At 43.7% G+C, this 144179-nt stretch overlaps 1 pseudogene across 1 annotated transcript; it reads right to left on the reverse strand.

Annotated features, from left to right (window-relative positions):
- Positions 1-26154: 26154 nt before the first annotated feature.
- LOC311183359 (protein regulator of cytokinesis 1-like) lies at positions 26155-121092 on the reverse strand (annotated as a pseudogene). Its single transcript has 15 exons — positions 121049-121092; positions 47215-47328; positions 46932-47061; positions 44595-44792; positions 44349-44519; positions 43752-43901; positions 43313-43460; positions 41025-41161; positions 39224-39319; positions 30769-30915; positions 30496-30606; positions 28741-28839; positions 28205-28389; positions 27886-27931; positions 26155-26213 (listed from the first exon to the last, which is right to left on the reverse strand). The product of its transcript is annotated as a protein regulator of cytokinesis 1-like (transcript).
- Positions 121093-144179: the final 23087 nt, after the last annotated feature.

Below are 144179 nucleotides of genomic sequence, written 5' to 3' on the forward strand. Positions count from 1 at the left end.
GGAGTCTCAGCACTGTGAAGCTGTCTGAAGCCTCTGCTACCTGAGGTAGATCCTAGCCAGGGATCTGACCCACAGGCTGTACCCACAGGCTGTCTCCCTGCTGCTCCCCTCAGCAGTGTATTTCAGTATATCTGCCTGGTCTGTTCTCCACTGTCTCTGGTGAATCCTCTCACCCTCCCCTGTACCTCTGGCCTGTACCCCAGTTCTTGTATGCATAAATAAATCTTTACATATATATATATGTATTAGATGATTCTTTCACTTAGAACCCGCCAGGGACTTGTTACAAATGAGCAGACCCATGACCTGCTCCTTTCAATAATCTTCTGACTGCTTGGTAGGGTGGAGGTCCCCTAAGGATGAGGACTTCGTTGCTACTTCAACCTCACCATCTCATACCCAGCGGTTCCTTCATAAACACCTGGGTTTCGTGGCTCAGCTGAACATGCAGCAAGGGCACAGAAAGGTGCCCCCAAACACGGGGAGTGGGCACAAGGTGGGCGGGGCCCCCGCATGAATTAGAGCAAATGCAAATCTATCTTAAGTGTAGCACAGTACACAGCAAACCATCACACTATTTAAAAAATCTGTTTTGAGACACTGAAAATGTTTTAAATTGTGGTAAAATATATGGCGAAACTGACCATCTCAGCCTTTTTTCATTGTGAAAAACAGACCACATAAATCTACCCTCTTCATTTCTAGCTGCACTTTCAGTGTTAAGTATGGTCACGTGCAGCCTCTCATGCTTGTTAGTCCTACAAATCTGAAACTGTACTCATTAAACGTAGTCTGATTTTTGATATGTCACTTTCTATCTCTTTTTATGTTTCCTCCTGTTTATTAATGTGAAGCTTCTGGACCAGCAGGGCTGAGGAAAGCCAGACTCAATCAAGGCCACTCTGCTTCAGTAAGCCTCCTCCTTTAGGCTCCTCTAGCCAGCAGCAGCCCCCCATGCACACCACCCCTGGCCCCAAGGACCACCGGGAACCCAGTGAAGGTGACAGCAGGCACTGATTTCCTGCCATGGACTGGCTCTGGGCACTCCCCACACTCTGGATGAGCAGAAAAGCTGTTCGTGAAAGGAGCTGTCACTCCTGAAAGCTGCCATTCTGTGCACCAGAACCCCAGAGTTTCCTGGAGAGTAGGTCCACAGGTGTGCCTAGCCCAGGGGCCGCTGCAGTTTATTTTAAAGGAAAATACAGATGTGTCTGCAAAGCCCAATCCCCAGCATGTTCACAGCAGGGCAGCGAGAGGCCAGTGGCACCTGGTCATTCAGGCTTTAAAGCTTGTTAAAAAAAAAAAAAGCAAGATCCATTTATTAATGGAAAGGAGGCTAAATATGAATTGTGGTTCTCCCCTCCACGCCTTGGAATAATGGTTGTATTTATTTTTTTAAAGATTTATTTATGCATACAAGAGCTGGGGTACAGGCCAGAGATGCAGGGGGGTGAGAGGATCCACGAGAGACAAAGCGGGGAACAGAACAGGCAGACTGACTGAAGTGCACTACTGAGGGGAGCAGCGGGCAAGACAGGAGAGGTCTTCCTCACCATGTGGGTTGCTCTCTGGCTGCAGAGGCTGCGGATTGCTTAATAGTGCCATGCTTAACCCCTTGCGCCACCAGGGAGGCCTGAGAGTGTCCGATTTGAACCCAGGTTGCTTTGCCTCCCAAGCCCATATGCTTAGCCAGTAAATGCTGAATTTAGTAGCCAGCCAGAGCTGGAGGAGGAGGAAGACTGCAGTTAGTGGGAAGGGGGTGTGTGTCTGGGTCCCTTCCAGGGAGCCGTGGGAGGGCTTGGAGGGGCTTCAGGTGAGCCAGGCGAGGCTGTTTGAAAAGAGATGGTCCTGTCCCTTCCTGAAGGCGTCGCCTGTGGGTGCGGGGACTCTGCACTGTGGGTGACACCAGCCCGGCTCTCTTTCCCAGGACAGATGACTGATGCCTTCAGTTCTCTGGCCAAAAGGAGCAATTTTCGCGCCTGTCAGCCCGAAGCTGAACTTGGGATGTGGGCGCGGGGTCTGCAGGTGCTGGTTCTGCTCTGAGTCCCTTCTGTTTTGTAAAGGCTCCTGGCAGCGTCAGCCGTGGGCCTGCAGTAGCGAGACTGGACACGGAGAGCCCTTCCTTGCACAGACGCTCCGGCCCCGCCCCCGCCCAGAACAGGCCGAGCGCTGCTCAGGCCAGGCTCGGGGGTCGGCGGCCTCTTTCCCCCCGGCCCGTCCTCGCTGGAGAGGAGCCTCGGACACCTGCGCCTTCACCCCGGGGCTGCCGCGTCTGCGCTGTGCGGGCGGGGCCGCCTCTCGCCGGAGTCGCGGCCAGAGCTGCTCGCGGGACGCGCCCTTCCCGCCGAGCCGGCGCCGCAGCGCGAGCCCCTCCCCCACGACCCCCCGCGTGGAGGCGAGGACGCGCCCCCCGTGCGCGGGCCGCGGCCAGTCTCTGGCGGCGCTCACGTGCCCCTCGCGGCCGCCGGTCCAGCAGGCGAGCAGCCGGGCCCGCCCGCGTCTTGGCGCCTCCTTCCCCCTGGCGGCCCGGGCGGGAGCCAGCCTGGCGCCTCAGGCCCGACGCGGCGGGGCGGTCCCGGGCAAGGCGGGGCGCGGCTCCCCTGCAGGGAGCTGGTCTTCGCAGGTGCGCCCGCGGGGCGAGGGGCCGGGCGAGCGGCGGGGCGGGAACCCAGACCGCGGCGGCCTCACGGATTTCCTGAGAAGGAAGACGGGGCTTGGGGAGTCGCCGCGCCTCCTCCTGGTGCTGCTCCTGCGGGCTGCACATTCTCAGAGGCCTCGGCCCTCGCGGCCTTGGCCAGAGACAGGTCCATGCGAACGGGAGGGTGACGGGGGTCCCTGGGGGCTGGGGCGCTCTGCCGGCCACTGGCCGTCCTGGTGCCCCCCAGCCTGGCTCTGTGCTTGTGTCCGGGCGCCGGGGGTGGGGGGGTGGGGGGGGTCTGCATGACTGGGGCCCTTAGTCACCTCCGCTGCTGCTCCTCTTCTCAGGGTGCAGGCGCTTCTTTCTGAGGGCAGCGGGTCCCAGCAGTGCTCGCCTCATGGTGGCAATGAGTGAGGTGAAGGCCGGATGTCCAGCGGGCACTGGAGGCTGCCCTGGAAGCGCTCTCCGGGGACACGGAGCTCGGCTCCCAGCTGCTCACGGGCCGACCCGCTGCGAGTGGGCACCGCAGAACTCTTTCGGGGTTCTGAGACCAGATCTGAGGAGCGTCCTCCTGCCGCCCAGGACGTTTTCTTTTAACTTAAGAAGCATGGCCCATGCTGACTGGGCTCAAGGGGGGGCCACTAAACCCTGTCTGCAGGGCGCTGTCAATAAAGCCGCCCTCTTAGACGTTCAGTATTTCCCTGTGGACACGCATCTGTCTTTGTTGGGGGGCGCGGGGGCGTTCGGTGGGGTTCTGTGCCGTACCCGGACTCTGCTCTGCTGCTTCAGTGAAGGTCGGGCCTCAGCGCCTCACACCTGTTCCCTGACCACCCAACAGGGCGGATCGATGAGCTGATCAGTGAACACCCTTTAATTACAAAATTCGGTGGTTCATCACACTTCAGAAAAAATACGCTACTGTTTTAAGGAGACGCTTTACATCTGCGCCTGTTTCTTACCACAAGGGAAAGTGTTCCCTTGGCCACGGCGCTCCTGTCCTGCCCAGCACCCTCCCTTCGGAGCCCCACTAGCCTTTCTCTTTACAACACCAGGAAGTGTGACCCTTCTGACCCCAGCTTTGAGACCGCCTGGGCCTCCTGAAGCTTCACGTCTGCTGTGACACCCCCCTTTGTTGTCCTCCTTGATGGCGGCTCTGTCTCCTTGACCGTCCACATCCCTTCCCCGTTTGTTGGCACCTCCCCTCTCTGTCCCTGGTGTCATCCACTTCTGGGTCGCACTAGTTCATTTCCAACCTGTCCGTTTGGCGGGCACTTCTCACTCAGCATGTGCAAGACAGTGCCCACGCGACCCTATGTCGCATGTTGGAGCCCTATTCTCTTCCTGTGTCCCCTTAACTGACATTGTCTTGTCTCATAACCATGTTGTTTGTGCAGGAAAGTATATCCTCCACCTCAGATTTGTCCTCTTCATCCCCCAATTCAGCTGGTCCCACTGTGACAGGGCAGCCCTGATACAAAACAGGGGGCCTGACTGTGGGTCCTCACCCGCGCGCTTAAAAGGACTTATGAATACTCTGCTGCAGGCACACACGAAAGGTTAATAAAAGGTTTATTCACAAGGGAAGGGCAAATGAGGAAATGTACAACTCAGGGAGAGAAGAGGGAGATGAAGTCTTACATGCGTCGTACCTGATCCGCCGACCTGGACTCCCCATGGCACTCTGAGAGCTGGCCGCGAGCCACGAGCTGTGAAGCCAGGAGGCGAGCGAGAGAGCCCCCAAGGCCCACGTGTCTGGTTTTATACCAAACCTGGCTGCTTAACTCCACCCTCAGTTCCCAGCAACCAGCCCTTTGGTGGTGATGGGATTTGTCTTTTCCAGTGTCTTGATGGATTTGGTCTGGAGTGGGGGTGGCGTCCACAAAGCCCGTATGGAATTAGCTTAGGACATTCTCTCCCCCTGACACCACTACTTGATATTTCTTTCTTTTTCTGTAGCTTTTTGATTGCAGTAACACTCATCTACTGGATGTGACTTAGCGGTCCAGGCTCACGCCTCTTCAGATGCATGTTACACACCACACCCAGCACCACAGCACCTGTACCACTCCCCTGTCACCCCTGGGCCCCCTCCCACCTCTAGTAACCTCAGTCCCCTAGTCAGATCTAGGCTACATTTTGTTTTAATTTATTGGTTCCTTTGTTTTGCTTTTTAGTCCACCTGTGGAATTCCTCCAGTGCTCGCCTTTCTCTTTCTGACTGACCTCACTTAGCATCCCCCTCCCGTTCTGTTGAAAATGGCAGGATGTCATCTCCTTAAAGCTGAGTAGCGTTTCATTGTGTATGCTGGGGCCTCTGCCTCTATCCTGGGCACTTGTGTTGTTTCTGTGACTTGGTTGCTATAAATAGCGCTGAGACAAATACAGTGTATATATTCTTTCAAATTGCTGGTTTTGCATTATTTGTGTAAACACCGAGGATCACAGGTGCTGGATCATCTCTTTTTAATACATTTTGTAGGATACATCTCTTTTTAATATTTTGAGAACCTCCATCCTCTGCCATAGAGGCCAGACCAGCCTGCATTCCGACCAACCGTTCCTTTTTCTCTATCTCAGCAACACTTGTTTCTGGGTTTCCCTGATTGGGCGGCCATGCTCCAGGGTATGAGGTGGTGTCTTACTGTGGTTTTGATTTGCATTTCCTGGGTAAGTGAACATTTTTTCATGTGCCTGCTGGCTATCTCTGTCTTCTATGGAAAAGTTGTCTTTACCTCTTTTGACTATTTTTTTGACTGAGTTATTTTCTTTCTGAGTTCTGTGAGTTTGTTGAGATCTTAGGTATTAGCCCATTGTTGGAGGTATGGTATACATATATTTTCTCCCATTCAGTAGGGTGTCTTTTCAATGGTACTTTCTTTAGCTATACAGAAGCTTTTTTGCTCAGTGTAGCTCCATTTGTTTAATTTTGCCTATTTCCCTTGCCATTGACTGAGCCCCCGAAGACATCCCTCTGTTATGAAGTGTTTTGACTATGCTTTCTTCTATGTATTTATAGCCTTACATCCAAGTCTTAATACATTTTAATTAGTTTTTTTATGTAGTATGGCATAGTGTGTGGTTTCATTTTTTTTGCATATAACCAGTTTTTCCAAACAACATTTGTAGAAGACTTTCTCCATTGTATATTCGAGGCTCCTTTGTTGTAGATTAACTGTCCATACAAACATGGGTTTATTTCTGGGCTCTCAGCTTTATCCCATTAGCCCATTTGTCTATTCCAATACCATACTGTTTTGGTTAATGCGACCTTGTAGCATGGTTTGAAGTCTGTGTGTATGCTTGCCGATATTCTTTTTTTTTTAAGATTTATTTATTGATTTATACAAGCACTGGGTACAGTCAGAAGCGTGGAGGGTGAGAGAATTCACCAGAGCCAGAGCAGGGAGCAGAACAGGCAGAAGGACCGAGGTACCCTGCTGAGGGGAGCAGCGGGTGGCAGGAGAGGTCTGCGTGCCATGTGGGACCCTCACCTGGCAGCCGGGGATCAAACCGGCATTGCTGAGTAGTATTCCATTGTGTACATGTACCACATCTTCTTGATCCAGTCATCTGTTTTTTTGCATTTGGGTTGTTTCTATAGCTTAGCTATTGTAATATTGCTGCTATAAATATAGGGGTGCAGGTGCCCTTTTGAATTAATGATTCTGTGTCCTTTGGGTAAATACCCAGGAGTAGAATTGCTGGATCATATGGAAGCTCCATCTTTAGCAGGTTGAGGAACCTCCACACAGCTCTCCATAGTGGTACGACCAGTTTGCACTCCCATCAGCAGTGCAGGAGTGTCCCGACCCATGGTATTCGAGAGGCACGGAAGAGGGGCTGGGGATGAAATGAGAGGTTGACACACTGGATGAGAAGCTGCAAAACGGGGGACCTTTATTTCCTCTAGTACATGCCTTATATACCCTGTGCTGCGCCTGCGCTTTGCCTGTGTCTCATGTTCAGGCTGCGTGCTTCTTTTTTGTTGGTACTTTCCCTGCATGCCTGGCTCGTGCACATATTGCACTGTACACATGCATTCATCCCATTGGCTGCTTTGTGCCATTGGATGCTTGCTTAATGATATGCATTTTTACTGCGCCACAGGTCGCCGCGGCCCCGGACACAGGAGAGTTCCTTTTTCTCCACATCCTCATCAACATGTGTGCCAGTCTCACTGATGTAAGATGGTATCTCACTGTAGTTTTGATCTGCATTTTGCATCAGGGTATATTCTAAGGTAACTGCATACCTCAAATGTCTAATTTTGACAATGCTCTGTCAAGTTAGTGTTTAAGATCCAAGACTTGGCTGACTGAGCTGTTAGTTTCTAGAATGAATATGTGGCAGAGAAAAAGATTCTATAGCCAAGTGTATAAACAATGGCTTTGCATTAAACTTAATTCTAGAGCAGTGCTGTCCAAAGGAAGTATAATGTGACCCTGTAGGAGGATCCTAAGTTTCTATATTCACCAGTGTTTCACATCCTGAGTGTATGCTCTGAAGGAACATCTCTCAGATTTGTTAGTTGTGTGGCTTTGTTAGCTGCAGAACTCCAGTGTGTGGCTGTGTAAAAGATGTGCTAACAGGAGGTGGTGTCCAGAGACCTACAGCAGCAGCGGCCCTGGAAACAGGCCTGAGGTCACAATTTTTGAAGCTTTCTTTTCTTGAAAAACTCAAGTTCATCAACAGAGTGCGGGCCTCCCTGGTGGCGCTAAGGGCTAAGAACCGCACGGTGAAGCAATCTGCATCGTCTACAGCAGGAGTTCGATACCCAGGTGGCCAGAGAGCAACCCACATGGTGCAGCAGACCTCTCCTGCCTCGCCTGCGGCTCCCCTCAGCAGTGTGTTTCAGTCAATCTGCCTGTTCTGCTCCCCACTCTGTCTCTGGTGATTCCTCTCACCCCCCTCATCTCTGGCCTGTGCCCCAGCACTTGTATGCATGAATAAATAAATCTTTAAAAAAAATCAAGAGTGCAAGTAAAATCAAAAAGTGGTATGATTATATATACCCTACATTACTATGATGATTCATGATATAATAATAATACATGTAATAGTAAACTGATAGTATTCATGCAGCTATTAGTTGTGTGGGATGTTTGGTGTTCACACCACTGCTGCTGACAGTTGTAAAGGACATTGCGAGCGCCAGTGAAGTTCTGAAAGTGAAGGAAAACAAGGTCCTGAAGGTGAAACAACTATCCTTTATATTTTGGAGGCAAATGAAAATTCACAGAAGTGACAGTTTGCCAGGAAGCACGGGAGAAGTACGCGGCTTCACTTGTGGAGAAGCAACTGCAAGTGGAACTTTTGCCTATGAAACTAGTAAGGAGCTTGTGCAGTTAGTACTAGTGCCACTGAGGGGAGGAAAGGGCACTTCCAGGGGTGCTTCCGGGGGTTGATGTGGGGAAGGGGGATGAATAACTGCAAGAAAATAATTCAAGGAAAACATCACAGGGCAAGTCTAGGGCGAAGGGACTAAAATGACGTTTCCATTCCGGCGGAGCCGCTTACCCTCGCTTGCCTTCTGCTTGGAGAAAGGATGGAAATTGGGCCCAGGGAGGAGAAAGGAAACAGGTGTGGCCAGTCGAGGAGTAAAAGGCGGTCCGCCAGCGGGTGCTCGCTCCCCACACCACTCCTTCTGCGTGTTCACTTTGCGATGCGGCCTGCCCTCCCCGGGTCAGTCGGGGCCGGCTTCCTGGAGCTCCATTTCCCCGAGGGTTCCAGCCAGTCTGTCGCCTCCAGCTCCCCGCGGCAGAGGGCAGCTCTGCAGAGGCAAGGCGATGACAGGTCTGGGGGAAGCTGCAAGCCAGGGAGGTGGCATGCGATCTGGGATCTGGGTGGAGGGGCAGCCGAGTCCCTGGGGCTACTGCGAGAGGGGCTGCCGTGGCTCGGTCAGGAGGCCTTCGGAGGCCGGGCGCGGTGGAGGTCCTGGGCCAGCGCGTGCTGCGTCGGCACTGTGGCCAGGGCGGCCGCGGCCAGATCAGGGACGGTCGCTGCAGGCCCAGCCGGGGATGCCAGGTGACCTGCACCAGCCCAGGGTGGGAGAGCTGCTTTCTTCTGCGGGAAGGCTAATGCCAGGAGTGTGAGAAAGAGGGGTCAGAATGAGAGACTTCAATCCCTACCATTTGAATGTTGTGGAAAGTGAAAAAAAAATTTTTTTTGGTTTAACTTTAAAAATTGTATTCTTGTGAGACCTGTCTCTTAACTAGAGTATTTGGCAATCCCAAACACCCATTTTCCTGCAGGCCAAATAAAGATTTATTAAAGCAGTCCACTGTCAAGGGATGGGTAGCTTTTTCATGATACAAATTGTGTGTGAGCTGCTGTTACTGACCCGCCCATGTGCTGGAGTTTAGCAGCAGTTTTCTGTACAGGTCGTTTGTCTTTTTTTTTTTTTTTTAAGATTTATTTGTATAAGAACCCGGGTGTAGGCCAAATGTGGAGGATGGTGAGGATTCACCAGAGACAGAGCAGGGAATAGAATAGGCAGGCTGAAGAAATACACTGCTGAGGGGAGCAGCAGGCGAGACAGGAGGGGTCTGCCACACCATGTGGGACCCTCGCCAGCTGGCTGGGATTGAACTGGCGCTGCAGAAGCTGTGGACAGGGATGCCCTGTTTGTCTTGGTTGGTTTTAATTGAATTTGATGCCTGTAAATTTTATTGCAATGTCACATTGTTTTGTTTTATAAAAATACATGTAGTAAACGGTTTACTAAGTTTTTCGGTTAAATCACAAGTTTTTTTTTTTTTTAAACTTTATATGCCCAATGTTTGTTTTTTTTAGCTTTTTTTTTATAGAGGCATGTTTTTATTGTTTTATTTATTTGTTTTGTTTATATAAGCACTGGGAACAGTCAGAAGTGCGGGAGGGTGAGAGAATTCACCAGAGCCAGAGCGGGGAGCAGAGCAGGCAGAAGGACCGAAGTACACTGCTGAGGGGAGCAGCGGGCGGCAGGAGAGGTCTGCGCGCCATGTGGGACCCTCCTCCAGTGGCCGGGGAGCAGCCGGGGATCGAACCGGTGCCGCAGAAGCTGCAGGCAGCTTTGCAACCCAGTGCACAACCGCTGCGCCACCGGGGAGGCCCTATATGCCCAATGTTTTTAAATAACAGTTTTAGGGGCCTCTGATGGTGCAGGGATTAAATCTCAGTGCTGTCAAGCTGTTGGTAGCCACTGCAACATGAGTTTGCTCCTTAGCTAGGGAGCCGATCCACTTGGGATGGCAGACCTCTCCTGTCTCCCCGCTGCTCCCCTCAGCATCAGTAGATCCGCCTGTTCTGCTTCCCCCTGTCTCTGGTGAATCTTCTCATCCCCCACACCTCTGGCCTGCACCCCAGTTTTTGTATCATAAATAAATAAATCTTAAAAAAATAAGTTTCATTGAGCTATAATCCCCATATGATACACTCCACCTACCTAAAGTATATGCAGTCAATTTTAGAATATTTTTATCATCCCTTCAAAACTACCCATAGCAGTCACTCCGTCTGCTTCCTTCACTGTATCCCAACTCAGCCATGGACCATTGCTGATCTGCTTCCATCTCTATGCATTTGCCTGTTGTGGGTATTTCATGGAAATGGAGTCGCGACTGTGACGTGGCTTCTTTCACGGTGTAGTCTTCGCAAGGCTCGTTGCCAGGAGATGTCTGTGTGCAGGTGTTCACATTTGCTATTTGTTGCTCGGTGGCCATTTGGGTTGTTACTACTTTGGGCTGTTAGAATGATGCTGCTGTTTGTGGACATGTTTTCATGTCCCTCAGGTAGATTCCTAGGAGTGGAACTGTAGGGTCACAGGGTCGTTCTCTTTAACCTTTTGAGGAACTGCAGCCTGTTTTCCTAAGGGGCTGTGCCATTTTACATTCCCACCAGCCATGGGAGATTTCCAGTTTCTCCATATTCTTGTCAACACCTATAACTCTCTTTTTTATTGTAGCCAAGCTGGCTTCCCTGATTGCTGATGATGTTGAGCTATTCTTGTGAGCTATTTTTTTTTTTAGCATTTCTATTTTTTATTATAAATTTTTAATGTTTATTTTTTTTACATCATTGTTCATTCTTAAACAATATTTTCTCCCCCCCCCTCAGGTGTAGTCCCCATAGAGTTTCCTTCCCCAGTGCACCCGTGCACCATCACCACAGCCCTCTGTGCTCCTCCCTCCCTCCCTCTGACTCCCCTCCCTCTGACTCCCCTGCAGGATGTCTCTGGGTTATAACTGTCTATTTTTGCTTTGTTGTGTTTTGTAGTGTTGTTACTTTTTTACACGGATGTCTTATTTGGTTCCCCTGTATTCCTGCTATAAGTGAAACCATCTGATATTTTTCTTTTTCCTTCTGGCTTATTTCACTGAGCATCATTCCTTCAAGCTCCATCCACGTTGCTGCGAATGGCATGAGTTTATCTTTTTGATTGCTGAGTAATATTCCATTGTGTATATAGGCCACATCTTCTTGATCCAGTCATCTATTTTTGGGCATTTGGATTGTTTCCAGGTTTTGCCTATTGCAAATAGTGCTGCAATAAACATAGGGGTACAGGTGTTCTTTTGAATCAATGTTTTTGTGTCCTTTGGGTAGATCCCTAGGAGTGGAATGGCTGGGTTATATGGTAGCTCCATTTTTAGTAGATTGAGGAAGCTCCATACAGTTCTCCATAGTGGTTGGACCACTCTGCGCTCCCACCAGCAGTGCAGGAGAGTTCCTTTTTCACCACATCCTTGCCAACATTTGTTGCTTTTTTTTTTTTTTAATATGTGCCATTTTCACTGGTGTAAGGTGATATCTCTATATGGTTTTGATTTGTATTTCCCTGGTGATACGGGATGTTTGTCTGTTTTACTCAAAGTCTATTTTACTGACATTTTGGCCTGTTTTTCTTCAATAAAATCATTTATATTTCTGGACTTCCCTTGTGGCTCAAGGGGTTAAGGCACAGCACTATGAGGCTGTCCACATCCACTGCAGCACAAGTTCGATCCCCAGCCAGAGAGCTGACCCACATGGTGCAGCAGACCTCTCTTGTCTCCCCGCTGCTCCCCTCAGCAGTGGATCCGCCTGTTCTGGTCCCCACTCTGTCTCTGGTGAATCCTCCCACCCCCTGCACCTCTGGCCCGTACCCCAGCTCTTGTGTGCATCAATAAAACTTTTTATTATTATTATTTTTTATTTTTTTTATGCAAGCACTTGGTACAGTCAGAAGTGCAGGAGGGTGAGAGAATTCACCAGAGCCAGAACGGGGAGCAGAACAGTGAGACTGACGAAATACACTGCTGAGGGGAGCAGCAGTTGGCAGGAGAGGTCTGCGTGCCATGTGGGACCCTCCTCTGGTAGCCAGGGAACAGCTGGGGATCGAACTGGTGCTGCAGAGGCTGGGGGCAGCTTTGCAACCCAGCGCTCATCCACTGTACCACCAGGGAGGCCCGGTAAATCTTTTAAAAAATCATTTATATATATATTTTTTTAAATAAATTTTATTTTTATATTCCCCATACAATTGCAACCCCCTTATTTTGACCCCAATCCCTCCCCTCCACACCCCCCTCTCCCCATAGAGTGTCTCTGGTTCATAGTTTTTTGTTGATTTTGATTTTCACTTTCTTATAGTTATTCATTTTCCTGGTCCCTTATTTAAGTTCTCTAGATTCCTGCTATGAGTAAGACCATCCGGTATTTTTCATTTTCTTTTTGGCTTATTTCGCTGAGCATGATCCCTTCCAGCACCATCCATGTTGCTGTAAATTGCATGTGTTTGTCTTTTTTGAATGCTGAGTAATATTCCATGGTGTATATGGACCACATCTTCTTGATCCAGTCATCTATTTTTGGGCATTTGGGTCGTTTCCAAAGCTTAGCTATTGTAAACACTGCTGCTATAAACAGAGGGGTGCAGGTGCTCTTTGGAATTCATGTTTCTGTGTCCTTTGGGTAAATACCTAGGAGTGGAATTGCTGGATCATATGGAAGCTCTATGTTTAGTAGGTCCAGAAATCTCCACACAGCTCTCCATAGTGGTTGGACCAGTTTGCACTCCCACCAGCAGTGCAGAAAAGTTCCTTTTCTCCACACCCTCACCAACATTTTTTGTTGCTAGTTTTTTTAATATGTGCCATTCTCACTGGTGTAAGACGGTATCTCATGGTAGTTTTGATTTGCATTTCCCTGATTACAAGTGATGTTGAACATTTTTCCATATGCCTGTTGGCCATTTGCATTTCCTCTTCAGAGAAGTTTCTTTTTAGCTCTTCTGCCCATTTTTTGACAGGATTATTTTCTTTGTTTTTGTTGAGTCTCATCAGCTCTTTGCAGAATTTTTTGATCAGTCCTTTATCACTATTGTTGTGTGCAAAAATTTTCTCCCAGTTGGTGGGATTTCTCTTTGTTGTGGTTATTGTCTCTTTTGCTGTGCAGAAGCTCTTTAATTTGATGTAGTCCCAGCTGTTTATCTTTGCCTTCACTATCACTGCTTTGGGTGATGTGTCTGTAAAGATGTCTTTGATGTGCATATCACGTAGTGTTTTGCCTATTATTTCCTTCTATGTATTTTATGGTTTCAGGTCTTATGTCTAGTTCTTTAATCCATTTTTAGTTGATTTTTGTGCATGGTGTGGCGTAGTGGTCAAGCTTCATTTTTTTTGCATGTAGGAACCCAGTTTTCCTAGCACCATTTATTGAACAAACTTTCTTTGCTCCAATGCATAGTCTTTTCTCCTTTGTCAAAGATTAGTTGACCATAAATCTGTGGGTTTATTTCTGGATTTTCTGTTTGATTCCATTGGTCGATGTGTCTGTTCTTGTTTCAATACTATGCAGTTTTGATGATTATGGCTGTATAGTAGAGTTTGAAATCTGGGAGTGTGATGCCTCCATAACCTTTTTTTTTTTTTTCAGGAGAGCTTTGACTATTCGGGGTTTTTGGCAATTCCATATGAATTTCATCAATAATTGTTCTATTTATTTGAAGAACAACATTTGAAATTTTGATTGGAATAGCATTGAATCTGTATATTGCTTTTGGTAGGATGGCCATTTTAGTAATGTTTATTCTTCCAATCCATGAGCAGGGGATATCTTTCCATTTCTTTGTGTCTTCTTCTATTTCTTTTAATAGTGTTTTATAGTTTTCTTTGTATAGGTCCTTTACCTCTTTTGGTAGATTTATTCCTAATTATTAGATTTTTTTTTTGTTTAGTTAATAAAAGGGATGATTTTTTTTATTTCTTCTTCAGATTTATTATTTGTGTATAGGAAGGCTACTGACTTTTGCATTTGATTTTGTATCCTGCCACTTTACTGATTAAAGAGTTGAATCAGTTTTTCTGTGGAGATTTTGGGGTTCTCTATGTATATAATCATATCATCTGCAAATAGTGATAGTTTGACTTCTTCTTTTCCTATTTGGAGTCCTTGTATGTCATTCTCTTGTCTTATTGCTCTGTCTGGGACTTCCAATTATTATACTGAAAAGCAGTGGTGAGAGTGGACATCCTTGTCTTGTTCCAGATCTTAATGGAAATGCTTTCAGCTTTTTACCATTGAGAATGACACTGGCTGCTGGCTTGTCATAGATGGCCTTTATGATGTTGAGGTATGTTCCTTGTATCCAATGAACTTCAAGGGCTTTTATCATGAATGGGTGTTGTACTTTGTCCAAAGCTTTCTTGGCATCTATTGATATTATCATATGATTTTTATATTTCTTTTTGTTGATGTGTTGGATAATGTTGATTGATTTTTGGATATTGAAACATCCTTGTGTCCCTGGCATGAATCCTACTTGGTCGTGGTGAATTATCTTATGGATACATTGTTGGATTCTCCTAGCTTAAATTTTATTGAGGATTTTTGCATCAGTGTTCATTAGGGAGATTGGCCTGTAGTTTCCCTTTCTTGTGTTGTCCTTGTTCGGTTTTGGTATTAGTGTAATGTTGACTTCATAGAACGTGTTTGGAATTGTCCCTTCCTTCTCAATTTTTTGGAAGATTTTGTGAAGGATAGGCACTAATTCTTCTCTGAATGTTTGGTCGAATTCATTTGGAAATCCATCCGGTCCTGGGCTTTTTGTTTTTGGGGAGGTTTTTGATTACCATTTCAATTTTGCTGCTTGTAATTGGTCTGTTTAGGTGTTCAATTTCTTTATCTAGCTTTGGGTGATTGTAGAGTTGTAGGAATTTGTCCATCTCCTCTGGATTGTTGACCTTGTTTCCATATAACTGTTCATAGTAGTTACTGATTATTCTTTTGATTTCTGCTGTGTCCATTGTGATTTCTCCTCTTTCATTAATATCCTGTTTATTTGTGCTTTCTCCCTTTTTCCCTTTGTGAGCCTGGCTAGGGGTTTGTCTATTTTATTGATTTTTCGAAGAACCTGCTCTTGGTTTCATTGATCTTTTGGATTGTTTTTTAAGTTTCAATTTCATTTATTTCTGCTTTGGTTTTTATTATTTCTTTTCTTCTACTGGTTTTGGGTTTTTTTTGTTGTTCTTTTTCTAGATCTTTGAGCTTCAAGATTAGGTTATTTCTTTGAGTTTTTTCTTATTTCTTGATGTGAGCTTCTATTGCTATATATTTTCCTCTTATTACTGCTTTTGCTTCATCCCATACATTTAGGATATTGGTGTCCTCCTTGTCATTCAATTCAAAGAATTTTTTAATTTCTTCTTTGATCTCCTCATTAGTCCAGTGGTCTTCCAGTAGTGTGTTGTTTTTTTTTTAATAGAGGCATGTTTTTATTTATTTGTTTGTTTGTTTGTTTGTTTTGTTTATACATGCACTGGGTACAGTCAGAAGCACGGGAGGGTGAGAGAATTCACCAGAGCCAGAGCGGGGAGCAGAGCAGGCAGAAGGACCGAAGTACACTGCTGAGGGGAGCAGCGGGTGTCAGGAGAGGACTGCAGGCCATGTGGGACCCTCCTCTGGTGGCCGGGGAGCAGCTGGGGACTGAACCTGTACTGCAGAGGTCGCGGGCAGCTTTGCAACCCAGCGCTCTATCGCTGCGCCACCGTGGAGGCCTCAGTAGTGTGGTTTTTAATCTCCATGAGGTAGGAAAGTTCCTTGCCTTCTTTTTATGGTTTATTTCTAGTTTGATGCCTTCATGGTTAGAAAAGATGGTTGCTATGATTTCAATCTTGGTGTATCTGTTGATGTTTGTCTTGTGCCCCAGTATATGATTGATCCTGGAGAATGATCCGTGCGCACTTGAAAAAAATTTGTACTCCGGATTTTTGGGGTTTAGTGTTCTATAGATGTCTGTTAAGCCCAAATGCTCTAGGTCCTTATTTAGAGCTTTAGTTTCTTTGCTTATTTTTTGTCTTGTTGATCTATCCATTGTTGATAGTGGTGTGTTGAAGTCTCCCACTACGGATGTGTTTTCTCTGATGTCTGTTTTCAGAGATGACAACAGTTGTCTGATATACTTTGGTGCTCCTTCTTTTGGTGAGTATATGTTAATGAGTGTTATTTCTTCTTGAAGTATTGTCCCCTTGATCATAATGTAGTGACCATTGGGGCTCTTTTTATTTTTTTGAGTTTGAAATCTGTTTTATCTGATATAAGTATAGCTGTTCCTGCTTTCTTTTTTGGTCCATTTGCTTGTGGGATTGTTTTCCATCCTTTAACTTTGAGTCTATTTTTATCTTTTGTAGCTAAATGTGTTTCCTTGAGACAGCAAAAGGTTGGGTTTTGTTTCTTAATCAAGCCTGCGACTCTGTGTCTTTTTATTGAAGAGTTTAGTCCATTGACATTTAGAGTTAATATTGATATGTTAGTATCTGTTGTTGCCAATGTGTTTGTCTGTCCTTTGATTTTATTTATTTATTCTTTTAATAACTTTTTTTTTGGCCTTCTTTTGTTGTTATTCGTCCCTCTGAGGTTCTGGCTTTAGGATTCCTTGTAGTATTTTTTTGGATTGGGGGTTTCATCGTAATGAAATTCCAGAGTTTCTGTTTTTCTGGGAAGGTCCTTATTCTTTCTTCATAGAGGAAGGAGAGCTTTGTGGGATAGAGTATTCTTGGTTGGCATCTTTTTTCTTGGAGTCTGTTGACTATGTCCCTCCTCTCTCTCCTTGCCCATAGTGTTTCTTCAGAGAAGTCTGATGTCAGCCTGATTGGTTTTCCTTTGAATGTTATCTGTTTCTTCCCTCTTGTCAGCTTCATTATTTTTTCCTTGTCCTGGATTCTTGGGAGCTTTACTATTATGTGTCTTGCTTTATTTTTCCTTTCATCGTGGAAGTTTGGTGTTCTTCTTGTTTCTTGTATATCAATTTTCAGCTCCTTCTTCACGTTTGGGAAGTTCTCTTCAGTTATCTCTTTGAATATTTTCTCTGTTCCTACATCTCTCTCCTCTCCTTCTGGTATTCCTATAACTCTTATATTTCCTTTCCTTATGGAGTCAGATTGTTCCCGAAGTCTTTCTTTGGCCTTTTTCCTTGTTACTTCTCTTTCCTTTTCTGTTTTGGTTCTTTTTATCTATGTGTCTTCAAGAGTACTTATTCGTTCTTCCATTTCATCTATTCTGCTTTCATTGCTTTTCCCAGAGTTCTTTAGTTCCTCCATTAATTCTTTGATCTCCTGCGTTTCTTTTACTTCCCTCTTTGGGGACTCAATTTCATTCCTCTGACCATTGTTTTCCCTCTTTAGGGACTCAATTTCCTTCTTCTGATCATTGTTTTCCTTGATGAGTTCTGTCATTTTTTTAATCACGGCAATTTTAAATTCTCTTTCTGGAAGGCTCAGAAGTTCTTCCAAGTTACTGTCATTTCAATTTTGGGGGTGGTTTTCTTTTTGTGGTGTGCTTTTTTCCTGAGGAGTTGTTAGGTTGTGTGTGGTTCTTCTACTCCCTACTGTCTGTTTTCTAATTTGTAGTATGCATTGAGACACTGTGTTGCTGGGACTGGCTGGCATCTTGGGTGAGCTTCTCTGCTCCCCTCTAGCTCCTCCAGGAGCCATCTGTCGGATTCAAGCAGTCTTTACTGATGAAAGGTGCCTGATCTAAAATGCCGATGTGGGGACACACTCCCCTGTGCGCTTTGTCTGCCCCGGCGGTGGGTTCCCCCTCCCCCTCTGGGTTTGGACTGCAGGCCAGATAGGGCCTGGCGTGGGCGAGCTTCCCCACTCACCTGTGGCTCCTGAGGGAGCCTTCTGCAGGCAGTCTTTACTGAAGAAATGTCCCTGTTCTAAAATGGCTTTGCGGGACGCACTCCCTGTGCATCCGGTCTCAGGCACACTCTTCTGCACGCCTGGTCTGCCCCGGCAGTGGGTGCCCGCTACCCTTGTGGGCTCAGACTGCTGGTCTGAAGGGGCCTGTGGTGGGCTAACTTCCCAGCTGTCCACGGGTTCCTCCAGGAGCCTTTTGCCCGTTTCAAGCAATCTTTTCTGAATAAAGGTCCCTGTTCTATGGGGTGTTGGTGATTTTTTTTCTGGTTGCTAGGTGTCGCCAGAGATCTCTCCTAATGTCCTTGGGGAGATGTTTTTTTCACCCCGTGGGAGAGGGAACAGAGTGGGAATGGTAGGGAAAACCTCAACGGCTTTGGGGTACTGTGTCTGCCTTGTGCCCCACCGATGTGGAGTACCCACGCCCTGAATTTTGTGCCCCGGATCTCAGTTCCAAAGCCCTCAGGTCCAGTATGCGGGCTGTAGCCCAGTTCAGTGGACACAGGAATGGCGCCTTTTGCTCCCCACTCCCATGTATGGGCGCCTGGTTTCTGATTACTCAGTGAGGGACTTTCACCTCAGTGAGGGCCCCCGCACTACTCCCGGCAAGCCTATGCTTGGGGGACAGTTGTAGCAGGCAGCAGGTCAGGCCGCACCACTCTGACAGCCTCTCCTCGGGTGTGAGGCTTTCTGTGTGGGGGACAGCCCTCCAGGTGGGAGCAAAACTAACAGCATTACCTGAACACCCATAACCAGGAAAGAGGCTAATTGCCAACTAACGAGTGCACGGACCCAGATGACTTGCAGGCACTGTTGCTATTTCTTGCACCACGTGAGCTACAGCAAGCCCTGGGGTGTGATTGAGCGAGTGGGTGGGGAGAGGAGCTCAGGTCCATATGCTCTGATTTGCACTTACTGCTGTGAATTAAACATATTTCAGAATCAAAATAATAGCATGTCTCTGAGGCCTCGTGAAGCCTGATGGCATTTGCTCCATGCTAGGCCCATGGTAGTGGCACTGGTCTGGGGCTTCCAGCACACCCACGTGAAGGAGGGCAGCCCCCGCACACCTAGGCCCAGGAAGCCACAGCAGGCTCATCACAGCTCCTCGGGACTGGATCTTGAAGTAGCATCATATTTGGAAGCCTTTGAAATTTCAAAGGCAACGCAACACAAGTGATGGACCTGTCCCCTCAGGGCACCTCCTTAGGTGTGGGTGTCAGCAGGAGGTCCCCGAGTGATGGCTTTTCTGACACAGGCTCTCAGGGACGGGTGTGGGCACTGTTCTGTGGAGGAAGCTCCGTTCCGTCAGAGGAAGCGTCGTTCTGTTAGAGGAAGCATGTGTTCACAGGCTCTGCCCCTCCCTCAGCCAGTCCACAATCCCTTAGGTTTTTGTACTAGGCCAGTGCCTCCTAGCCATCCAGTCCTCCGAGCTGTCAAGCTAGGTAGGCACAAGCTTTGGTCTTTGAGGCCTTTTTAAACAATGGCCCAGACCACATATCTACCAATCCCTGGGGCCGAGGGCCTTGTAACCTGCTGGTGATTTGATCTCATGCTGGAGCACATGGTAGAGAAGCAGTAAAGAAAAGGCAGGAAGAGCTCTTGAGGAAGGTTAGTAAGGTGCATGTGCTGGCTGTGGCGCTGCCCAGGGGTATCTACCTGCAAACTCAACCAGGGGAGCCTCCCTCGGCCCGGCGATAGATATGTGCCAAGTGGAGGAAACAAGACTTGGCTGGGCAGGCAATGAACAGCTGGTCCCTCTGCCCGCTGTCAGCCAGCCTGGGCGACAAGCATCTGCTGTGTCGGCAGAGCCACACCAGTCACGTCACGTGGGTAAAGTGCCGGGACAGGAAGCTGGCCTCGGCACTCAGGCCAAGCACATAGCCCTGGCCAGCTGTCCCAGTGTCTGTCACTGCAGCAGTGAAAGTTGGCCCCTCAGCTTTAGCTCAGTCTGCCCCAGGCAGCCAAGAGTAAAGGGCAGCCTCAGCTCTCAACAGGAAGGTAAACTGGCCCCTTGTAGCGGGGGTGGGGATGGGGAGACACATGTTGTCAAGTAAGAGGCCCTTCCTGTAAGTGTTAGTAAGCGTGGATTAGGGTACGGGAGGCTCAATAGCATTCTGGAAAGAATACTTTCTTCTATTGCCTCCGAGCTGCTCAAGAGCTATGTGTAGTTAAAACAGGCCAGGACAAGGAAGTGAGCACTGGCAGCTTGAGCAGACAAGGCCTGCGCAAGCGGAGGGCAAGGAAGGCATATGCTCCAGGAAGGAATCAGCATGCAGTCAGGAGCCTCGCTACAGGCAGCACACAGCTGGGGCCCCTCCCGTACCACGGGGGCCTCCATTCTTCCAAGTACCTTGGAAGCCTCTGCTGTCACCACCAGGGAGGGCAAAGTAACGTAGAAAACACTTTGCCTGACTTTCAGTGGGGCTGAGAATCCAATTCGAGTCTGAACAAATTTCTTGTTCATCAGCAGCTTAGTCAAGCCCTTGTCAGATTAGCCAGGTATTACTTTAAAGGTCTGCTGGGGATTCCCGCCACCTGTGACGAAGGTTTTTCGACAGCACCGCTGAGATGAGTTGTCCTGACCCGCGGGATTCGTAGGCATGAAAAGGGAAGGGCTGAGGATTGAAATGAGGGGCTTGAGACAACTTGACGCTAGCGGTTGCTTCTTTATTTTCTCTTTTCCTTCTTTTTCTTCCCTGGCTTATTCTCTCTGCTCCTCCTGCAGTACCCCCTTACTCTCTCGTGCTTCTCTTCTTATATCCTGGTAGCACCTCCCATCGTACCTCCCAGTCTCATTTGATTAACAGGAAAAACCTGTGGTTTCTCAGAAGGCGAAAAGGTAAAGCGAAACTTAATAGATGGCACGTGTTGTGCAACACTGTGCATGCTCCGGACATCTCCCCCTTTTTTCTTTGAAATGAGACACGTGGCCTGTCTTAGGTTGGCATATTCCGTGACCAGCCTTACCTGTCATCGCAATTCGGCGCACTTGGTCCAGACCGCTGTCTTAGGTTGGTCTGGACGGGCTACACTCTTACTGGTCTTTGGCTCTAAGGTTCTCTAGGGCTAAGTTGACCCATCTGGATGCCACTGGGGAGTCCTGGTCAAGTACCATGGTGCCAAATACTTGCCTGACTGCAATAGCACGTTCGTTGTTTTGCTTCCATAGCCAGCGGGGAAACATTTCTTTGGGAAGGCTTAGGAGGATGGCTGCCCTATCTCTTGCCTCTTCTAGACCCAGTTGTTACCCTCCTCTTAATTCTGTCCATCGGGGCCCTGTGTCATTAATCGACTCGTGGCCTTTATTAAACAATGGGTAAACACGGTCCAGTTAATGGTCCTGCTCTCCCAATACTCCCCCTTATGCCAATATGACTTCCCCCTACAACCCCTAAAACAAGACCCCTCCCAATACATAGGAGTGGAGCCCTGACTGTTTCCCCTCATCGCCCACTTTCAGCAGGAAGCAGTTACTGATCAGAACGATGCCCCTTCCCTGACTGCAGTTAGGGGCTCCATTCGCAGAAGGGGAGAAATAAAACATAGAGCAAGTTAGGGTGATTAAGCAAGTTTTAGGAACAGTGCAAAAGAGGACCTCTGAAGAGTTTAGGAAGGCTTCAGAGATAAAAACAACTAAAGGAATCTGTTAATGTTGGCCTTGGTTTCCTTCAAGTAACAACGGAGAATTTTTTAATTAGGGCAGCTAATTCATTTATGCAAGGAGAAAATGAGAAGGGGTTAACATTAAGACTGGTGGACGGCAGCCTGTTTTATTCAATAGCAAATGTTTAGTGACCAGATAAATGGCTCTGTGGCTAGCTAACTAAAGAAAAATCTCTTGTTTGAGCAGAGCAATTCTCATTTGTGGCTGAGGATAATACCTCTTGCTGACTAAGTGGATGGTTTAGCGTCTAATTTTCAGAGGTCGTGTTCTGAGATGACCCAGAAAAAGTCAATGTTTTATATAAGAATGTCAATTTTTCAATTTTTCTGGACCTATAAACCTGTGAATTAACAACAAATGACACATGTGGCTGAACTTAACCATAATTCTGAGACTGACTAACTGATAAAAGTCTTGGTAGCTGTGTTGTTTTCTTAGCTGACTAGCCGTTTTACAAAAAAAAAAAAAAAAATGAGGGGGGATGTGGAACCAAGCTTAGCCAAGGTTTCACCATTTTGTATATCCTCCACCTTGATATGTTAGTCCCTGTACAGCCACATTCCAGAGATAGTTTCAATAGTCACAACCCTCACTCCACTTGGTGACGAAAAAGCAGACCACCCTAGCCTCCAATGAGGGCAGGACTATGCATAAATGGGACAGCATCACTAACCGTCCAATCAGTTTGAAACTATAACCGTGCGCGCCAAAATGCCTTTGTAGTAGCCAATGAGTAATTGCCAACTTCTTTCAAAATTCGTGCCACGTGACCCTATAAGATACCCCCGCTTCCTCTGTTCGGGGCTCTCGACCTCTATCTTTGCATCGGTGTGTGTCGAGTGCCCAGACTTGAGCCCGTAATAAACTCCTTTGTGCCCTTGGATTGGTTGCCTGTGTCCTTGGGGGCTGCACTGGTCGACGTTGGGCGCAACAGTTCCTTTTCACTCGCAGTCCTGCTTGATGTGTAGTTTGTTCTTGTTGGTTGTTTTAGAGTTTTTTTTTTTTGTTTTGTTTTTTTTCCTCCCTTCTGTTGGTTGGAGAGTGCCGACTTTGTGGATGGGGGAGGGTAGCAGGTTTCTGAGCTTTCCTCCATTCTAGTCCTCTTTTATGGCAACTTTCTTCTTCGGGTAGTTTGCTGGAGTTGTCCATTTATCCTCCGTTTCCCAGTCCTCACTGGGACCTGCTGCTTTTCCTCCCTATTAACATTTTTTAATGGGAGATCTTACTCGCAGCGTTTCCTCGCCATCATGTTGTTCCGCCTCTCTGTGCTAACATTTAATCGAGATACATTCCATATATTGTTGCTGATAAAACGGAATATAGCAGCTTCCAAACAGTGAGAACTACAAAGGACGTTCCCTTCCTATCCTCTGTGCAGGGGATGGCATTAGATCATTCTAGGCAGAACTTTGGAGCTAACCCCTGGTCTGTTTCCACAGTGTGCACTCTCTTTATCTGCCTGGCAGTGAGAGACAAGCCCTCTTGAAAGCCACCACTCGGAATTCCATATATTACACTTCTGCACTTTTTGGCTCACATAATAAACATTAGGATGTGTGTACACACCTAATTTTAGAAATTTCTCTAGTATCTTTACTTACTGATCCCTTTAAAATGGGACGAATTTTTGGGGCCTCCCTGGTGGTACAAAGGGTTAAGCCCCACACTATGAAGCAATCCACAGCCTCTGCAGCACGAGTTTGATCCCCGGCCGAACAGGGAGAAACCCCCATGGCGCAGCAGACCTCTCCTGTGTCCCCGCTGCTCCCCTCAGCAGTGGATTTCAGTCAGTCTGCCTGTTCTGTTCCCCACTCTGTCCCTGCTGAGTCTTCTCACCTCCCTGCATCTCTGGCTTGTACCCCAGCTCTTGTATGCATAAATAAATAATGGGAAGATTTTTCTTCCTTGTAATAAAAATGACAGGAGACAGTATAGACACATCTTATGGATAATAAAAGCCAGGTTTGCTCCCGTTGATCTTGGGCACAAAGCTGATGAACTTTCTCAAGTGCTCTCTTGCCTAAGTTTTCTTTCACATTCCTTCCCCCACCATGTCAACAGAGGGCTGGGTCTTTGAAAATGTCCAGAAACAAGAAACATTTGTTGAACTAGTAAAGATAGCCTCATCTTTATATAAATTTGGGTTAGGTCAGCCAGGAACTGCATGGGGCTCTGAGGCAACCAACTTGGGCTCTTGCACCAGCCTGCAGTGCTTCTGGGTTAAGCTGCTTGACACTCACGTGCATTCGGCCCTCGTCTCTCAACACGAGGACTGGGTGAGCTGTTACGGAAGGGCTGGTCATTACACCTGATGACTGGAGCTTCACTGCAGCCAGTGACACACTGCTTCAGAAATCGAGAGATCTCTAATTGCCCAGTAGCACTTGCAAATGCTTATTTGTACAGTAAAGGCAACGTGGGCTGAAAGCTTGAAAAATTTCAGAAGGTGACACACTCCTGAACCAGCATACAGCAGGCCATGTGCGGACCACGTTTCTGTACTAACCATCATAATAGGGAGCGATAGCTTGTCTCTGCTCCTGGCTGTAGAAACACCGGTCCCAGTACTGAGCCAGCTCCACTCGAATTGCCTCAGTCACTTTCTTCATGCTTTGCATGTTCAGTTCTTCCAGCCGATCCACTTCTAATTGCAGCTGAAGGAAAGCAACCAGTTGAAGAGACCTGCACTTCTGTATTCACCTAGGTTTGCAGAAGTTTCTCCCTTTAAAATAAAAGTACAACTGGCTTTATGCCAGAGATAAATCAACCACCTTTGCAACAATATTATATGAGCCACGAATGTACGCAAGAGGTAGAAGCCTGCCACCCTTGCTGTGTCTGTCTTGGAAACAAGTTTGCTCAAGGCAGAAGCTCGTCGGGACATTAGACCTGACACGGGCATGCTCGGAGACTGCTGGCCCAGCAGCACTTTTTAGGTTTCTTACTGCTTCCCTGATCTTGGCCTTTGAACCAGTCATAATGTTTCCCACTGCCTCTCTCTCCTGTGTGGGTATCTGCAGCCTGTCCCAGAGCTCTCGGATCTGAGCATGCAGCCCCTTACACATCGCTTCATTCTATGAAGCATTCTACAGCATTTCCAGCTGTAGCTTCATCTTCACACACGACATTGTGTTCAACGCTCATGTCTGGGGTGTGATCTAATTCTTCCATACACAGTATGCTTCTTGGCACTGACGAACTCCTCATGCCGAGATGCCTGAAAGACAGAAGGGTCACAGCACGCCCAGGGTTCAAGCGGTTCTCAGGAGCATGCCACCAGCCAGCAGTGTACCTTGGTTTCCCTCAGGGCTTTCAAGTGCTGTCTGAACCGGCTCAGCTCTTCTAAGCTGGGCACCAAGGTGCTGTCGATGTCATAGTGGGGCATGGAAAGAATCTCACACAGTTCTTGATCTTGTTCTTGGAGCAGTTTCAGCAGGGACACACTCCCTGCGTGTCCAGTCTGCCCCGGTGGTGGGTTCCCGCACCCCCTCTGGGCTGGGACTGCAAGCCAGAAGGGGTCTGGATGGGCGAACTTCCCACCTCACCTCTGGCTCCTCCAGTAGCCTTCTGCTGGCTTCAGGCAGTATGTACTGAAGAAATGTCCCTGTTCTAAAATGGCGATGCAGGATGCATTCCCTGCGCGCCTGGTCTCGGGCACACGCTTCTGTGCGCCCAGTCTGCACTGGTCGTGGGTGCCCGCACACCCTCTGGGCTTGGTCTGCTGGTCAGAAGGGGTCTGGCGTGGGCGAACTTTCCAGCTCACCACTGGCTCCACTGGGAGCCTTCTGCCGGTTTCAAGCAGTCTTTTCTGAAGAAAAGACTGTTCTATGGGGAGTTGGTGATTTTTTTTCTGGTTGCTCGGTGGCGCCAGGGATCTCTCCTAGTGTCCTTGGGGAGCTGTATTTTCACCCCATAGGACGGAGAACAGAGTGGGAGTGGTGGAGCAAGCCTCAAAAGATTTTGGGGTGCTGTGTCTGCCTTGTGCCCCACCGTCATGGGGAACCCATGCTTCAAATTTCATGCCCCGGTTCTCCGTTCCAAAGCCCTCACGTCCAGGACGCAGGCTGTAACCCAGTTCAGTGTCCGCAGAAATGGTTCCTTTTGCACCCCACTCCTGTGTCCGGGCACCTGGTTTCTGATTACTCAGTGAGGGACATTCACCTCAGTGAGGGCCCCGCACGTCTCCCCTCAAGCCTAGGCTGGGGAGGGCAGTTGTAGCAGGCAGCAGGTCAGGCCGCGCCACTCTGACAGCCTCTACTCGGGAGTGAGGCTTTCTGTGTGGGGGACAGCCCTCCAGGTGGGAGCAAAACTAACAGCATTACCTGAACACCCGTAACCAGGAAAGAGGCTTTTTGCCAAGAAACGAGTGCATGGGGCCAGAAGACTTGCAGGCACTGTTGCTATTTCTTGCACCACGTGAGCTACAGCAAGCCCTGGCGTGTGCTTGAGCGAGTGGGTGGGGAGAGGAGCTCAGGTCCATATGCTCTGATTTGCACTTACTGCTGTGAATTAAACATATTTCTGAATCAAAATAATAGCATGTCTCTGAGGCCTCGTGAAGCCTGGTGGCATTTGCTCCATGCTAGGCCCATGGTAGTGGCACTGGTCTGGGGCTTCCAGCACACCCACGTGAAGGAGGGCAGCCCCCGCACACCTAGGCCCAGGAAGCCACAGCAGGCTCAGCATGGCTCTTCAAGACTAGATCTTGGTTGAATTGAGAATTTGTAAAGTAGCATCAAATTTGGAAGCCTTTGAAACTTCAAAGGCAACGCAACACAAGTGATGGACCTCTCCCCTCAGGGCACCTCCCTAGGTGTGGGTGTCAGCAGGAGGTCCCCGAGTGATGGCTTGTCTGACACAGGCTCTTAGGGACGGGTGTGGGCACTGTTCTGTGGAGGAAGCTCCGTTCCGTCAGAGGAAGCGTCGTTCTGTTAGAGGAAGCATGTGCTCGCAGGCTCTGCCCCTCCCTCAGCCAGTCCACAATCCCTTAGGTTTTTGTACTAGGCCAGTGCCTCCTAGCCATCCAGTCCTCTGAGCTGTCAAGCTAGGTAGGCACAAGCTTTGGTCTTTGAGGCCTTTTTAAACAATGGCCCAGCCCACATTTCTACCAATCCCTGGGCCGAGGGCCTTATAACCTGATGGTTATTTGATCTCATGCTGGAGCAGATGGTAGAGAAGCAAGAAAAGAAAAGGCAGGAACAGCTCTTGAGGACGGTTAGTAAGGTGCATGTGCTGGCTGTGGCGCTGCCCAGTGGTATCTACCTGCATACCCAACCAGGCGAACCTCCCTCGGCCTGGCGAGAGATGTGCCAAGTGGAGGAAAGAAGGGAGGGGACAAACAGACAGCAGCAGACAAACTCTCCGACCCATTATTCTGGACACTAATGGATTGTTCAAAGGTAGAACTACTGTTTGCAGAGTAAGTGCCATTATATAATTTCACCTCACCCTGGCCCACCAGGGCAAAAGGGCACCAGTCCAGACATGAACGATTATTACATACACAAATATCCTAACAAAGTCTCACATAATCATACAAACTAACCCAAGCTTTGCAGGGTCTAATAGCTTCCTAACACCACTTATTAGCATTTTCAAAATGCAAGCTGTTTAACTATCATTAGGGAGGCATCAGTGTTACCTAGAATTCGGCCAGCTGCAGTCATCAATCTTGCTAGGAACTCCGCATATGGTTCTGTCGACCCTTGAATGACCTTTGTTAATTGAATGTCAGCTCCTCCTCTATCTCCTATTGCCTTATTCCAATAGGCACTATCGACTTGATCCTGCTCCAGAAACCACTTACTAGTGACACTAAGGGTCTCTACAAATCTTTTAAGAATTTTTCTTACTAAGAGGAACCCCAAACTTTTTTAGGAGCACTTCCAGGGAAATAACTAACCGCCCCTTGGACATTGAATTGCCCATGAATCCCAGCTACCTACCCTTACTTGCCAGCTCACCACAGCTGGTCCTTCAGCGTTTCCTTCGTTCTTTTTCATGCCCCACGTTGGGCGCCACCTGTCCCGACCCGCGGGATTCGTAGGCACGAAAAGAGAAGGGCTGAGGATTGAAATGAGGGGCTTGAGACAACTTGACACTAGCGGTTGCTTCTTTATTTTCTCTTTTCCTTCTCTTTCTTCCCTGGCTTATTCTCTCTGCTCCTCTCGCAGTACCCCCTTACTCTCTCGTGGTTCTCTTCTTATATCCTGGTAGCTCATCCCATCGTACCTCCCAGTCTTATTTGATTAACAGGAAAAACCTGTGATTTCTCAGAAGGCAAAACGGTAAAGCGAAACTTAATTGATGGCACGTGTTGCACAACTCTGTGCATGCTCCGGACAATGGGTGGTTAGTGCAGCCTATGCAGATGGGAATGAAGCCAGCAGGCGAGGCGTGTTCAGGAAGGGACATGCAGGGTTTCCATACAGACCTGAAGCCCAACAGTGGAGCTGTCAGAGAGGGATGGATCCTTCTAAGAACAATTAAGACAATTACCAAGAACTCTATCAAGAGCACCAGGGCGTGGTCAGAGGGTCACCTCCTGCAGCCAGGAAGGGGTATTCTTAAGCTGAAGGATACAGGCTAAGTTTCTGCTTGCCACTGCCAGCTCCTGCCTTCCTGCGTTGTGTGCCCCTGACGCCTCCCCCACACTGGCCTCGGTCACAGCAGGAAAGGGATTCTCAGCCCCCAAGGAATGTCCTAACTTGCCTCGTTGCCCAGGGAGATATTAGAAAAGGTGAATTATCTCAAACTCAGAATAGGTACTGGCAACAGAATTAATGCTGAAGTTGCGCTGGAGGGAGGCCAAGTTGGGGTACCCACTGCTCAGGATGCTGCCATTGAGCTTGAGGTTCTCCTTATTGGCGCCATGCCTGCCAGCACCACAGGGGGGGGTGGAATCTTTGTCATGGAGCAGGTGGAAGCGCTTGGCTGTGGAGGAAGAGCCGCGTGTCTTCTTACAGAGCTGTGCACACATGTACAGTGGGCAGAGGCTACAGAAGAGCCCGTGGTTTCCGCAGTCTAAGTGCCTCAGAGACCGGACACTCACCACCTGCGTGCCCCTCCTCCGAGAGTGCCCGACCATGTCCAGTGACCCCGTGACCTTGCTCAGCACCCACCGAGGCCCAGGCTTTGCACTGAGCCTGTGTGACCCCAGTGCTTCCCACTACACGAGCAGGCCCAGAGTGCCCCCACTGCAGGCTTGAAACACATCTCTCAGCAGCTCCAGGGTAACCCTAAGCAGGAGTAGAAGCCCCCCAACACAAAGGCCAGGCCACTCACCTTGCTGCCAGAGGGTGAAATCGCGACACCAGGGAATGGTAGATCGTGCCGCTGAATGCTGCTCTTGGCCATGGCGTTGGACATGGTGGTCATTTTCAGCTGGGAGAAGAACAGAGGCGGCTGCTGTACGAGGACACTGCCCAGCCCTCCACTGAGGCGTGAGTCCAGGCAGCAGCCCAGGAGTGCCAGGACGACACGCACGAGCCTGCTGCTCCGCAGCACCAGGGCTGCCCAGCTAGCGCTGCCCTTCTGGTTCTCACCTGCACCGTAGCCGCCCTTCACCCCTAGGCATGAGCCCAAGGGAAGTGGAAGCACAAAGACAGCGCCGCAGTTACCCAGCGCAGCCAGGACACTGACTGGCCCAGCCAGGGACAGGCTGTGCATCTGCGGAGGGGCCTGCTCATAGCGGGATGCTGCTGGGCAATAGAAGTGAGTGACCTCCTGACCCTCTGACCCTGGCAACAGCAGATATATTCAGCACACGCCGTGAAGAACAGGAGAGGGGGGTGCACGCGAGGTTCTGTCACACTCCAGAACATGCACACGCGCCACGATAAGAGCAGAACTGGCTGCAGGAACTGGAAAGGGGGGTGCTGGGGGCCCTTACGGGTGAGGGAGATGTTCACCGTGTGGATTGAGGGGAGGCGTAAATGTGACAGAATTATTCAAGGAGGAGGCAGATGAGGCAGCACAACGCAGGCACCAGGGAGAAGAGCATGCTGTGAAGGAACAGTGGTGTCTTTCCCACGGTGGTGCCAGCTTTCCATCCACCAGCTGATGTCACAAGGAGCAGATGAGTTATCCAAGACACAGACACTGGGCAGTCAGTGTGAAAGGGAGAGCATTTGGAACCCCCAAGAATTCCTCTAATCTGCTGGGAGATAAATGTCCTCACAGGAAGAGTCCCCAGAAAAGGACCTAAGAGGCCAGGGGACAGCAGAAGGCTCAGCCTCACAAGCATCCAGGGAATGCACAATAACGCCAGAAGCTCCTGCTCTGCACCCCTTGAACACAGGTCAAGTCTGAAGAAACCAGAAGCCGGCAAGGGCAGAGCCACTGTGCTGGCCCCACAGCCATCAGGCATCAGACTGGAGGAGCAGCATGGCTGGCACCGAGGCCCCTAGAATGGGCTGGCAAGTGTTCTCGGGGGTCCTCTTGGAGGCCATTACAAGTGCCTTTTAAAACTTTCCCTATAGGGGCCTCCCTGGTGGCACAAGGGATTAAGACAATTTATGAAGCTGTCCGCAGCCTCTGCAGCACGAGTTTGATCCCCACCAGCAACACATATGGTGCAGCAGACCTCTCCTGTCTCCCCACTGCTCCTCTCAGCAGTGTACTTAGGTCAATCTGCCTATTCTGTTCCCCACTCTGTCTCTGGTGAGTCCTCTCACCCCCCTCATCTCTGGCCTGTACCCCAGCTCTTATAAGCATAAATAAATCTTACAAAATAAAACCTCCCCTATGTCATAAAATACAAGCTGAGGTAGAAGAAGGGAATTAACATTCTGCTTCATCTGTCCAAGTGAGAAAATGGGAACCTAATGCCCCCCTTGAAGCACAAAAGTCACCTTTCACAGTCCTTGGGTGGAGTTGCAGCAGCCCTCGAGCCTCCAGGATTAGCTGCAGCCTGCCCCTCACCCTCAAGTGGCCTTCATGCCCGTGGGGAATCGCCTCTGAGGACACAGGGCAAAGGTGGCCAAGAGGCCTGGTCTCAAAAGCCCCTTCTGAACAGTGGCTCACGGAGCTGCACTTTACCTTACGTACTTTGCCGGGTGTGCTGGGCAGCAGTCCGCAGCGCTTGCTGGTTGTTCTGGGTGCACCGCCGTAGAGCATCTTTGTCTCCATCTGCTTCTTGTTCTTCAGTTGCTGTGTGAACATTGGGCGCAATGCTGACCAGTCCCACAGGAGAGCGGGTCTGGGGCAGGGCCGGAACCCTGGGCCCAGAGCTAAGAAGGGCTGCGCTGGCCCCTGAGGCTCAGGGCTACATACCTGGCTGTCCCGCCCTCTGCCCAGGTTGCATTCACTTACTCTCTCCTGCTTGGCTCCTTCTTTCTCTAGCCGATGCAGCTCCCGCTGCTCCATCACGTACTCCATGAACTTCTGCCCATTCACCACAAATGCCTTTGAATGCTCCTGTTCTCACTTTTCAATCTGTGCCTTCAACTCATCTTCCAGCTGAGAGCAAAAGCAAGGCCACACGTGAGGACAAATGAAAAGCAGCTCCCCTGCCCCGGGAGGGTCATTGGCTCAACTCCAGCCTGGACCCGGTGGCGACTCAGGGCGGAAATCAAAACAAGTCTGCTTCACACTGAGGAGGGGAAAGGCGATTGTCGCCAGTCTGACACTAAGGTTTTGGTGCCCAAAGTCACAGCAGCCCCAGGGAGGACAGCAAAGCCAGATGGGCGAGTGCAGCGGCAGCAGCACCCCCGGCCCGAGCTGCGGTTCCAGTTCCCACCATGGCGGCTGCGAAGAGGCAGCCAGTCCTTCCCGGCTCCTCGCTCGCCTTGACTCTGAGGATCTCAGAACAATGTGAAAACCACTAGCGCCTTGAATGGCACAGAATTCAGCACGTGCCACTTTTTCTTAGAAAAGTCCTGAAGCCCTCAGCACTTTAAGAAGTTTTCCTTTGTTACTAGTTCAACTCTGCCCTCCTCCCACGCCCCCAACTGAAGTCAGGGTGAAGGCCTAACCCGCCGGACTGCAGAATGTGCTTATATGGACATCAAGGTAAAAACAGGGTCCGAGGCTGAGCCCTGAGCGGACGTGGCTGGTGTCCTTTGAAGAAGAGAGTGGATGTGGATGTGCACAGAGGCGGCCATGTGGAGACAGGGGTGGTGTCCGCCATCAAGCCGGGGAAAGAGCCTCAGGGAAAGCAGCCCTGGCCCTTCGGCAGTGGTTTTTGAAGCTTAGCTCATTGTTATTCTTTCAGAAGATTTCCTCCGCGGTTTGTAAGTCGACTTGGATCTGAGGCTTTTCTCTGTGAAAAATACATTTCAGTTAGAGCAGACCCTGGGAAAGCCAGACCAGTTACTTCTTCTAAGATTCCTTGCTCTCAGAAAGATAGCATTGTTGGGCCTCCCTGATGGTGCAGCCCTGGCCCGCAACTTCACCTCACAGCTGTTCCTCGGGGTGGGACAAGGCACCCCTGCTGTTTATCAAAGTTAAAAACCCCGCCTGGGGTGAGCTGTAGTGCAGCCCTTACAAACTGATGGGGCCTGGCTCTCCACACTTCCACAGGGAAGGCTCGAGGCCGCCTTCTTGTCCTTGCCTAAGCTTTGTCTTTGAAAAGGCAGTTTTAGGCCACATGTTTCAAAGCAAAGACACACCGACAGTCAGGCTTCTTCTAGCCAAGCACCAAACACCTGACAACAGTATTACCTTAGGGAGTGGTTTTTGAAGCTTAGCTCATTGCTATTCTTCTTTCAGAAGACTTCCTCCACGGTTTGTAAGTCGACTTGGATCTGAGGCTTTCCTCTGTGAAAAATACATTTCAGTTAGAGCAGACCCTGGGAAAGCCAGACCAGTTACTGTGGAACCAAGCTTAGCCAAGATTTCGCCATTTTGTATATCCTCCACCTTGATATGTTAGTCCTTGTCCAGCTGCATTCTGGAGATAGTTTCAGCAGTCACAATCCTCACTCCACTTGGTGACAAAAAAGCAGACCACCCCAGCCGCCAATGAGGGCAGTCCTGTCCATAAATGGGACAGCATCTCTAACCGTCCAATCAGTTTGAAACTGTAACCCCGCATCCCAAAATGCCTTTGTAGTAGCCAGTGAGTAATTGCCAGCTTCTTTCAAAATTCGTGCTGCGTGTGACCCTGTAATAGACCCCTGCTTCCACTGTTCAGGGCTCTCTCTATCTGCCACTGCGTTGGTAGGTGCTGTGAGCCTGGAGTCGAGCCCGTAATAAACTCTCTTTTGCATTTGCATCAGCTGTCTTTGGATTCTTGGAAGCTATGCTCGCCGAGTCTGCTGATCTTGGGCACAACGTTTGGGGGCTCGTCTGGGATCGGCTAGCACAGACCCCAACCACCAAACAGCTGAAGGGAGCCATTAAAGCACGCAGGTGAGTGGTGAGGTTTTAGTCTGCAGACCTGTAGTATTGAGTACCTATATTTGTATCATTTGTGCTCTTTACCTATAGAAGTACTGAGTACCTGTATTTGTATTGTTTGTGCTCAGTTCCTGTGGAATTGTTTGCAAACCTGTAATTTTGGTAGCCAGATGCTTAAGTGGACGTGCTGGTAGGTGTCTTGGCATGGACCAGGGGAGACATCCCCGGACCACCTGATTGGCTATCCCCTGTGGGGCAGCACTGGGGTAGCATTTGTATGGGGCCCATTTGAAAAATTTGTTTTTTGGTTTGTTTAATGTGTTTGTTCTTCTTAAAACTTTGGTGTTTGTCTTTACCCAGGGCCTCTGATTGGTTATCCGTACCCCCTGTGGGGCAGCACTGGGGCAAGTTCCCCTTTTGGGGAAAGTTCAAAAAAAGCTAATTTTGTTTTGTTCCTGGTGTTTGTTGTCTTTGTTGCATTTGTGTGTTCATAACCATGGGTCAGGCAATGCCTACTCCACTGTCTTTGGACACAGTCAAGGCAAAAAGTAAAATGCTGGGGACTAAAAAGACACCACAGCTGGCTGGTAAGAAACGCTGCCTCTGATCTCAATGAGCAGCTGCCTGGACATTTTCTCCAGTGTTGAGATCATTGGTATATCTCTGCTGCCTTCCAGCTGTGGGGGAATTAGACTGTCCCTTTGTCCACCTTAAAAAAAAAAAACAAAACAACAACAACAAAAAAAAAAACAACTGCTGAGTTCCTTTGCACTTGCTAACTAAAAGGTTCAGCATGGCAAAGAAAAGGAGAGCCAGGCTGAATTTCTCAAGGGAGAGGAAAATTTATTGCACCCCTGGCAGACCTCAGGGACCCAAGGTGGGGGTTAGTGAAGCCATGTATAGTGGAGGGGGTGTGGGGGGGCGGGAATTTGTAGGGTGGGGGAAGGTTCATTGTCTGAATCCTGTAGGCAGGCTTCTGAATTCCTGTTCCCAGGTGGAATTCCTGGAAGGCTTTTGCATTCCGGCCTCCTGCATGCACCTTTCACTAAAGAGCTATAAAAGGTGATTTTTGGTTGAGTAAAAACTTCTAAATTGCTTATTGAACCTGTAAAAGTTTAGTTTCTTATTAAGACTAATTAATTTCTGATAAGAGTCTGAAAACAGGTAGTCTGTAAAGGAAGATCTTATTCTTCCTCTTCTCCTGTCCTCCCCATACAAGGTCCTGAAAAAAAAAAATTGTCTTTTGTCTTAAAAATGTGCTTGGTCTCAGTGAGACAGAACTGAAACAATGTAAAGCCAAATTATAATTATTTAAAAATACAAACTCAAAATGTTTTTCTTATTTAAGAAAGTTAGTACAAACTGCTTAACTGTGAAATTGTGGTCTCTGTAGTTTCTCAGTGTTTTTGCAAATATTGGTAAAAATAACTGTTTCTTAAAATTAGTGCACGTGGCCAAAAAATTCAAATAGAAATTAAGAAATCTCTTTGTTCTTGCTTTTTGCCTCTGAAGAATTAATTATAAATGGCGCCTATAAAAAATCCTAAATTTTGAGATTGCGATCTAAAATTGTGGTAAACAAAAACTAATTCAGAATTTAATGGTTTAGAGCATACATGCCTTAAGGTTTAAGTCTTTTTTTTTTTTTTTAAATTGGTGCTTTGCTTTGTTTAAATGTGTTTACTTGTGCTGTACAAGAAAAATAATATTTAACCTGACCTATGCTAACAAACTTACTTCTAGGCTTTTATCTAAACTTCTCTTGATAAGATCTTGTTCCAGAAAGACTGATCTACTTATCTTTTCCCCTTGGGAAAAACAATTTATTCTCCCAGTAAAGGACTAGACTTATTTGCAAAATTCAAAGTAACATCTAAAGCCATATGGACAAGTTACTAAAAAAATGTATATGGTATTAGGTGTCTATTTTTTTTTCTTTTCTTTCTTGCTTTTGTCAATCTATCTGTAACAGGGTGGTCCCCTGGAAAGGGGGAGATTCCAGGTTCACTGCCCCACCCAAGGGAGGGAGGAAGAAAGCAGGATGAAGATCCAGAAGACTTGAAGGAGATGCATGGAGCCTAGAGACAGGTGAAGAAACTGCACTAGCCTTTTGGTCATAGACTGGGTGACACAGATGTGGGTGAGACCCGTGGAGAGGAGACAATGGCAGCTTTTATCTTGATTTTGATTTTGCTCTTTTCCTTCCCGGCTTGTCTGGTTGTTTCTAACCCTTTTTTGTGGGTCCCCACTGGAAGATGTTTTAGACTTGTGGCAGGCTTTGGGGCCTTGCTCTGGGCCAATCCCATTTGGACAGAGTTTTACCCACGAGGGGACGGGTAACTTTGGGTGCTTAATTTAAAAAATAGATTCTTTGCCTTTCCTGTATTGTTTCCTAATTGTGTTAAAGTTCCTTCCCATTAAAGTCTTGTATGTTTTGTGTTGATGCAGCTGCTGGCAGAACCTATTTAGAACAGGCAGGTTTGTGGGTTCTGGGCTGCCCCTCTCTCCCTGCCCTGTAATATATCTAGTGCTTGCCTAAGAAAAAAACTTGGTATATAACATTGTTATTGTGGCAACTCTAAAGTTGACTTAAAATTCCAGTTCTAAGGAAAAACTAAAACTAAACTAAGGTTTTACTAAATTTAGTAATCAAAATTTGTTAACCATTTACTGAACCTTCAGGTTTACATTTTGTTCCTTATTGTAAGAAAACTAAGTTTAATGTCATCTCAACTAAAAATTTAAAAAAAATGTGTCTAAGTTGCGCAGTCTAAAGAAATGATAAACAGCTATTACAGTGTCTTACAATGTAAAAATTAAAAACTAGGATGTAATAATTCTGAATACAAGTAAAGTAAAGGTAGTGTCTTATACTATTGTGTGTGTTTTAAATTATTTTCCCAGGAGTCCTGTATGTCTATATTTTGGCCTTGACTCTATAAACTGTATAATGTTATAATTGTATTTAATAGTCTGGACTCTGGTTAAAAATTAGTATAAAATTTTAGCTTCTTAAGTAAATTTAAAAGTTTCAGTTTTGTATTTTATAAAATCCCTTGCCTTTTTGGTAATGCATTACTGGATTTTGGCAATCGCCTATTCATTACTTGGTTAAAAAAAACAAACAAACTATTTTATCCCATGGGCCCCGGGCAAAGAGGTGTTATATGCAAAAGTGTGTATGTGGAAAATAATAGCATTTTAGACACAGGACAGGTAAACAAAATAAAGTAAAATGATTTATATCAAACACCTGTTTTATAGTTAATGCCAGGAATGGTGAAAAACTAGTTAGCTCCTTCACAAGAGAGGCAGCATAATAACTTTTGTGTTTCCTGTATTTTTCTCTCCAGTATTATATGTAGACACTATATAAAAAATTATATTGTTTAATTATTCAGAATTGGGAGAATATTATTCACTGTTTTGGTGTCACTTAATATCCAAGTGGTCTCTAGTCTCTGTTTTATAGAGACTGTATAAAACCTATAACAATGTGTAATTATAATATGTATCTTTTAGCCAGCCTTGTTCTGACATCAGGTGCAGGCTGCGGAGACTAAATCAAGGGCCTAAAATCCTTTTAACACTTTTATTAGACACAGCCTTCAAGGCCTACAGTAATATGGAGGGGACTAGCTAGACAAAAAAAGAAAGGGAGAGAGGCAAGAAAAGGGCCAGTAGATGGCAGTTGCCATCACAGTATTCTGCCACCTCAGAATCACCCAAGGCCCCATGCGCCCTAGGGCATTCAGGACCTCAGCCTCTCAATGGGCTGCCAGCTTGCATCCACTGCCAGCAACCAGGATGCCTCAGCTGCAAAAAGCTGTCCCCAGGGCCATGCCTTCAGTGCCATCATACAGGGCTCTAAAAAAGGGGACTGTCCCACTCTCCAGAGAGGGAGAGGGCCAGCCCAAACCATGGGCCAGGATGGGAGGACAGGCTTGATGGTCAGCTGCCTCTGATGAAGAATCTGGTGCAGGAGAAGACCTTCTCTGAAGAAGCCCAGAGGTGAGACAAGCTCCCCTGTTTACTGTTTATATGGATAAGCCTCGGGTGACCCTAGAAGTGGCAGACAAATAGATCATCTTTTTGGTAAATAAGGGGCACTTGCTCTGCCTTACTCCAATTCTTTGGATTGACCTACTGGTTGACTGTCCCCCTCACTAGTACAGATGGCTAGACTGAGCCAAGACACTTTACAGCACTGCTACCTTGCTCGCTACGAGGCTACTTGTTTGTATATTCTCAGTGGTTAAATAAAATAAAGAATAGCTTTGTGTTTCTTTGTCATTGACAAAATTGCACCAGAATTGTTTATAAAAGTATATCTTTAAGACCGTTTTATAAAACATAAAAATATAATTGTGAAGAATTTTTGTTTGGATGATCATGGTTGGCCAGGTCTCGTTGTGCATTGATGTTGAGCATCAGTTCAAAGGAACTGTTCATTGCAGATTTTGATTGGTACCGGTGAGTCTGTGATTTTGCAACTGGTCTGTTCACATTTAAGAAAATTATCATGTAAAATTTCCATTTTTCTGTAAAAACAGGTGCAATGATAATCAAAGTTTTGATGTCCTGAGTCTTCATCTTGGAGGGTTACCTTATGTTTAAACTTAACATTTTATGTACTAACATTTAGAGGTTCACATTTTGATAACTGCGGTAAAATTATGTATAAAACCCTAAAGCCCTAGACCTGTTAATGGCTAAAGTTAAAAAAAAAATTGTGACCTCCTTACTCTTGCACCTCATCACTCTTGAACTAAAATCTTTTGTTTTTGTTTTTCTCATGCTTGGGCCTTACATCCTCAATGCCTTCACAGAGGCCATTTGTTGCCTGAAGACCATCGAACTATGAAGCCTCCACTGTCCATTCGAGGTCCCTTAGATCATCGCCTGCAGTGGAGCCCTCACTGTTTTCCCTCATCGCCCATTTTCAGCAGGAAGCAGTTAGTGATCAGAATGACGCCCCTTTCCCTACTGCAGTTAGGGGCTCCATTCACAGAAGGGGAGGAGTGAGACATAGGGCAAGTTAGGGTAATTAGGCAGTTTTAGGGACAGTGCAGGAGGGGACCTCTGAAGAGTTTAGGAAGGCTTCAGAGATAAAAACAACTAAAAAAATGCGTTAACGTTGGCCTTGGTTTCCTTCAAGAGATAACAGAGAGTGTTTTAATTGGAGCAGCAGACTCATTTATGCAAGGAAAAAATAAGAAGGGGTTAGTATTAAGACTGGTGGGCGGCAGCCTGTTTTATTCAATAGCTGATGTTTAGTGACCAGATGAATAACTCTGTGACTAGCTAACTGGAGAGAAATCCCCTGTTTGAGCAGAGTAATTCTCATTTGTAACTGAAAATAATACCTTTTGCTGACTAGATAGATGGTTTAGCGTCTGATTTTTAGAGGTCGTGGTCTGAGATGACCCAGAAAAACTCAATGTTTTGTATAAGGATGGCAATTTTTCAACTTTGCTGGACCAATAAACCTGTGAACACATTATGTGGCTGAACATAACCATAATTCTGAGACTGACTAACAGATAAAAGGCTTGGTAGCTGTTGTTTTCTTAGCTGACTAGCCGTTTTTCAGAAAAAAATCCTGGGGGAATGTGGAACCAAGCTTAGCCGAGGTTTCGCCATTTTGTATATCCTCCACCTTGATATGTTAGTCCTTGTCCAGCTGCATTCTGGAGATAGTTTCAGCAGTCACAACCCTCACTCCACTTGGTGACAAAAAAGCAGACCACCCCAGCCACCAATGAGGGCAGTCCTATCCATAAATGGGACAGCATCTCTAACCGTCCAATCAGTTTGAAACTGTAACCCCGCATCCCAAAATGCCTTTGTAGTAGCCAATGAGTAATTGCCAGCTTCTTTCAAACTTTGCGCCACCTGTGACCCTATAATAGACCCCTGCTTCCGCTGTTCGGGGCTCTCTCTATCTGCCACTGCGTTGGTAGTTGCCATGAGCCTGGACTCGAGCCCGTAATAAACTCTCTTTTGCATTTGCATCAGCTGTCTTTGGATTCTTGGAGGTTATGCTCGCCGAGTCTGCTGATCTTGGACACAACAGTTACTTCTTCTGAGATTCCTTGCTCTCAGAAAGATAGCATTGTTGGGCCTCCCTGATGGTGCAGCCCTGGCCCGCAACTTCACCTCAGAGCTGTGCCTCAGGGTGGGACAAGGCACCCCTGCTGTTTATCAAGGTGAAAAACCCCGCCTGGGGTGAGCTGTAGTGCAGCCCTAGCAAACTGATGGGGCCTGGCTCTCCATGCTTCCACAGGGAAGGCTCGAGGCCGCCTTCTTGTCCTTGCCTAAGCTTTGTCTTTGAAAAGGCAGTTTTAGGCCACATGTTTCAAAGCAAAGACACGCCGACAGTCAGGCCTCTTCTAGCCAAACACCAAACACCTGACAACAGTATTACCTTAGGGAGTGGTTTTTGAAACTTAGCTCGTTGCTATTCTTCTTTCAGAAGATTTCCTCCACGGTTTGTAAGTCGACTTGGATCTGAGGCTTTTCTCTGTGAAAAATATATTTCAGTTAGAGCAGACCCTGGGAAAGCCAGACCAGTTACTTCTTCTGTTTCCTTGCTCTCAGAAAGATACCATTTTGGGGCCTCCCTGATGGTGCAAGGGGTTAAGATGCAACCTATGAAGCTGTCCGCAGCCTCTGCAGCACGAGTTCAGTCCCCAGCCAGGGAGCTGCCCATATGGTGCAGCAGACCTCTCCTGTCTCCCCGCTGCTCCCCTCAGCAGTGTACTTAGGTCAATCTGCCTGTTCTGTTCCCCACTCTGTCTATGGTGAATCCTCTCACCCTCTACATTTCTGGCCTGTACCCCAGTTCTTGTATGCATAAATCTTTGAAAAAACAACAGAAAGATACCATTGTCAAGGTGGCTGCGCATACCCCACAGCTCTCAGGGAGGGGTGGGGGCGTGCACCACCGGGTCACCACATGATCATCCCCTTGGGTGCAGGAAAACTACCGTTTCCTAAAAAGTAGGACAGGCTTTAATATGCACAGCTTCACCAGCTCCTTTTATTGGGCAAAGGTTAGCTGACGGGGAAGCCTGCACTGGGCTCGGCGGCAGCCCTGGGCACACTTCCACCACAGCCAGGGCAGCAGAGCGGCTCCCGTGTCAGGGCTTATGGATCATCTGTCCTTCACTAGATTAACCCTCTCAAAATGGATGAGTATAAAATGTAAAACACTAGGCTTCTTAGTAACTTTTCCGGTTTTACCTATTGCGCCTAGTACCTCAGAACAGCAGCGAGGTAAGGACCCAGGAACTACAGGTCAGGTGAGTACTCTCAGAAGGAGGTGATCGGCGAAGTTCACCATCTCCACAGCCTAGAGGTCTCAAGCATGAGGCAGCCACACCCCAGAAGGACTACGTCAGAGCGGGTAGGATTCAGTTCTCTTCCCTGAAAAACGGGTGTGATCAGAGCTGCCTGTTTGGCTCTTACTGCCAGCAGCGCTGCTCCTCCATGCCGTGCTGTGGTCACGGCAGCTCTGAGACCTCACCCTGTTCTCTCTACTCACTCTGGAGTCTTAGTTTCCTCCATAGACTGGAAGGACCCTTCCAGCTGCGTCAGGATGGCATGAACCTGAGTGAATGTCTTTGGAATTCTAGGCCGAGGTACCCACCCTAGTCTGAGGGAACCCCGTGCCCAGACAATTCTCTGAGAAAATTGGGAAAATCAAAATGGTGGAATATGCCAGATGTTTGCCTGACATCCATTCTCCTCTCCTTCCCTGGCACTGACCTATGGCCAAGCTAGGTCTTACAGTTCTCCCTGCTTTGCTAGCATCGGGGCAGAGCTGCTGTGGAGAGCCTGGAGGGGCCCTCGGAGGATGCAGGCTCTTGTCTTCAAGGGGCTCTCTCCCCCATCTGGCACTAAGCCACCCATATGCTGGGGGGGTGCACTCTGGAGCCTCCCTGGACATGGATGAGGCCCAGCTCTTAGTGGTGGTGAAGAAGTGAGCTCAGCAGCCAGGAACTAGATTAGCCACAGCCATCTGCACCACCCGCCTCTGGGCTTCCCTTATGCAAGAAACTTATTCAAGCTGTTGACTCTGGGGTTTGTGCTCCCATATACAAGGGTCACACACACAGGGGTCAGCAATAACTTGACATGATGAAATAGGACCCCAGAACCCAGTAACATGCAAAGGAAACTGGGTGCTGACTCTAGTTCTCCAGGTAAGATGGACAAGGTGGTATCTCAAACTCTAGGAAGAGCCTCCAGCTTTCTTCCCACTTCTGGACGCCTTCAAAGAGCTCTCTCTGCACCTCATAGCAGTTCCTTAACTGCGTAATCTCAGCATTGTGGAGCTGGGGAAGACTTTCTGTGCAGTCCTCTGCAAGATATAAACAGGTATAAACGGGTGCAGCAGTGCCACAGCACCACGGGAGCTTGAAGGCGATGTGGGGTTTGCAAATCTGGACAACAGATTTGGTGGGTGAACGTGGACTGGCAAAGTCCGTGCTAACCCATTCATAATCTTCATAGGCGTCCGTGCTCATCTCCGGGCCCTGCCACGGAAGGAAGACTGCCCGGCCGTTCCTGGCTATGCACGCGAGTCGGCACCCCCAGGCGGGAGCCACAGTGCACGTTAGCACCTTATGGCAGCACTTAGCGGGCCACACTGTCTGTAAACTTGAGGCCCACTTGAGTGCAGGCTCCCAATGAGCTGATGCCAGACAGTGTTGTTTACCCCTGACTACCCTCTCAGGACATGGGCTACACCTGCAGACGCCGAGTTTATGCGCTTAAATCAGTGCACCATTGCCAAAGCAAACACTCCCTCCGGAGAAGTATGAGTAGCCTTTAAAGCCAGGTAGTGAGAAGGGCCTCCCAAGTGCCCTAGCGGGTTAAGGCTCAGTGCTACGGTGCTACCGCTGCTGCTGCGGCCTGAGTTCGAGACTCGGCCCAGGGAGCCAACCCACGTAAGTTGCAGGGGGCCTCTCCTCTTGCCCACTGCTCCCCTGAGTGCTGTATTTCAGTCATGTTCGCTCTTCCTGTGTGCTCCCCGCTTGCTCCCTTGTCTGTCTAATGCCCCCTTGTGGAAGCTGAACTCACAGCTAAGGTGGAGGCAGAGCAGTGTATGGTTTACATTAAACAAATGCTTTTCAGCTGATTTAAAAATACACACAAACATATGCTTACAAAGCACTAAAAAGATTTTGATCATTTTTCCCTTGTGATACACTGATTCACATTTAAGTGCCCTCTTTAGCTGGAATCTCACGTACTAGCTTCATTTTTTGTGCTAACATTTAATCCAGATGTTTTCCATATATTGGTGCTGATAAAATGGAATATAGCAGCTTCCAAATGGTGGGAACTAGCAAGGACGTTCCCTTCCTATCCTCTGTGCAGGGGATGGTATTAGATCATTCTAGGCAAAACTTTGGAGCTAACCCCTGGTCTGTTTCCACCAGTGTGCACTCTCTTTATCTGCCTGGTAGTGAGAGTCAAGCCCTCTTGAAACCCACCGCTCGGAATTGCATATATTACACTTCTGCACCTTTTGGCTCACATAATAAACATTGGGATGTGTGTACACACCTAATTTTAGAAATTTCTCTAGTATCTTTACTTACTGATCCCTTTAAAATGGGACGAATTTTTGGGGCCTCCCTGGTGGTATAAGGGGTTAGGCCGCACACTATGAAGCAATCCGCAGCCTCTGCAGCATGAGTTTGATCCCCGCCGGACAGGGAGAAACCCCCATGGCGCAGCAGACCTTTCCTGTGTCCCTGCTGCTCCCCTCAGCAGTGGATTTCAGTCAGTCTGCATGTTCTGCTCACCACTATGTCTCTTCTGAGTCCTCTCACCTCCCTGCATCTCTGGCTTGTACCCCAGCTCTTGTATGCATAAATAAATAATGGGAAGATTTTCCTTCCTTGTAATAAAAATGACACAGGAGACAGTATAGACACATCTTGTGGATAATAAAAGCCAGGTTTGCTCCCATTGATCTTGGGCACAAAGCTGATGAACTTTCTCAAGTGCTCTCTTGCCTAAGTTTTCTTTCACATTCCTTCCCCCACCCTGTCAACAAAGGGCTGGGTCTTTGAAAATGTCCAGAAACAAGAAACATTTGTTGAACTAGTAAAGATAGCCTCATCTTTATATAAATTCGGTTAGGTCAGCCAGGAACTTCATGGGGCTCTGAGACCACCAGCTTGGGCTCTTGCACCTGCCTGCGGTGCTTCTGGGTTAAGCTGCTTGACACTCACGTGCATTCGGCCCTCGTCTCTCAACACGAGGACTGGGTGAGCTGTTACGGAAGGGCTGGTCATTACACCTGATGACTGGAGCTTCACTGCAGCCAGTGACACACTGCTTCAGAAATCGAGAGATCTCTAATTGCCCAGTGGCACTTGCAAATGCTTATTTGTACAGTAAAGGCAACGTGGGCTGAAAGTTTGAAAAATTTCAGAAGGTGACACACTCCTGAACCAGCATACAGCAGGCCATGTGCGGACCACGTTTCTGTACTAACCATCATAATAGGGAGCGATAGCTTGTCTCTGCTCCTGGCTGTAGAAACACCGGTCCCAGTACTGAGCCAGCTCCACTCGAATTGCCTCAGTCACTTTCTTCATGCTTTGCATGTTCAGTTCTTCCAGCCAATCCACTTCTAATTGCAGCTGAAAGAAAGCAACCAGCTGAAGAGACCTGCACTTCTATATTCACCTAGGTTTGCAGAAGTTTCTCCCTTTAAAATAAAAGTACAACTGGCTTTGTTCCAGAGATAAATCAACCACCTTTGCAACAATATTATACGAGCCACGAATGTACGCAAGAGGTAGAAGCCTGCCACCCTTGCTGTGTCTGTCTTGGAAACAAGTTTGCTCAAGGCAGAAGCTCGTCGGGACATTAGACCTGACACGGGCATGCTCGGAGACTGCTGGCCCAGCAGCACTTTTTAGGTTTCTTACTGCTTCCCTGATCTTGGCCTTTGAACCAGTCATAATGTTTCCCACTGCCTCTCTCTCCTGTGTGGGTATCTGCAGCCTGTCCCAGAGCTCTCGGATCTGAGCACGCAGCCCCTTACACATCGCTTCCTTCTGTGATTTTCACATTTCCAGCTGTTGCAAAGCGGAAATAGTAAAGACAGCAGCAGAGAAGGTAGCCCCCGACCTCCCGCAAAAAAAAAAAAATATTGACCAGCTGATGTGGAGAACAGATCATTTCAAGTGTGTGAAGAGGTGTGTGGTCACGACTTAACACAAGCTGTAAGCTGTCCTTACGGCAAGATACAAACCCCTCCAAATTACTATTGAATTTTTGAATAAAATTCTTCAGTAAACATTATCTAATTCAAGTGGCTGATATCATTTCATCCAAAACTTCAATTTCACACTTTTAGGGACACATACAGTTTTCTTTTGTTCTGTTTGAAATTATGGCTGTATTTAATGTGTTCATTCTCCCTCCTTCTCTTTGTTCCTCATCTAAGACTGAAGGGGTGACAATGCTTCCTCAGACTGCTGGCTACTTGGGCAGCCCCAGACCATCATTTCAACAGTCATTACCTGCCGTAGCAACTCCTGTAGTGTTGCAATGTTCTCTAAAGATAAACAAAAAGCATCTTCATCTTCACACACGACATCTCATTCAAAGCTCGTGTCTGGGGTGTGATCTAATTCTTCCATACACAGTATGATTTGCTTCTTTACACTGACGAACTCCTCACGCCGAGATGCCTGAAAGACAGAAGGGTCACAGCACGCCCAGGATTCAAGCAGTTCTCAGGAGCGTGCCGCCAGCCAGAAGGGTACCTTGGTTTCCCTCAGGGCTTTCAAGTGCTCTCTGAACCGGCTCAGCTCATAGTGTGGCATGCAAAGAATCTCACACAGTTCTTGATCTTGTTCTTGAAGCAGTTTCAGTTCTTGTTTACTCTCCCTTATGTTTTCACATCAGTTCTACTTGAGTGTGCAAATCCTTCTCCAGTTGCAAGATGGTCGTCTCCCCTTCTTCTTGTACAAGACAATGTTTCCTTGCTGTCAGGCTCAAGTGGATGTCTTCAACAGAAGAGAAGGGCAATGGAACAGGACTTGGAGGACAGATTTTCAGTTAAACTAACAAATAAGTTAATTCATGACCAACAGAGTGTGGTACAAAGTGGGTCCCCTAATTAAGATCTTAAACAAGGAAAGGGACTTTTGCCAGAGGTGAAAACTGATGGGACTAATGCACATGCTCATCTTTAATAATGTGCAGATGTCACATCTCAGACTCCTGAAACATTTACTTATAAGATACCTAGAGTTTTGTGGGGGTTTTGCATAGAAGATCTGGGGTGTAGAACAGGTGGATTGACTGAAATACACTGCTGAGGGGAGCAGCCTGCGAGGCAGGAGAGGTCTGCTGCGCAATGTGGGTCAGCTACCTGGCTAAAGATGGAACTCAGGCCATAGCGGTGACAGTGCTAAAATTTAACCCCTAGGCCACCAGGGTGGCCCCTTATAATTTTATAATACACTATTACTCAAATTAAAAAAAAAACTGGCTGGAAAGCTTGCTTTGACTCCTTGTTCTACTCTTGATAATTTGAAGAAGAAGAGCAGTTACATGTCCTATGAAGTTGTACAAATTCTAGTTCACATCAGTGAACTAGAAACTGTCATGTACTTTAAGAGAGCTGTACCTCTGTATACCTAACATCACAACCAACTTCACATTGAAAGTTACAAAAATAGGGCCCTCCCTGGTGGCTCAGGGGTTAAGTCTCAGCACTATCACCCTATCACCACACCACTGCAGCTGAGTTTGAATCCCCAGCCAGGGGGATGGCATAGCAGACCTCTCCTGTCTCCCTGCTGCTCCCCTCAGCAGTGTATTTCACTCAATCTGCCTGTTCTGCTCCCCACTGTCTCTGATGAGTTCTCTCGCCCCCCACACCTATGGTCTAAACCCCAGTTCTTGTATGCATAAATAAATCTTGAAATAACAAAGGTTACAACAACAATAACCTGTTCAAAGTCAACGATATTTATGTTATTTCTGTTGAATTCCAGAAACTTCACTGATGTTACAATTGGCCCACCTGCTTTTAGCTGTCAGCTGTGAGTTACTCTTATCCCTGCCAAGGCCATCTCCTGCCTCTGCTGACTCCACTAGACACCTAAGCAGTTCTTCCTGTAACAGGAGAAAGACCTGAGAACCTATCCTTATCTCTCTCACCATCATGTGCTGCCTGCAATCACCTCCCCAAACTTTACTCTTGTCTTCATTTATATGACCCAAATGCTGTCTTTATAGCCTTCTAGCCAGGCACGTGTCCCTGCCAGCATCGTCCCTGGGTCCCTGACCCCCAGCACACTGCTTCTCAGTGGGGTCTCAGGCAAGCATGACATGCTGAGACTGACTGCTCTCCTGATGCTTAGCTTTGGGGGATTTCACCACAAGTTGCAGTTCTGGCTGGTTCAGTGGTCTGCAGCTTCTGGGTATGGAAAAATCTACAAATGCAGGATTTGGGGATAATGTTCCCTGGTATGGTCAGAAATTTTTGCTGCCTACATAGCTCTTTTCACGTCCCTTTAAAGAATATCACATTAGCATCTGTGCCTGGCTTTTCTTCAGATTAAAATATTTTTGTGTGCTCTACAAATTGACAGTAAGAGGAAGCTTGTTTTTTTTGTTTGTTTTTTTTTTTAAAGATTTATTTATTTATTTATGCAAGCACTGGGTACAGTCAGAAGCGCGGGAGGGCGAGAGAATTCACCAGAGCCAGAGCGGGGAGCAGAGCAGGCAGAAGGACCGAAGTACACTGCTGAGGGGAGCAGCGGGCGGCAGGAGAGGTCTGCGCGCCATGTGGGACCCTCCTCCGGTGGCCGGGGAGCAGCCGGGGATCGAACCGGCACTGCAGAGGCTGCAGGCAGCTTCGCAACCCAGCGCTCAACCGCTGCGCCACCGGGGAGGCCCGGAAGCTTGTTTTTGATCAAAAATAAGCAACACTTACGAGATGTCTCACCTCTCTGAGAGGCAACTCTTTACATAGATTACAATAACCTTGTGGGACCTATTAACCATGCAGCATGTTTCCCCACTTCTCATGCTCACTGCCTACAGACACCCCCTCCAGCTTAGAGCCCAGGGGGACCCCCAGGGCCCACAGAGCACCTGAAAGGGCTCCACATGTAACTTACAGCACAGGGTGCTCAGTTCTTTTTGACAAACAGAGATGCTCTTGATGAGCCTCTCCTTCAGGCTCTTCTCTTCAGCAATCATGGTATTCAGGAGGTCCTATGAGAGATGGTTCCTGAAGTTGTCGGGGGGCACAGGGGGGAGGGAAGCCTGAGGTTTGGGCAACAGTAACATTCTCCCTGGTATATGCCATCTCAGATGGTGCCAGCACCCTGCCCCAAGCCACTGCCAGGGCAGCTTGGCTGCACTCACCTTGATGTACTTCTTCACATCCTCAGTTCTCTGCAGCTGCTGTTTTTGAGGATCCCAATTAGTTCCCATATTTCCCGCAGGTGTGTCAGGGCTTTCTGGAAGAACAGCACCTCACTGAAACACAAGGAAAGAGACCCTGGAGTTCCACAAGCTCCTGACCAAGAGCAGAATTTACAGAAATGAAATAAACTAGACCTTGGTAGCCTCAAGGCTAAAACAAACTGAAAACAAGCATGCAGCTTAATTCACATTTAACCACTCCTTTGTCTTTTCCCTATAAACCACAACACCAGCAACACCATCACATGACATCACAGAAACTCAATCTTATGAATAATGTTCAGCATCTGGAATTGTATCAAATAGTCTACCCATGAGAGTATAAAAAGAAATATAGGGGCAGACAGTGCATGCAGGGAGTGCGTCCCGCATCACCATTTTAAAACAGGGACATTTCTTCAGTAAAGACTGCCTGAAACCAGCAGAAGGCTCCCTGAGGAGCCAGAGATGAGCTGGAAAGTTCGTCCATGCTAGGCCCCTTGTGGCCTGCAGTCCCAGTCCAGAGGGGGAGCGGAAACACACCACCGGCGCACACCAGGTGCGCAGGGGAGAGTGTCCCCACATCGGCATTTTAGAACAGGGACCTTTCTTCAGTAAAGACTGCCTGAAACCAGCAGAAGGCTCCTGGAGGAGCCAGAGGTAAACTGGGAAGCTCGCCCACCCCAGTATCCTTCTGGCCTACATTCCAAGCCCAGAATGGGAGCGGGAACCTATGGCCGGAGCAGACCGGGCACGCAGGGGAGCATGTCCCCACATCAGCATTTTAGAACAGGGACCTTTCTTCAGTAAAGACTGCTTGAAACCAACAGATGGCCCCCGGAGGAGCCAGAGGGGAGCGGAGAAGTTCACCCAAGATGCCAGCCAGTCCCAGCAACACAGTGAACCAATGCATACGACAAATTAGAAAACAGACAGTAGAAGTAGAAGAACCACACGCAACCTATCAACTCCTCAGGAAAAAAGCACAACATAAAAAGAAAACCACGCCCCAGATTGCAACGACAGTAACTTGGAAGAACTTCTGAGCCTTCCAGAAAGAGAATTTAAAATTGCCATGATTAAAAAACTGACAGAAGTCATAAAGGAAAACAATGATAAGGGGAAAAATAATCAAAGATCAGAAGAATGAAATTGAGTCCTTAAAGAGGGAAGTAAAAGAAATGCAGGAGATCAAATAATTAATAGAGGCAATAAAGAACTCTGGGAAAAGCAATGAAAGCAGAATAGATGAAATGGAAGAATGAATAAGAACTCTTGAAGACACAGAAATAAAAAGAACCAAAACAGAAAAGGAAAGAGAAGTAAGAAAGAAAAGACCAGAGAAAGACTTTGGGAACTATCTCACTCCATGAGGAAAGGAAATATAAGAGTTATAGGAATAACAGAAGGAGAGGAGATAGATGTAGGAACAGAGAAAATATTCAAGGAAATAATTGAAGAGAACTTCCCAAACGTGAAGAAGGAGCTGAAAATTGATATACAAGAAGCAAGAAGAACACCAAACTTCCACGACGAAAGGAAAAATACAGCAAGACACATAATAGTAAAGCTCCCAAGAATCCAGGACAAGAAAATAATAATGAAGCTGACAAGAGGGAAGAAACAGATAACATTCAAAGTGAAACCAATCAGGCTGACATCAGACTTCTCTGAAGAAACACTATGGGCAAGGAGAGAGTGGAGGGACATAGTTAACAGACTCCAAGAAAAAAGATGCCAACCAAGAATACTCTATCCCACAAAGCTCTCCTTCCTCTATGAAGAAAGAATAAGGACTTTCCCAGACAAAAAGAAACTCTGGAATTTCATTATGATTAAACCCCACTCCAAAAAATACTACAAGGAGTCCTAAAGCCAGAACCTCAGAGGGACGAATAACAACAAAAGAAGGCCAAAAATAAAAAAAGTTATTAAAAAGAATAAATAAATAAAATCAAAGGAAAGACAAACACAATGGCAAATACAGATGCTAACATAACAATATTAACTCTGAATGTAAATGGATTAAACTCTTCAATAAAAAGACACAGAGTTGCAGGCTGGAATAAGAAATAAAACCCAAACTTTTGCTGTCACCAGGAAACACATTTAGCTACAAAAGATAAAAATAGACTCAAAGTTAAAGGATGGAAAACAATCCTACAAGCAAATGGACCAAAAAAGAAAGCAGGAACAGCGATACTTATATCAAATAAAACAGATTTCAAACTCAAAAAGATAAAAAGAGACCCCAATGGTCACTACATTATGATCAAGGGGACGATACTTCAAGAAGAAATAACACTCATTAACATATACTCACCAAACGAAGGAGCACCAAAATATATCAGACAACTATTGTCATCTCTGAAAACAGACATCAGAGAAAACACATACGTAGTGGGAGATTTAACACACCACTATCAACAATGGACAGATCAAGGAGACAAAAAATAAGTAAAGCCACTAAAGCTCTAAATAAGGATCTAGAGTGTTTGGGCTTAACAGACATCTATAGAACACTAAACCCTCAAAAAAACGGAGTACACATTTTTCTCAAGCACACACAGATCATTCTCCAGGATCGATCACATACTGGGACACAAGACAAACATCAACAGAAACATCAAGATCGAAATTATACCAACCATCTTTTCTGAACATGAAGGCATCAAACTAGAAATAAACCATAAAAAAGAAGGCAACAAAAAACTATGAACCAGACACTCTCTATGGGGAGAGGGGGGTGGGGAGGGGAGGGATGCGGTCAAAATAAGGGGATTGCAATTGCATGGGGAATATAAAGATAAAACTTATTTAAAAAAAATAAATAAAATAAATAAAAAATATATAAATGATTTTTTAAAAGATTTATTGGGCCTCCCCAGTGGTGCAGCGGTTGAGTGCTGGGTTGTGAAGCTGCCCCCAGCCTCTGCAGAGCCAGTTTGATCCCCAGCTTCTCCCTAGCTACCAGAGGAGGGTCCCACATGGCACGCAGACCTCTCTGGCCGCCTGCTGCTCCCATCAGCATTTTATTTCGTCAATCTCCCTATTCTGTTCCCCGCTCTGGCTCTGGTGAATCCTCTCACCCTCTCGCACTTCTGACTATACCCAGTGCTTGTATAAAAAATAAAATATAATAATAATAAAAAGATTTATTTATTGATGCACACAAGAGCTGGGGTACAGGCCAGAGGTGCAGTGGTGGAAGGATTCACCAGAGACAGAGTGGGGACCAGAACAGGCAGATCCACTGCTGAGGGGAGCAGCAGGGAGACAAGAGAGGTCTGCTGCACCATGTGCGTCAGCTGTCTGGCTGGGGATCGAACTTGTGCTGCAGTGGATGTGGACAGCCTCATAGTGCTGTGCCTTAACCCCTTGTGTCACCAGGGAGGTCCAGAAATATAAATGATTTTATTGAAGAAAAACAGGCCAAAATGTCAGTAAAATAGACTTTGAGTAAAACAGACAAAGACAAGCATCAAATGTTGATGAGGATAAGAGTTTGATAGTTTTAAAGATCCTGGAAGGTGGCCAGCAATGTATTGCCACGTTCTTGTTCCTAAATCACAACTTTTCACTCAACAGGACGGCTTGACCAACACAAGCATCAAATGTTGATGAGGACCCAGAAAAGCACAACTTTCATCTACTACTTGTTTGGAGTGTGAACTGGTACCATTTTAAAAACCGTTGGCAGGGGAAGCACAAGGGGCTATGGTGATGGTTCAGGGGTGATGTAGTGGTGGGAGATTTATGGGGACTACACCTGAGGGCTGAAATCAAATACTGTACAAAAATGAACAACAATGTAAGAAAAGTAAAAAAACCAAACACTTGTTGGCAACAGCAACTAATGCTGGACCCAGGAGTTCCAGCTCCACACACATATCCAGCAGAAACACATCCACGGCCATCAACGAGACAGACAAAATCCCAGGCTAGTCATACAAAACGGACAATAACCCACTCCCTACGGGGGATTACCCAGCATGGAGGAATCTCAGAATCATGGTCAGCTAAGCCCTGTCAGAGTCCGAGGGTTACACACTGGTTCCATTTTATGAAATTCTAGAAGGGGCAGACACATAGTGCTAGGGAGCAGACTCACTGCCTGGGATCTGGACAGCCCCTCCACCCCCACAAAAGGCACAAGGATGGCACTATGGACACGCCATCACACAGCTGCACACGACAGCCCTGACTCAAACTCACGTGTACACTGAGCCCAGTTTCTGGTGTCTAAAGTACACCTCATGTCTAAGGGGGCCGGGGGAAGAGGTAAAAGTAACAAAGAAAGAAGGGGGAAATGGGGAAGACAAGGAAAAAATGATCCGGGGTGGAAGAAAGCAGAGCAGCAAGTGTCTAGTGCACCACGCGATCCCCTTTACAATGTTCACAAGCGGGCAAAACTCAGCTCTGCTTTCAGATGCCACCGCCACTGTCCTGGGCGGCGGTGAGAGGCTGGGCAGGATGGTCCCACAAGGGTGCTGTCCGACAATCCACTGGGTTGGGGTTTCATTTGTCTGTATTTCTATATATATGCCACATCTATACTATTCAGTGGCATTTTATCTAAAGCTTAAAAAAAAAAAAAACAGCAGTTCTCCTCCCTGCCCACCATGCAGCAGCACAAGTCAATACCTGGCCTGGGATCTACCACTTGGCACAGCAGACCTCTCATGTCTCCCAGCTGCTCCCCTCAGCAGTGGATTTCGGTCGTCTGCCTGTTCTATTCCCCACTCTGGCTCTGGTGAATCCTCCACCCCCCACACCTCTGGCCTGTAACCCCGTTCTTGCATGCATAAATAAATAAATCTTTAAAAATATTAAAAATACAAGATCTAATCCCAAGGTCAACATTTAATCAAAGCCCTGGGATAAGGCAGCCATAGCACTCATCCACTGCCCAGAGGCTTTCTCAGTCTTGGAGGCCCGGCCCACCCTAGCTGGTTTCCACCTGACAGCCAGGTTCTCAGGGGAACAAAATCCCAAGGCTCCAGGGCCCGTCCTAAGCAGGAACCACAATCTACCCGCAGGAACCACAATTCCACCACCGAGGAAGGTTCTCTAAACCTCTGTCCATAGTCTCCTAGTTCCTCCTGCCCCTCACTCCCTCAGACTCCAGCCAGCTTAACCTGCCCTCACTCCCTGGACAGGGCCCCTTGCATAACCAGGTCTAGCTCTGGTGCCACCCCTCACAGTTGCCACCCACCTCGTCCCCATCTTCATTTCATCAGACCCTAATGAAACTGTTGTAAGTAAAATAAAATAATGGCCTTGAATACCAGTCAACAGTTTACGACATGTCTAACATCCGGATTCTGGGCCTAATTTGTAATCACCCAGAAGGTAAAGTGATCCCTTTCCTGAACAATAAAAGAAGACTGGCACTCCAGGCAAAGAATTTGAGTAGACATTTTTCCAAAGAAAACAAAAGAATAGCTCACAAGAACACGATCCAACAAAAAACAAAGTAAACAATCCAGTCAAGAAATGGGCAGGAGGGGCCTCCCCTGGTGGCGCAGTGGCTGAGAGCTGGGTTGCAAGGCTGCCCACAGCCTCTGAAGCACCAGTTCGATCCCCGGCCACTGGTGAGGGCCCCCCACACACACACACACAAAAAAAAAGGGCAGGAGGAGCCTCTCTGCTTGTGCAAGGGGTTAATATGCAACCTGTGAAGCTGTCTGCAGCCTCTGCAGCATGAGTTCAATCCCTGCCAGGGAGCAACCCACATGGCATAGATCTCTCCTGACTTGCCTGCTACTCCCCTCAGCAGTGGACTTCAGTCAGTCTGCCTGTTCTGTTCCCCACTCTGTCTCTGGTGAATCCTCTCACTCTGCTCCCACCCCCACACCTCTGGCCTGTATCCCAGTTCTTGTATGCATAAATAAATAAATCATTAAAAAATAAAAAATAACTTAATTTCCACCTTCAAGTTCGGGCAAACTAAATTCTAAATAAGGAAAATTAAGGAATAATATATTAGGATAATAGCAGAAATCAATGATATTGAAAAGAAAAAAAGAAAATCATTGAAACAAAAAGCTGACATTTAAAAAATCAATAAATTAACAAACATCCGGCAAATTACAGAAAGAGAGAGAGAGAGAGAGAGAGAATGCACTAATCACCAATACAAAAAATAATGTAGCAAGGGATATCACTTCAGAATTCATAGACATTAAAAATACAACAATGGAATAAATGAACATCTTTCTGGCAATAAATTTGACAGCTTAGAAGAAATGAACACATCCCTTGTAAATCACAAGTCATTTTGTTTTTTTAATGTTTCAACCTTGGACTTATTTTTCTCCTTTTCTCTATTTTGCACATTTAAAAAGTGCTTGCCTTTTTTGTTGTTGTTGTTGTTGTTGTTGTTTTTTGCAGTCTTTTTTTTTAAATAATAAATTTTATTTTTATATTCCCGATACAATTGCAACCCCCTAGGTATTTACCCAAAGGACACAGAAACATCAATTCCAAAGAACACTTGTTTTTTTTTAATAATAAATTTTATTTTTATATTCCCCATACAATTGCAACCCCCCCATTCTGACCCCAATCCCTCCCCTCCCGCCCCCCAACCCCCAAAAAGTGTCTCTGGTTCATAGTTTTTGTTGATTTTGATTTTCACTTTCTTATATTCATTTTCCTGGTCCCTTATTTAAGTTTTCTAGATTCCTGCTAAGAGTGAGACCATCCGGTATTTTTCTTTTTCTTTCTGGCTTATTTCGCTGAGAATGATCCCTTCCAGCGCCATCCATGTTGCTGCAAATTGCATGTGTTTATCTTTTTTGAATGTTGAGTAATATTCCATGGTGTATATGGACCACATCATCTTGATCCAGTCATCTATTTTTGGGCATTTGGGTTGTTTCCAAAGCTTAGCTATTGTAAATAGTGCTGCTATAAACAAAGGGGTGCAGGTGTTCTTTGGAATTGATGTTTCTGTGTCCTTTGTGTAAATACCTAGGAGTGGAATTGCTGGATCATATGGAAGCTCTATGTTTAGTAGGTCCAGAAATCTCCACACAGCTCTCCATAGTGGTTGGACCAGTTTGCACTCCCACCAACAGTGCAGAAGAGTTCCTTTTTCTCCACAAGTTCGCCAACATTTGTTGTTGCTAGTTTTTTTAATATGTGCCATTCTCACTGGTGTAAGATGGTATCTCATGGTAGTTTTGATTTGCATTTCCCTGATTACAAGTGATGTTGAACATTTTTTTCATATGCCTGTTGGCCATTTGCATTTCCTCTTCAGAGAAGTTTCCTTTGAGCTCTTCTGCCCATTTTTTCACTGTATTATTTTCTTTGTTTTTGTTGAGTCTCATCAGCTCTTTGCAGATTTTTGTGATCAGTCCTTTATCATTAGTGTTGTGTGCAAAAATGTTCTCCCAGCTGGTGGGGTTTCTCTTTGTTTTTGTTATTGTCTTGTTTGCTGTGCAGAAGCTCTTTAATTTGATGTAGTCCCAGCTGTATATCTTTGCCTTCACTATCACTGCTTTGGGTGATGTGTCTGTAAAGATGTCTTTGATGTGCATATCACGTAGTGTTTTGCCTATATTTCCTTCTTTGTATTTTATGGTTTCAGGTCTTATGTCTAGTTCTTTAATCCATTTTGAGTTGATTTTTGTGTATGGTGTGAGGTAGTGGTCAAGCTTCATTCTTTTGCATGTAGTGACCCAGTTTTCCCAGCACCATTTATTGAACAAACTTTCTTTGCTCCAATGCATAGTCTTTGCTCCTTTGTCAAAGATTAGTTGACCATAAATCTGTGGGTTTATTTCTGGATTTTCTATTTGATTCCATTGGTCTGTATGTCTGTTCTTGTTCCAATACCATGCAGTTTTGATGATTATGGCTTTGTAGTATACTTTGAAGTCTGGGAGTGTGATGCCTCCATTCCCTTCCTTTTTTTTCAGGAGAGCTTTGGCTATTCGGGGTTTTTTGTGATTCCATATGAATTTCATCAATAATTGTTCTATTTCTTTGAAGAATGACATTGAAATTTTGATTGGAATAGCATTGAATCTGTATATTGCTTTTGGTAGGATGGCCATTTTAATAATGTTTATTCTTCCAATCCATGAGCAGGGATGTCTTTCCATTTCTTTGTGTCTTCTTCTATTTCTTTTAACAGTGTTTTATATAGTTTTCTTTGTATAGGTCCTTTACCTCTTTTGATAGATTTATTCCCAAATATTTAATTTTTTTTGTTTTGATAATAAAAGGGATTTTTTTTATTTCTTCTTCTTCAGATTAATTGTTTGTGTACAGGAAGGCTACTGACTTTTGCGTGTTGATTTTGTATCCTGCCACTTTACTGAATTGATTGATGAGTTGAATTAGTTTTTCTGTGGAGTTTTTGGGGTTCTCTATGTATATTATCATATCATCTGCAAATAGTGATAGTTTGACTTCTTCTTTTCCTATTTGGATTCCTTGTATATCCTTCTCTTGTCTTATTGCTCTGGCTAGGACTTCCAGTATTATATTGAAAAGCAGTGGTGAGAGTGGACATCCTTGTCTTCTTTCAGATCTTAATGGAATTGCTTTTAGCTTTTCGCCATTGAGAATGATACTGCCTGTTGGCTTGTCATATATGGCCTTTATGATGTTGAGGTACGTTCCTTGTATCCCAAGAATTTCAAGGGCTTTTATCATGAATGGGTGTTGCACTTTGTCGAAAGATTTCTCAGTATCTATTGCTATTATCATGTGGTTTTTATATTTCTTTTTGTTGATTTGTTGGATAACATTGATTGATTTTCGGATGTTAAACCGACCTGTGTCCCTGGAATGAATCCTACTTGGTCGTGGTTTATTATCTTATGGATACATTGTTGGATTCTGATAGCTAAAATTTTATTGAGGATTTTTGCATCAGTGTTCATTAGGGATATTGGCCTGTAGTTTTCCTTTTTTGTGTTGTCCTTGTTCAGTTTTGGTATTAGTGTAATGTTGGCTTCATAGAACATGTTTGGGATTATCCCTTCCTTCTCAATTTTTTGGAAGAGTTTGTGAAGGATAGGCACTAATTCATCTCTGAATGTTTGGTAGAATTCATTTGTAAATCCATCAGGTCTTGGGTTTTTGTTTTTGGGGAGGTTTTTGATTACCATTTCAATTTCTTTGTTGGCATCTGTTTTCTTGGAGTCTGTTGACTATGTCCCTCCACTCTCCTTGCCCGTAGTGTTTCTTCAGAGAAGTCTGATGTCAGCCTGATTGGTTTTCCATTGAATGTTATCTGTTTCTTCCCTCTTGTCAGCTTCATTATTTTTTCCTTGTCCTGGATTCTTGGGAGCTTTTCTATTATGTGTCTTGCTGTATTTCTCCTTTCATCGTGGAAGTTTGGTATTCTTCTTGCTTCTTGTATATCTATTTTCAGCTCCTTCTTCACATTTGGGAGGTTCTCTTCAATTATCTCTTTGAATATTTTCTCTGTTCCTACATCTCTCTCCTCTCCTTCTATAACTCTTATATTTCCTTTCCTCATGGCGTCAGATAGTTCCCGATGTCTTTCTTCCTTCTTTTTCCTTCGTACCTCTCTTTCCTTTTCTGGTTTGGTTCTTTTTATTTCCATGTCTTCAAGAGTACTTATTTGTTCTTCCCTTTCATCTATTCTGCTTTCTTTGCTTTTCCCAGAATTCTTTAGTTCCTCCATTAATTCTTTGATCTCCTGTGTTTCTTTTGCTTCCCTCTTTAGGGACTCAATTTCATTCTTCTGACCATTGTTTTCCCTCTTTAGGGACTCAATTTCCTTCTTCTGATCTTTGTTTTCCTTTATGAGTTCTGTTAGTTTTTTTAATCATGGCAATTTTAAATTCTCTTTCTGGAAGGCTCAGAAGTTCTTCCAAGTTACTGTTGTTGCAATCTGGGGGGTGGCTTTCTTTTTTGTGGTGTGCTTTTTTCCTGAAGAGTTGTTAGGTTGCGTTTGGTTCTTCTACTTCTACTGTCTGTTTTCTAATTTGTCGTATGCATTGGTTCACTGTGTTGCTGGGACTGGCTGGCATCTTGGGTGAGCTTCTCCGCTCCCCTCTGGCTCCTCCAGGAGCCCTCTGTCGGTTTCAAGCAGTCTTTACTGAAGAAAGTTCCCTGGTCTAAAATGCCAGTGTGGGGACCCACTCCCCTGTGCGCTTGGTCTACCCCAGTGGTGGGTTCCCGCTCCCCCCCTGGGTTTGGACTGCAGGCCAAAAGGGGCCTGGCGTGGGCAGGCTTCCCCGCTCACCTCTGGCTCCTGAGGGAGACTTCTGCAGGCAGTCTTTACCGAAGAAATGTCCCTGTTCTAAAATGGCGATGTGGGACGCACTCCCTGCGCGTCTGGTCTCAGGCACACTCTTCTGCGCGCACGGTCTGCCCCGGCCGTGGGTGCTCGCTTCCCCTATGGGCTCAGACTGCTGGTCTGAAGGGAACTGGGGTGGGCTAACTTCCCAAATGGCCACGGGACCCTCCAGGAGCCCTTCTGCTGGTTTCAAGCTAGGTGGCGCCAGAGATCTCTCCTATTGTTCTTGGGGAGCTCATTTTTTTTCACCCCATGGGACAGGGAACAGAGTGGGAATGGTAGGGAAAACCTCAATGTCTTTGGGGTGCTGTGTCTGCCTTGTTCCCCACTGACGTGGTTGACCCACACCCCGAATTTCGTGCCCCGGGTCTCAGTTCCAAAGACCTCAGGTCCAGGACATGGGCTGTAGCCCAGTTCAGTGGCTGCAGGGATGGCGCCTTTTGCACACCGCTCCTGTGTCCGGGCGCCTGGTTTCTGATTACTCAGTGAGGGACTTTCACCTCAGTGAGGGCCCCTGAGTGTCTCCCCGCAAGCCTAGGTCACAGGCACAGGGACCTGGGCAGCCGCGATCCAGATCTGCATTTGCTTTTCAAGCACGCTGCTTTTCCGCGCAAGCTTACTGGCCGGCCCGGGGCTGTGTGCAGGTCTCCAGAGACTCTTTTGTTCTCTAATGGCGCCTGGCGCCGTTCGCTTACCGCAGCTGCTAATCCTGCAGGGTTCTCCACAGCTCCAGTTCACGGGGTGTGGTGGCTGAAATAGTTCCTTTCCACTCACAGTCCAGCTTGATGCGTAGTTTGTTCTTGTTGGTCGTTTTGGTTTGTTTTTTTCCTCCTTTCTGTTGGTCGGAGAGTGCCAACTTTGTGGGTGGGGGAGGGTAGCAGGGTTCTGCGCTTTCCTCCCTTCTAGACCTCTTTTATGGCAACTTTCTTCTTTGGGTAGTTTGCTGGAATCGTCCGTTTATCTTCCGTGTCCCAGTTCTCACTGGGACCTGCCGCTTTTCCTCCCTATTAACTTTTTTTTAATGGGAGATCTTACTCGCAGTGTCTCCTCTCCACCATGTTGCTCTGCCTCTCTCAAATCACAAGTTAATAATGTTCAACCAAGATGAAACAGTCAGAACAGTCCTCAGTCATCAAATAAAAAGAGTTGTAATTTTAAAACTCCTCAAAAATTTTTTCCAGACCTAGGTTTTTCCCCTGGGAAGTCTACCAAATATTTAAGGGAAATCTTACAATTTTATTCAATCTCATCCAAAATGTATTGATAGAAGAGGAGCTATCATGCTCCAAGCAAATTTATGAACTCAGTGTTACCCTGATATTGAAACGAAAGTCAGTACAAAAACAGAAAACTACCCATTAATATCTCATGAAAATAACTGTGAAGCCATTAATAAAATGGTAGGAATCCATATGTAAAAGATTTATATACAATCACCAAAGAGGATTTATTAAGCCGATACTGGCCATATCTGAAAATCAATCAGTATAATATCAATAAGCTAAACAAACAAAAAAAGCAAATGATTATATGACTATGAGAAAAACTCTTAGAAGTTAAAAATAAGAGGTATTATATCACATCTACAAAAACCTAGATCCAAAATTGTACTTTCACTCCTTCATTGAATAATCATCCCTCCCAAGATAATAAACAAGACAAGTTCATCAGTTTTGACCACTTTTATTCAACATGGTATCTAAGGTTCTAACCAAAGTAATAAGGCATAAGGGTTGTCAGAAAAGTCATGACATATGACAACCCAATAACAGTAGTAGTAATAATAATAATGGCAAGTGGAATTACATAAAAAATTATCTCTATTTGAAAAGGGCATGTGTTTCTACATAGAAAGTCCAATAAATCAACAAAAATACTCTATAACTAATCAATGAATTCAACACGATAAAAAAGCAACAAACACACAAGCAACCACATTTCTATATATAAACAGTGATTAATTGTAAACAAATTAAAAACACAGCACATTTTAAGACATCGGGGGAGAAATAATAACAGTACAAAGCAAAAATGGACAATTATAAATCAGAGACATCCTGCAGGGGAGGAGGAGGGAGAGGGATCAGAGGGAGGGAGGGTGGAGCACAGGGGACTGAGGTGATGGTGCACGGGTGCCTTGGGGAAGGAAACTCTTTGGGGGCTACACCTGAGGGGGTGGGGGAAGAAAATATTCTTAAATAATGAACAATGATGTAAAAATATATATAAATAAAAACAAAATTTAAATTTAAAAATGTATCAAAATAAAATGAAACAGATACAAACTTAAAATATATATCATCTATATGTCAAAATTAAAGTGTTTATGAAAGCAGTCTAAAGTCTGAAAAATGCAGCTATTGTTTTTGTGAATGAGAAAACTCAAAATAGTTAATATGCCAGTTATTCCAAAACTGATCTAAACATTTATTTCAACTCATATCAAAATCACAGCAACTTTTATAGATATAATAAGCTTATTCTAAATTTAAAACAAAAAGTATTTAGAATAAACAATCTTGACAAGAGAAAAGTGGTGAGAATTATTCAATCAAATATTAAGGACTATAAAAATAAAGGTAAGTATAACACTTTAAAACTTGAGGAAAGGGGCCTCCCCCGTGGCGCAGCGGTTGAGAGCTGGGTTGCGAAGCTGCCCGCAGCCTCTGCGGCACCGGTTCGATCCCTGGCTGCTCCCCGGCCACCGGAGGAGGGTCCCACATGGTGCGCAGACCTCTCCTGCCGACCGCTGCTCCCCTCAGCAGTGTACTTCGGTCCTTCTGCCTGCTCTGCTCCCCGCTCTGGCTCTGGTGAATTCTCTCACCCTCCCGTGCTTCTGACTGTACCCAGTGCATGTATAAACAAAACAAACAAACAAATAAATAAATAAAACATGCCTCTATAAAAAAATAATAAAACTTGAGGAAAGGACGCCATATTTGGAAGCAAGAGGTAGACAAACATTCCAAATGTATGCTTCATTTAAAAAAAACAAAGATAAATAAAGCCTCATAATAATTAAATGCTTTTGCTCTGGGAAAGTTCATAAAAGAGGATGAAAAAACAGGCCATAAAATTTAGTGAAAATATTGACAAACCTATATTTAATGAAAGGTAACTATCTAGACAGTATAAAGCATTCTTAAAACTCATAGCAGGGCCTCCCTGGTGGCACCGGGGTTAAAGACACAGCACTGTCAAGCTTTTACCAGCCACTGCAGCGAGTTCCATCCCTGATCCAGATCCTCTGAATTCCCTGACCAGCCAGGGAGCAACTCACACGGCGCAGCAGACCTCTCCTGCCTAGCCCGCTGCTCCCCTCAGCAGCATATTTCAGTACATCTGCCTTTCTCTCCACCACCCCAGCTCCTAATCCCACCTCTGGCCTACACCCCAGTTCTTGTATGCGTAAAAAAATATGTCTTTAAAAAAAAACTCACAGCAAAAAAGAAAATATTGGGGCCTTCCTGGTGGCGCAGCGGTTGAGTGCTGGGTTGCGAAGCTGCCTGCAGCCTCTGCAGTGCAGGTTCTATCCCCGGCTGCTCCCCGGCCACCGGAGGAGGGTCCCACATGGTGCGCAGACCTCTCCTGCCACCCGCTGCTCCCCTCAGCAGTGTGCTTTGGTCCTTCTGCCTGCTCTGCTCCCCCTCTGGCTCTGGTGAATTCTCTCACCCTCCCGTGCTTCTGACTGTACCCAGTGCTTGTATAAACAAACAAACAAACAAACAAACAAATAAATAAATAAAAATCCTCCATTTAAAAAAAAAAGAAAAGAAAATATCCAACTAGAACATGGGAATAGGACATATATATTCACTGAACAGGACATAGAGTTGGAAAATAAGTGTAAGAAAAGAAAATTGATGTAATTAACCATTAGATCATTTAAATATTAAATTAAACAGTGATAGTACCAAATGCTGTCAAGAACAGAGAAAATGAATCTGACCTCCATCAATGGTGGGATCATAAATACACACTGGAATGTAGTTTGACAGTTTCTTTAAAAATATTAAGGGCCTTGTTGGTGGCGCAGGGGTTAAAGACAGTACAATGAAGCTATCACCAGCCGCTGCAGCATGAGTTTGAGCCCCAGCTGCCAGGCAGACACCCACATGACACAGCAGACCTCTCCTGTGTCGCCCACTGTTCCCTCAGCAGTGTATTTCAAGATCTGCCTGTTCTGCTCCCACTCCCTCTGGTGAATCCTCTCACCCCCCACACCTCTGGCTTACACCCCAGTTCTAATATGCATAAATAAATTAATCTTTAAAATATATATACATATATATTAACATACAGCTACCATAAATACCATCATTTCTCCCAAAGAGATTAAATCTCATGTTCCCACAAAAAAAAAAACTGTACATAAGTATTCATAGCAACATTAATAGCAAAAAATGAATCAGCTCATAAGTTTTTAACTTGAGAATATTTTAAAAAGACTGTGGTACATACAACTAAAATTACTATTAATCAATCAAAATATACTAATGATAACATGGACTAACATAGGTGAATATACAATGAATTGTGCTGAGTGAAAAAATACACAAAGGTTACATAATATATAATTGAAATTATATAATTGAAATGACACAATCTCCCAAGGGCAAAGGAGATGTCATGGCTCACGAATGGGGATAGAGAAGGGGTGATTATAAAAGAGCAAGATAAGGAACCATACTGTATTGGAACTCTTCAGTATCTTACTGTCATAATGGATTAAAAAATACATAGGTGATAAAATTATAGAATATAATACAAACATGGGCCTCCCTGGTGGTGCAGGCAATTGAGCACAGCGCTGTGAAGCTGTCCACAGCCTCAGCAGCATGGGTTGGATCCCCGGCCAGGGAGCCACCCATATGGCACAGCAGACCTCTCCTGCTGTGCCCGCTGCTCCCCTCAGCAGTGTATTTCATCAGTCTGCCTGTTCTGTTCCCCGCTCTGTCTCTGGTGAATCCTCTCACCCTCCTGCACATCTGGCCTGTATCCTGGTTCTTGTGTGAAAATAAATAAATATTTTTTTCAAAAAAGAATATAGTACATACATGCTTGAGTGCAGTAAAAAAACTGGGAAATTTGAGTAAACTAAGTGGATTATTCAAAGTAAATACCTTGGTTGTGAAAGTATACTACAGTTTTGTAAAATTTTGCCTTTAAGGCAAATTTAATACAGTTCCTCTCTCTCTATTATTTCTTAAAACTTTATATGAAACTAGAATTACCTTAATTTTAAAAAAGGCACAAGCATAGTGTCCCTCTCTGTTGATCAGTTGACCTTTGTCATAGTAGTATGAATAGTGTTTGAAATGGTGCCTTCTACTTTTTTATATGACAAGTCAGTTCAAATCAAATTTCAAAATTTTAACCAAAAAATCTCATTACAACAACATTTCTTTTGAATATAGACAAAGTGCTCTCTAGAAATCCTATCAAACCAACAACATGTAAATATTGTATTTGGCATGACCAAGTGGAATTTTTCCAGGAATGCAAGGTGATTTATCATATAAGTCAATTGATGTGATTAAAAAAAATACAAAATCACATTACCCTGTAAATAGATACAGAAAATTCAGGGCTCAATATTTAATATCCTTTTTTTTAATCTATCAAGTACATTTTGGATCTTGATAGGTACAATTATCACCAGTTTTTATTTTAAGACTTATTTATTTATGCATGCAAGAACTGGGGTACAGGCCAAAGGTGTGGGTGGATGAGAGGATTCACCAGAGACAGAGTGGGGAGCAGGACAGGATATACTGCTGAGAGGAGCATTGGGTGAGACAGGAGAGGTCAGTCTGCTGTGACATATGGATTGCTCCCTGGCCAGCCTATGGTGGTTGTCACTAGCTTGATAGCACTGTCTTTACCCTGTGCCACCAGGGAGGCCCAATATTCAATATCCTTTCATGATAAAAAAAAAAAACAACCTAGGGAACAGACGGAAATTTCCTTGACCTGAGAAAGTTATCTACAAAAATCAGCAGCCAGCAACAGACTTATGGTAAAAGGCTGAATGATTTCTCCCAAGAATCAGAGACAGCATAGAGATTTCCACTTTGGCTCCTTCACTCAACACAGTACTATGGTTTTAGCCAAAGAAATTAGGGAAGAAAAAAAAAATTCAGATTGTAAAATAATATGTGAAATTATCTTATTATATATAAAATGATACTGTAATAACAAAATCTAGACCAATCCAATGGAAAATTATTAGAAGAGTGAGTTCAATAGGTTTAAAAATCCCTCAGTATAGAAAAATCAATAATTAAAACTCTGAAAATGAAATTAAGATAAAGATCTATCAAAAAGAATAAATGCTTCAGAATAAATTTTACAATGGAAATGCAAGACTCTTTGCATAGATCACTATAAAACATTGTTGAAAGCTTTATTAAAATCTAGATAAATGGAATGGTATCATATCTTCATGGATCTGATGCTTCATATTGTAACCATGGCAATTCCCTAAAGTGATATATAGTTTCAGTGCATATTTATTAAACTTCAACCTGTCTTGTTTGTGTATTTTTTTGCAAATATTAGCAAACTGATTCTAATATTCATAGGGAAATACAAAGGACTCAGAATGGCTAAAAATATCTGAAATAAGAATAACCAGTTTGAAAGGTTCAGTCTTATTTTCAAACTTGCTAAAATTGAAGCTATCAAGACAATGTGATACTAGCAGAACAGTCATAGATCAATGAAATACAGGGGAAGGTGCAGAAGTAAACCTTTACATTTATGGCCAACTGATTTTTTAACAAGGGTGAAAAGAAAACTCAATGGAAAAAATTAGTCTTCTCAACAAATGTTGGGACAACTGAATGTCTGTGTGCAAATAAATGAAGTTGTACATCTTAGACCACACTCAAAAATTCATTCAACTCCATGTTGAATGTCAATATTCAACTTAAAGGGAATATCAAATACTACAAAGTTCTTGAAAGAAAATATAGTAGTAAATCTTCCAGCTTTGGGTTAAAATGGCTTGTTAAGAAAAATACAAATGGGGCCTCCCCTGGTGGGGCAGCGATGGAGCGCTGAGCTGTGAAGTTGCCCGCAGCCTCTGCAGCACAGATTCGATCCCCAGCCTCCAGTGAGGGTCCCACATCGCACACAGACCTCTCCTGCCATGCCCACTGCTCCCCTTAGCAGTGTATTTCATCAGTCTGCCTGTTCTGCTCCCTGCTTTGGCTCTGGTGAATTCTCTCACCCTCCCGCGCTTCTGACTGTACCCAGTGCTTGTATAAATAATTAAATAAATCTTTAAATTTAAAAAAAAGGAATTAAATGCTGAGACCAGGATGGATTTTAAAAGTGTTATACTAAGTCAAAGAATCAAGACACAGAACATAACTTCTTATAAGATTCCATTCATTTCAAAAAACCCGACGAGGGATATCTACAGAGAGACAGAGTAGATTGGATTTTGCCAAGCCTAAGGGTTGGTGCAAAAGGGAAGTATCTGCTAATTGTCTAGGGTTAATTTGGGGGTGATGAAAATGTTCCAAATTTTATTTTGGTGATGTTTGCACAACTGTGAAGTCATCATTTATTTGTATGCTCTAACGGGTGACTTTTATTGTATTTGGATTATATCTTTAAAAACTCTTAAGAAAAATAATGACTACCACCATTAGGTTCTGCTAAAACAGCAGTACTATATAATGATTTTAAACTTCAAATGAAAGAAATTTCTGTAATGTCTGAATGTTTATGTACTGTTGCTCATTTTGTTCTTCACTTAGGAAACATCCTTCAGGCTACATCATAAAATTTACTAAGAAACACCCTTTGATTGCTATTATTTCTGTTGCTGAAGTGTCAGGAAATGGAGAGACAGAAGAAGTTTTTTTTTTTTTTTTTTTTTTTTTGCCTAGACCAAAGTCACAATCTGTGTGATCATTGTGCACCTCTGCATTTGCTATCTGGGGTGAACCCACCACCACTGCCTTTTGTCAGGGCACTCTATTTTCAGCTCCCCTGGGTGGGCTTGCTTGCTTCATGACACAGAATTCTCTTGCGATGGCTGCCTGGAACAACTGTCTTTCCTTGCAATGAAACACCATGACATATTTGCAAGCAGTGACCAAGGGGCTTAGACTTCAGCATGTCTGTTCATGACATGTTTTGCTTGTTCAACACCTTTCTGTTGTTCCTCGTGGGTTTGCTTGTATTTATTTTATTTGCCTATCAGATCCTCTTTTTGTTTGTGTTAACATTAGTGCAAATTTCAGTCCCATCACAAGTATTACAGTTTGCAATAAGTTCTCTGTTCTCTGAATTCTTTTCTTTTAAAGATTTATTTATTTATGTATACATCTGGAGTACAGGCCAGAGACACAGGAGCTGGGGGAAAGAAGAGGCAGATTGACTGAAATACTCTGCTGAGGGGAGCAGCAGATGAGACAGGAGAGGTCTGCTGCACCATGTGAGTTGTTCCTTGGCTGTCTGGGGATGGAACTCATGCTGCGCACACTGTGGACAGCTTCATAGTGTGGTGCTAAACCCCTTGCACCGCCAGGGAGGCCCTGTTCTCTGAATTCTTATCATGTGCATTAAGTGTTTCACTTCTGTCACACAGACCACAAACTACCCAGCACATGTTAGCTTTGTTGAGCATATACTATGTGCTAAGAACTGCACTAAAAGCTTCCCATTTTTTCAGCGCATTTAACCATGTAAATTAATCTTGTTTACACTATTAATAGGCACAACCATTCAGTGAACTTCCATTCTTTTCTGATTGAGTATTTATCTAATTGTCACACAAATTCTATTACAGAAAAGATAGGGCTTGATAAATACTGGTGAATTACTTATTATTTTCTCATTTCTATTTTTTTTATCTTTAATTAAGCTTCTGAAGAAAAGTTACTAAATGTGGTAAAAGTCCGTTTTGTTCACTCACTGCCATGCCACGTCTCAGTAAATTTCAATTATTTATTTTGTAGTTTTTAAATTAATAGACTTTATTTTATGAGTTAATGTTTGGAAAAAAATTGAGTGGAAATCGCAGAGTTCCCGTATATCCCCTCAACCTCCCCAAAGCACAGTGTTCCTTCTTATTAATATCTTGCATTGCTGTGGTTCAGCTGTTACAATTGATGAACCACTATTGATACATTATCTTTAAGGTCCATATTTTACATTAGGCTACACTCTTTCTGTTGTTTATTTTATATCATTTGATAAAGAAATAACTTACACACAAAATAACTTACACACACATATGTATGTTTTCAAGGCACAAGTATATGTATATATGTATGTGATAACTTATTTATTTTGACCACTGAGCTATAAAGCTCATTGTCTGAATATACTACAGTTTATCAGTTCATCTGTTAAAGACTATCTTGGTTGCTTCCAAGTTTTAGCAATTATGAGTAGAGCCTCTACAAACATTTATTTGCAGGTTTTTCTGTAGGCCTACTTTTAAAAATTTACTTGAATAAATACCAGTGAGGACAATTTATGGATCATATAGTAAGAGTATGTTTAGTTTTATAAGAACAAAGCAGTTTGTTTAGATACAATTTCAAACCACCTTCCCAAGTGGCTGTGCTATTTTGCAATCCCATCAATAATGAGGCAGTTCCTGTTCCTCACATCCTCACTAGAACTTGGGGTTGTTGTACTTGGGATTTTAGTCATTTTAATAGGTATGTGGTGATATTACAATTCTCTTTTAATTTTAAATTCTCTGACGACATATTATATTTAAAATCTTTCTATGCACCTGTTTGTCATGTGGCTACTATGGTGAAGTGTCTGTTCAGATCATTCATATATTTGGTAATCGGGTTGTATTTTTAAAATATATTTATTTATTTATCCATGAAAGATCTGAGGTACGGGCCAGAGGTGTGGGGCATAGGAAGATTCACCAGAGACAGAGTAGGGAGCAGAACATGTAGATTGACTGAAATACACTGCTAAGGGGAGCAGATGGCAAGATAGAAGAGGTCTGCTGTGCTACATATGGGTAGCTCGCTGGCCAGGGATCCAACTCGTGCTGCAGTGTTGATTGCACTGAGACTTAACCTTGGCCACCAGGGAAGCCCTGGGTTGCATGTTTTTCTATTGATTCTTTTTTAATAAGAACATTTTGTATTTATACTACTGTTTAATCATTTATTAATTCCAGGAGATTTTTGTGGATTCTTTTAGATTTCCTACATTGAAAATAATGGCATCTGAGCACAAGTATAGTTTTATTTTTCTTTTATCAGTCTACATTATCTTTTTCTTTCTCTTGTTTATTTCATTATCTAGAACTTTCCAGTACAATACTGAATAGAAATGATGATAAGGGACAGCTTTAATTTGTTCCCAGTTTTATTTTTTATTTGTTAAGATTTATTTATGCACACAAGCACTGGGGTGTAGACCAAGGGTGTGGGGGGTGAGAAGATTCTCCAGAGACAGAGTGGGGAGCAGAACAGGCAGACTGACTGAAACACACTGCTGAGGGGAGCAGTGGGCAAGACAGGAGAGGTCTGCTACACCATGTGGGTAGCTCCCTGGCCGGGGATCGAACTCGTGCTGCAGTTGCTGGTGATAGCTTACACCTCTGTCTTTAACCCCTGCACCATAAGGGAGGCCCTGTCCCTAATTTTAAGTGGAATCCAGTTTCTTGTCATTAAGTATGATTTTGGTTTTAGATTTTTGTAGACATTTTATAGCTAGTCAAGGAAGTTGCCCTATACTTCTACCTTATCATGTGAATTAATCTTGCTTTCTTTGTCATTCAAAAGCTAGTCTAAACTCATGCTTTTATGATTCTATATAGATCAAAGTTCCATTAATACACAAAATTTAGTACTTAATAAGTTCTAGTGAGTCAGTTAATCTATAATCTTATTATCTGCCTTTTTAATTTTGCTCTGGAATAAGTGCTGAAGAAAATTATCTAATTAATTATGTAAATGTTTTCTGTTTACCTATTGCCACATCTCTGTGAATTTCAGTAATAGTTTATTTTCTTATTTTTCTTTGATTTAAATTTCAAAGTTAGTACTTTCCAAATAACACTAATTCTTTGAGATGTGTAACCAGTTAATACTAATGCCCCCATCCTGTTTTGAAAAACTATTATCATACCTAGTCTCCAAACAACTCTGTAGCAAAGAATCCTAAATAAGTTTGCCAAATATACCTGACTGCAAAGCTTATTTTTCACTTTCCAACCACTAATTTTCCACCAATTTAGTGATCCAGAATCTGCACCTCAAGGACTTATGTGTAGGGGTCAGGAAACAAATGAGACAGATTTGTTTTCTTTCTATACTGTATAAAATATTCACAGACAGAAGATCACACTACTTTTTTTTCACAGTGCATAAGTTGGTTTGTTTCCAAGTTAAGATGAGGTGTATCCCCGCCTGTGATGAGGGGAGACATGAATATTGAACTTGGTGGAATCGCTCGATGGTCACCTTTGTAGACCTCCTCCTTAGTGCTCATGAGAGGGACATGCAGACACCCTGACCCGATCCGCTGTGTCACTGAACCCCAACCCCTGCTCCTCTCGGGTCTGCTGTCTTCATCTGCCAGAGGGACAGACATTTCCCCACATCTTCCAAACCTAGAAGATATGGCCAGGACAGGAGACCAGACTGACCACAGAGAAGCCTCTTCTCATCAGCCCAGCTGGCAATACGGTGGGATGAGGCTCTGCCGGCCGCGAGGACCGACTCTGTCGAGTTCCTTACAGAGGCAATTCAGCAGGGCACCTCCACCCACCCATCCGCAGAACCTGTGGGCACCTTCACTCAGGTTCCGCACACCAATTGTGCCCCCACCTGCTCTGACTTCTCAAATGCTCCGAGGCTGAAGTGCTGGATCCCATACCTGATGTCCCCTGCATGATCTGCTGCGGGAAGCAAAGGGCTCTGACTTGAACAGCGACACTGAGTGACTCTTTCAAAGAGACATAAAAAGGAACTACGCTGTCAGGGTGACATCTTTTTTCCCTTTAACTCTTGTTAGGGGTTAACCAGGTTCCTCATAACCTAGTAATTCCCAGTGGAATTTGTATTTAGATTGAAGAAAGCATTAGAGATCTTTAATGCACTGAGGTTAGCACTGAAGTATTTATGGCAAATTATAATATAAACAACCTCACTCTGTGGCTGGTTAGCTTGGTAATAGGGTTGTAAAATGATGAGCTATAAAACTGGAGGGGGGGCCTCCCCAGTGTTGCAGTGGTTGAGCGCTGGGTTGCGAAGCTGCCTGCAGCCTCTGAGCGCCAGTTCGATCCCTGGCTGCTCCCCGCCCACCGGAGGAGGGTCCCGCATGGTGCGCAGACCTCTCCTGCTGCCCGCTGCTCCCCTCAGCATTGTGCTTTGGTCCTTCTGCCTGCTCTGCTCCCTGCTCTGGCTCTGGTGAATTCTCTCACACTCCCACACTTCTGACTGTACCCAGTGCTTGTATAAATAAATAAATAAATAAATCTTAAAAAAAAAAAACTGGAGGGGGACTTAGAGGTCACAGGCCTGCAAAGCATAGCCTTTTAAGATTTCCTGGCAGATTATCTGTACTCTGTCCCCGCCACTCCAGTGAGGACACTCCCTGGTCTCTGGGAAGCTGCCTGAAGCCCTTCCCATCACTTAGCACAGTGGGGCTGCCTTCCCGAAAGCCCTGGCACTGACCCGCATGGCTGGGCTCCCTTTCAGCTTGTCCTGACACTGACCTTCTTATCACAGAGGTTAGTTGACCATAGGAAACCCCCACACCAAGTGAACATTCACCTCAAATTCTAGACAAAGAGTCACCCTTTCACCTCAGCAATACACCTACCTAACTTTAGGCCCCAGATTCTGGCAACATTCTCTATTTTCAGACCCCTTCAAGTGTACTGCCTCACTGGTCATTCTGAAGTTAAAGCAGTTTGGTTGTCATCAAGAAAAAAAGGAGTCAAGTGGACTTAGGGGATGAATCCCGAACCACACACAGAGGATGTGGACAAGCAGAAGCCGAAGTCTCAAGTTCATGCTGATTCCACTACAAGGCTTCAGTGGTGCTGGGCCTATCAACAGAGCTCAAGCCTGTGTGTAGGTTGTCTGCTGTGCTTCCTCCAAAGGTGCTGACTTATCAAGTCTGGAACATGTGTCCACAGTTCCCTCAGCAAGTGCATGCCAGGTAGCCTCAGTGCTTATTATCCTGTGTTGTGTGTCCAGGACAGGAGACCAGACTGACCGCAGACAAGACTCTCTTCTCATCAGACCAGCTGTTCCAACAAGACAGTATTGGCTTCACCTGAGTATTGGCGTGAACGATATCCTCTGCTTACAATTTTATTTTTTGTTTTATTTTTTTTATTTTTTTAAGATTTATTTGTTTGTTTGTTTGTTTATTTATTTATACAAACACTGGGTACAGTCAGAAGCGCAGAGGGTGAGAGAATTCACAAGAGCCAGAGCGGGGAGCAGAGCAGGCAGAAGGACCGAAGTACACTGCTGAGGGGAGCAGCGGATGGCAGGAGAGGTCTGTGTGCCATGTGGGACCCTCCTCTGGTGGCCGGGGGGCAGCCAGGGATCGAACTGGTGCTGCAGAGACTGTAGGCAGATTTGCAACCCAGCGCTCCACTGCTGCGCCACCAGGAAGGCCCTATTTTCTCATTTTTTAATTAATATATTATTTTATATAATATATAAAAAATAATATATTTATCATTTTATATATTATATATCATTTTATATAATTATATTTTATATAATTATTTATATATTTATATTTTATTTATATATTTATATATTTATATATTATATTTATATATATTTATAATTATTTATATATTTTATATAATTATTAATATAATAATATTTATATATTATTTTATATAATTCTTATTTAATATAATTCTTATTTAATATAATTTTTATATAATTCTTACATCATTTTTCATATTTGCACAATGTATGCATTTTCATTTTGGTTATATTCCCCATACAATTGCACCCCCCCCTTATTATGACCCTAAACCTTCCTCTCCCCGCCACCCCCCCTCCTGTAGTGTGTCTCTGGTTTATAGTTGCTTGCTGATTTTGATTTTTACTTTGTATTAATTAGTCTTTTTCTTGGTCCCTTATTTAGGTTTTCTAAATTCCTGCTATGAGTGAGATCATCCGGTATTTTTCTTTTTCTTTCTGACTTATTTCGCTGAGCATGATCCCTTCCAGCTCCATCCATGTTGCTGCAAATTGCACAAGTTTATCTTTTTTGAATACTGAGTAATATTCCATGGTGTGTATGGATCACATCTTCTTGATCCAGTCATCTATTAATGGGCATTTGGGTTGTTTCCATAGCTTAGCTATTGTAAATAGTGCTGCTATAAACGTAGGTGTGCAGGTGCCCTTTAAAATTAATGTTTTTGCGTCATTTGGGTAAATACCTCTCCAAAGAGGAAATGCAAATGGCCAACAGCCATATGAAAAAATGTTCAACATCACTTGTAATCAGGGAAATGCAAATCAAAACTACAGTTGAGATACTGCCTGACACCAGTGAGAATGGCACATATTTAAAAAACTAGCAACAACAAATGTTGGCAAGGATGTGGAGAAAAAGGAACTCTCCTGCACTGCTGGTATGAGTGCAAATTGGTCCAACCACTATGGAGAGCTGTGTGGAGATTTCTTGACCTGCTAAAGTCAGAGCTCCCATAGGATCCCGCAACTCCACTCCTAGGTATTTACCCAAAGGCTTACAATTTTATATGCCTTTTGCGAGGACTATGACTCCCTCGAGTTCCTTTAGAGGCAATCCAGCAGGGCAAACTACTCCTACCTATCTGAGATTCCAAAATGAAATCCAGATTTTGCTCGCTTCGATTCCCATTTTCCTAGGATCAGAATTTCCTAGAATCATAAAAGCTCAGGATTTTAAGGGTAGGGTAAATAATTGCCCTCCCACCATTAGGATTGATGATGGAGCCTTGTGGTCCTGAATGCATGCCTGATGGAGGGCGCCTGGAGTGGGGTGTGGGCATATGGAGGTGGGATTCACCTCTTGTAGAGTGACGGACAAGGTGTAGCTGCAGATTGACAGGCTCTTGGAGAAAAACTGATGCTATCTCTGAGGCCTGAATGAAAGGACAGGTGTTGAGTTTCAAGTTACTTCAAGGGCAGAAGATGTGGCCCACAGTATCCATTTCTATTCTCTTAGGGAAGTGTTTAAAGCAGAGGATACTCAGTCATCTTGAGCAACGGGTTAAAGATGGATAGATTAATGGATGAGCAGATAACATATGAGTCTAATTTCCATTACAGCAGAGTCTCAAGATTATTTTGTTACAACATCAACTTTGTCTCTTAAATGTTAAAGGAATGAAATCTTCTGTTCTTAACTCTTATAAAGGGGAGAGGGGCCAATGGCTGCTGTAAAAGTGCTGTCTGTGGAGAAAGTGATTCTAACACCTGAGAACTGGGACCTCCAGCTCAGTTTGCCTCCTTTGTCCTCACTTCTTCACCTATTTTTATCATTCACCCTAATTCAGTAGAACCACAATCCCAGAATATTTCAGTGTCTGCTGTTGTCACTTTCACAAACATCTTATTCAGGATAATTTGAGAAAAACAGAAGACTATGTGGACTGTGGCACGACATATTTGTGGTTCCAGCCTCAACTGTGAGAACAAGCCTTCTGCATTGCCCTAAAAGCTGTCTCCCCAGCTCCCTTGAAGTTTTCCCCAAGTTTCCTTTCCATCTCTTTCCCTCTCCTGGCAGACATCCTTCTTCACTATGAGAATGGACTCCTCTCGTGGGGAACGTCCCAGGCGCCCACACTGTGAGTGTGTCTAGCCCAGAGCCTTTCCCTGTCCTTTGTCCCTGCCCTGCCTGCTTCAGTGACATGCTCCTGTTACCTTGTCTCTTCCTTCCCACCGGCATGGGAACTTGACTCACCCTTTTCTTTAAAAAAGAATTCTGCCTCAGTCATAAATCATTTTATTTTCATTCCCGTGACTCATGGTAGCCGGGCTCCTGGAAGTGACACCAGCCTCCCAGTCACCCCTCAGGAAGGGGCATCCCCCCCACCGGCTCCATCCATGCTGCCCTGCGGGGCCCTAGCAGCTTCTTCAGGTCTGACAGTGCTTGGTTTTCAATCCAGATCTCCCACCAGAAGGCAACAGCATAGTTCACCTCCTCCTTGTTTTCTTGGTTACCTCGACACCACATTACCCTGTTTCTCACACACATATTTCTGCCTCCTTCACAACCTCTGCAAAGTATCTGCTTGATTGCTGTGTAAGTATTCCTAGGGTTCTAGCTTATGATTTTGTCTTTCTTAATTTTTGTTCTTTTGATGTGAGGTAGTTAGTCTGATTCCTTCAATTTATACATTGACACCTCAAATTCTATCATTCCAGTGCCAATTCCTTGTCTATGTTTTAAGCGTGTGTATCCAAACTTGTACTGGATTCTGAACAAGGGTATATACAGGTACCTTAAACCAGCATTCCAACATGGAATTGTTCATTTCTTCTCATGTTCTACAAAGTCAAAACTAAGCAAATCAGAAAAAGACTGGACTTTCTCTCCAGATTTCTCTCTCTCCTAAGGAAAACACTACATCTAGCAGCTTCTTATCCTATCTGCCTTTCTCCTTGCCCTGGTCCAATGTTCAGGCATCATTATCATACTTCCTGGATGGTTCCATGGGAGTTAAAATGCTTTCCTCATAATCATGCTTTTTCTAAGATGTAGCAAAGAGCAGGCATGTCCTGAATATGGGTCCTCTCAAAACAATGGAGGTAAATTTCACTTTAGAAAAGAAAGTCATACCAGCTGTAATTAGGGTTGCATAGGCATGTTAGTCTTGATATGCTGTGCTATGTTCATAAGGCCCCAAATCCATTGGTATAACAAAGGAACAATTTATTTCTCACTCAAGCAAAGTTCAAGGGACTTGGGTGGCCTTCTTTCCCCTTGTAGTTCTGTCAGTTCGCACAGGGAATCTAGGGTGGGCCTCATCACAGAAGAGTAGGAGAAAGCTAGAGGACTGGGTGGAATATATTTTAGGTCTAGACCAGGTGGTGGTTTAGACCACACATGGCTATAACTCCCTGTGAACCAAGCAGTGCTGTGACCCCACCTGATCACTATGGAGGCTGGCGGTGAGCATTTGGTTGCACCAACAGTCTCTGTCCTGGCAAGGAATGTCTGGTTCAAAATGTCAGATTAATTGGAAAGAATTTTAAATTGATCAAGTCCTGAGCATAAAATATTTTAAACATTAATGAAATTTGACCACTATTAGCAAGATGAAATGTCAGGCCCCTGTTGCTCTGACACTGGTTTGCAAAGAATAAAGCAGAGTATCATGAGCCTCACTTTGGCTGAGTTTCACCCAGGATGGGGCAGATTGTTGGTCACTTTGGCAGCTCATGTGCAACTGAGGATGTGCTCCTGTGCAACTGACCACAAGCACCTGTCACTGAGTGCAGTCAGGGTCTAAGACCACACACTGCGGGTGGCATCCGTGCTGAGGGAGAAGCCTGGGGCCTCAGGAAACCCTGCCAATGAGAGCGAGGCAGCAGGACAGGTAACACATGCACAGTTGATGCCACTGTCACCCATTTTGTGCAGGAAGGCTGATTCACTTGCCACTCCTCCTTCTGCAATATGCTGACAGGAAGAAGCGTGTTCATTGGTGAAATATTATCCTTGAAAGCATGAAAGGATTTGTGATATGCAGTTTTGGGTTTAAAATCTTTCTCTAACCTAACTGATTGTACAAATGTCGCCATAATCCATTTGCAATCTCAATGTCAACTGTCCCAACCGAGGCTTAGACAGACCACCACCATCCTAATTACTAAAGTGAATACTGAAAAGGATTCCTCGCTCCCCTTGAACCAGTAGACCTGTCCTGGAGAGTGAAGTTACTGCCAGTCTCACCTCAGTTCATTCTCCCTAACAGAGCCCGAAGTATTCTTCTTCTATATCCAGAAATCTAAACATCACTGCCATGTTTAGAATGCTTCCGCCTGTCCATGAAGCTTCACTTGGATTTGAAAACTGTCATGGTCAGGCCCTTCCTGGCTCTCCTCTTTCACCCTTTCCTCCCCTCTACTCCCCATGCTCTGTATAGACTGAGTTTCTTTCACTTCCTTGAAATTGCCAACAATTCTTCAAACTTCTGATTCTTCATGTGCTCTCCCTTCTGCCTGAAACACTCTTCTATATAAACCACCACACTCCTGATAAGCATTCAGATCTCCACTGAAGACTTTCCTGAGCCACAACCACCCTGTGTCTGCCAACTGGTAGCCCCTCAGCAATGTCCATCTTCACTACTCTACACCTATTGAATAGACAATAAGATACTAAATCAATAATTATTGAAGAACCTAGCCTTTCCTAATTTTCCATTTTGCCAACTTTTATCTGTTTTTCTGATCTAAGTTCAGATGTCACCACTTCATGAAGTCCCCCATGACCCTGAGTTGGGTTCAGAACACCTGGATTCCCTCCATCCAAACACCTATTTCACTGTGATGGGGAAGGTGCCGACTCCACATGGCAGCCTCGGTTTCTACACAGAACCCAGCACAGACTGACACCAAAAAGTAACAGTGGAGGGCAGGAATCCTGTGTCTTCTTCAGTGTTTAAACTGAAGCAGACAAATTGCAGTTGAGGTGAACTTCTGAAATTATCTTAATAATTACAATTAATAATAAATGATAAACAGAAGGTAACCCTGATTGATTGACATGCTGAGGCCTCGCTGCCATCCGCCCATGCATGGTGGAGCATGAAGAGCCTTGCAGGCAGTCGGGGCAATTCTCTGAGTTCTCTCCCACTCCACTCCCCAGCTCAGACAGACTCTTCAGCACCTTCTTACTCTGGAGTAGTTAGTTCATTTTGCTTGATCCAGGCACTACTGAGGGGCTTTCATAATGACTTCAAGTCACTGCCACTTCATGTCCTGATATCCAGAAACCAAGGCAGGCCCGTGAGTGTCATTACAGGAAATATCCATGGAGAATAAGCAAGATCAACCCTAGTACGTCACATCAGAATCCTGAATGAATACAGTTCTCAGCCTGTGGTCATGTTGCACTCTTGGTCCATAAACATTCACTGGATACACTCTGAGTGCCAAAGAAAAGGCAGAATGCTCTACGTCATAGGATGACTCATTCTCATAATTCCTTTGAGAGGTAGATGTCATTATCCATGTTTTTAAGATAAAGACATTGAGGGCCTCCCCAGTGGCGCAGCGGTTGAGTGCTGGGTTGCGAAGCTGCCTGCGGCCTCTGCGGCGCCAGTTCGATCCCCGGCTGCTCCCTGGCCACCGGAGGAGGGTCCCACATGGCGCGCAGACCTCTCCTGCTGCCCACTGCTCCCTTCAGCAGTGTACTTCGGTCCTTCTGCCTGCTCTGCCTCCCGCTCTGGCTCTGGTGAATTCTCTCACCCTCCCGCACTTCTGACTGTACCCAGTACATGTATAAACAAACAAAACAAACAAACAAATAAATAAATAAATAAATAAATAAAAACATGCCTCTATAAAAAAAATTTTAAAAAAATTTTAAAAAAAAAGATAAAGACATTGAGACTGAGAAAGTTTAAGTAAATGTCATAGGGCACCCAAACCCATGTTTGTATGACAGGGCATTCCGAAATTATGCCCTGTTCAACAAAATCCTCTCGAATACAGGGCTTGCCATGTGTTTAACCATTGCCAAGACACCACACAGGGATGTCTCCCCGCTGGACTGGCACTGTTCCTAGTTCTTTCCTTTACTCATTCGTCATGACCCACTGAGTCCCACAAAGACTCTTTCTGAGAAGAAAGCCTCTTTCTGAAGTTCCCAAGAAGAGCCTGACGTAGGATCCTCAGCCGAGGAGCCCTGAGAAGCTGCTGTCTCCTGCCTGGAGCTTCCAGGCTGCTAAAGGGGCAGTTTCTCTCTCGGTCAGCAGGGTTTCAGGGTTTCAGGGTTTCAGTGTTTCCCATCTTTGGCCCTCCTGTCTTCATGAGCTGTTTAAGTAGGTCTTACATCCAGCCACCCTGCACTCCATGGCAGGGAGTGTGCGTAGGACAGTTGCTTGCCCACACCACGCCTGCCTCTCCCTGACTTACTTCCATTCTTTCATCCTCTAGTCACTGTAAGCATAGATTTTTCTCAGCTCACTCAGGTGGTCCCTTTTAGGGTCTTGCCTGGAATCTTGCCACATAAATACCATCCCAATAGAGTGGGTGTTGCATCCAGATTCTGTATTCCTCCAAGAACAAATAGAAACCAAAAGTTCTGTTTCAACCACCCAATAAGCCTGGTTCCCCACTCTGTGCTTTGAGTTCAGCCCTGGTGCTCTTCATTTGGCATCCCTATGGTGCCAATATCTGGCATTCACATATCTTCCCGTGTCCCCACAGAGTGTTCTGCTACATCAGCCTCTGGAAGGCCAGCAAGTGCTGGCTGCCTCCCACAGTGACTGAGGCTCGACCTCCAGGATTTCTGAGTAACCCAACATGTTCACTCTGCGGTGGACTCACCTGTGAGCACTGCTGTCCTAGCTCTCGTTCTCCCAGGAGGTGGGCAGTTATCTCAGCTTTTCTTCCGAGGCCCTCTTAGAGGTTGTAGTTGCCACATCTGTACTCTTGAAGGGCCAGTGAGTGAGAACTCTATCTGGGAGTCTCAGTAGACAAAAGTGAGAGTAGATCTCAGGAGTGAGGAAGGAAGAGGACCCACAGGCAGGAGGTCAGGATGAAGAGAGGTTCTGTGGGCAAAGTCTTCTCACTTACAAGATTGAGAAAAAAAATTTCAGGAAAGGCTGGGATGGCCTGGCTTAGGGGAAGCTGTGCTGGGGCCCAAGTCACCTCTAGGAGCAAGGCGGGTGGACATCACACACGCTCTTCTGCATCTGTGCTCTGGGTTACTCCAAACATGCTATGACATTGTTTGGTGGGAAACATTGTTCCCACCAACATGTAGACTGATATGGGGAAGCGTGTCCTATTAACTTGCCTTGGGAATTCTGGGCCCTTTTGCTGGCTGAGTGGTGTTGTCATGGAGGGTTGCTACTGATGAGCCAGGGACACAATCGTTAGTATGAGCTTTGCAGCATTTGGACACACATACAGGCACACATATGTGCATGTGCCAGGTAATTTTACAGCATTGACAAATTCCAGAAATCATCTCATAATGCAGCCTGATTTGCATTGAAGATCTTTAATGATTATATAATAGCCATCCAAGAAAACTATAAAGTGGCTCTGCGGCATTTATAATGTTTATTTGAATATTTAATAAGGGTTTCTGGAAATCTATTTTATCCTGCATTACTCACACTGCTAGGTGACTTGCTGCTTTATTTGGAGGGCAATGTACTTAGAAAACTTACTACACATAAAATGATTCTTCATAGAGGATATAGTTAAACCTCAGCCAGGATGTCCTGAGGTGTGGGACTTGATATAGAGTATGGGGTCAGAATTTATATTGATAAAAGCATTTGATTCCTGAGACAATCCACCAATCCTTCTAACTCACGGGTCTGAAAAGATAGCCTATTCACGGTGCCCCAAAACACAGCACAAACTCACCACAGATATGGGTCAAAGAGGCCCACTTTTAGGAATGTGGAATGTGTTGAGAACCAGATCAGCCTGGAGCCTGGGAAGAGGCAATAATCAGACAAAATTTGGGGTGTTGGGGCTGAAAACGAAGGGAATTATGCTTTCTCTGTTGCTTTCTTTCTCTGTGATTTCATAATAGGAAAGATAAAATCCACAGGTCAATTGCAGGATGGAGCCATAAGGAGAAATCAGGAAACACACTTATGGGACTGCTTATGTGTGTACAAAAGTGTCTCCAGGGTGGAGCTTTAAAACAGTGCATAGGCTGAAGACTGGTCATGGTGGGTCCTCACCCCTGCACTCATGATTGCAAGACCCCACTCAGGCTCATGGTGCAGCAACAAAGGGGTTTATTAACAAAGTGGAGAGTGGGAAAAAAAGAGTTTCCTTTTAAAAAAAAAATGTATATATTTATTTATTTATACAAGCACTGAGTACAGTCAGAAGCACAGGAGGGTGAAAGATTTCACCAGAGCCAGAGTGGGGAAGAGAACAGGCAGACTGACGAAACACACTGCTGAGGGGAGCAGCGGGAGACAGGAGAGGTCTGTCGCAACATGTGGGACCCTCACAGGCACCCGGGGATCGAACCAGCACTGCAAAGGCTGTGGGCAGCCTCGTAACCCATCACTCAACCACTGTGTCACCAGGGGGGGCCCGAAAAAAAGAGTATCTAAGGCCACAAGTGGCCAGCTCTCCTAGCCCACAGTGTCCACAGTGTCCAGCAGTCCAAACCAAAGGCTGCTTGTACAAGATGGCATCCCTTTGATGAGGGCCTGGAGCCGGTTGCACACCTGTAAGTGGTGCACCAGGATCCAACTCGCTTTGACAACTGGAGGTAACCTCATTGGGTGCTGCTGAGATGGTGCCACAGCAGCTGGAGGTAACCCCAATGGGTGCTGCTGAGATGGTGCCACAGCAGCAAGCAGCACCTCTCTGGAGGCCGGGCTGGCCAATGACAGATGCCACACTGGACAGTGCCAGAGAGGATAGAGGAAGATGTGCTAGATAATCGGAACAGTGGACCTGTCTCAGAGATACAGGTCGGTGTTGCTGGTCAGCACTGGTCAGCAGGCAATGGTGCCAGATAACAGGCCCAGTATGACAGCCATTTGAGCTATGTTGGCATAATCCAATAGCAGACAGCCCTTTTGGAGACACTGGGCACAGGCCAGTGTTGCCATTCTACAGGTAATGCTAGGGCAGGGATGGGGGCAGGAGCAGCAGTAAGGATGCAGTTTGAAGTGGAGATCAGATGAGAATGTCTGAGGAGGTCTGAGTGTTGACGAAGCTTCCCAGTGAAAGTCTGAAACTGTTTTTCCAGAAGTTCCCATTACCCATTCATCAGGTATCTGTAGGGACAGCAACAGCCAGGGTCAGAAGCTGTTGCAATCTGGGGAATTCTAGCCATTTTGCCTCACTGACATCCAGTGCTCTTGGCAAGTAAAGCAGTTTTATTTGTAAAGAGAGCTCTGAAAACACCAGAGTTTGTGGAAGGTAAAGCATACCAATTTTGGTCGTCATAGACCTATGACTCACATTTTGGCCTTTTATAGCACAAACTTGTAGACAAATAAATCCCAAAGGACAAGGCAGGAGTGAGTAGAGGTAGCACTGTGGTGCCTGGGAGCTTGCAGGAGACTGAATGACCCTGGCCATCCCATCAGCTCCCACTAGATGCACTGATCACACTGCAGGTAGACGTGCTCATGAGCTGAAGCCTACTGGACAAACATGAACTGCAGTTAACAGTTGTTATTACTGGTCATACCTGGGAGAGGTCAGCACAGTCTCATCAAGTGTTGGCCCTTGAGATAGCAGACAGATTTAAGACATAGAAACATGCTTGATTTTGGGGAGGTGTAGAGCCCAGGCATCCCAGTACCATTCCCTGTTTCCTGAGTACATTATGCAAATGTTCCATCTTAATTCCTAATGGAAAAGTCAGATTATTAACCATCCTCACCTCACCACCACAGTCGTAAACATTTTCCACATGCTCATTTTGATCTGCACATTCTGTTACTCATTGCCTCTCATCTTGGATGGGACTATTATTATCTTAACTCTGTTCATCAGGTGAATTAACTGAGAAGTGAAACATTTTGCTCAAGGTTAAAAGGGAGAATGCAGGCCTGCCTGGTGGCGCAGGGGTTAAAGACAGTGTTATCAAGCTATCGCCAGTCACTACAGATCGAGTTCAATCCCCAGCCCACCAAGCAAAAACCCACATGGTGCAGCAGACCTCTCCTATCTCGCCAACTGCTCCTCAGCAGCGTATTTCAATAGATCTGCCTGTTATGTTCCCCACTCTCTCTGGTGAATCCTTTCACACCCCCACCTCTGGTCTGTACCCCAGATATTGAATGCATAAATAAATAAATCTTAAAAAAATAAAAAGGAGAATGCACACAGAAGGTGGGGCTGGGATGTGTATGGCACCCAGGAAGAGCCAAACTCATTTGCGACTTCTGCTGGAGTCATGGTCAGAAGAGGAGCTGTCACCTATGGGAGGTGGGAGGAATGCAGGCAGGAGACCCACAATCACATAGTGACCCAACAAGAGTCACTGTCCCCAGTCTCCTGCCTTATGACATGTACTGTTTTCTTTCTCAGGTGTGACACATATATACACACACCACACATGCACCACACCACACAGGCCACACATATATACACACCATGTACATGCACATAAACCACACAAAAACCCAACATCTACACACTACATATTACACACAGTACAAACACCACACATACATGCATGCACGCGCACACACACACACACACACACACAGACCCCTCAAGCATCGCCTGCCCAAGTTGGACTCATGTGCTTCTCATCTACACGTCTTGAAGTCCTGTCTTCTTCCCTCCTGCAGACCTTACCTCCTGGCAATGGATTGTAAGACCCTGAGTCTTCCCAGAGGAGATAGCGCAGTGATTTTTAACTTAATTAGCACATGCTTGGGTGAACAATAAAGAGGATATAGGCTGAATTCCATGTATTTATTCATGGTTTACCAGCACACTGAGCTGTTGATCAGCCTCTGTTGTTGTTTGCAAAATGGTAGTAGTTTCTCTAGAAGACATGACCAGAAAAACAATGATAGAACATATTTGCAGATTACTTAGCAAATACAACTTTAGGAGAATTTCTTTCAGCAATATGAGGGGAGGTATGAAATATATTGCTATGGAAACTGAAGGAAAGTAAAAATAATTTAAGCCAATCATATGATAGACTCTTCTTTCAGAGGAAAGATAAAAGTCATCCCAATAAAATAACTTTCCCACTTAAGGAAATGTTTTCTTCTTTTCCTTATCTTCCCTGTTGTGGTGAGTCAGGCACTGGAACACAGCAGGACAAGTGTTGTGAATCACCATGGGGCACAGACACAGATAAGACAGCATGCCTCAGGCCCTCGTTTGGCCACGCAGTAGGAAAATACTGTTCTGGTTTCCATCTCTATAATTTTGTTATTTCAAGAGTACAATATCCATTAAATAATATAGTTTGTAAAATGCAGAGATTAGATTTTTCAACTTAGCACAATTCCCTTGAAATTCAAATAATTTGTGGCAATAGCTTCTTGTTTTTATGACTGAGCTGAATTCTACGATATGGATGTATCACAGTTCTTTAATCATTTATCTTTGAAGATCAATTGGGTACTTTCGTTTGGGATTTTATGAACAAAGATGTCAAGTTTTGCTTTGTTTAATTTCCTTTGAGACTTTCTCTTTGACCCCAGGATTACTTAGACATATATTGTTTAAATTCCATGTTAGAAGACATCATGCTTGCAGCAACATGGATGACGCTGGAAGGGATCATGCTCAGCGAAATATGCCAGAAAGAAAAAGAAAAATACCGGATGGTCTCACTCATAGCAGGAATCTAGAAAACTTAAATAAAGGACCAGGAAAATAAATAATTATAAGAAAGTGAAAATCAAAATCAATAAAAAACTATGAAACAGAGACACTTTTTGGGGGTGGGGGGGTGGGAGGGGAGGGATTGGGGTCAGAATGGGGGGTTGCAATTGTATGGGGAATATAAAAATAAAATTTATTATTTAAAAAAAGACATCATGCTGTCTTTCTTTGATAGATTTCTAGTATTTTCTTAAGCAGATATGACTATTCTGGTTGGAAAATATATTGTACATAGTTTCAGTACTTTCAAGTTTGTTAAGGTTTGTTTTATGACTTGGAATTTCTTACATTATTGATAAAACTTCTATGAACATTTTGCTTAAATGTTATACATATTTCTATGTGAAAATAAACTTTCTTTGGGGAAAATATCATGATCGTGGGCACTTAAATGGATTGTAGATTCTCCTTTTTTACTTGGAATTTTCTCTAAACATCTATTAGATCCTACTGTGAAATGTTATTGTCATATCTGATTTTGTGCTAATAGCTCTGGTAATTGCTGAAGAAAGATAATTAAAATCCTCAAATATACTTGTGCATTAATCTATTTTTTGTTCCTTTTAGCTCTGGCAGTTTTTGCTTCATGCATTTTGAAACTTTGTTGTTCGGTGCACACACATCTATATTTCTTCTAAGTCCTGCTGCTACTCTTCTCTTATCCTATGCGTCTGGCCAGAGAGAGCATGTGCTTTTAATTTGTTTGTTTGTTGGGTGGTTGGTTCTAGCTTGTGGGCCTTTCTGGAGCATGACTTGGATATATGACAAATAAAAACATAACCCAGGGAAGTCACCACAGCATGTCTCTTAAAATGGTAAGTGCCTTGTTCTTCCCCACCCTCTCAGAGTCCTTTCTAGATTTTCTGTTAGATTATTTCTAGGAGTTATCACTATGTTTGAAGGGAAAGGTTTTATTTATGTCTCTGAACCAGCAAAATCTTATATTTAAATATTTTATTTTATTTTCACCAATGATAGAAACAAGGTAATAAAAGTAGTACTTTAAAAATAATAAAATGAGGAGGTGGCGGATTAACATGGAGGTGAGGAAACGCTGCGAGTAAGATCTCCCATTAAAAAAAGTTAATAGGGAGGAAAAGCAGCAGGTCCCAGTGAGAGCTGGGACACGGAAGATAAATGGACCACTCCAGCAAGTTACCCAAAGAAGAAAGTTGCCATAAAAGAGGACTAGAAGGGAGGAAAGCTCAGAACCCTGCTACCCTCCCCCACCCACAAAGTTGGCACTCTCCGACCAACAGGAAGGAAGAAAAAACAAAACAAAAAAAAAACTAAAACAACCAACAAGAACAAACTACGCATCAAGCAAGACTGTGAGTGGAAAGGAACTATTTCAGCCAACACAACCCATGAACTGGAGCTGTGGAGAACCCTGCAGGATTCACCACAGAGGTGAGCGAATGGCTCCAGGCGCCATTAAAGCAAATCAAAGACTCCCAGAGACCTACACACAGCGCCAGGCCAGCCGGTAAGCTTGCGCGGAAAATCAGCACACTTGAAAAACAAACGCAGATCGCAGCTGCACAGGTCCCAGCGCCTGCGACCTAGGCTTGCGGGGAGAGGCACGGGGGCCCTCACTGAGGTGAATGTCCCTCACTGAGTAATCAGAAACCAGGCGCCCAGACACGGGAGTGGGGTGCAAAAGGCGCCATTTCTGCGGACACTGAACTGGGCTACAGCCCGCATCCTGGACCTGAGGGATTTAGAACTGAGACCCAGGGCAAGAAAATTGGGGCGTGGGTTTCCCACGACGGTGGGGCACAAGATAGACACAGCGCCCCAAAGCCGTTGAGGCTTTTCCCACCTCTTCCACTCTTTTCCCAGTCCCACGGGGTGAAAAAAACAGTTCCCCAAGGACACTAGGAGAGATTGCTGGCGCCACCTAGCAACCAGAAAAAAAATCACCAACACCCCATAGAACAGGGACCTTTCTACAGAAAAGACTGCTTGAAACTGGCAGAAGGCTCCTGCAGGAGCCATCTGTTGGGAGCGGGAACCCACTGCCAGGGCAGACCAGGCACACAGGGAGTGCATCCCGCATCGACATTATTGAACAGGGACATTTCTTCAGTAAAGACTGCTTGAAACCGACATATGGTTCCAGGAGGAGCCAGAGGGGGGTGGAGAAATTCACCCAAGATGCCGGCCAGTCCCAGCAACACAAGTCCCAATGCATACGGCAAATTAGAAAACAGACAGTAGGGAGTAGGAGAACCACATGCAACCTAGCAACTCCTCAGGAAAAAAGCACACTACAAAAAGAAAACCACCCCAGATTGCAACGACAGTAACTTGGAGAGAATTTAAAATAGCCATGATTAAAAAAATGACAGAAGTCATAAAGGAAAACAATGATAAGGGAAAAATAATCAAGGATCAGAAGAATGAAATTGAGTCCCTAAAGAGGGAAATGCAGGAAATCAAAGAATGCAGGAGATGAAAAAGAAATTCAGGAGATCAAGATGTAAAACAAATGCAGGAGATCAAAGAATTAGTGGAGGCACTAAAGAACTCAGGGAAAAGCAATGAAAGCAGAATAGATGAAATGGAAGAACAAATAAGCACTCTTGAAGACACAGAAATAAAAAGAACCAAAACAGAAAAGGAAAGAGAAGTAAGAAGGAAAAAGACCAAAGAAAGACTTCGGGAACGAACTGACTCCATGAGGAAAGGAAATATAAGAATTAAAGGAATACCAGAAGTAGAGGAGAGAGATGTAGGAACAGAGAAAATATTCAAGGAAATAATTGAAGAGAACTTCCCAAACATGAAGAATGAGCTGAAAATTGATATACAAGAAGCAAGAACACCAAACTTCCACGACGAAAGGAAAAATACAGCAAGACACATAATAGTAAAGCTCCCAAGAATCCAGGGCAAGGAAAAAATAATGAAGCTGACAAGAGGGAAGAAACAGATAACATTCAAAGTGAAACCAATCAGGCTGACATCAGACTTCTCTGAAGAAACACTATGGGCAAGGAGAGAGTGGAGGGACATAGTCAACAGACTCCAAGAAAACAGATGCCAACCAAGAATACTCTATCCCGCAAAGCTCTCCTTCCTCTATGAAGAAAGAATAAGGACCTTCCCAGACAAACAGAAACTTTGGAATTTCATCACGACTAAACCCCCACTCCAAAAAAATAATACAAGGAGTTCTGAAGCCAGAACGTCAGAGGGACGAATAACAACAAAAGAAGGTCAAAAAAAAGTCACCAAAATAATAAATAAATAAAATCAAAGGAAAGACAAACACAATGGCAAATTCAGATGCTAACATATCATTATTAACTCTAAATGTAAATGGACTAAACTCTTTAATTAAAAGACACAGAGTTGCAGGCTGGATTAAGAAACAAAACCCAACCTTTTGCTGTCTCCAGGAAACACATTTAGCTACAAAAGATAAAAATAGACTCAAAGTTAAAGGATGGAAAACAATCCTATAAGCAAATGGACCAAAAAGAAAGTAGGAACAGCTATACTTATATCAGATAAACAGATTTCAAACTCAAAAAGGTAAAAAGAGACCCCAATGGTCACTACATCATAATCAAGGGGACAATAATTCAAGAAGAAATAACACTCATTAACATATATTCCCCAAACAAAGGAGCACCAAAATTTATCAGACAACTATTGTCATCTCTGAAAACAGACATCAGAGAAAACACATACGTAGTGGGAGACTTCAACACTCCACTAACAACAATGGATAGATCAACAAGACAAAAAATAAGTAAAGAAACTAAAGACCTAAATAAGGATCTAGAGTGCTTGGGCTTAACAGCCATCTATACAACACTGAACCCAAAAAAATGGAGCACACATTATTCTCAAGCGCACACCAATCATTCTACAGGATCGATCACATACTGGGACACAAAACAAACATCAACAGATATATCAAGATTGAAATCATACCAACCATCTTTTCTGACCATGAAGGCATCAAACTAGAAATAAACCATAAAAAGAAGGCAAGGAACTCTCCTACCTCATGGAGATTGAAAACCACACTACTGGAAGACCACTGGACGAATGAGGAGATCAAACAAGAAATTAAAAAATTCTTTGAATTGAATGACAATGAGGACAACAATTTCCTAAATGTATGGGATGCAGCAAAAGCAGTAATAAGAGGAAAATATATAGCAATAGAGACTCACATCAAGAAACAAGAAAGAACTCAAAGAAAAAACCTAATCTCGAAGCTCAAAGATCTAGAAAAAGAACAACAATAAAAACCTCCAAAACCAGTAGAAGAAAAGAAATAATAAAAACCAAAGCAGAAATAAATGAAATCAAAACTAAAAAAAAAAAAATCCAAAAGATCAATGAAACCAAGAGCTAGTTCTTTGAAAAAATAAATAAAATAGACAAACCCCTAGCCAGGCTCACAAAGGAAAAAAGGGAGAAAGCACAAATAAACAGGATCATAAATGAAAGAGGAGAAATCACAATGGACACAGCAGAAATCAAAAGAATAATCAGTAACTACTATGAACAGTTATATGGAAACAAGTTCAACAATCTAGAGGAGATACACAAATTCTTACAACTCTACAATCACCCAAAACTAGATAAAGAAGAAGTAGAACACCTAAGCAGACCAATTACAAGCAGCAAAATTGAAATGGTAATCAAAAACCTCTCCAAAACAAAAGCCATGGACCTGATGGATTTACAAATGAATTCTACCAAACATTCAGAGACAAATTAGTGTCTATTCTCTCCAAACTCTTCCAAAAAATTGAGAAGGAAGGGACAATACCAAACACGTTCTATGAAGCCAACATTACACTAATACCAAAACCAAAAAAGGACAACAAAAAAAAGGAAATCTACAAGCCAATCCCCCTAATGAACACTGATACAAAAATCCTCAATAAAATTTTAGCTATGAGACTCCAACAATGTATCCATAAGATAATTCACCACGACCAAGTAGGATTCATGCCAGGGACACAAGGATGGTTCAACATCTGAAAATCAATCAACGTTCTCCAACACATCAACAAAAAGAAATATAAAAACCATATGATAATATCAATTGATGCTGAGAAAGCTTTCAACAAAGTGCAACACCCATTCATGATTAAAGCCCTTGAAATTCTTGGGATACAGGAACATACCTCAACATCATAAAATCCATATATGACAAGCCATCAGCCAGTATCATTCTCAATGGTGAAAAGTTGAAAGCATTTCATTAAGATCAGGAACAAGACAAGGATGTCCACTCTCACCACTGCTTTTCAATATAATACTGGAAGTCCTAGCCAGAGCAATAAGACAAGAGAAAGACATACAAGGAATCCAAATAGGAAAAGAAAAAGTCAAACTATCACTATTTGCAGATGATAGGATAATATACATAGAGAACCCCAAAAACTCCACAGAAAAAATAATTCAACTCATCAATCAGTTCAGTAAAGTGGCAGGATATAAAATGAACACGCAACAGTCAGGAGCCTTCCTAAACACAAAAGATAAATCTGAAGAAGAAGAAATCAAGAAAAAAATCCCTTTTATCGTCAAAACAAAAAAAAAAATCAAATATTTGGGAATAAATCTGACAAAAGAGGTAAAAGACCAATACAAAGAAAAGTATAAAACACTGTTAAAAGAAACAGAAGAAGACACAAAGAAATGAAAAGACATCCCCTGCTCATGGATTGGAAGAATAAACATTATTAAAATGGCCATCCTACCAAAAGCAATATACAGATTCAATGCTAATCCAGTAAAAATTTCAATGTCATTCTTCAAAGAAATAGAACAATTATTGATGAAATTCATAGGGAATCACCAAAAACCCTGAATAGCTAATGCTCTCCTGAAAAAAAAAAAAAGAAAGGAATGGAGGCATCACACTCCCAGACTTCAAACTATAATACAAAGTCATAACCATCAAAACTGCATGGTATTGGAACAAGAACAGACACACAGACCAATGGAATCAAACAGAAAATCCAGAAATAAACCCACAGATATATGGTCAACTAATCTTTGACAAAGGAGCAAAGTATATGCACAGGAGCAAAGAAAGTTTGTTCAATAAATGGTGCTGGGAAAACTGGTTGCTACATGCAAAAGAATGAAGCTTTTCCACTACCTCACACCATACACAAAAATCAACTCAAAATGGATTAAAGAACTAGACATAAGACCGAAAACCATAAAATACATAGAAGGAAATATAGGTGAAACACTACGTGATATGCACATCAAAGACATCTTTAGAGACACATCACCCAAAGCAGTGATAGTGAAGGCAAAGATCAACAGCTGGGACTACATCAAATTAAAGAGCTTCTGCACAGCAAAAGAGACAATAACAAAAACAAAGAGAAACCCCACCAACTGGGAGAACATTTTTGCACACAACACTAATGATAAAGGACTGATCACAAAAATCTGCAAAGAGCTGATGAGACTCTACAACAAAAAAGAAAATAATCCAGTCAAAAAATGGGCAGAAAAGCTAAAAAGAAACTTCTTTGAAGAAGAAATGCAAATGGTGAACAGGCATACGAAAAAATGTTCAACATCACTTGTAACCAGGGAAATGAAAATCAAAACCACAAAGAGATACCATCTCACACCAGTGAGAATGGCACATATTAAAAAAAAAAAAAAACTAGCAACAACAAATGTTGGTGAGGGTGTGGAGAAAAAGGAACTGTTCTGCACTCTTGGTGGGAGTGCAAACTGGTCCAACCACTATGGAGAGCTGTGTGGAGATTTCTGGACCTACTAAACATAGAGCTTCTACATGATCCAGCAATTCCACTCCTAGGTATTTACCCAAAGGACACAGAAACATCAATTCCAAAGAGCACCTGCACCCCTATGTTTATAGCAGCACTATTTACAATAGCTAAGCTTTGGAAACAACCCAAATGCCCAAAAATAGATGACTGGATCAAGAAGATGTGGTACATATATACCATGGAATATTACTCAGCATTCAAAAAAGATAAACACATGCAATTTGCAGCAACATGGATGGCGCTGGAAGGGATCATGCTCAGAGAAATAAGCCAGAAAGAAAAAGAAAAATACCCGATGGTCTCACTCATAGCAGGAATCTAGAAAACTTAAATAAGGGACCAGGGAAATGAATAACAATAAGAAAGTGAAAATCAAAATCAACAAAAAACTATGAACCAGAGACACTTTATGGGGGGTAAAGGGCTGGAGGGGAGGGATTGGGGTCAAAATAAGGGGGTTGCAATTGTATGGGGAATATAAAAATAAAATTTATTATAAAAAATATCTGCAAATAGCTGATGAGACTCAGCACAAACAAAGAAAATAATCTAGTCAAAAAATGGGCAGAAGAGCTAAAAAGAAACTTCTCTGAAGAGGAAATGCAAATGGCCAACAGGCATATGAAATAATGTTCAACATCACTTGTATTCAGGGAAATGCAAATCAAAACCACAATGAGATACCATCTCACACCAGTGAGAATGGCACATATTAAAAAATCTAGCAACAACAAATGTTCGCGAGGATGTGAATAAAAAGGAACTCTCCTACACTGCTGTTGGGAGTGCAAACTGGTCCAACCACTATGGAGAGCTGTATGGAGATTCCTCAACCTGCTGAAGATGGAGTTTCCATATGATCCAGCAATTCCACTCCTAGGTATTTACACAAAGGACACAGAAACATCAATTCCAAAGAGCACATGCACCCCTATGTTTATAGCAGCACTATTTACAATAGCTAAGCTTTGGAAACAACCCAAATGCCCAAAAATAGATGACTGGATCAAGATGATGTGGTCCATATACACCATGGAATATTACTCAACATTCAAAAAAGATAAACACATGCAATTTGCAGCAACATGGATGGCGCTGGAAGGGATCATGCTCAGAGAAATAAGCCAGAAAGAAAAAGAAAAATATCGGATGGTCTCACTCATAGCAGGAATCTTGAAAATTTAAATAAGGGACCAGGAAAAAGAATAACTATAAGAAAGAAAATATCAATATTTTGATATTGATATCAATATCAATATCAATATCAATATCAAAATATCAATACAACTATGAACAAGAGACACTCTATGGGGGGTGTGGGGTGGGGAGGGGAGGGATTGGGGTCAAAATAAGGGAACTACAATTGTATGGGGAATATAAAAATAAAATTTATTTTAAAAATAAATAAATAAAAATAAAAATAATAAAATGAGAAATGAAATTATTTTGTCTTCTTTCTCTAAGGTCCATAGGGAAGGTGGGGGATGCTTTCCTCTTACCCAACCAAGCCAGAACACCATGATAGAGGGAAAGTCATAGGCCCGTGAGGCAGATAAACCAATGTCCTGTCTCCTTGGCTGGAAATTAGCTGAGACATAAGTATTGTATCCATTTGTTTTTATGGGTAGGAATGTTTTGTTGATTTTGTAGAATGAGATCTTCAAGAGTTAGGTATTAGCAAGTACACGTAATACATTATCTCCTGGATTTCTGCTCTGGCAGGTTGCCCTACTCTCCCTGTTTCAATTGTCTAAAATGTCAATTCTGATAGGAACTCTTGCTTTTCAGTGTCATTGTCCCCACTTCATAGAGGTGTCAACAGACTTTAAAATATTACGTAATTTGCTATGATCTTACAGGTGGGATGTGACAAAGTGATAGTTTGGACTCAGATCTTTTCAGCTCTGAAGCTTGTGCACTTTCTATTATGGTGCTTGGGCTGTCAGTCTTTTATTCAAGAAATAGGACAACTCCTATTTAAGACACTGGATAATCACAATAAGCATATCCCTGCATTGTTCATGTTCTTATGAAGCTTATGGTGGGTGAGAGAGACTTCAGTAGGATACCCACAAATACACAAGACAAATAAGTGTCTGATCACTAAATGAGACAAGTGTTTCAAAGTAAATGAAAGTGGTTCTAGGTAAAGAGGGGATCTGGTTTTGTGTCAGAGACCCCTGCTGATATGAAGGATGAAAGAATTATGGAGTGAGACAAGGAAGGAAGAAGGTAGACTCCAGACAGTGGGAAAACTCCAGTTGAAACTCAGACTCCTAGGAGGTGAAGAAGCCCAAACCAGAAGGCTTGGGCCTTCTGGGATCGGGCCAGGAGACACGGGAATCTGAGTCACCAAAATGAGAAGAGTGCCGTGAGGAAAGGAAATGTTAGAGTTTTTTAGGCACCACACACAAGTCCAAGGCAAGAATTTTAGTATTCACATTAAGTACTAGGTGGCTTCTTTCAATTCTGTAATTGAGACTTTGGATCCACCAACTCACTGCAGTATTTTTCAGGTAAGTAAGAGGTCCATATCAGGGGCTCAGTATTTCATATAGATTAAAAACAGAAATAAAAGAAGGGAATCTCAAAAAGGCCAGAGAGACCTGGCTTCAGCACTTGTTAACCATGAAACTGGGTACATTTAGCTACCTCTAGACCTTTCACTCTCCTTACTTCACCACAGCAAGAATAGTGCCAGCTTTATATGTTTGTGATGAGGAGTGAATCAGCAAGTGGTGCCCACTCAACTGACCTGTAGCACATGTGAAAACATGACCATAACAGGAATAGCTGTGGTCATTACTTCCCTTCACTGTCCTCAAGAAGGTTATGTTTCCTTGGGACGCTCTGCCCAGAGGGATGGGTCTCACCTCTGACTTTTGGAGACCTAGTGTATGCCTCTTCTAAACCGCTGGGGTTGCAACGGTTAAAATTTGGAATGGAAAGCACCCTCCTTTGCCTTAATAATCAGAGCTTGAATTTCTGAGCAATTTCATCTGCCTCTGTCCTCATTAAATGAAAACAAACTTCCCTCTATGCCACTCTGTCCTATCACATAATGTACACATAACCATCATGGATTGGAAAATGAGAAAATAAAACCAGGTTTATTAAGAATACAATCAGAGAAAGGATGGTAACACATCAAATGTGCCCTTGTTCAGGATGAAAACATGCATAACTCTTGTCTCAAGAAGTGCTTGGGAGGAGATTATGTGGGGAGAAGACATTTATATTAACAAAGGATGGAGAGCAGTAGTATGCCGCCACTCATACAGGTAGACATATGGAGATATGTGAGATTCTTAAAAATATTCTGAATTTTAGAATTAAGAGAATTAAGAGAAAGGAATTTTGATGGTTCAGTTTCAGAAAACCATAATAGTGAAATTAATGGGCATAATTCTATTCTTTTCTGTCAAGCTGGATCCATTTATAGCACTATTGAAACTTCCTTTGATTAAGTACTTGCTGTGCTCTAGGCCCTGCATTTTTTCTTTGGATCTAGAAAAACAGATTTTGTGGAAGATAGAAGATCTCATTTTTTTGCCTTCCTGGTGGTGCAAGGGGTTAAGCACCGCACTATGATGCAATCTGTATCCTCTGCAGCACAAGTTTGATCCCCAGTGGCCAGGGAGCAACCCACATGGCGCAGCAGACCTCTTCTGTCTCACCTGCTGCTCCCCTCAGCAGTGTATTTCAACCAGTCTGCCTGTTCTGTTCCCTACTCTGTCTCTGGTGAATCCTCTCACCCCCCAATTCTCTGGCCTGTACCCCAGTTCTTGTATACATAAATAAATAAATAATTTTTAATCTCATTTTTACCTAAAATTTCTACCAGAGCTTAGAAGAATGATATTAAAGGAGTCTTCACATTTTCTGAACAGCAATTCCTTCTATGTAAAATGTGAGCAATAGTGCCTACTTATGGAGTTGTTGTTGAGGGAAATGAGATGGCCATCTGTCATAGTGTGGCAAACCCAAGCAGCATAATTGGACTGAGATGTGTGTTATGTACATGGCTTACGTCAGTCCTAAGCACAGAGTGTGCAGATGTGCCAGGGCTCCATAGTCCCTTTCTTCAACATGTTAGCAGCCCTGGTCCTCAATTTCCTGATAAACTTCTTTCTCTTTGTTTTCCAGGTGAATATGGCATTCTTTTACACATTGAGGACTGTGGTGAATCCCTCTTTATTACTAGAGTGTTACAAATAGCAGGCATAGAGCATGGACCCAAGAACTTTTTTACTTAACTCAAGTATGGTCATCAATATGAAATTTAGGGCAATGACTGGACCGATTCTAGGCAAGTGGGGATGACCTTGTACATTGAAGACAACAGAAACGTATACAGAGCACACAACAAAGGAAACCCAAGCATGACTTTGGTGGCCAATGGCCATAATTTTACTGTCAGATGTTCCATGCTTGCATATAATGAGCTCTGTCTCTTAAAACTGCTCGTAGGCTTCCATTTCTAGCCAGAACAGAGTGACAGGGACTGTGTTTACCATCCTCCTTACAAAAAAACTAACAATAAAATAGAGACAAAATATTGTTTTTAAGATACTCACCAACAATGAAACTTGGATAACTTAGGCAGAAACTGCCATATTGTTTTTCAAGATAACTGTATCCTCTCCCTTCCTTCCTTCTTTCCTTCCTTGCAACTTTCTTTTCTTTCTCCCTCGTGTGGTTGTGTGTGTGTGTGTGTGTCTGTTTTAATGAGAGCTCCAGTTCCTCTTCATCTTTCCTCACCAGCACTTGGTACAGCCAGACCTTTTAATTTAGTCATCCTCATGGGTCTTAATGATATGGCATTGAGATGTTAATTGTCATTTCCTTGATAGATTGAGCTTTTGATATCATTAATAAAAAAAAAATTGACATGCAAGGCCACAAAATTTTTCTCCTTGTTGTCATCTAGAAGATTTGCAGTCTAGGTTTTACATTAAGTCTGTGATTCATTTTGAGTTAAATGTGTATATTTTGAGATATGACTTCTTTGTTGGATTACATTTGATAACATTGCTATTAGAATATTGACTCTTGCTTTTATGAAGGATATTAGATTTTGTTTTTTAAGCCAGAGAATTTTATATGATAGAAAAATGGTTTCCCTATTTTTGGCATCCAATTTCTTTTATTTCAATGTAAAATGAAACCATTTTTCAATTGAGGTAAAATGAGTATCTCATATTCTTGAAATTTCTATATTACTTGGTTTTTATTTTCCAGAGTGAGTTCTGTTAGTGAGGGAAGGAAAGCTGTTTCTGATTTACCATGATATAATATATAACATGTTTAAGTTTGTAAATTAGAATTAATGCAAATGCAAATTCTGAACTATGTCAGCACAATCGAGTTGGATGTGTTGGTATAAGGCAGTCAATCTTTCTGGTGGAATATATAGCAGGAAATCTTATCTCTAGCACTTCCATTTGCAAAACAATACCCAGCAATAAATGTAATTAAGATTTGCACAGAGCAGTTTAGATGTTGTGTTTTAGGTACAGCAATCAGATAAAAAGAAATGTAGTGAAATGAGCTAGAATTGGCTAGAAGTCAGGCATCCATCTTTAGTAAAAGGAGAGGAGTGAATGACCTGGGGGACATGAGCAAATGATTCCAAGGAGGGAGAAATAACGTAGATAAATTATACCTAAATGTAGGAAATGCTAACTACCACCGTTTGATGGCTTACACAATGAGAGACATTTGAGTTATAATTGTCTTCCTTTGGGTGATCTCGATGGAGATGAGTTACTGGGGGTCTCTTCCCTGCAGAAGGTAACCTTCTAGAAGAATAGATCTCAGATCACATTCCAGAGGGTGATTGATGGGGTAGAGAGAACATGGGAGGTGCAGTTAGCATCATACTCAGTGAGAGACTGAATACTCTAAATGTGCCTTCTCATTGGAAAACTGGAAGTGATTCCTCTCTGTTGCTGGAGAGGGGCATGCAGCAAGATTTCAGCCAGTGCCACTGCCTTTGTTCAGCTGAGCGACGACATATGTGCTCATTTCACATTCTCAGTCTGCATGAAAGTTCCTAAAGTACCTGCTTGCCCCTTACTGCTCTGCTCAGGAGCAACTCCAGGTGTGTTCATCTACCCAGGTGTCACTGTCACGGTAGGAGCTCATGGTAGGAGCTCTGACTTTCACGCTTTCCTGGATAGTCTGCTGGGTCTCAGGCCCAACTCCAGAATGTCACCTAGGGAGACCTTGAGATGAAGTCCACCAGCTCTTACTTGAATGTTGCAATTATTTTTATGAACATTTTAAAAGCCAAATTCTAGCAGAAAGAAAAAGGAAAGTCTTTTTATATATCTTTACCTCAGAAATAAATAAATCAACATCCTTCCTGGGAAATAGCATGAAAAATGTCTTTGCTTTAGTGGAAACCACGTAATAGAGGTGTTGGCTTTTTGCCATAAGCAGATGTTTATAAGCTATGGTCTCAGACAGAGATGAATTGATGATTTATTTTCTTACTTCCAAGCCTCACAAAAGATAGTGTGCCTGAGAGTTCACAAGAAAAACAGGATTTGTCATTGTTTCTAAAGTTTTATTATTTAATGGCAAACAGTTTAAAGTCACAAGTAATTGTTTTTTTATGTTCCACTGACTGCCTTTGATTAACATGCTAATTATATTGTAAACAGATTCTGAGATTCTCATAAAGTGGAGTCGTTAATGCTGTTTCAAAGTAAAGCACTTGTTCAGAGACCATCAAAGCAGAATCACTCCATTCTTCCGCATCAAAAAGTAAAGCAAGTCTTTCAGAGATGGACCTGCAAGCTAATTTCTTTTTCCATATATTGTGATACAAACTTGCAACACTAGGAGCCAGGGGATTTCCATATATAAAGCTCCAAAGCAGACCTTGTGTTGAGAGTGGAGGGACAATAGAGGGGATCTGGTAGGTGTGATGGCAACAGGAGCAACAATTTTGGAGACAACTCTGACATGTGTGTGAGTTCTCCTCCCACCTCAGTGGGCTCCTGGCAGAGCCCAAGCTGCTGTTCCACCCAACATGACTTTTCCGGGATCCCACATCATTTCTGAGGCTCCTTAAATGAGGCACAGCAGACCTCTAACTGGAATTAAGACGCTTCTTTATTGTGATTTCACAAGGATCAATAAGCTAGAGATAAAAGAACACAGCACATCCTGCTCTGTGTCCTCACTTCTCAGCTTGAGGGCAGGGTTTCTGTCCCATCACTGACTTCCTGCTGTTCGATTTCATGGGACTTGTTTCTCATCATATCGACTTGTTGCTTCTTCCCCTGACTCTCACCAGTGAGGAAAAAAGCATGATTTAGGCTGAGGTCAAAGTGTTACAGGGCAGCCCCAGGGGAAAACAGGGTGACTTGAATGAATCCTGCACTTAAGATCATGGGACAAGGGCCTCCCTGGTGGGTCAAGGGGTTAAGATGCAACTTATGAAGCTGTCTGCAGCCTCTGCAGCACAAATTCGATCCCCAGCCAGGGAGCTACACACATGGTGCAGAAGATCTCTCCTGTCTCACCCGCTGCTCCCCTCAGCAGTGTGTTTCAGTCTATCTGCCTGTTCTGTTCCCCGCTCTGTCTCTGGTGACTCCTCTCACCCTCCCCTCCCACTGCACCTCTAGCCTGTACCCCAGTTCTTGTATGCATAAATAAATATTTTAAAAAAATGATCTTGGGACAAGACCAAAAGGCAGGCACACAGAGAAAAAAAAATTAAAGATTTATTTGCAGGGAGGATGAGAAGAGGAACGCACAGAGAGAGGTTAATTGGTCAATACACCCTATCTGTAACACCATCTGAGCTGAGACCTCAGGGTGCAAGCTGAAAGCAGGAAAAGCAAAAGAGCACAAGCCCACAGGTTTTAATTTTATACCCTGAGGGACTATTTAACTCCCAGCAATTCCCAACTCATCTCCCTTCTGGAGGTCAGACTCATGGCATGCTGGGGATTGTAGTCCTTGGTGCCTGAGATCGCTTCATCATGAAGATGGGGTGGAATCTATAAAAACATCATGGGGTAGAGTTCATTCAAGACAAACTGTTCTTCCAACAACTGGTGTGCACCAGCCTCATATTCCCACCACAAAGACCAAGGTCAAGTCTACGGAAAAGAGAAAACTTGTCTAGACCAGATACTCATGTTGTGAGGGGGTTCCCCTGTTCTTTCTCTGCGTGGTGATCAAATGTCAGAGGACTTACATCACAGGTCAATTCAGGGGCTTTGGAGAGCACAGTCTATTGTTTCTGTTGAACTCTGGGGCAGTAAAGCAGGCCAGGACCTTGGTAGAGATAGCAAAGATCCAAGAAGAGGTATCCCCTTCAGAGGTTAGTAACTGAATACAACAGGCTTCCTAGCCAGATTCTGTCTTCCAATTCTACACTGAGGTGTCTTCACAATACCGGTTCCAATGTGTGACCAATGGGGTTAAGTATTAGGTGAGAGATCCTCCATCTCATCCCACTGCCCATCCCCCCCATCCAGTGGCTGGACCATGCCAGAGAACCAGAATCCCACAATGGCAAGCTTTCAGGAGAAGGTGATGGGATTGCTGAGTGATGACCTGTGGAAGGGCTATCTGAACTGCAGCACTCACCCTGAGCTCTGCATGAGTGTGAAAGATTTACAGGGTGCTTGTGGTAGCATTCTATGAAACAAACCTGGTGAATACATAGATTGCTCCAAATTGAAACCTAAGCTCTGGGCTGTTTTTGTTTTTGTTTTTTAAGATTTATTTATTTATTTATACAAGACTGGGTACGGTCAGAAGCGCGGGAGGGTGAGAGAATTCACCAGAGCCAGAGGGGAGAGCAGAGCAGGCAGAAGGACCGAAGTACACTGCTGAGGGGAGCAGCGGGCGGCAGGAGAGGTCTGTCATATGTGGCCTTTATGATGTTGAGGTATGTTCCTTGTATCCCAAGAATTTCAAGGGCTTTTATCATGAATGGGTGTCGCACTTTGTTGAAAGATTTCTCAGCATCTATTGATATTATCATATGGTTTTTATATTTCATTTTGTTTATGTGTTGGATAACGTTGATTGATTTTCGCATGTTGAGCCATCCTTCTATCCCTGGAATGAATCCTGCTTGGTCATGGTTAATTATCTTATGGATACATTGTTGGATTCTGATAGCTAAAACTTTATTGAGGATTTTTGCATCAGTGTTCATTAGCGAGATTGGCCTGTAGTTTTCTTGTTTTTGTCCTTGTTCGGTTTTGGTATTAGTGTAATGTTGGCTTCATAGAATGTGTTTGGTATTATCCCTTCCTTCTCAATTTTTTGGAAGAGTTTGTGAAGGATAGACACTAATTTGTTTCTGAATGTTTGGTAGAATTCATTTGTAAATCCATCAGGTCTTGGGCTTTTGTTTTTGGGGAGGTTTTTGATTACCATTTCAATTTCGCAGCTTGTAATCGGTCTGCTTAGGTGTTCTACTTCTTCTTTATCTAGCTTTGGGTGATTGTAGAGTTGTAGGAATTTGTGCATCTCCTCTAGATTGTTGAACTTGTTTCCATATAACTTCATAGTAGTTACTGATTATTCTTTTGATTTCTGCTGTGTCTGTTGTGCTTTCTCCTCTTCCATTTATGATCCTTTTTATTTGTGCTTTCTCCCTTTTTTCCTTTGTGAGCCTGGATAGGTGTTTGTCTATTTTATTTATTTTTTTGAAGAACCAGCTCTTGGGTTCATTGATATTTTGGATTGCTTTTTTAGTTTCAATTTCATTTATTTCTGCTTTAATTTTTATTATTTCTTTTCTTCTACTGGTTTTGGGTTTTTTTGTTGTTCTTTTTCTAGGTCTTTGAGCTTTGAGATTAGGTTATTTATTTGAGTTCTTTCTTGTTTCTTGATGTGAGCTTCTATGGCTATATATTTTCCTCTTATTACTGCTTTTGCTGCATCCCATACATTTACGAAATTGGTGTCCTCCTTGTCATTCAATTCAAAGATTTTTCTAATGTCTTCTTTGATCCCCTCATTCATCCAGTGGCCTTCCAGTAGTGTGGTTTTCAATCTCCATGAGGTAGGAGAGTGCCTTGCCTTCTTTTTATGGTTTATTTCTAGTTTGATGCCTTCATGATCAGAGAAGATGCTTGGTATGATTTCAATCTTGGTGTATCTGTTGATGTTTGTCCTGTGTCCCAGTATGTGATCGATCCTGTAGAATGATCGGTGTGCGCTTGAGAGAAATGTGTACTCAGATTTTTTTCGGTTCAGTGTTCTATAGATGTCTGTTAAGTCCAAGCACTCTAGATCTTTATTTAGAGCTTTAGTGTCTTTACTTATTTTTTGTCTCGTTGATCTATCCATTGTTGATAGATCATGAGTTGGAGTCTCCCACTACGTATGTGTTCTCTCTGATGTGTTTTCAAAGATGATAATAGTTGTCTGATAAATTTTGGTGCTCCTTCATTTGGTCAATATATGGTAATGAGTTTTATTTCTTCTTGAAGTATTGTCCCCTTGATCATAATGTAGTGACCGTTGGGGTCTCTTTTTACCTTTTTGAGTTGAAATCTGTTTTATCTGATATAAGTATAGCTGTTCCTGCTTTCTTTTTTGGTCCATTTCCTTGGGGAATTGTTTTCTATACTTAGCTTTGAGTCTATTTTTATCTTCTGTAGTTAAATGTATTTCCTGTAGACAGCATAAGGTTGGGTTTTGTTTCTTGATCCAGCCTGTGACTCTGTGTCTTTTTATTGAAGAGTTTAGTCCATTTACATTTAGAGTTAATATTGTTATGTTAGCATCTGTATTTATCATTGTGTTTGTCTTTCTTTTGATTTTATTTATTTATTCTTTTAATGACTTTTTTTTTGGCCTTCTTTCATTGTTATTCGTCCATCTGAGGTTCTGGCTTTAGGACTGCTTGTAGTATTTTTTGGAGTGGGGGTTTAGTCTTAATGAAATTCCAGAGTTTCTGTTTGTCTGGGAAGGTCCTTATTCTTTCTTCATAGAGGAAGGAGAGCTTTGTGGGATAGAGTATTCTTGATTGGCATCTGTTTTCTTGGAGTCTGTTGAGTATGTCCCTCCACTCTCTCCTTGCCCATAGTGTTTCTTCAGAGAAGTCTGATGTTAGTCTGATTGGTTTTCCTTTGAATGTTATCTGTTTCTTCCCTCTTGTCAGCGTCATTATTTTTTCCTTGTCTTGGATTCTTGTGAGCTTTATCATTATGTGTCTTGCTGTATTTTTCCTTTCATCGTGGAAGTTTGGTGTTCTTGCTTCTTGTGTATCAATTTTCAGCTCCTTTTTTTTTTGGGGGGGAGTTCTCTTTAATTATTTCCTTGAATATTTTCTCTGTTCCTACATCTCTCTCCTCTCCTTCTGGGATTCTTATAACTCTTATATTTCCTTTCCTCGTGGAGTTAGATAGTTCCCGAAGTCTTTCTTTGGTCTTTTTCCTTCATACTTCTCTTTCCTTTTCTGTTTTTTTTTTTTGTTTGTTTTGTTATTTTTAGATGAGTGTTTTTTTTTTTTTATAAATTTTATTGTTATATTCCCCATACAATTGCAGCCCCCCATTCTGACCCCAATCCCTCCCCTCCTGCCCCCGCCCCCCTAAAAGTGTCTCTGGTTCATAGTTTTTTGTTGATTTTGATTTTCACTTTCTTATAGTTATTCATTTTCCTGGTCCCTTATTTAAGTTTTCTAGATTCCTGTTATGAGTGAGACCATCCGGTATTTTTCTTTTTCTTTTTGGCTTATTTCGCTGAGCATGATCCCTTCCAGCGCCATCCATGTTGCAGCAAATTGCATGTGTTTATCTTTTTTGAATGCTGTTTTGGTTCTTTTTATTTCTGTGTCTTCAAGAGTACTTATTCGTTCTTCCATTTCATCTATTCTGCTTTCATTGCTTTTTCCAGAGTTCTTTACCACCTCCATTGATTCTTTGATCTCCTGCATTTCTTTTACTTCCCTCTTTAGGGACTCAGTTTCATTCTTCTGATCATTGATTATTTTTCCCATGTCAATTTTTTACTTTCTTCAGATTTTTAATCATGACAATTTTAAATTCTCTTTCTGGAAGGCTCAGAAGTTCTTCCAAGTCACTGTTGTTGCAATCTGGTGTTTTTTTTTTTTTTTTTTTTTTTTGTGGTGTGTCTCTTTCCTGAGGAGTTACTAGGTTGCATGTAGTTTTTCTTCTCCCTGCTGTCTGTCTTCTAATTTGCCTTATGCGTTGGGACACTGCCGCTGTTACTGGTTGGCATCTTTTTGGTGTTCTTTCAGGAGTTTCAGAAACTGGCAATCCAAACGAGTCAAAAACTCTTATGCCAATAGGTTAGTGAGGCAGTGGTACTTTGAGTATGTTAATGGTCACTGTCACAGAATCTCTCCTCCTTCTGTGTTGAGTTACAAATGGGTGTCTTGAAGTCCCACAGACTTCCCTGGAGGTGGGGCAGCTGGATTGCACTATGGGTTTCAAATCTCTGGATCCTCCTCTGCGCTCCGACTTCCTGCCAGGTGGTATTGGGCTTGTGGGGGCCTTCAGCTCACCTCTGACTGTGCAGGGAAACTACTCCCTCTGGCTCCATGGGGAGCCTTCTGCCAGATTCAAGCAGTGTTTATTGAAGGAAGGCCCCTGTTCTAAAATGGTGATTTGGAAACAGGCACACTCTCCAGCATGCTGGATCAGCCCTGGCCGTGGGTGCCCACTCGCCTTCTGGGTTTGGACTGCTGGCTTGATGGGGCCAGGCCTGGGCGAGCTTCCCAGCTCACCTTGGGCTCCTCCGGGAGACTTCAGCTGGTTTCAAGCAGTCTTTATGAAGAAAGGTCCCCAGCTTAAACTTCCTTCAGTGTTATCCCCCTTTCAAACTGGATCAGTGCATCTTCAAAACTGACACCATTTCAAGATTTGATTGGCTCCTGTGTGAGATAAAATCTGACTGTCTTTTTACAATGTCACATGTTCTTTAAAACAGAACCCCCACCAGCATGTGAAACCCTATCTTCCCTGAGATTATGTGGTCTTGTGTCAGCAGTGGGCTCTGCAGAAGAGCCTGGCAGGCAGGCTGTGTTGCCTTTAAATGGCACTGGCCAGGTTCAACCTGACTCGCATGTACCCAAAACCACTCTGGTGCAAGGGGCCCCTTCTGCAGTGGAGCTGGTCATGCTCCATTGCACCTGGCTGCTGGGCTGGGGGAGCTGGAAGTTAGGGAGGGGTCTTCCTACACATGCTGCAGATGTAACACCTGCTATACAGTTTGCATGCTGATTTCCAGCAAGGCCTTTGCAGGACTAGACACCTACCTACAGGAGGTGTCATTGATAGTGTTTTCAGTCTAAGAATTCAGATGTCTCTGGACTGGGCTACCCGATTGGATCTAATCTTACCATAGGCGCCGTCTATCCAATGAGCCCCCAGATCCTGCATGGCCTTCTGCTCCTCCACGCCTTCTTCAGAAGATGGACTTACTTGCTCCTGGAACTTGCCTGACGTCGGCCACCTTATATCCCCCAATGCCAGCAACACTATCAGAGAGAGCACACACCAGATTGAGGGCAGGACTGCATCCCCATCCTGCCGTCCAAGGTTCATTGGGCCATCTTGAGCCATTTACTCACTTCCCCACCCCTGAGACTTCTTATTCATTCTTCCATTTAAAGGGTGACCCTGAGGGCATGAACGTGGGAATGAGACCCAGAATCGCCAAGGGTACTAAAGCCAATTCCATTCATTCAGCAACCTCCCGCAAACCAGAAATTAAGCTGGGGACTATGACACTCAACACCTTCTCCCCTCAGCTCAGCACCCCCACAGCTCTGGCTCCCTCAGCCAGGACTTGGGACAGATATATTTTTTTTAATTTCAGTTTTTAAATTTCCTTTGAACGTTCTCATATATTTTTGTAAGGTATTTGATTTATCCTCTCAGGTGTAGTGCCCATAATTCCCCCATCACTAGAGACTCTATTATCCATCACCATCGTAATCTGGTGCTTTTTTCTCCAGTTTCAGGACTTTTACCGCCCCCCCTTCCCACTGCTGTATGTCTCAGATCTAACGTCAGCTTGCAGGTTTTGTCTATTCTTGAGCTTTTGTTTAGTTTCTCTATAGTCCACATATAAGTGAAACAATCCAACATTTATCTTTTTCCTTCTGACTTATTTCACTGAGCATAATCCCATCTAGCTCCGTCCATGTTGCCAGAAATGGCATGAGCCTTACCTTTTTTGATTGCCGAGTAGTATTCCATTGTGTATATATCCCACCACTTCCTGATCCATTTGTCTATTTTGTGGCCTTTAGATTGTTTCCATATCTTAGCTATTGTAAATAGTGTTGCAATAAACAGGAGTGCAGGTCTCCTTTTGGATTAGTGTTTTTGTGTCCTTTGGGTAGATTCCTAGGAATGGAGTTCCTGGGTCATATGGCAGATCCATATTTAGTGTTTTGAAGAAATTCCACACAGCTTTCCATTGTGGCTAGACCAGTTTACATTCCCACCAGCAGTGTAAGAGGTTTCCTTTTTCACCACACCCTTGTTAGCATTCATTGTTCTCAGTTTTTTTTTTTTATATAAGCCATTTTCAGTGAAGTGAGGTAGTATCTAGATCATTGTGGTTTTGATTTGCATTTTCCTGAGTATAAGTGATGATGGATATTTTTTTCATATTCCTGTTGGCTATCCGCATTTCTTCTTTGGAGAAGTGTCTTTTTAGCTTTTCTGCTCATTTTTTTAGTGGATTGTTTGCTTTAGTTTTGGTGAGTAGTGTTACACCTTTGTTTATCTTGGATATCAGTCCTTACCAGTTGTATGGAGTGCAAATATTTTCTTCCATTCAGTAGCATATCTCTTTGTTTGGGTTACAGTCTCTTTTACTATACAGAAGCTTTTTAGTTTGATGTAGTAACACCTATTTATTTTCTTTATTGTCTTTACTTTTGGAGATGAGTCCTCAAAGAGTTTTCTGAGTTTTATATCATAGAGTGTTCAGCTTATCTTTTCTTCTATATATTTTATGATGTTAGTCTTACATCCAAGTATTTTATCTATTTTGAGTTGACTTGTGTATGCTGTGAGAGAGTAGGTTAGTTTAATCCTTTTGCATGTGACAGTCCAGTATCACCAGCACCATTATATTGAGGAGGGTTCCATGCTGCAGTGTATGTTCTTTGCTCCTTTGCTGTAGATTAGTTGACTATATATGTTGATTTTATTTCTGGGCTTTTGATTTTATTCTACTGGTCTGTGTTGTCTGTTTCTGTTCAAGTACCATGCTGCTTTTATCATTATGGCTTTGTTATATAGTTTGGAGTCTGAGAGTATAATACCTCTGTTCTTCTCCCACAGGAAAGCTGTGGCCATTGGGTCTTTTTTGTGATACCATATGATTTTAGCAATATATTTTCCATATATTTAAAGCATTCCATTATTTTTATTGGAATTGCATTGAATCTGTAAATTATTTTTGGTAGGATGGTCATTTAGAGAGTGTTATTTCTTCCATCCCTTGAGCAGGGAATAGCTTTACATTTCTCTGTTCTATTTCTTTAACAGTGTTTTGTAGTTTTCCTTGTATAGTTCTCTTACCTCCTTTGTTAGGTTTGTTTCCAGGTTTTTAATGTTTTTTTTTTTTTGGTGCAACTGTAAATGGGATGATTTTCTTAATTTCTTCCTGTTCAGACAGTTTGCATATAGGAAGGATAGTGATTTTTGTGTATGCATTTTGTAACTTGCTACTCTATTGAACTGGTTACTTGTTTTCATTAGTTTTTCTGTGGAATTTAGAGTACTTTGTATATTATCATATCATCTGCAAATAATAGTAGTTTTACTTCTTCTTTCTCAATTTGGATTCCTTTTATGTCTTCTGTTGCCTAATTGCTCTAGCTAGGACTTCCACTAGTATGTTGAAAGCAGTGGTGAGTGTGGACATCCTTATCTTGTTCCAGATCCTAATGGGAAGGCTTTCAATTATTCACCATAAGAACGATGTTAGATGTGGGTGGCTTCGATAATGTCAAGATAACTTCCTCTTCTCCTTAGTTTTTCAAGGGACTTCATCATAAAAGGATGTTGAACTTTATCAGATGCTTTCTTAGCACTTACTGATACGATCATATGGTTTTTCTTTTTCTTTATGTTGATGTGGTAAATTACATTAATTGATTTTTGGATGTTGAACCATCCCTGTATTCCTGGAATAAACTCCACTTGGTCATGCTATATAATTCTTTTGATGGAGTCATTTTGCTAAGATTTTATTGCGGATTTTACATTAGTGTTCATTAGGGAGATTGGTAGGTAGATTTCATTTTTGGTGTTTTTTTTTGTTTGTTTTCTTTTGGTTTTGGTGTTAGTATAAGGTTGGCTTCGTAAAATGTTTCTGGTGGTATTCTTTCTTTCTTGATATTTTCAAAGAGTGTGTGTAGGGCAGGCATTAGTTCATCTTGAACATTTTCTAGAACTCACTTCCAAAAGTATCTGGTCCTAGGTTTTGGCACTTTGAGGGAGTTTTAATTACTCTTTCAATTTTGCTGCTTGTAATTGGTTTAAATTGTCTATGTCTTCTTTGTTCAACTTTGGGTGATTGTATAGTTCTAAGACTATGCCCATTTCATTTTGATTGTTGAAATTCTTTGCATATAAATGTTCTTGTAATCTCTAATTTGCCTCTGGCTTTCTGCTGTGTCTGTTGTAATTTCTCTTCTTTCTTATGATCCTATTTATTTGAGTTTTCTCCCTCTTTTTCTCTGTGATCCTAGATAAAGTTTTGTCTATTTTGCTTATTTTTCCAGAGAACCAGCTTTTGGTTTCATTGATCTTTTGGATTGTCTTTTTTTTTAAATGCTATTTTATTTATTTCTGCTGTCAGGAACTCAACTGTTTAACATGTTACTGAGCAAGTCACCCACATGTTTTCCCCCACTTTCGCATTTATGTCTCCATTCCTGTCACCAGCATCCCCACCACATCCTCTGAAACCCATCTCCTAAGTGAGCTCCTTATTACTTCTTTGCCTCCTTCTCCATTTTCCCTCATTAGAAAACAGTGCTTTCTGGTGCTTATATACTATGATTGCTTATCTCTGCTACCTAAAGACAGTCTTTAATTCCACATTAGAATTATTATTAAAATAAAAACTATTATTTAAAATAAAACAGTCACTTGAGTCTCTTAAAAACTGACTATATTGAGGGCCTCCCCTAGTGGTGCAGCAGTTGAACGCTGAGCTGAGAAGCTGCCCGCAGCTTCTGTAGTGCCAGTTTGAACCCCAGCCCCCGGAGAAGGTCTCACATGGCACAACAGACTTCTCCTGCCATGTGCGCTGCTCCCCTCAGCAGTGTATTTCGTCAGTCTGCCTGTTTTGTTCCCTGGTCTGGCTCTGGTGAATTTTCTCGCCCTCTCGCGCTTCTGAGTGTACCCAGTGCTTGTATAAATAAAGAAATCTTAAAAAAAAATAAAAATAAAAATAAAGAAATTAAAAAATTCTTTGAATTGAATGACAAGGAGGACACCAATTTCCTAAATGTATGGGATGCAGCAAAAGCAGTAATAAGAGGAAAATATATAGCAATAGATGCTCACATCAAGAAACAAGAAAGAACTCAAAGAAACAACCTAATATTGAAGCTCAAAGATCTAGAAAAAGAACAACAAAAAATCCCCAAAACCAGTAGAAGAAAAGAAATAATAAAAACCAAAGCAGAAATAAATGAAATCAAAACTAAAAAAACAATCCAAAAGATCAATGAAACCAAGAGCTGGTTCTTCGAAAAAATAAATAAAATAGATAAGCTCAGGCTCACAAGGGCAAAAAGGGAGAAATCACAAATAAATAGGATAATAAATGAAAGAGGAGAAATCACAACGGACACAGCAGAAATCAAAAGAATAATTAATAACTACTATGAACAGTTATATGGAAACAAGTTCAACAATCTAGAGGAGATGGACAAATTCCTACAACTCTACAATCACCCAAAGCTAGGTAAAGAAGAAATAGAGCACCTAAACAGACCAATTACAAGCAACAAAATTGAAATGGTAATCGAAAACCTCCCCAAAAACAAAAGCCCAGGACCTGACGGATTTACAAATGAATTCTACCAAACATTCAGAGAGGAATTGGTGCTGATCCTTCACAAACTGTTCCAAAAAATTGAGAAGGAAGGTATAATACCTAACACGTTCTATGAAGCCAACATTACACTAATACCAACACCGAACAAGGACAACGCAAAAAAAGAAAACTATAGGCCAATCTCCCTAATGAACACTGATGCAAAAATCCTCAATAAAATTTTAGCTATCAGAATCCAACAGTGTATCCATAAGGTAATTCACCACGACCAAGTAGGATTCATTCCAGGGACACAAGGATGGTTTAACATCCGAAAATCAATCAACATTATCCAACACATCAACAAAAAGAAATATAAAAACCATATGATAATATCAATCGATGCTGAGAAAGCTTTCGACAAACTGCAACACCCATTCATGATAAAAGCCCTTGAAATTCTTGGGATACAAGGAACGTACCTCAACATCATAAAAGCCATATATGACAAGCCAACAGCCAGTATCATTCTCAATGGTGAAAAGCTGAAAGCAATCCCATTAAGATCTGGAACAAGACAAGGATGTCCACTTTCACCACTGCTTTTCAATACAATACTGGAAGTCCTAGCCAGAGCAATAAGACAAGAGAAAGACATCCAAGGAATCCAAATAGGAAAAGAAGAAGTCAAACTATCACTCTTTGCAGATGATATGATAATATACATAGAGAACCCCAAAAACTCCACAGAAAAACTAATTCAACTCATCAATCAGTTCAGTAAAGTGGCAGGATACAAAATCAACACGCAAAAGTCAGTAGCCTTCCTATATACAAACAATAAATCTGAAGAAGAAGAAATAAAAAAAAATCCCTTTTATTATTGAAACAAAAAAAATCAAATATTTGGGAATAAATCTAACAAAAGAGGTAAAGGACCTATACAAAGAAAACTATAAAACACTGTTAAAAGAAATAGAAGAAGACACAAAGAAATGGAAAAACATCCCCTGCTCATGGATTGGGAGAATAAACATTATTAAAATGGCCATCCTACCAAAAGCAATATACTGATTCAATGCTATTCCAATAAAAATTTCAATGTCATTCTTCAAAGAAATAGAACGATTATTGATGAAATTCATATGGAATCAGAAAAAACCCCAAATAGCCAAAGCTCTCCTGAAAAAAAAAAAAGAAGGGAATGGAGGCATCACACTCCCAGACTTCAAACTCTACTACAAAGCCATAATCATCAAAACTGCATGGTATTGGAACAAGAACAGACATACAGACCAATGGAATAGAATAGAAAATCCAGAAATAAACCCACAGATTTATGGTCAACTAATATTTGACAAAGGAGCAAAGACTATGCATTGGAGCAAAGAAAGTTTGTTCAATAAATGGTGCTGGGAAAACTGGGTCGCTACATGCAAAAGAATGAAGCTTGACCACTACCTCACACCATACACAAAAATCAACTCAAAATGGATTAAAGAACTAGACATAAGACCTGAAACCATAAAATACATAGAAGGAAATATAGGCGAAACACTACGTGATTTGCACATCAAAGACATCTTTACAGACACATCACCCAAAGCAGTGATAGTGAAGGCAAAGATAAACAGCTGGGACTACATCAAATTAAAGAGCTTCTGCACAGCAAAAGAGACAATAACAAAAACAAAGAGAAACCCCACCAACTGGGAGAACATTTTTGCACACAACACTAATGATAAAGGACTGATCACATGGGCCTCCCCGGTGGCGCAGCGGTTGAGCGCTGGGTTGCGAAGTTGCCCGCAGCCTCTGCGGCGCCGGTTCGATCCCCGGCTGCTCCCCGGCCACCGGACGAGGGTCCCGCATGGCGCACAGACCTCTCCTGCCGCCCGCTGCTCCCCTCAGCAGTGTACTTTGGTCCTTCTGCCTGCTCTGCTCCCCACTCTGGCTCTGGTGAATTCTCTCACCCTCCCGCGCTTCTGACTGTACCCAGTGCATGTGTAAATGAACAAACAAACAAACAAACAAATAAATAAAAAATACATGCCTCTTAAAAAAACAAACAAACAAAAAAAAAAATAAAGGACTGATCACAAAAATCTGCAAAGAGCCGATGAGACTCAACAACAACAAAGAAAATAATCCAGTCAAAAAATGGGCAGAGGAGCTAAAAAGAAACTTCTCTGAAGAGGAAATACGTATGGCCAATAGGCATATGAAAAAATGTTCAACATCACTTGCAATCAGGGAAATGCAAATCAAAACTACCATGAGATATCATCTTACACCAGTGAGAATGGCACATATTAAAAAAACTAGCAGCAATAAGTGTTGGCGAGGTTGTGGAGAAAAAGGAACTCTTCTGCACTATTGGTGGGAGTGCAAACTGGTCCAACCACTATGGAGAGCTGTGTGGAGATTTCTGGACCTACTAAACATAGAGCTTCCACAGGATCCAGCAATTCCACTCCTAGGTATTTACCCAAAGGACACAGAAACATCAATTCCAAAGAACACCTGCACCCCTATGTTTATAGCAACACTATTTACAATAGCTAAGCTTTGGAAACAGCCCAAATGCCCAAAAATAGATGACTGGATCAAGAAGATGTGGTACATATATACCATGGAATATTACTCAGCATTCAAAAAAGATAAACACATGCAATTTGCAGCAACATGGATGGCACTGGAAGGGATCATGCTCAGTGAAATAAGCCAAAAAAAAAAGAAAAATACCGGATGGTCTCACTCATAGCAGGAATCTAGAAACTATGAACCAGAGACACTTTTTGGGGGGTGGGGGGCCGGAGGGGAGGGATTGGGGTCAGAATGGGAGGATTGCAATTGTATGGGGAATATAAAAATAAAATTTATTAATTAAAAAAATATTTTTTTTCAAATAAAAAAATAAATAAAAGAAATAAAAATAAAATCTGACTATATTAAAAATCTTAGGTTTTGAAAAAATACTGAAATATCTGATGTTAGAAAAAGTGTGTGTTGACAGGGCACTGAGGTGATGGTGCATGGGTGCATTGGTGAAGGAAATTCTATGAAGAGTATACATGGGGGAGTGGGAAGCAAATATTGTTTAAAAATGAATAATTATATAAAAATAAATGATATTTTTTAAAAATAAAAGTTAAAGTAACTTTAAAAAAGAAGTGTGTGTTAAAAGGGATGCTGGGAACCAGGAGTGTGAAGCAGCCAAATTCAGTAGGAAATAGCTGTCTCACATTTTGTCTTTCATCAAACAGTAAAGGCATTTTTTTTTTATTTTTTAAACATACATTTATTTATTTATTTATTATTTATTTATTTATTTATTTATTTATTTATTTATTTATTCAAGCACTGGGTACAGTCAGAAGCATGGGAGGGTAGGAGAATTCACCAGAGTCATAGGGGAGAGCAGAACAGGCAGAGTGACAAAGTACACTGCTGAGGGGAGCAGCGGGCAGCAGGAGAGGTCTGCACGCCATGTGGACATTCGTACGGCAGCCAGGGTTTGATCCAGTGCTGCAGGGGCTGCGGGTGGCTTCGCAACCCAGCGTTCAACCGCTGCGCCATCGGGGAGTCCCAGTGAAGGCATTTTAGAAATGTATGTGACACCAAACAAAACTGGGAGGTGCCCAAGGACCCCAAGTTGTTAAGGGGAAAATCCTATATTCCCTTTGTAAGGGTTTGTAACAACCTGTGAACATGAAATCAAACTCATCAAAATCTGACACACTCAAAGATTTTTAATCACTGAAAGGAACAAAGAGAAGAGAGAGAGGGAGAAGAAGAATAGAGGAGAGACGGATTTCAAAATGCAGACTCACAATCAAACTCCAGAATCAACCGTCCACTTGTGTATAAACATATCAGCCAAAAAATCAGGGTCCAAAGTGGAACAGGCAAGGCCTAAGAGCAGAGCTTTCAGGATGGCAAATTCCAGGCAATGTTCTGGCAGTAAAGAGAAGCAAGTGTTTGTGCAGGGCAGATGGGTCTAGGAGAGAAGGAAACAGGACAAGTTTACAGTACACTGCCCAGGATGAATCCACCATGAGGTGAAGACGGAGGCTGCCACTGACTCTCAAGAAAGCAGGATGGTGCTGATGCCAGAAAAAGATAGGCAGGAGGGAGCGACAGAAGTGGGGCTGCTGGATCTCAGCACAGCAGGAGATGCTCGTGAGAAGCCCAACAAAATTCAAAGAGCACCATAAGAGGGAGACCCTGCAGAAACTGAAGGACCCCCTCTGGCTCACTTCTGTCTTTAAAATCTACCCTGAGGCTCCACCCCCGGTTTTTGTTTTTTGAATGTCTCTTGAGAAGTCAGGGACAGGGCAAAGGGTGAGATCATAGCCCTCTTACAACTTCCAAGTTCAACTTTTACCACCAAAAGCTGTGGTGATTGAGTTCAAATGTGTAGCTGCTAGGGTGTGGTAGGAGAAAACAGTCTCTTCTGGGGTGACAAAAACAAGAGCAGTTGCTAGGCATTTTCCACGTACAGCCAGTGTGGCAAAGTCCTTCATTCCTAGAAAACAGTCAATTAGTCGAAGGCAAAAAATATTAAAAAAAAAAGTTAAGAGAGGAAATAATTTTTTCTCCATCTTCATCACAAGTAAGTAATTCTAATTCCAATATTTTTTATCTGTGTTTGCATAAACTCATAGGGCAGAACAACCAAGCAGAATTTCTTTTTTGCTTTAATGGAACTTTACTTTAAAGATCTTAGATTAAGCTCTCGACAATTGGCCAGTAGATGCTTCAGGAGCCAGGCCTCAGTCTCCTCAGACTGCCTGTGATTTCTCTTCTGAAGGGTTTTATATGGGGTCCCCAGTGCAGGCAAGCTTCCAACCATCTCTGAAATCCTACAAGCACATGGCAGGCTTTCTCTTCTTGGCTTTTCCCAATCCAACTACTAAAAGCAATCTGGTCTGGACTATAATATTTCAATTACAGTGTCTTGTGACACTTAATTATTTAAGGAGAAGGCAATGAAATTCCCTATTGAAATTATGCAAAGACAGACACATTCTGATGAGTACTATCATACAATTTACTATTTTCCATATTATGATGGTGTAAAGTAGAAAATGTCAACAGAATTTAGTTCTTTTCACAAAATGACAATTTAACTTTGCTACAGATACTGGTCAGCTCAAAGGAAAAAAAAAAAAACTTCTTCCATGAGTCAAAACAAAACAAAACAGGTTTCATTCCAAGCAAAACTTATCAAGATTGTTAATCCACTCATGCATATGTAGAAATCTCTCCATCTCAAATTCCATCTATTACCATGGGTCTTAAAAATTGTCAAGATGTCTCTCTTGTTCATTTCTCCAGAAACAATTTCTACAAGTGCCAGAACTCTGAGATAACCAAAATAAAAAATCTGATACTAGGGCCTCCCTCCCTGCTGGCGCAAGGGCTTAAGACGCAACTGATGAAGTTACCAGCAGCCTCTGCAGCATGAGTTATATCCCTGGCCAGGGAGCAACCCACATGGCACAACAGACCTCTCCCATCTGGCCCGCTGCTCCCCTCAGCAGTGTGTTTCAGTCAATCTGCCTGTTCTGTTCCCCACTCTGTCTCTGGTGAATCCTCTCAACCTCCACAGCTCTGTCCTATACCCCGGTTCTTGTATCCATAAATAAATAAATCTTTTTTAAAAATCTGATAATATCATTGACAAGGAAATTTGTTGAATATTATAACCTACAGCATTCCAAAACTACAATAATCAGAATTGATAAGCAATATTATATCAAAATATAGTATATACCTAAGAAGTCTTACAAAAATTTTAGAACCCAATATTAATGTTCATTTACATATTAAGGTTAAATATTTCCCTCAAATGAAAATACTTCCCATTAAGTTTGACTTCATCAGATAAATGCCCAGTAGGCAAGTGTGTTTAATGTCTTTCCCATAAAGAAAAGGAGAAATTTTGTGGGGTGGCTTAGCAGCTCCATGGATGTTCCATAAAATTTCCCCTGATTCATAAAATAAAAGACAACCATTATTTCCTGAATTAGATTTCTGGGGACCTTTGCCATAAATGCTAAGGGGGATGGTATTTAATTCCTGAGTAGTGACAATTTGAAATGCCAAGCTCTGGATAGACTCAGCAGCACAGTGGCGACAAAACGACCTTTCCCATGATCCTATATTCTCTCATTCCAAAAGTAACCATTTTCCTTCCACCAAACTTTCACTGATGTGAAACCCTACTTGTGAAATTTATAAATCCAGGTAAAATAAAAAGTATTCTTCCTAATCCTATAACTACAGGCACACAGTTTCCAGACTAAATTCTTTAATTTCAAATTACATCTTTTAATCCCCATCTATCAATGGAAAAGCAGAAACACACAAACATACAGTTGATATCTCTTAGTTTTCATTATGCCAGGTGTATACTCTTGTGTAAACTGAAATTTAGTATATTGTGCAGTAGATGGAGGGTTTGTTCTCTGGCTGAATTGACCTGCAAAAGAAAAAGGGACGAAAAGGGAAAAAAGGAAGAAAAAATACAGAAGTTCCACAGAAGTCAAAACTCAAAATCAAAGTAAAATTGCAATTCCCAAAAGTGGGTAGAGGTGGAGAGGGAAGATCACATAATTTTGTTTTGCAGTGCACCGCGCAAAACTGTTCGCAAAACCATGTGCAGTTGCCAGAAAAATGGCCTTGGCCTGGCAGAGATTTTGAGTGTGTCTGTGCAACTCATCTCTAATTGCTAGTTCAAACATTTGATGATTTGGAACTCTTCCTGTGCGGGAGTGAGCGGTCCTTGTGTCCTCCTTGTTGAACTCTTCTCTTTTTCAAGATGGCATTTAAACCATGTGGCAACCTTCTCCACTTGTTGAAAGTTCTCAGGTAACCGCCTACAAACGTCAAGGTTCTGGACTGCATCCCTAATTCCCTCGGAGGGCTTCCTCCAAACAAACCTCTCTTAGTAGCCAGCCAGGACCTTAGAAACTTTTCTCTCACCAGTAATCAAACAAATCCAAAGACTCAAATAGCAAACATGCCCCCATGTAGACAAGAGTCCCAGTAGTGACCCCTTCACCTGTAATCTGGATGAAAACGCTCTACTTTTTCCATCCAGACCTTGCGAAACCCCGTCACTCCAAAGAGCCTATTAGAGCTGCCATCACCAGTTACCTCTCAACCATGATGCTTCATCTGCCTCACCTGATCTCAGCCTAAACATGATTTCCCAGTTGAAATCCATGAACCACAGTCAGCCTCAGCCCAAGCTCATGTATCACCTGAGGGTCACTAGGAGACCTGCCTCTGCCTACTGATGTCAGGGGCTACGTGTGTCTCCACAGCATTCCAAACAACAAAGCCAGCAGAGATTGGGGCAAACCCTAGGATAGCACATACTGACAGCAAGAATCTCAGAAGGAGACCAAATGGAAGAATCAAAATTGCTCAGGCACAATTTGGAAGCCCTGGACCATTGTGGGGAAAGGGTGTCCTCACTGAACTCCACAAACACAGGTTTTATGGACCAAAGCGATCCACGATGCCAAGGACTACAGATCCCATAATGTCATCAACACCAGTGGGGGGTTGCTGGGAACTGAGGGTGGAGTTCGGCAGCCTGGCTTGGTATACAACCAGACATGTGGGCCTTGGGGGGCTCTTGGCTTTTTGCCAATCTTCAGCGTGCTATTGGGGTTCCAGCTCAGTGGAACTGGTAGGACACATTCACCAATTTCTCTCTCTCTCTTTCTCCCTGATATTCCTTTCTCCATTTTCTCCTTTTTGTAAATAAACCCTTTTGTGTGTGCCTGCAGTTGAGTCTCATGATTATTCCCTGCAAAGGACACCGGTAATCCAGGAAGGACACCGGTGATCCAGCAAACCAGGTAAAGGAGGAGTCCTGGGGTCCTCAGTGGCTTTTCTGGCTTTTATTGGGATTTACTGGGTACACAGCAGGCAGGGGTGCTGTCTTCAAGTCTTCACTCTATCTGGGCTCTCTGGCGTTCTCTTGCGTTCTCGCTGCTTCTTTGCTCTCCTGCTTCTCGGCTTCTACTGGCATTCCCGTGACACTGCCCTTAAAAACCCAGTCTTAGCCCGGAAGAATTCCATCTACCTATGCCCACACCCTACTCCAGGTGCTTCCATCAGGTATGTATTCAGGGCATGCAGGGTTCTGTCATCCATCCTTACGGTGGGAGGGCAGGAAAGCCTGGTATTTTAATTCTTTTTTGTTGTTGTTGTTTGTTTCTTATTTATTTATTTATACAAGCACTGGTTACAGTCAGAAGCATGAGAGGGTGAGAGGATTCACCAGAGCCAGAGCGGGGAGCAGAACAGGCAGATTGACAAAGTACACTGCTGAGGGGAGCAGCGGGCGTGGCAGGAGAGGTCTGCATGCCATGTGGGACCCTCATCCAGTTGCTGGGATTGAACCGGCGCTGCTGAGGCTCTGGGCAGCTTTGCAACCCAGCGCTCAACCACTGCGCCACCGGGGAGGCCCAAACCTGATACTTTTTATCTTACCCTACAGTCCATCTTAAGCACAGGAGTGAGGAACCACAGTCAGGCCAACCCATTTCACATTGTGGCAGTCCTGTTGTTGTAGAAATAAATTCTACTTTTTCCAAGGGCAGAGGAAGAACAAGCAGTACTTTAGGAATGGTGAGGGCAGGAGAAGCTTTATTACTCATGCATTAGTTCCCAGACCTGGGGAGCCCGGTAAGGTCTGAGCACCCGTTTAAACACCAAGGGTCCCTTTTACACACAACTGTGTCCATATCTGCTACATGGATAACATTGTTTTTCAGCAGGCACAATCATTTGTAGCAAAGTCCCCAGACAAGTGGGAAAGGCAAGGGGGGAAAGATGCAGGCATTCTGGGATGGCCTTGGAGAGACAGCCCAGCTTGGCCAGCTGCCTGACCTTGTGGATAAGGGTGCTGAAGCAGGCAATGAATCTTGACAGGGAAGGAGCTGTAAGGAAACAAACTTGTTGATGATGACTGTGTTGGAGTGTTCATTGCACCTGGGCTGGAAATTCTGCTGGAATCTTTATTATATTCATTTGCTCAATAATATATTTTGCTTCATTCCCCCCTTTGGGAAATATCAACACTTTGATCATTTTCATGCCCTTGAAAACGATCTGCTTGACCAGAAGCATGGTATATCCAATCAGCCTGTTTCCAAATGTCAAGCCAACACAACCTCTATACTTATTTCTTTGTAATCCTTCTCACCCCAAACAAGATTAAGTATGCAGCCCCAGTCAATCAGATCTTTACCATGTGTTTCTCACTTATTCTTTATTCTTTATCCTCTAACTTTCTTGTCTTCCATCCCATTTTACAGTTTTCTGAATGAAGACTTCCTGAAGTGTTTGATTCACTGAAATTATCTTCTTTAATACTTTTTAACACATGGTTAGATTTTTCAGTGGTGTCAACTGTTGTCCTGTGGGCATCAACATTATCGTTTGAGTAGTGTGCTGTTGTGCTGGCCCTTTTTCCTTTCATCTTGCAGAGTCCACACATTTCCAAAATTACCTTGATCTGCAATTTCTAATGAAATAATCATCACTGTGAAGCAAATTTGAAGTTTAATAAAAGAGAAATTTATTAAAGAGATTATTCAGAGTCAAAGTGAGGACCTAGGCCAGGGAGACTGGCATCAGATTTCTCTGCTTGACTTCCCCTAACCTCTGAGATGTGGTCTTGGGTTATAAGTTACATTAACAGAAAAAGTACATTATTATTCTTTAATAAAGAAAGGAAGACTTCTAGTTAATTTCTAACATGGTTAACTGATGTTTCCAACAGACTTAGTTGATGGGTAGAGGAGAAGCATTGTTATAACCTCAAAGTAACCTCTAGATTTTACAAAGTCAAGTCAGTCAGAGTTACCTGTGTGGGGGAAGATGTAAGGACCAAAGGTTATTGGAATCTCTTATTTTGACAAGTGCCCTCATAGATACGCTCGTCCCTCAGGTCATCACCTCATGTTCCTTCGTCTAGCAACTTATAAACACGGTAAGACTGTGGACTTTCTGGACATTTTCTTTGCTTCTCACCAGAGGAACTCTTATAAAGCAAACAAAGTTATTGTCTTGCTGACTTTATTGTCCCAGGCAGCCTTGCCAGGGTGGAAAGGACATTTCCAGCAGAGCAATCTATAGAATTCTTTCCTTCTTTTTGAGTCTACAGCACCTTTTCCTAAACCTCTTTCTGTAAGCATGTATCATACAATGCAATACAGTTACATACTATTGTCATTGTCTGTGTCACATTCTGTGATACCCGAACTTGCAAAATGATTCTTTAAAATGTAGGTATACCAAGGGTCATTCTTTGTGCTGTGAGTTCTATGGGTTTTGACAAATGCATGTTGTTAAATGCAGCTATCTTCATAGTATTTTCCCAATAAGTTACTTGTCTTTTTAACATCATTTTTGCAGAGCATAAACTTTTAATAAAGTGCAAAGGTCTGTGCAGCAGGCTGCACCTCCCATGCTGTCTCTTGACATTGTCCGGGCATTGGGGGATACTCCTGAGAAGTGGGGAGTTTCTGTGCTCCCCCGAAGAGGGAAAGTTGTACTTCCCAGAAGAGAGGAGTTCTTGCACTTCCCAAAGAAGATTTGAACTAGGGAGTCTCCATGGCAATGCCTGCTAAAGCTCTCCTCTTTGTTCTTGGTTAATACAGAAGTTAGTTAGTCATTAATTGGCATATGAAAACCCAGTTCTGACCTAGACGTTAATTGATTTGTTATTCTTGCACTTGAATTAGTATTTTAGAAAGTAAATAATGCAAAAGGTATAGTTTTAGGAAAGAAATGTTCCGGCCCTGAGAACTATGGAGAACAAGCTGCCCTGAACCAATTGTGCTTGGAAGCCATAGCCTGACACAGAGGGTGCATGTTTGCACCAGCAGTACATTTCCTGGTGTTTGCAAGAGGTCAATAGTTCACAGGCCCTGAGGAGGTTAGGAATTTCTAGTTAGGAGTTAGACTTCAGTGGAACTTACTTAAATTTGATGAGTTGTTTCAGACCACTTTGAAGTAATCAATATATTAACCGGGTTAATTGAGTGCTAGGAGATTGATTTTAGTAATTGAATATAGAATAGGAATTTTACACCCACTCTATAACTGGGAAAGTTTAATTGCTGACAAAAGTTGTGCTGTCATATATGATTGATCACGTTAGTAAATGAGCTGTACCTAGGATACCAATTGTTTTTAAGGTTACCAGAGAATTGCCCTTTAGGTGTGAGACCTAGGGAGTCTTTGCATGTTCATGAGAAAATATATATTGATTGTTTCTGTTCTGCCTCAATGCTTACACTGATGTAATCCTAGCACTCGCTTTAAGGTATAAATAACGGCCCGCTGAGACCCTCAGCAGGAGATTTAGTGCAAGTGCACTAAATAAGGTGTCTGTGTCTTCCTCACTCCGACCTCACTCCGCTTCCCCTCAGCCCTCTGAGAGAAAGATAAGAAAGAGAAAAAGGAACTTTCACCGACTCTGTCCTCTCCTTTCTGAGATCCCTGACACAACTTCTAGCTGGGGCAGGTCTCCAGCAGGTCTCTTTATTATTTCATAGGTCATGCTTCTAGTGTTTTATCTAAAAAGTTATTAGCAAATCCAAAGTCACATATATTTGTATTATTATGTCTTATTTGAGAAGTTTTATACTATTGCATTTTACTTTTATGTTTATGATTCAATTTGAATTTCTTCATCTTTTAATAAGGTTTAGGTCTGTATCTAGGTCCATTTTATTAGTGTTGCTGGCTTTCTGTGTATAGGTCCCCTGCAAATTTTGTGAGATTTATGCTTAGGTGTTTCTTTTGGGGTAGAATTATTATAAAAGATAATGTTTCTGTAATTTTAAATCCCAGTTGTTCATGTTGCTTACGGGGAAACTAATAAAATTTTGTATATTGACCACATACCCTATAGTTGCTGATTATTTCTGAGGTTTTTTTAAGCTTCCTAGTGGTTTTCTACCTGGAATACATAATTGATTGTTTCATATCAATATGTATTCCCTTTATAGCTTTCTTTTCTGTTACTTATCATATTAGTTAGGACATCCCCACAGTTCTGAATGGGTGTAGTGGCAGAGGACATAATGGCTTGTTTTTCTATTTGGTGGCTCATCTTTAAGTATAATGTTAGTTACATGTTTTCATTTATACATTTTATTAGTTTAAGGAAAAGCCCTTTAAATCCTGGGTTTCTGATATATTTTTTTTTAATTTCAAATGTGTGTTGAAATATATTGAGTGTTTTTATGTCTGTCGATTGGTAATATGTTCTTTTCTTATTCACTTTTAATGTAAAGTGTTATATTACTTGATATGTAAGTATTGAACTGGTCTTGTATTACAGGAACAAACCACACTTAGCCATGATGTATATAATTTTTCAGTAATTTCAATACAAGTCACTGGACTTGATTTTTTTAACATCTCTAGTTTTTCAGTTTTATTTTCTTTTATTGTATTTAGTTGCTTTGGTTTACAAAGTAATTATGGTCTCAAAAATGAATTGGGTTATGCATGAGAGGCAATACGGAGGCAGAGTGAAGACACTGGGCTCACCGCCACCATATACTCACAACACTGTGCAGGACAACATTAATGCCCCGAAAGAGAAATGGGTGACCAGAGCACACACCAGGAGCAGGGACCAATGGAAAGAGACAGGGAAAACTTTAACTGACCTGCATCTACAGTTATACTGGAGCAGAATTAAACCCCCTACAGATGTGGACTTGGGGACTCAAGCCACATTGGGGCCTTTGGAGACTCAGCACTTCCCTGGATAAAGAGGTTGTAGCAGCAGGAAGGGACAGAGCAGGATCTCTATGATCCAAGCACTCTCCAGGTGAGTCCTGGAGCCCGCAGTGGCTTTCTCAGGCTTTTATTGAGCTTTTTAAAAGGCAACATCCACACCCCCGCCCCTGCCAATCTTCACACTTTCTGGGCTTTCTGGCATTCTCTCATGGTTGTTGCTTCACTGCTGGTTCTATTCTCGCTCTGCTGGTCTTGTTCTTTTGCTCTCTTCTGTTTTTTTCTTGCTTTTGTTCTGCCTACCGGCATCCCCCTGACACCACCCTTATAAGCCCAGGTGTGCCCACCTATGCATGCCCACAGCCTTCTCCAGGAGCTCGCCACCAGGCATGCTTGTAAGAGTACAGGGATCCATCATTAATACTAATGTCAGAAGGACAGAAAATCCTGATAATTGTTCACGTACCCTACAGAGGTGCACAGAGTCGGCATTCAGGACAGAGGATGCACTAGTGGAGAGGTGTGATTGCAGAATGATAAATACTGGCTTGACCATGAAGTTCATATAAAACAGCTGGAATATGAACCAGCAAGGAGAACCAGTTCCAGTCTAAAACACCTGCCAACCTGCTACACACCCACCCAGAGTCAAAACCAAGAAAACTGAACTCTCACTCAACATAGTTTTTGCATCTGCTTACCCCAGGATAAGGTTCTGCACTGAAAAAGAAAAGAGAACAACTCCCAGCTTATGAGCCTATCTCAACTAAAATCCAAGTCCAGCATTACATTTAGTGCTCAAACATAGCCCAAGGGTATAAAATGACTTTACTAGAGGGCCTATGTGAGTTTATTCATCTTTTTCTTCTCTCTTCTTCATCATCTTGGCCTTCTTGATTGCTCATGATTGCTTTCCTCTTTCTCTTCAACTGTGTCCATTTCTACATCATCATCTTCTTTCTTTTTGCTTCTATATGAGTTTATTCATCTTCTTAATCTATTTCTTCTCTTCTTCCTCACCTTTCGCTTCTTCAATCCAGATAAGAGGATTCTTCTTTCTCTTCAACTGTGTCCATTTCTACATCATTACCATCGTTCAATTTTCTTCTACATAAGTTTATTTGTCTTTTTCTTCTCTATTTTTCTTCATCTTGGCCCTCTTGATTCCTCACAAATGATTTCCTCTTTCTCTTCAACTGTGTCCATTTCTATGTCACCATCTTCTTTGTTGTTGCTTCTTCATGAGTTTACTCATCTTCTTCATTTTTTCTTCTTCTGTTCTTCCTCAACTTGTGCTTCTTCAATCCAGAAAAGAGGATTCCTCTTTCTCTTATGCTGTGTACGTTGCTAGGTCATTATCATCTTTCTTTTTCCTTCTACATGAGTTTATTCATCTTTTTCTTCTCTCTTCTTTTTCATCTTTGCCTTCTTGTTTCTGTATGATAGCTCCCCACTTTCTCTGCTACTGTGTCATTGCATCATCATCTTCTTTCCTGTTGTTTCTACATGAGTTTTTCATTTTCATCATATTTTTCTTTTCTCTTCTACTTTATCTTGGCCTTCTTGATTCCGCATGATTGTTTTCCTCTTTCTCTTCAACTGTGTCCATTTCTATGTCATCATCTTCTTTCTTGTTGCTTCTACATGAGTTTATTCATCTTCTTCATCTTTTTCTTCTTCTCTTCTTCCTCAGCTTGCCATTCTTCAATCAGATAAGAGGATTCCTCTTTCTTTTCCACTGTGTCCATTTCTATGTCATTATCATCTTTCTTTATTCTTCTACATGAGATTATTCGTATTTTTCTTCTCTTCTTCTTCATCTTGGCCTTTTGGATTCTGCATGATAGCTCTCCTCTTTCTCTTCCGCTCTGTCCATTGCTACATCATCATCATCAGTCTTTTTGCTTCTACGTGAGCTTTTACATTTTCATCATCTTTTTTTAACTCTCTTCTTCATCTTGGCCTACTTGATTCATCATCATTCCTTTCCTCTTTCTCTTCAAAAGTGTCCATTTTTATGTCATCATCCTCTTTCTTGTTGCTTCTACATGAGTTTTTCATTTTCTTCATCTTTTTTCTTCTCTCTTCTTCTTCATCTTGGCCTTCTTGATTCCACATGATTGCATTCCTCTTTCTCTTCAAGTGTCCATTTCTACAACATCATCTTCTTTCTTGTTGCTTCTACATGAGTTTATTCATCTTCTTCACCTTTTTCTTCTCTTCTTCCTCAGCTTGTGCTTCTTCCATCCAGATAAGAGGATTCCTCTTTCTCTTCCACTGTTTCCTTTCTATGTCTTTATCATCTTTCTTTTTATTCTACATTAGTTTATTCGTCTTTTTCTTCTCTCTTTTTCTTCATCTTGGCCCTCTTGATTCTGCATGATTGCTTTCATCTTTCTCTTTAACTGTTTCCATTTCTACATCATCATCCTTTTTTCGTGTTGTTTCTACATGTGTTTTTTTTCATTTTCATCATCTTTTTCTTCTTTCTTCTTCTTCGTCTTGGCCTTCTTGATTTGGCATGATTTCTTTCATCTTTCTCTTCAAATATGTCTATTTCTACGTCATCATGTTCTTTCTTGTTGCTTCTACATGAGTTATTTCATTTTCATCGTATTTCTCTTCTCTCTTCTTCTTCATCTTGGCCTTCTTCATCTTGGCCTTCTTTTTCTTCTTTCTGGACCCTATACTGGACCCTCTGCCCCCTGGACCCTGTACCCCCTGGACCCTCTCACTCCAGACCCTCAAGCCCCGGGACTCTCGACCCACTGGACCCTCTACCCCCTAGGACCATCTGCCCCCGGACACACTAATCCCTGGATATCCCCCCCTGGACCCTCTGCCCCTGGACCCTCTACCCCCTGGATGCTCTACCCCCAGGAACTCTCTGCCCTCAGGAACCCTCTACGCACAGGACCCTCTGCCCCCTTGACCCTCTACACCCTGGTCCCTCTACCCCTTGGACCCTCTGCCCCCTGGAACCTCTACCCCCTGGACCCTCTCCCCCATGGACCCTCTACCGCCGGGACCCTCTAACCCCTGGACCCTCTACCCCATGGACCCTCGACACCCTGGACCCACTGCCCCTGGATCCTCTACCCCCTGGTCCCTCTACCCTCGGGGACCCTATGCCCCCTGGACTCTCTACCCCCTGGACCCTCTACCTCCTGGACCCTCTATACCCTGGGCCCTTTACCTCCTGGACCCTCTACCCCCTGGTCCCTCTACACCCTGGACCCTCTGTCCCCTGGACCCACTACCACCTAGTCCATCTACCCCCTGGACCCTCTACCCATGGGACCCTCTCCCCAAGGACCCTCTCCCCCCAGGGTCCCTCTAACCCCTGGACCCTCTAACCCCTGGACACTCTACCCCCTGGACCCTTTACCCCCTGAACCCTCTACCCCTGGACCCTCTACCCCCAGGATCCTCTACCCCCTGGAACCTCTACACCCTGGAACCTCTACACCCTGGACCATCTAACCCCTGGGACCTTCTCCTCCCAGGAGTCTCTCCCCCCGGGACCCTCTACCCCTTGGATCATCTACCCCCGGACCCTCTGATCCCCGGAACCACTAACCCCTGGACGCTCTGCCCCCTGGACCCTCTACCAACTGGACCCTGTACCCCCTGAACCCTCTAACCCCAGACCCTCAACACCTCTAACCCCAGACCCTCTACCCCTTGGATCATCTACCCCCGGACCCTCTGATCCCCGGACCCACTACCCCCTGAACCCTCTACCCCCTGGACCCTCTACCTCCTGAACCCTCTCCCCCTGGACCCTCTACCTCCTGGAACCTCTGCCATCTAGAGCCTCTCCCCCAGGATCCCTCTCACCAACAACCCTCTAACCCCCCGCAGGGGGACAGCCCCCCCCACACAGGGGCACCCTCCTCCCCAGGGTCCCACCCTTCCGCAGGGGCCCACCCCTCCCCAGGAGTCCACCCCTCCACTGGGGCTCACCCACTCCTGCAGGGGCCCACACCCCACCCTGCAGGGGCCCACCCCTCCTGCAGGGGCCCACCTCTCCCCAGGGGCCCACCCCTCCACAGGGTTCCACCACTCCCGCAGGGACCCACCCCTCCCAGGGGCCCACAACCCCCCCCCGCAGGGGCCCACCCCTCCCAAGGGACCCACCCCTCCCCCGGGGCCCACCCTAAGCAGCCGAGCGAGCCCGCTCTCCCAAAGGCCCCTGTTTTCCAGCTGCAGGTTTGCCACTATGCATTAGTGCAACCCCGCAAGGAGCCGTCTCTCCTACCTGCCCCGCACCCCCGTGCACACCGCCACTTGCTGTCTCCAGACGGACCGCCAGCTTCTCTGGCCAAGGGACCCTGCGGCCACGACCCGCACAGAGGAGCGGCGCCCAGTGCCTGGCAGCACCACAGACACGGCGGAGACCCGCTCCTTCCAGATGGGCGCCCCGCGGGCGGAACGAGGAGCCCGCATCCAGGCCTCCCATGGTCGCTCCCGACGCCCCCCACTCCCCGCGGGGGAACCATTGCTCTGTCTGGGCGGCCCCCGCGGTCCCGCACAGGGGTGTCGGCTCCAGCCTCTCTGGGCTGTGGGCTCAGCGACCCCCACCCCACTCCCCGCTGCGCACGCTCTGAGGTCTGAGACCTCAGCTCTCCTGGGGTGACTGCCCCGCCTCAGGGGTGCTCACCGCTGTCCCAGCCGCTCCAGGTCTCCTTCCCCGCTGCCGGGGCCCCTGCACCAGGCCCTGAGACCAGCTCCCACGGGCCGCTCCGGGCGACCCCCCAGGCCCCGTCCCCGCCTGCCCCGCGGCTCCTCCACCCTCACACCCCCCTGCTCCCGCCCGCGGGCTTCCACCATGGAGCCCCGCGGCTCGTCCCCCGCGGGCAGGGCTCTGGCTCTGCTCCCGCCTGTGCTGGTCCAAGCTGCTCTTTGAGACTCTCCCTCCTGCTGCGGAGAACCCCCCAGGACGCTTAGGGCACCCCGACTTTCCTCTCGGGGGCACAGAGGGACCCCTCGCTCCCCCTGCCCCCGCGCCACGAGAAGGTGCCCCCCGGCCCAGTCCCCAGTCGCTGGCGTGGCCGTGAGCCCCGCCCTCCGTGGGCTGCCTCAGTGTGCCGGGGGGCGGGGGGTCCGGGGGTGCGTCTGGCTCCTTCTCCCCCACTGCGTCTTTGCCTTGGGGTCCCGGGCGGGTCCCCGCCTGCAGCTCGTCCTGCCCCCAGGTCTCCTCCGGCCGCTCCCGGGCGCGTCCGCCTTCTGGGGGCCGCGGTGCCTCCAGGGTCGTTCCCCCACCATCCGGGCAGAGCTTGGGGGACGCTCACCCCAGACCTGCTCTGAGCGGGGCCAAGTCTGTCCTCGGCCCCCGCAGGGCGCACCGTCCCCTGCAGCGCCGAGTTGGGGGGCGGGTCCGAGCGGCTCATCTATGGGCGTCGCGGGCGTCCCTGGCGTGGGGCCGCTGGGGTCTCCAGGGCACAGGGCACGCGGGCGGAGGGTGCAGGGGTCGCCGGGGGGGGGGGGCTCCGGGTTCCCGGCACGCGGCACCCTGACTCTCCGCGCTCTCCCTGGCGCCCCCGCGGGGTACGTTCCTCTCCCACCGCCGCTCCTGCCCCAGCCTCAGAGACGCCCCCTACATGCTCCGCCCGCCCCCAGGGGTCCCCCGCGCCTTCCCCGCGCCACCCACGCCCGGGCCCAGGTGGTGGCCACAGAGCCCCGGCGCGCGGGCGGAGCGGCGGCCTTTACCCCCACACCCCGCTCGGCCCTGAGACCCCCGCGAGGCCGGAGATCTGCTCGGCCTCGCCCGCGAAGCAACGCGGCTTCTGGTCGGTCTCTGGAGAGGCTGAAGAGCCGCCTCCGCTCGGGTGGCTGCCAGCGGGGACTCTCGGCAGCTCAGGGGCGCCCCACTTCCCTCTCCCGCGCCTCCCCGCAGTTACCCCACCTGCAGCTCGGGAGCGCCCCACCACCTTGTCGGGTGCCTTCCCGCATTTACCCAACCTGCAGCTCGGGGGCGCTCCACCTCACTGTCGGGGCGACTCCCTGCAGTTACCCCACCTGCAGCTCTGGGGCGTCCCACCTCACTCTGGGGGCGCCTCCCTGCAATACCCCACCTGCTGCTTGGGGGCGCCCCACCTCAATCTCGGGCGCCTCCCCAAGTTATTCTTTTTCCTGGTCCCTTATTTAGGTTTTCTAGTTTCCTGCTATGAGTGAGACCATCCAGTATTTTTCTTTTTCTTTCTGGCTTATTTCACTGAGCATGATTCCTTCCAGCGCCATCCATGTTGCTGCAAATGGCATGAGTTTATCTTTTTTGAATGCTGAGCAATATTCCGTGGTGTATATGTACCACATCTTCTTGATCCAGTCATCTATTTTTGGGCATTTGGGTTATTTCCAAAGCTTAGCTATTGTAAACAGTGCTGCTATAAACATATGGGTGCAGGTGCTCTTTGGAATTGATGTTTCTCTGTTCTTTGGGTAAATACCTAGGAGTGGGCTTGCTGGATCATATGGAAGCTCTATGTTTAGTAGGTTGACGAATCTCCACACAGCTCTCCATAGTGGTTGGACCAGTTTGCACTCCCACCAGCAGTGCAGGAGAGTTCCTTTTTCTCCACATCCTGGTCAACATTTATTGTGGCTAGTTTTTTTTTAATATGTGCCATTCTCACTGGTGTAAGATGGTTTCTCATTGTAGTTTTGATTTGCATTTCCCTGATTGAAAGTGACGTTGAACATTTTTTCATATGCCTGTTGGCCATTTGCACTTCCTCTTTGGAGAAGTTTCTTTTGAGCTCTTCTGTCCATTTTTTGACTGGGTTATTTTCTTTGTTTTTGTTGAGTCTCATCAGCTCCTGGTAGATTTTTGTCATCAGTCCTTTATCATTAGTGTTGGGTGCAAAAATTTGTTCCCACTCATGGGGTTTCTCTTTATTTTGGTTATTGTCCCTTTTGCTGTGCAGAAGCTCTTTAATTTGATGTAGTCCCACTTGTTTATCTTTGCCTTCACTATCACTGCTTTGGGTGATGCATCTGTAAAGATGTCTTTGAAGTGCATGTCATGTAGTGTTTTGCCTATATTTCCTTCTATGTATTTTAGGGTTTCAGGTCTTATGTCTAGTTCTTTAATCCATTTTGAGTTGGTTTTTGTGCCTAGTGTGAGGGAGTAGTCAAGCTTCATTCTATTGCATGTAGCGACCCAGTTTTCCCAGCACCATTTATTGAATAAACTTTCTTTGCTCCAGTGCATATTCTTTGCTCCTTTGTCAAAGACTAGTTGACAATAAATTTGTGGGTTTATTTCTGGATTTTCTGTTTGGTTCCACTGGTCTGTGTGTCTTTTCCGGTTCCAGTACCATGCAGTTTTGATTATTATGGCATTGTAGTATAGTTTGAAATCTGGGGGAGTGATACCTCCATTCCCTTCTTTTTTTCAGGAGGGATTTTTGGTGGCTCCATATAAATTCATCAATATTTTTTTCTATTTCTTTGAAGAATGACATTGATATTTTAATTGGAATATCACTGAATCTGTAAATTGCTTTTGGTAGGATGGCTATTTTGATAATGTTAATTATTCCAATCCATGAGCAGGGGATGTCTTTCCATTTCTTTGTGTCTTCTTCTATTTCTTTTAACAGTGTTTTATAGTTTTCTTTGTATAGGTCCTTTACTTCTCTTGCTAGGTTTATTCCCAAGTATTTTATTTTGTTTCAATAATAAAAGGGATGGTTTTCTTGATTTCTTCTTCTTCAGATTTATTGTTTGTGTATAGGAAGGCTACTGATTTTTGTGCATTGATTTTGTATCCTGCCACTTTACGAAACTGATTGATTAGTTTAATTAGTTTTTCTGTGGAGTTTTTGGGGTTCTCTATGTATATTATCATATCATCCACAAATAGTGATAGTTTGACTTCTTCGTTGCCTATTTGGGTTCCTTGTATATCTTTCTCTTGTCTTATTGCTCTGGCTAGGACTTCCATATTATGTTGAAAAGCAGTGGTGAGAGTGGACATCCTTGTCTTGTTCCAGATCTTAATGGGAATGCTTTCAGCTTTTCACCATTGAGAATGATATTGGCTGTGGGCTTGTCATAGATGGCCTTATGATGTTGAGGTATGTTCCTTGTATCCCGAGAATTTCAAGGGCCTTTATCACAAATGGGTGTTGTACTTTGTCGAATGCTTTCTTAGCATCTATGGATATTATCATATGGTTTTTATATTTCTTTTTGTTGATGTGTTGGATTACATTGATTGATTTTCAGATGTTGAAACATCCTTCTGTCCCTGAAATAAATCCTACTTGGGTGTGGTGAATTATCTTATGGATGCATTGTTGGATTCTGTTGGCAAGGATTTTGTTGAGGATTTTTGCATCAGTATTCATTGGGGAGATTGGCCTGTAATTTTCTTTTTTTGTGCTGTCTTTGTTGGGTTTTGGTATTAGTGTAATGTTGGCTTCATAGAAAGTATTTGGTAGTATTCCTTCTTTTTCAATTTTTTGAAAGAGTTTGTGTAGGATAGGCACTGATTCACTGCTGAACGTTTGGTAGAGTTCATTTGTGAAGCCGTCTGGGCCAGGGCTTTCATTTTTGGGGAGTGCTTTGATTATTGCTTCAATTTCGCTGCTTGTAATTGGTCTGTTTATTTGTTCTATTCTTCTTTGTCCAGCTTTGGATGATTATATCGTTCTAGGAATTTGTCCATCTCTTCTAGGTTGTTAAACTTGTTTGTGTATAAGTGTTCATAGTAATCTCTTATTATTCTTTTGATTTCTACTAAGTCTGTGGTGATTTCTCCTATTTCATTTATAATCCTATTTATACGTGTTTTCTCCCATTTTTTTCTTTGCGAGCCTTGCTAGAGGTTTGTCTATTTTGTTTATTTTTTCAAAGAACCAACTTTTGGTTTCATTGATCTTTTGGATTGCTTTTTAAATTTCTAATTATTTTATTTCTGCTTTGATTTTTATTATTTCCTTTCTTCTACTGACTTTAGGGTTTTTTGTTGTTCTTTTTCTAGTTCTTGGAGATGTGAGGTTAGGTTGTTTGAGTTATTTCTTGCTTATTGATGTGAGCCTGTATTGTTATATATTTTCCTCTTACTACTGCTTTTGCTGCATTCCATACATTCTGGAAAGTGATGTCCTCCTTGTCATTCAACTCAAAGTATTTTTTAATTTCTGCTTTGATCTCATTCGTCCAGTGTTCTTCCAGTAGTGTGGATTTCAATCTCCATGAAGTGGGAAGGTTCCTTGTTTTCTTTTCATGATTTATTTCTAGCTTGATGCCTTTATGATTGGAGAAGATAGTTGGAATGATTCTGATTTTCATGTATCTGTTGATGTTTGTCTTGTGGCCCAATGGGATCAATTTTGGAGAATGATCCAGGCACATTTGAGAGAAATGTGTACTCAGATTTTTTTGGGTTCAGTGTCCTACAGATGTCTGTGAAGTCCATGAGTTCTGTCTTTATTTAGGGCTCTAGTGTCTTCTTTTTTTGTCTCATTGATCTGTCCATTGGTGAGAGTGGGGTGTTGAAGTCTCCTGCTATATATGTGCTTTCTTTAATATCTGTTTTCAGAGCTGATAGTAATTTTCTAATATACTTTGGTGCCCCTTCAATTGGTGAGTATATGTTCATGAGCATTATAGCTGCCTGATGTATTGTCCCCTTGATCATAAGGTAGTGTCCATCTATGTCTCTTTTTACTTTTTTTTTAATTTGAAGTCTACTTCATCTGATATAAAGCATGGCTGATCCTGCCTTTTTTTTCTTTTTTGGTCCATTTGCTTGTAGGATTGTTTTCCACCCTTTTACTTTCAGTCTGTGTTTATCTTTTGTGGTTAAATATGTTTCCTGGAGACAGCAGAAGGTTGGCTTTTGTTTTTTTTTTTTAATCCAGCCTGCTAATCTGTGTCTTTTTACTGATGATCTTAATCCATTTACATTTAGAGTTAATATTGATATGTTGGCATCTGTGTTTGCCATTTTGTTTGTCTTTTTTTGTGATTTTATTCATTGATTTATTTTGTTCTTACTGTTCATTCCTCTGTTGGTTTTGGCTTTAGGACTTCTTGTAGAATTTTTTGGAGTGGGGGTTTAGTTGTAATGAATTTCTGGAGTTTCTGTTTGTCTGAGAAGGTCCATATTTTTTCTTCTTAGAGGAAGGAGAGCTTTGAAGGTAAAGAATAATTTGCTGTCTTGAAGTTTGCTGAATATTTTACTCCATTCTCTTCTTGCCCGTATGTTTCTTTGGAGAAGTCAGAAGTTAACCTGATTGGTTTTCTCTTATAAGTTGTCTGTTTCTTCCCCCTTGCCAGCTTCATTAATTTTTCCTTGTCTTGGACTCTTGCAAGCTTTACTATTAGGTGTCTTGCCATAGTTTTCTTTTTATTATGGCAATTGGGAGTTCTTCTTGCTTCCTGTATGTCTATATTCATCTCCTTTAACATGCTTGGGACATTTTCTTCAATTATTTCCTTGAATAATTTCTCAGTTACTATGTCTCTCTCCTAACCTTCTGGAATGCCTATAACTCTTACATTTCCTCTCTTCATGGAGTCTGATAATTGTCTTAGAGTCTCCTCATACTGCTTCATTTGCACTTCTCTCTCCTTTTCTCTTTTGGCTCTTTTTATTTCTGTATCTTCTATAGTACTGATCCATTCTTCCATTTCATCAATCCTGTTTTCATTGCCTTCCCCAGAGTTCTTTATCTCCTCTAGTAATCTTATCTCCTGCATTTCTTTTCTTTCCTTTCTTAAGGTCTCAATTTCATTCTTCAGTTCAGTGATTATTTGTCTCAAATCATTTTTTATCTTTTCATTTTCTTTCTGCTTTTTAATCAGGATGATTATTAATTCTCTATCTGATAGGCCCAGGAGTTCTTCCATGTCATTGTTGAGCTCTGGTGACTGTGCTTCTTTTTGTGGTGTATCCTCCTGCTAGCTTGCTTTGTTATTAATATTTTTTCTTCTCCCTGTTGTTTGCTTTCTAAATAGTTCTATGTGTTGGGAAGTTGTGCCACTGGTGTTGGTGGGCATCTTTTTGGAGTGCTCCTTTAGGGATGTTGGAAACTGTTTACTAGACTGAGACCAGCATTGGTAGGCCAAAACTCCACCAGGGTGTTGATGCTGTGTTGCTGGGCTCTGTCTCTTACAGTTCCCTCCCTCTGTATTTACTCAGTTCCAACAGGGAATCAGCTAGTTGGTTGTTTAGTTCTGGTCACGAGTTGGCGCCAGAGACCCGTACTTGCTGACCTGTGCTTTTTCCCAGTGATTCTCTGAGTAGCAGAGGGAGGGTGGAGGGGAGTAGCTCAACAAAGAGGCTCTTATTCCAGCCAAGTGCTGTGTCTGCCCTGTGTTCACCAGGTGTTGTGCCCGCAGCTGTGTGGATCCCACACCCTGAAATCTGCACTCTAGGTCTCAGTTCCAGGGCTATCATATCCAAAATGCTGGCTGTCACCCCGTGCAATGTCATCTGCTAGGGCGTGTCCCATGCCCCAGGTCCTGTGCCTAGCTCTCAGTTCCAGGATGGGGTCTTGCTCTGCACCTTATTTCCCTCCTTACCCCTATTGGCGTGGCCCACCCTCTCTCAGTACCTGAGAGTGTTTTTGTGATCCCTGGTTTCCAACTATAGGGTGTTGGTGATTTTTTTTCTGGTGCTAGGTGGCGCCAGAGATCTTTCCTAGTGTCCTTTGGGAACTGTTTTTAAGCCCTTGGGTCTGGGGGAACAGAGTGGGAGTGGTGTGGAGAGCCTCAACGGCGTGGGCATGCTGTGTCTGCCTTGTGCCCCACCATCGTAGGGATCCCACACCCCAAATTTCATGCCCCGAGTCTCACTTCCCAAAGCCCTCAGGTCCAGGACAAGGGCTGTAGCCCAGTTCAGTGTCCACAGAAATGGTGCCTTTTGCACCCTGCCCCCATGTCCGGGCTCCTGGTTTCTGATTACTCAGTGAGGGACATTCACCTCATTGAGGGCCCCTGTGTGTCTCCCCGCAAGCCTAGGTCGCAGGCGAGAGGGCCTGGGCAGCCCCGATCTGCATATGTTTTTCAAACGAGCTGCTTTTCCGCACAAGCTTACTGGCTGGCCTTGGGCTATTTGTAGGTCTCCTGGGAGTCTGTATCTTTCTCCAATGGCGCCTGGAGCTGTTCGCTCACCTCCATGGTGAATCCTGCACGGTTCTCCACAGTTCCAGTTCACAGGATGTGGTGACTGAAATATTTCCTTTCCACTCACTGTCCTGCTTAATGCATAATTTGTTCTTGTTGGTTGTTTTAGTTTTTTTTTTTTTCCCCCTCCTTTCTGTTGGTCGGAGAGTCCCAACTTTGGGGGGGGTGTAGAAGGGTTCGGAACTTTCTTCCATTCTAGCCCTCTTTCATGGCAACTTTCTTCTTCAGGCAGTTTGCCAGAGTTGCCTGTTTTTCTTCCGTATCTCAGTTCTCTCAGGGACCTGCCGCTTTTCCTCCCTATTAACTCTTTTTTTTTTTAATGGGAGGTCTTACTGGCAGTGTTTACTCGCCGCCATGTTGATGACATATCTGCTCTTCATTAATTTTTTGACACTTGTCTAGTGACCCCATGTGTGGTCAATCCTGGAGAATGTTCCATATGCATTTTAGAAAAATGTGTATTCTGCATTTGGGGGGGTGCAGTGCTGCACAGATTTATATTAGACCCATGTGGTCTACTTATGTTTTAGACTGTTGTGTTCCCATTCATCTTTTGTGCCAATGATCTGTTCATTGGTGAGAGTGAGCTACTTTGGTCCCCTACCACAATGTGTTTCTATCAACTTTTGTTTTCAAAACAAACAATATATTTGTGTTGCCTAATATATTTTGGTATGACTTCGCTTGATGTGTACATATTGATGGTGTATTTTTTCCTTAATCATTACACAGTGTTGTTTTCAGGGCCATACCGCTGTGGGTGCAGCTTCAATTGGGGCTTGCTCTGACCTCCATGCTGGTTCAGGGCTCTTACACAGTAGGTCTGTGGGACAATGGTGCCCTAAATCGTTTACCAATGATGTCTAAAGGGTTAGGCAAGTTTTCCTTCTATAGGGAGGAAGAATCAAGTGGAAAGAGGGTATCAGGACATGGGACAAAAGGAAGTGACATGGTCAGTGTGGCCATTAGAAAATATTTCTACCCTGAGTCCAGCCTGTTCTCAAGAGGAGTTATGAAATAAGAAAGTAGATCAAAACTCAGGATTGGGATAACAATTACTTTGTACTAACTGATCAGTGAGGAAAAGCAATCCTTCTAATCATTTCGGGGGAAAATGTAAATTTGGAATGTTTGTGTCTGGCCTTATCAGAGGTAAACAAAGGGCTGTGAGTCTTAGCTCAGCCATGTGTATAAGGGGGATCACTGCAGTAAGCTGTTTTCCTGAACATAGGAAATAAGGAATTTCTTAAATAGTCCAAGTTTTCCAGGATCACCAGTGTTGGGTAAAATTCAACACTGTTCAACAGGTTAGGGAACAAGAAAACAGTGAGCACCAGAGACAGAAATGTGAAAACACAAATAACCTTTGGTATTGTTTGAGAATCTTAAGCATAAAGTACGTGAGATGTGAATCTGGAAATAATGGTCATAACCAATTTTGAGATATCTGGGTGCCAGCCCATTAGGGTAAGTGTTAGGCAGGTCTGCAGACTTTAGGACATGTGTGTCTAAGCACCGGCCTCGGGTTTGGGTGCTCAGGTACATCTGCAGAGTTTATAGGGACAATGCAGTGAGCTGCCTATCTGTACCAATCACTGTTCAGAAGGTTAGGAAAGATGACTCTCGCTTCCAAGCACCCCTAACAAAAGGGACAGTCTTCTCCCCAGGACTGGTTTGTGGCTGTCTCATGGATCAACCACTTAGGTGCAATGATGTTATAATATGGAATGCTGATGCTGAGCTGCTGGGGTTGGGGTTGGTAGGTGGGAGTCCAAAGTTAGAGACCTGAGTTAGCACAGGCTTTCAACACTCCCCAAGTGTGAACACTGCTGCCTTTTAGAATAAAGCCTCCTACCCAGAGAACAAGGTCTTATTCATGACCTCTGCCTGTGTATGCCTTTCTTCTATGGAGAAATCCTGACTGTTTAACTCTCTTCCTTTCATACCAGCAAGAGAAAAAGAAGACCAATGGCATTTCAGAATAAAAGAACTAATTACAAATGACCCAAGACTTCTATGCTGCTCGTAGAAGGGGAATCTCGTCTATTAGCAATATCTAAAATGTACTTTCAAAGATAAATAAGGGACCATGTTCTTTCAGAGCAGATGAACTATCAAGCAGCTGCATGTCATGGCTTCCTAAGCAGGTGACAGCCTATAGGTGACCTACAGGACTTCCATGCTGTGGGTGCTGCAATGGCATCCACCTGCACTAAACAGTGACTATGTAGCTCTTCCAATGGCACAGGCTCTTCCCCAGAGCTGGGCCACCCTCCCTAAGCTCCCAGCTGTTACCACAACACTGGATTACCATTGTGCACATTTTCTCTAACCTGAGTGTGTGGCCCCATCTTACACTTTTGTGCCTGCTACAAAGTGGGGCCTTGATGAAGCTTTGTCATCTACACCTAACTCATGCCTATGATAATACCTAAGATCTAAAATGGAGAGCGGTTCCGTTGTCCGGAGCTGCATGGAGCATGCACTGTGTTGCGCATGCTCGCAAATGTCCGGAGCCACATGGAGCATGCACCGTGTTGCGCATGCTCGCAAGTTAGGTTTCGGTTTTTGTTTCGCCTTCAGAGAAACCACTGCGTTTCCGGAAAATCACGTGGGACAGAGAGGTACGAGGGAAGGAGCGAGAGAGGAGAAGAAGGGAACCACAGGAGAGAAGAGAGAGACTGCGTAGAGGATAAGGAGAGAGACTGCGTAGAGGATAAGGAGAGAGAATGCGTAGAGGAGAAGGAGAGAGACTGTGTAGAGGAGAAGGGAGAGACTGCATAGAGGATGAGGCGAGGAGACCTCGAGAGGGAGACTGTGGAAAGGATACTATGTAGAGACTTTGAGAGAGGATACTGAGAAACGTACTGAGAGAGGAGCATAGAGAAAGCCAGGGAAGGTAGTAGGACAGGGAAAGGAAAAAACATGTAAAAGTAGGAAAAGGAAAAAGGAAAAATAAAGAAGCAAATGCTAGCGTCAATTTGTCAAGCCCCTCATTTCAATCCTCAGCCCTTCTCTTTCCGTGCCTCCGAATCCCGCGGGTCGGGTCAGGTGGCGCCCAACGTGGGGCACGAAAAAGAACAAAGGAACCGCTGAAGGACCAGCTGTGGTGAGCCGGCAAGTAAAGTAAAGTAAGGTAAGGTAGCTGGGATCATGGGCAATTCAATGTCCAAGGGGCAGTTAGTTATTTCCCTGGAAGCTCTTCTAAAAGAGTTTGGGGTTCCTCTCAGTAGAAAAATTCTTAAAGGATTTGTAGAGACCCTTAGTATTACTAGTAAATGGTTTCTGAAGCAGGATCAGGTCGATAGTGACAATTGGAATAAGGTGAAAGGAGATATTGTCTTGCATCAGCAATTATATGGCCTTGAGTCTCTTCCTGGCACTACTTTGACGGTCTGGAGAGTGGTGGGAGATGCTCTTAATGCCGGTGGCACTGTTGCCACTCAGTTAGCCACTGAGGCCGTCAGGACAGCGAGACAAATGGAGGAAGAAGATAGAAGTTCCATTAAGAGTTCTACATCGGTAAGTCCCTCTTCCTCTACTTAAAAAATAACAACAGCCCCTTCTCCAGATGATTCTACTGATGAGTCGGGAGGAGACGAGGAACAGGATGAGAAAGGCCTCGGTTGTTATAAGGCAGGGAAGCGTAAAAGGAGATGGAAAACACCTGGGGAGTCACCTTCTAGAACCCTCGACAGGGTTGATCTTCCATTAATGGAAAGACTGTGCTCTATGATGGAAAGAGTTCTGGCTTCCCAGGCCCCTAATTATGCTTATCCGGTCGTGGAAGGGACAGATCCTCAAGGGGTGCATACTAGAGTACATGTCTCCACATCTTTTAAAGATTTGAAGGCTTTGAAGGAATCAGTTACTCAGTATGGCCTCCAGAGCGCTTTTACGCATACCTTATTGGATAGCTGGATCGGCACGAATCCGACTCCTAATGATTGGAAGGCGCTAGTCAGAGCAGTGACTTCCCCAGGGGATTATTTGGTATGGAAAGGTATTTTAGAGAACTGTACCTATAAAGCTAAACTCAATGCTGAGGCTGGATTTCCGGTTAGAAACAAGGATATGTTAGCAGGAGAAGGGCAATATGATAGTAATGACCAACAAAAGGATTACGATCCGGCTGTATTTGCCCAAGTTGCAGCAGCTGGACGGTCAGCCTGGAAGGCAATAGGCGATAGAGGAGGAGCCGACATTCAATTAACAAAGGTCATTCAAGGGTCGACAGAACCTTATGCGGAGTTCCTAGCAAGATTGATGACTGCAGCTGGCAGAATTCTAGGTAACACTGATGCCTCCCTACCAATAGTTAAACAGCTTGCATTTCAGAATGCTAATAAATGGTGTCAGGAAGCTATTAGACCCTGGAAAGCTAGGGCTAGTTTGGATGATTATGTAAGACTTTGTAAAGATATTTGTGAAGCGCAAGTTACCGGTGCGGTGATCGCTCAGGCCTTGCATGGTCCAGTAACTGGACCCCGAAACCGTGTCTGTTTCGCTTGTGGTCAGAAAGGGCATATAAAGGCCTCCTGCCCTGTTTTGGGGCGGAGCGGGGGTGCTACGGTACCACGAATTACTAACCCTCAAAAGAAACCAGGCGTTTGTCCACGGTGCCGAAAGGGCAATCATTGGGCAAACGAGTGTCGGTCTAAGACAGATTATCAGGGAAATCTGCTGACCCCCCGTGTGGGAGGACAGCTGGGAAACGCGTGGGGGAGGGCGCAGCCCCGGCGACCCTCTTAGCCAATTATAGGGGCAGTTCAGAGCAATCCCCAAATAAGGCAAAGTTTTTCTCTGACCTCTTCCGCACCTCTCCAGGAAGTGGTGGATTCGATTTGTGTGTCTCCGCATATACTGTTCTTACTGCTAACATGGGAGTGCAATGTTTACCTATGGGCCAGTATGGTCCTCTCCCCGATGGAATTGTGGGGCTAATAACTGACCACAGCTCCAGTGCCCTTAAAGACCTGCAGGTCATCCCAGGCCTCGTTGATACTGATTACACTGGAGAAATTAAGATTCTTGCGTCTGTTGCTCGTGGAGTTATCTCTATATCCCCCGGTGACATAATATCTCAAATTATACCATTACCAAGATTAGCCAGTGACGGAAAAGTCCACCGTGTAACTCGCGGTGCTGAAGGTTTTGGCTCTTCAGGTAACCCCGTTGTGAATTTGGCTCTGACATTAGATAGGAGGCCTCTAATTGAATTGATAATTAATGGCAGAACATTTAAGGGCCTTTTGGATACTGGGGCAGACACTTCCATTATATCCAAGGAGCATTGGCCTTCACAGTGGCCTGTGGCTACCGCTTACACCTCCTTGCAGGGTCTGGGAATATCCCAAAATCCTTCTAGGAGTACAATTGTGCTCCGTTGGAGAGACAATGAGGACAATAGTGGGCAATTTCAACCTTATGTCCTCCCTGGAATCCCCATGAACCTCTGGGGACGAGATGTTCTGGTGGAGATGGGAGCTTCCTTAGTCACGGATAGTCCAGCTGGCAAAATGATGGTTAATCAGGGCTACATGCCTGGACAAGGTTTGGGTAAACAACAGCAAGGGCCTCCCTCTTTTAATCTACAGGAAGTGACGAGGGAAGCAGGGGATAAACGAGGGCTCGGTTACCCTTTTTTCTAGGGGCTGCTGTGATTAGGCCTCCATCCATGCGCATTCCTATCACTTGGAAATCTGACACACCTGTGTGGGTACCACAGTGGCCCCTGCCGAAAGAGACGTTAGAGGCCGCAAGAATGTTAGTAGAAGAACAGCTACAGGTCGGACACATAGTCCTGTCTACTTCCCCCTGGAATACTCCCATCTTTGTTATCAAAAAGAAGTCTGGAAAATGGAGACTATTACAGGACCTTAGGGCAGTGAATGCAACTATGGAGATTATGGGACCAGTGCAACCTGGTATTCCCTCTCCAAGTGCCATTCCGCGAGATCATTATATCTTTTTTTTTTTATAATAAATTTTATTGTTATATTCCCCATACAATTGCAGCCCCCCCATTCTGACCACAATCCCTCCCCTCCCGCCCCCAACCCCCTAAAAGTGTCTCTGGTTCATAGTTTTTTGTTGATTTTGATTTTCACTTTCTTATAGTTATTCATTTTCCTGGTCCCTTATTTAAGTTTTCTAGATTCCTGCTATGAGTGAGACCATCCAATGTTTTTCTTTTTCTTTTTGGCTTATTTCGCTGAGCATGATCCCTTCCAGCGCCATCCATGTTGCTGCAAATTGCATGTGTTTATCTTTTTTGAATACTGAGTAATATTCCATGGTGTATATGTACCACATCTTCTTGATCCAGTCATCTATTTTTGGGCATTTGGGTTGTTTCCAAAGCTTAGCTATTGTAAACAGTGCTGCTATAAACATAGGGGTGCAGGTGTTCTTTGGAATTGATGTTTCTGTGTCCTTTGGGTAAATACCTAGGAGTGGAATTGCTGGATCATATGGAAGCTCTATGTTTAGTAGGTCCAGAAATCTCCACACAGCTTTCCACAGTGGTTGGACCAGTTTGCACTCCCACCAACAGTGCAGAAGAGTTCCTTTTTCTCCACACCCTCGCCAGCATTTGTTGTTGCTAGTTTTCTTAATATGTGCCATTCTCACTGGTGTGAGATGGTATCTCATGGTAGTTTTGATTTGCATTTCCCTGATTACAAGTGATGTTGAACATTTTTTCATATGCCTGTTGGCCATTTGCATTTCCTCTTCAGAGAAGTTTCTTTTGAGCTCTTCTGCCCATTTTTTGACTGGATTCTTTTCTTTGTTGTTGTTGAGTCTCATCAGCTCTTTGCAGATTTTTGTGATCAGTCCTTTATCATTAGTGTTGGGTGCAAAAATGTTCTCCCAGTTGGTGGGGTTTCTCTTTGTTTTTGTTATTGTCTCTTTTGCTGTGCAGAAGCTCTTTAATTTGATGTAGTCCCAGCTGTTTATCTTTGCCTTCACTATCACTGCTTTGGGTGATGTGTCTGTAAAGATGTCTTTGATGTGCAAATCACGTAGTGTTTTGCCTATATTTCCTTCTATATATTTTATGGTTTCAGGTCTTATGTCTAGTTCTTTAATCCATTTTGAGTTGATTTTTGTGTATGGTGTGAGGTAGTGGTCAAGCTTCATTCTTTTGCATGTAGCGACCCAGTTTTCCCAGCACCATTTATTGAACAAACTTTCTTTGCTCCAATGCATAGTCTTTGCTCCTTTGTCAAAGATTAGTTGACCATAAATCTGTGGGTTTATTTCTGGATTTTCTATTCGATTCCATTGGTCTGTATGTCTGTTCTTGTTCCAATACCATGCAGTTTTGATGATTATGGCTTTGTAGTATAGTTTGAAGTCTGGGAGTGTAATGCCTCCATTCCCTTTTTTTTTTTCAGGAGAGCTTTGGCTATTCGGGGTTTTTTGTGATTCCATATGAATTTCATCAATAATTGTTCTATTTCTTTGAAGAATGACATTGAAATTTTGATTGGAATAGCATTGAATCTGTATATTGCTTTTGGAAGGATGGCCATTTTAATAATGTTTATTCTTCCAATCCACGAGCAGGGGATGTCTCTCCATTTCTTTGTGTCTTCTTCTATTTCTTTTAACAGTGTTTTATAGTTTTCTTTGTATAGGTCCTTTACCTCTTTTGTTAGATTTATTCCCAAATGTTTGATTTTTTTTGTTTCAATAACAAAAGGGATGGTTTTTTTGATTTCTTCTTCTTCAGATTTATTGTTTGTGTATAGGAAGGCTACTGACTTTTGCGTGTTGATTTTGTATCCTGCCACTTTACTGAACTGATTGATGAGTTGAATTAGCTTTTCTGTGGAATTTTTGGGGTTCTCTATGTATAATATCATATCGTCTGCAAATAGTGATAGTTTGACTTCTTCTTTTCCTATTTGGATTCCTTGGATGTCTTTCTCTTGTCTTATTGCCCTGGCTAGGACTTCCAGTATTATATTGAAAAGCAGTGGTGAGAGTGGACATCCTTGTCTTGTTCCAGATCTTAATGGAATTGCTTTCAGCTTTTCACCATTGAGAATGATACTGGCTGTTGGCTTGTCATAGATGGCCTTTATGATGTTGAGGTATGTTCCTTGTATCCCAAGAATTTCAAGGGCTTTTATCATGAATGGGTGTTGCACTTTGTCGAAAGCTTTCTCAGCATCTATTGATATTATCATATGGTTTTTATATTTCTTTTTGTTGATGTGTTGGATAACGTTGATTGATTTTCGGATGTTAAACCATCCTTGTGCCCCTGGAATGAATCCTACTTGGTCGTGGTGAATTATCTTATGGATACATTGTTGGATTCTGATGGCTAAAATTTTATTGAGGATTTTTGCATCAGTGTTCATTAGGGAGATTGGCCTGTAGTTTTCCTTTTTTGTGTTGTCCTTGTTCGGTTTTGGTATTAGTGTAATGTTGGCTTCATAGAACGTGTTTGGTATTGTCCCTTCCTTCTCAATTTTTTGGAAGAGTTTGTGAAGGATAGGCACTAATTCGTCTCTGAATGTTTGGTAGAATTCATTTGTAAATCCATCAGGTCCATGGCTTTTGTTTTTGGGGAGGTTTTTGATTACCTTTTCAATTTTGCTAATTGTAATTGGTCTGTTTAGGTGTTCTATTTCTTCTTTATCTAGCTTTGGGTGATTGTAGAGTTGTAGGAATTTGTCCATCTCCTCTAGATTGTTAAACTTGTTTCCATATAACTGTTCATAGTAGTTACTGATTATTCTTTTGATTTCTGCTGTGTCCGTTGTGATTTCTCCTCTTTCATTGATGATCCTGTTTATTTGTGCTTTCTCCCTTTTTTCCTTTGTGAGCCTGGCTAGGGGTTTGTCTATTTTATTGATTTTTTCAAAGAACTAGCTCTTGGTTTCATTGATCTTTTGGATTGTTTTTTTAGTTTCAATTTCATTTATTTATGCTTTGGTTTTTATTATTTCTTTTCTTCTACTGGTTTTGGGTTTTTTGTTGTTGTTCTTTTTCTAGATCTTTGAGCTTCGAGATTAGGTTGTTTCTTTGTGTTCTTTCTTGTTTCTTGATGTGAGCTTCTATTGCTATATATTTTCCTCTTATTACTGCTTTTGCTGCATCCCATACATTTAGGATATTGTTGTCTTCCTTGTCGTTCAATTCAAAATTTTTTTTTAATTTCTTCTTTGATCTCCTCATTAGTCCAGTGGTCTTCCAGTAGTGTGGTTTTTAATCTCCATGAGGTAGGAAAGTTCCTTGCCTTCTTTTTATGGTTTATTTCTAGTTTGATGCCTTCATGGTCAGAAAAGATGGTTGATATGATTTCAATCTTGGTGTATTTGTTGATGTTTGTCTTGTGCCCCAGTATGTGACGATCCTGGAGAATGATCCGTGTGCGCTTGAGAAAAATGTGTACTCTGTTTTTTGGGGGTTTAGTGTTCTATAGATGTCTGTTAAGCCCAATTGCTCTAGGTCCTTATTTAGAGCTTTGGTTTCTTTACTTATTTTTTGTCTTGTTGATCTATCCATTGTTGATAGCGGTGTGTTGAAGTCTCCCACTACGTATGTGTTTTCTCTGATGTCTGTTTTCAGAGAGGACAACAGTTGTCTGATATATTTTGGTGCTCCTTCGTTTGGTGAGTATATGTTAATGAGTGTTATTTCTTCTTGAAGTATTGTCCCCTTGATCATAATGTAGTGACCATTGGGGTCTCTTTTTATCTTTTTGAGTTTGAAATCTGTTTTATCTGATATAAGTATAGCAGTTCCTGCTTTCTTTTTTGGTCCATTTGCTTGTAGGATTGTTTTCCATCCTTTAACTTTGAGCCTGTTTTTATCTTTTGTAGCTAAATGTGTTTCCTGGAGACAGCAAAAGGTTGGGTTTTGTTTCTTAATCCAGGCTGCAACTCTGTGTCTTTTTATTGAAGAGTTTAGTCCATTTACATTTAGAGTTAATATTGATATGTTAACATCTGTATTTGCCATTGTGTTTGTCTTTCCTTTGATTTTATTTATTTATTCTTTTAATAACTTTTTTTTTGGCCTTCTTTCATTGTTATTCGTCCCTCTGAGGTTCTGGCTTTAGGACTCCTTGTAGTATTTTTTGGAGTGGGGGTTTAGTTGCAATGAAATTCCGGAGTTTCTGTTTGTCTGGGAAGGTCCATATTCTTTCTTCAAAGAGGAAGGAGAGCTTTGCGGGATAGAGTATTCTTGTTTGGCATCTGTTATCTTGGAGTCTGTTGACTATGTCCCTCCACTCTCTCCTTGCCCGTAGTGTTTCTTCGGAGAAGTCTGATGTCAGCCTGATTGGCTTTCCTTTGAATGTTATCTGTTTCTTCCCTCTTGCCAGCTTCATTATTTTTTCCTTGTCCTGGATTCTAGGGAGCTTTACTATTATGTGTCTTGCTGTATTTTTTCTTTCATCGTGGAAGTTTGGTGTTCTTCTTGCTTCTTGTATATCAATTTTCAGCTCCTTCTTCACATTTGGGAAGTTCTCTTCAATTATCTCTTTGAATATTTTCTCTGTTCCTACTTCTCTCTCCTCTCCTTCTGGTATTCCTATAACTCTTATATTTCCTTTCCTCATGGAGTCAGATAGTTCCCGAAGTCTTTCTTCATTCTTTTTCCTTCGTACTTCTCTTTCCTTTTCTGTTTTGGTTCTTTTTATTTCTGTGTCTTCAAGAGCACTTATTCGTTCTTCCATTTCATCAATTCTGCTTTCATTGCTTTTCCCAGAATTCTTTAGTTCTTCCACTAATTCTTTGATCTCCTGCATTTCTTTTACTTCCCTCTTTAGGGACTCAATTTCATTCTTCTGATCGTTGATTATTTTTCCCTTATCATTGTTTTCCTTTATGACTTCTGTCAGTTTTTTAATCACGGCAATTTTAAATTCTCTTTCTGGAAGGCTCAGAAGTTCTTCCAAGTTACTGTCGTTGCAATCTGGTGGTTGGTTTTCTTTTTGTGGTGTGCTTTTTCTCTGGAGAGTTGCTAGGTTGCGTGTGGTTTTTCTCCTCCCTACTGTCTGTTTTCTAATTTGCCGTATGTGTTGGGACACTGTGTTGTGGGGACTGGCCGGCATCTTGGGTGAGCTTCTCTGCTCCCCTCTGGTTCCTCCAGGAGTCATCTGTCAGTTTCAAGCAGTCTTTATTGGAGAAAGGTCCCTGTCCTAAAATGTCGATGTGGGGACACACTCCCCTGTGCGCCTGGTCTGCCCCGGCGGTAGGTTCCTGCTCCCCCTCTGGGCTTGGACTGCAGGCCAGAGGGGGTCTGTCGTGGGTGAACTTCCCCCGCTCACCTCTGGCTCCTGAGGAAGCCTTCTGCAGGTAGTCTTTACTG

This window comes from Talpa europaea (genome assembly GCF_964194135.1).
Source record: "Talpa europaea genome assembly, chromosome: 1".
Taxonomy (NCBI): Eukaryota; Metazoa; Chordata; class Mammalia; order Eulipotyphla; family Talpidae; genus Talpa; species Talpa europaea.